This window comes from Benincasa hispida, chromosome 8 (genome assembly GCF_027475165.1).
Source record: "Benincasa hispida cultivar pf3 chromosome 8, pf3_genome.v1.1, whole genome shotgun sequence".
Taxonomy (NCBI): domain Eukaryota; kingdom Viridiplantae; phylum Streptophyta; class Magnoliopsida; order Cucurbitales; family Cucurbitaceae; genus Benincasa; species Benincasa hispida.
In genome coordinates this window covers 60,880,793-61,024,971 of record NC_143485.1, presented here as the reverse complement: position 1 = coordinate 61,024,971, position 144,179 = coordinate 60,880,793, and the positions used below count along the sequence as shown (strand labels likewise).

The window sequence follows — 144,179 nt, the reverse complement described above, 5'->3', positions numbered from 1 at the left end:
GGTGGACGTAATCTCTGGTTTCATTGCCTATTTTTCTTCTGTTTCTCCTCAAGTCATCGCAATCTCTGGTTCCAGCGCAATTGGAGTAGTCCGACTAGGCTCCTTCTTCTCCCTTGCCATAGTCTTTCCACTCCGCAACGTTACGACTTGACATTGCTCTTTACTCATACCCTCTGGGTTACATGGGAGTTTCGTTGAACTCAGTAGGGCCTCTTGCGATCTGTTCTTGAGTTTGCCCGCAATCTGGCCTATCTGAATTTCCAGGTTGTGGATAGACGACACTTTGTTTTGAAGAACTGTTTCGTTCTTTTCAATATATTGCTTCAACAAACTCTCTAAAGAGGAAGATTGCGGTGCCTGGGAACCGCTGGCTTGATTATTCGTTTGACCGTTGGTTCGCAGGAAAAATCAGGGTGGCCCTTCTGCTTGCAGCATCGCAACGCTCCTCTCAACACTGAGCCTGATGCTAGCTCGATACTTGAAGATAGAATGTACTTATTTTCTGCAAAAACAAGGCAGCATCGCAACATTTCACCCAGTATCGCAATGCTCCCGAGATTGACGGAACCTTTCGTGCGCGCGCGCCTTGCGCAACTAAGAGTCAGTGTAGCGTCAAGACGCTAGCCCAATGCTTCTTGGCTTTTTTATGATTGAATGTTGCAACGCTAGCCTTGGCGTCACGATGGTACACCTGTAGATTTAAATTCAGTTGTTTCATTTTCAGCGAAGAAGAAGGAGAAAAATTCAATTTTTAGTTGATAGAGAGCTTAAGACAAAATTAGAGAGAAAATTACCCAACTTTGTGTTTGTATGAGAGATTTCTTACAACTTTTACAATTCCCTAGTGAATTGATTGATGGAATTCATCATACTTTCAAGAACTTCTTCAAAAATTCGTATCTCTATGGCTTAGTAATTCTTTTTCTTGAGAATTTTTAATTCTAGATTTAATTCTTGAGCTTTTTTTGATATTTTCTTGAATTATCTTCATCCTTGAATGTTCTTGGGTTGAATTTGAATAGAAATTAATGGATTATAATTGACGCTTTGATTCCATTGAATTCTTGTATGTAATTCTCGCTTGACACTATTGCATAATGGTGAGATAGGTTATAAAATTAAGTTTTCTTGTGTTAATTAGGACTTTTTTCGAATTTAACTCTTGAAATTCTTAATTAAAATGCTCATTCAATCATTCTTAAAACTTACTCTAATGTGTTTCTTGAATGTCACAATCATGATAACCCATATCTTTAAAGCAATCTAAGAAAGAACATGATAAACCCTAGATGGAAGTATTTTTTACTTAGATTAGAGCTAATTGATGTGATTTATGTTCATTAGATATATGGGTCTTTAAGGGTTTCTCCTTATTGGATTGTGGGATGTAAAATTTTCAAGAAATTATTCAAGACCAATGATAGGATTAAACCTAGTACAAAATTTTCAATAATCTTTTTCTATCAACTTTCTTCTAAAAAAAAATAGTGAGTTTGTGTTACAATTTGCCTTTATCTTCATTTTAGTTAGCTTTTAATCTGTTGACAAATAACCCCCTGCCAATTACTATCTTTTTGAATTCAAGGGTTATTTTTGGCCAATTAATAGAGGTTCCCTTGGGATTGACCTCCTATTTTCATTTTAACTACGTGTTAGTTTTAGTAGTTGTTAGAATCTTATAAATTTCATTTGCTTGGATAAGATAGAATTGAAGACACCTATTTTGCACCGATTATTAAACTAGAAAACAAATTGAAGTTGCTCCCAAGAAACTTTCTTAACCTTCCATTTATTGTACTCTCAAAAGTCTTCATATGGACTTAATGGGTACTATTTTATTCAAAAGTATTGGAGAGTTGTATGCATCTAAAAGAATCCAACATGAATTTTCCTCCTAATAAAATGGAATAATCGAGAGCTAATACAGTTTTCTTTAGGAGATAACTCTTGATTTGTGATTGAACTGAAAATGTGTTATCTTGACTTTGCTTAACTCGGGTCGTTCTTGAATTTTATGTATCTATTTGATTGTTTTGTAGGTTTCGAGCACATTAAGGGTATAACCGAGCATCGATGATGGAATGAAGCTAAAATGGGTCAAAATAGAGTTTAATTGCATCAATCGGGAATGAAAAGGCCAAAAAAACAAGTTTTGCCTATGCTTGCATGGTGTCACGGTGCTCTACGGTGTTGTGCTCGGCGCTAAAAATGTAGAATGCCCAGTTTTCATGCAAAGCACACAGCACTGCAGTGCTACCTTAGGGCGCCATGACGCTTCGAAGTTTCGTTCGCTTAGATTTTTGTTAGCGCTGCGGCACTGTACTTCAGTGTCGCGGTGCTATCGCGATTTTATAAATACGTATTTTAGCCGCTAGGTCATAGGATTTCTGATTTCAGCCAATTCAACCACATATTTTCTCTATTTTCTTCATATTTTGGGCCTGCTTATGTATCTAAACATTATCTTGACTTCCATCATGTCGATTATGGGCTAAGCATCAAGTAGATTTCCCTATAATTGTAAGATTTTGATCTAGTTTCTTGTAAATTCCAATGTTGTTGGCAATTTCTTCTCAGTTTGTGAATGATCAAAGATTATATTTCTGCTTATGTTGTGTAATCAATAGCTAGGTTTAATTTGCAATTTGTGACATTAAATTGCATGTTAATATGTAGCAATAGGTTAAACTAGCTTGTAAGTTGCATATCTATCTCAACAAACATTACCTAATTAACCTAGGGAAGAATTAAATTGAATATTTGATTTGGCTTTTCCAATTGAATGTTCAACTTAGTAATTTCCTCGATCTTCATACGATTAGCTAAATTAATAGGGTGCGTTTCATCTATTGATTTGGTTAATTTGATAATTTGGACCCCCACTTAGCTTTTCTATTTGATGTGGCTAAACTAGACAATATAGGAATAATTTGATGAATTCGTGTTCAAGTTGTAATTCCTGGAATCAACTTAAGGGCCTAGGCTAGATATTTTAATTATTCGAACTTAATCTCAATTTAGTTTACATTATGCAACTTAGATTCTATTGCAACAAACAACTCTAAACCCCCTCCCATCGGTTACCCTCGAGCTGTAAGCTATTTGATTGAGAAATTCAATGGTTTTTTGTCTTTGATTCGTGCTACCACTACTACATTTTAGTGGATACGATTAAGAGATGAAATTGGGTGATAAATTTTGTCTACCAAATTGGTGTCGTTGTCGAGGAGTCAAGAAATTTCTCTTTTAGAAGGGTTATAGTTATTTGTTCATTCTTAAATTTTTCTTTCTTTGTATGACCCAATCCTTACAGGATCAAAATTCTTTATTATATTTTGTAGAGCTTGATAGGGAGGAGAGGAGATAAAGGAGAGAAACTAGAGAACAAAGAGTTAGAGAAAAGTAAATTCATACAGAAGGCACATTGGAAGAAGAGCATTCAAAAGAAAAAAAAAAAGGGACAATGGCCCAAGAGCATTAAGGGACCTTGTTGCCCTTAATTTTGACCAACACCCCTTCTGCATCACATATTTTGAGATTGCAAGTGACTTTGAGCTTAAGTCTGGATTGATTCACTTATTACCTATTTTCTATGGTTTGGCAGGAAAAGACCTGCACAAGCACTTGAAGGAGTTTCCCATTGTGTGTAATGGTATGGGACCTCATGGTGTTATAGAGGAGCAGATGAATCTAAGGGCCTTCCTCTTCTCCCTCAAGGATGACCTAAGGATTGGCTTTACTGCTTTTTTGCTGGATTAATGACCTTTGGGCTGAGATGAAGAAATAGTTCCTAGAAAAATTGTTTCTTGCTTTCAAAGCTGCAAGGATCAAGAAAGAGATTTATTGCATTACCCATTTGGAGGGGAGACCCTATACGAGTATTGGGAGCACTTCAAGCGCCTCTTGGCAGCTTTCCACATCATCAGATCTCTGATGCACTTCTGATACAGTACTTTTCTGAAGAGCTTGTTTCTAATGATAGGAGCACCATTGGTGCAGCTATAGAAGTAGCCCAAGTTAACAAGACCCCTTCAAAAGCCAGAGCACTCATCTCCACCATGGCAGCAAATGCTCAGTAGCTTGAATGCGAGATCGCATTTCCCAGTCTTCTATATCTTACAAGAAATAAGTGAATTTAGAGCTGAAATTGTTGAATTATCTACTCTTGTGAAATAGGTTTGTCTTGTAAATGCTCAGCAAGCTCAGAAGTTCTATGCAACAATCTAAATATTTTAAGGTCAAGGGGAAAGAATTCTTATATTGCCTCCTGAATAAGTCAATATATAGCCTTAAACAATCACTTAGATGCTGGTATAAGAGATTCAATGACTATAACTAACTTGGGTTTCCAAAGAAGCTCTCATGACATGTGTGCCTATGTGAACTCCACCGCCTATAAAGGATAGGTTGATAATATGCTCCTTGTAGAGACTTCTAAGGCTTATCTATCTTATGTCAAAAGTCTTTTAAGTAAAGAATTTGACATGAAGGACTTGGTAAGTCAAAGAAGATCCTTGGAATTGGTATTACAAGAGATAGGGATCAGTCTATCCTGAACATAAATCAATCAGCTTACTATGAGAAAATAATCAAAAGATTTAACCTAAGTGAAGCTAGCCCAGTCACTATTCCTATTGCTCAACATTTCAAACTCCCCCTCTACTAATTTCCTTAATGACTCAGACTTAGAACATAAACAGTAGATGGAGAAGAGTACCCTACAGTCAAGCACTGGGCCGTTTAATGTACCTGATGATCTCAACAAAACCATACCTATCTTATTTATCTAGTCTTATTAGCATATACATGTCTAATCCTAGAAAAGGCATTGGAAAGCCACTCAGTGGATACTAAGGTATCTAATCTAGTCCAAATATGCTAAGCTAACCTACTAGAGATCAGATAAATCAGAACTAGAACTTGTTGGCTATGTTGACTCAGATTTTGTTGGGGATATTGACAAAAGAAGAACACTATCAAGCTATGTGTTCTTATATAAGGGTAACGTATTCTGTTAGAAAGCTACCTACAATCAATTGTAACTCTATCAACAACAAAGGCAGGATACATAGCATGGACAAAAGCAACTAAACAGAGATTGTGGCCTTATGAATGATCTTGGTATCAAACAATCAGTAGTTAAAATCTATTTGATAACCAAAACACCATTCGTCTTTCTAAGAACCCACAATTCCATAAAGAAACAAAACACATAGATGAGAAATTTCACTTTGTTTGAGATAAAATTGAAAAAGGAGAAGTAGAAGCTTTGAAGGTTCATACGTCAGACAACGTTGTTGACACAAAACCAGTGTTGAAGCTCAAGCTCTAGAGATGTTTCAAGTTGATAGGCTTCGATCTACCTGAAAAAGGATACGACAAGTGAGATCTGGAAGATGCTTGAAGAAATTTACAGAGGTGGATTTAAAGTGGAGATTTGTAGAAAATAAATCGAACGACTATTTTTTCCAGTTTATTTTTCTATTTAAAAATCATACATGTAACTGATATCTCTTTTAACCATATAAAAGTGAAAAATCAGAAGAAAAAACATAGACAAAAATTACAACTTATACTCATCTGAAAGAAAAATTCTTCAACCGATTTGACCTTCCTGTGGATGTAGACTCATTTTTATCCGAACCACTTTACATGCTTGTGTCCTTCTTCTTCCGTTTCATCTTCTTTCCCTACATGCAAAAGCATATCGCCAATGGAAATCTCATAGAACTCAAATTTCGTCTGAGAAGCTAGAGAGAGAGAGAGAGAGAGAAACCTTAGAGAGTGATTTTTACTTCTGGCTTCATCGAATTCAGATTGACATCTTATTAAAAAAAAATCACCTACGACATGTTTAATCTTCAAGCTAACTACGTGGGTAATTCCCCTCCTTTTGTTTTACCTAACCAACTTGAGTTACTTCGACCTTCAAATATTCGTGGGCTCCTGTCTTCTTGTAGTTCATCAAAACATTGGGTCTGAGATAGTAATCATTATAGTGAGCCCAACAATAGTCCCTCACATGGCTTTGTTGGTTATTTATTTGTGAGTGTCCTGAAATTAGCCACTCCATAGCTCTTTATCACAATCCATAATTTCTTTGCTCGAAACCTTATATGCTGACGTAATTTGCTAGTCTTTGTAGTCCACCACTTCGCATGAATCTGTTGTTCTGTTTCTCAAATACGATGGATCATTCAACCAGAAAAAACAACAATTTGGTGTCAAGAAGAACAACTACTTGTGGGTGTTCAAGTTGAACGAATTTGGCTTCTCGAGACTGTTGATGAAATGTCAGAACTTCGGGCAAATACAGTCGCGCGCTTCCAGTGTATAGGTATGTGAACCCAAATGTTATTTTGTTGTGCTATAATTCAAAGTGAGTCAAGTGGGTCCACGACATTGATGGAACTTGTTCCAATGACTGCACATAGGTATAGTGGGCAAAGCCTTTTTTAATGTCAAATTAAATTACCATTTTTAGAGAGTTTGGAGACAACCCGAATGACTCTACTTTTGTTGTCTTAATAACTCGAAAAATTTCTTTAATCTGTGACAAAAATATGAATGATATTCAATATATAAAATATTTTTTAATCTAACAGACATTATAAATTCCAATTTTTAAAATTTTGTTACCGATATAATTAATGTCTCAATGAGTTAGACATATTATATCGTATATATCGACCTTTTATGTAGTTAGCTTTAGCAAAAATTTAAAAATGTTTTTAAAAGGAAGTAAGAAGAGATTATATAGATAATTTGGTTAAATATGCATAGTTTACGAAGCTGCCACAAATGCTACCTTTTGTATGGACATATGAGTTTGGTCATACCCATAAACAACAAGCTTACTCAACTTATCTCTTCCAATCTGTTCAAGCTTTTGGTCCCTTGCAGCCACCAACGTTCACAAAATTGCCTCACAAGTAGTCCCCTGAAGAACACCATCGCCACCGTCGAAAACATGAAAGATTTTGGAAGCTTAAGCATCTCACCAAACCAATCAACCACCAACATTTCCAGCTCAATAGCCGCTGGTGAAGAGAGCTATTTAAAACCGACGACATTGAAGCCAATAGCGGCCATTTCTCTGAGAAGACTGGCGATGCTGGTGCCAAGAGGGAACTAAGCAAAGAAATTAGGGCTTTTGCCAGTGAATGAGACCTAAAACGACATGTCAGCTGACATCTTGAACGATGAATTCCAAGGGTTCGGGAGCGTTGGGAGTAGATTGAGGCAAGAGTTTTTTAAGATAAGTGTAATGTGTGAGTTCATGGGAATACATGAATGAGCGGTAATCACATTTGAATGAGAAAGATCTGAAAATATAAAAGTATAGTTAAAAATATCTTAAAGAATTGAATGTTACTCCCTATATCCAATAATGTGTACCTGCCATTACAATGGTCCAATCATAAATACGATGTCTTGAAAGATGGAGAGGAATGCATATGAATTGAGTTGGGTTGAATTGAGGGTGTTTTTTGGACCAACTCGAAAAGTCGGGTTAGTTGGATTGGCAATCCAAATGACCAAAATAAAGTTTCCAACTCAATCCAACCCAACCCTTAAAATTCAGGTTTGATTGGATTGGGTTGTCGAATTATAATTTATTTTTTATTTTTAATGAAAAATGTGTAAATTTATTATACAATATATGACTAATAACTAAACTCTCATAAAATTTAAATGCTAAATACTAAATATCTATGATATTTATTGCAAACTTTAAACAAAGACAAATATCATAACAATTTTAAAAGAATGTATCCCCTCCTGTTCTGGTCATGGAATAGAAGAAATAAATAAATAAACGGATTTTTGTTTAAGAATGAAATCTTATTGGATTAAAAATTCACAAATTAATCAATACAAAGTAATCAAACTTTAAACAAAGAGGAATATATATATAATTTGGGTTGGATTGGGTCAATCCAAATTTTTTTTTTAGCCAACCCCAACCCAATAAAGATAGAAAAATTCAACCCAACTCAACTCAAGAACAAAATTCACTCAACCCAACCCTTACATTTTGGATTAGATAGTCCGAATTGTTTGAGTTGTCGGATTATTTGAACATCACTAAATGAAGATATCGAACTTGTTTTTTAAAGAAAGGAAAAATAGCATGTTCTCTATAGATACATTGAGTTGATTGATATGTTGAAATGTGAGAATCGACAAATCTACCCAAATTCATTGCTTATGAAATAACATAACGTATATTCTAATAATATCTCGTAAAATGTTAATATGTACTACAAAATATTGACAAGGATTTTGACACGTTTCAGATTGATAGATTTATAGAATAAAAAGTATTACATGGTGTCTCATTGAGATTAATTTTTCAATTTATAATATAAGAAGTATTATGGTTGAGTTTTAAAATATGTTCTAAAAGAAAATATTTCACATTTTGAAATATCAATTTGATATCGTATTTGGAATTGGATGGCTTTTCAAAATGTCAAAAATAATTCCGCCATAAAAACTAAGTTAGCTAAAACTTAATTGAAACAAGTGTCATATTATATACTTTTCTTGCTACATACAAAAACATATTTGTAATTGCAATTTAATAAATGTAAAACAATATATAGGGATCAAAGCATCATTTTTTATAATTTCTTATTATCTATATCATATGACCCCGACATTTATTATTAGTCAAGCTTAATTTAATCTTTTTACTTTAATTTGTACAGAGGTATATTATAATAGCCATTAACTAACTCAGTTGGTATTTGAATCTCGTTTGCATTGAGCCTTGTTGCAGATGTTTGGTGGCCTTAAACTTTGATCCAACTTCCCTCTGGCATGGTCTTGATATCTCTCAAATTGACCTACCTAAGAGATCATTACACCATTGTGGTATTGAGCCTACTGCACTCTGATACTTAAGTTAGGTATAAGGAGTGACTAATTTAACCTAAGCATAAAAAGAAATAAGGTCGAGTCTGTCCATTGGAGATTACTTATTTTCTCGCTTTGGAGTGGACCGTGGTCGAATGAGGCTCTTTGTAAGTCTGTCTTCTAATACACAACTATAGTAAGTGTGATCGCAGGAGTGTCAGGGACGTTTCAAGTTTTCAAGGTTGCAAAGTGTCAGTCCAGCCTTGGTTTGTTTAGTTCTCGATTGGTACATATTCACCGACTAAGTTGGTTGGTCCAAACTCTAAGGTATTGACATCTCCCTATTGGGACACATTCTCCCCTATGCTCTTTTAGACTTGGATCCACTCGTGGACTTTGGGCCTTACCTTGAGTAACCTCCCACAAGCTTTTGCTTTCAGATAAAATAATTAAAATTATCATCATTAATTCAATAATAATAAATAGTTTTCTTGTTATTATTCTTATTGATAATAATTATATTAATATTATTGATAATAATAAATTATTGTTGTTATATTCTAATTCGGTTTACAATATTACCATCATTAACGACGTATCATTATTATGGTTAATAATAATGGTCCTTTAAGTTTAAAATTAATGTTTAGCTACTTGTTGTTAAGATTTAAAAAGGAAGAAGCATTTTTAGTCCTCGACATTTGAAAAGGAAAAATACTTAGATACATTTCAAACATCATTGATCTTTATGTTTTTGATCCCATCAAATTATTTAAACATATAATTTGTCATATGACATATTCTTCTTACTTATTTTTTTTAAATATTTTAATTCGTTTTTAAGTATTTGATGATGATAAGATGCATAAATATAGATGCATCACAAATTCTCTTTGAAAAAGAGATCATTTCAACAAATAAATATTCATTTGATCGGGTTGATTAATAGTTTTTTAAATAAAAATTTGTTCTCTTTCAACTTTAAATATTTTTTAGACTTTCTCGGATACATTTACTATTTTTCTTTTTTTGTTAAAGAAAAATTTCTGTATTATTTTTATTTATCTCTTTTATATGATATTTTATTAGATTTTTATGTTTTAAAATTTTTTTAATACAAGTTGGAGATTGGAAAATTTAAACCATATATCTCTTGATATTAGTACATACTGATGTCAATTCAATTAAACTAAAAAGTTAAGTTATACAAGCATATCATTTACTTTATATTGCATATTTTTGTTGTTGATTAGTAGATACATTTTCAAGCATAAAAAATATTTTTGTGATATTGAAATTTAAATTTTGATATATTGTTGATTGGTACATTTTTTAAAATAAAATTTTTAAATGTATTATATGCTTGTTCTATTTCAAAATATTGGATAAATTTTTAGTATCTTCGATACCTTACCAACCGTTTTTAAAGTAAAATTACATTATTATTATTACTTTTGCACACAAATCAATCACATACATATGTCTTTCTATTATCTTATTATTATTAGTTTGATTTTTTATTACATTTTTATGATTTTGAGATTGATTTTATTTATTTATTTATTTAACGAGAATTAGACCAACAACCTAGTCTAAATGACTTTAGATAACAACATCAACAGTGAGGAGCATAAGATTTTTTGTCAATACATAGAGAGTATTCGATTTGAGAAAATCTTCAAGAATGTTATAAGAAAAGTAAAGAAAATCCAATAAATCTACGTCATACATATCAATCGATAAGGTAAAAAAACATATCATTCGAGTTTGTTCTATTTCTTAATTACTTCAGTAAAATATGAAGCTATTTAATTTATGGTCGTGATTTTCATAATCGTGTTTATCAAAATTTATCGAAAAAATTTGCTTGCTATTGGATAAAACAAAATGAAATATCACAACTTAAATGGTATATTATTTTTTTCTCATCATGACATTTACATACAGGAGATTAAAGCTAATAGTTTCCATTCTATTTCAAACAATTAACATTATTGCTTTTGATAGGCAATAAAAAATCCTTACTTTATTGTCATAGTAAATAACAGTATAGTTGAAAGGTTGAAAACATTATTTCTTTTAGAGGTTATGGTTCCAATCTTCACCACTCGTAAAAATAAGTTTAAACTTTTCTTGGACAAAAAATACTTGTGTATCCCATCAAAGTGGCATATCATAATATGACATGTGGTAAATTATTCTTATTTATTTTTGAAATATTTTAATTATTTTTTAGTGTCAGTGATGGGAGAGGAAAGCAAAGAGATAGGTGCATTATGGGATGCACTCAAGTATCACCCCTCTAAGACCTTCTTTACCAGTTCTTGCACGAGCTTCCATGCCATGATGACATGTCGTTCCTCCGTCATGGACCCACCAACGGCAAATCGAATCACATACATATCTTCAACAACAGCATGTGTCATGTAAACTCTTCCCGACTTGTTAATCCCCTCCAACAATTTCAAGTTCATTGTATTCGACTTGTCAACTTCATTAAACGACAATCGGAAACAAACTAACCCAAAATTCCTCGGAACCACAACCTCAAACCTCTCATCCCTCCCCACGAGCTCCTCAAAAAGCTTGGCCATTTTCACATGGCTTCTCAAAAGATTCCTCAAATTAGCTACTCCATAGCTTTTCATCACAACCCATAATTTTATTGCTCGAAACCTTTTGCTGAGTGTAATCTGCCAATCTTTATAGTCCACCACTTCGCCTAAATCTGTTGCTTTATTTCTTAAATACAGAGGGTTCACTGAGAGAGAATTTCTCAATGTTGACGGATCCTTCAACCACAAACAGCAACAATCCGGTGCCGAGAAGAACCACTTATGGGCGTTCAAGCTGAATGAATTTGCCTTCTCGATGCCGTTTATGAAATGTCGAAACTCTGGACAAATGCATGCGCTTCCGGCATATGCAGCGTCGACGTGAACCCAAATTCCATTTTGTTTTGCTATATCACATAGTGGGTCAAGCGGGTCCACGGCGTTGGTGGAAGTTGTTCCAATGGTTGCACAGAGGTATAATGGGACAAACCCTTTTTTTATGTCAGATTGAATTGCCATTTTTAGAGAGTTTGGAGATAGCCTAAATGACTCTGATTTTGTTGTCTTAATAACTCGAAAATTTTCTTCAGAAAAACCTGTATAACAAATGTGAACTACTCAATATATACTTATTTAGTACAACAACTTAATATATTCGAACATCTGCCCTTTTTTGTTGATGATATAAGTAATGGCTTAAATGAGTTAGTTGTATAATATCTTATATATACACCTTTATATGTGCCCAACTTTCGTTTGTTTATTTCCACTAGACTTAATAAATAAGTGGATGCTACTTATTGAAAAATTAGACACCACATTTCTTGTAATTTGGAAAAGCTCTAGTATCTAGCTGGGTAGCATGAAATTATTTTCATATTACCTCAATAAAATCAATTTATTGTCCAAATACTATTTTAATTTTCTCAAATTTGAACTTTTAAGAGAGCTTTTGGTCCCCTAACTTGAGTTAGGTTGGATGGAAAAAAAAACACACCGAATTTAGCTCGCTAGTAATAGAAAAACAGTGGTTTAATAATCCTTCCGTTTTCTCATCCAAAAAATCTTTTGATTTCTCAATTCCCCTCATTTATTCTCTCTCACACATTTTCAACTCTGGTTTTTCTCTCTTTCATGTGTCTGTTGATATTATTCCTTTCACGTTCCCTTATCTCGCTCATCTTCTCTCTTCTTTCACTCATCTGGTTTGTTTTCTCCTTCATTTTAACTACTTTCTTTTTTCTCAGATTCCATCTTCTCTCTTACTCATCTAGGTTGTTTTTTTAGATTTTTTTTCCTATCTATTGAGATCTCTCTTTTCTCTAGCTAGTTCATTTAATTTGCTACTCATAGGCTATTTTTATGTTCCCTTTTTGTTATTTATTTTAGATCTACTAGATATGTGGTTGTTCAACTTTAAGTTTCTCCGGTGTTCATGATTAATGCAAAGTAGTTTGAAAAATTTTCATTCATTTGGAATATGTTTGGTAGTTAAGAATGGAAAAAAATCTGTTATGTAACTGAGTGTTCAAGAATTGAAATCAAAATTTGTGTTTAGTATATAAATACTTTGTAGGAATTTGTTATGTTTTAAGAAAGGGAAAACATTAACATTTTTTACTGTTAAAAATTTTAGAAAGTGTATAGTTGAAAATTAAAAAAAAAAATAGCATGAAAAAAAAATTCAGGACAAAATCAAATTTGTTTAGAGAAACTGCACTAGAAACCCCAATTCAAGTCAACTCAACTCTACATACCAAATACAAACTTTTTTACTCAATTCAACTCAACTTACCACCCCAAACATAAACGTATCAACTCAATTAAACTTAAATTTGCACCCCAAACACAAACAATTTAACTCCACAAATAATTTGAAATCTCAAACAATACCAACTCAAGTCAAACCTATGTGTCATATATTCCCTAAATCATTTCGTTTTTTGTACCTTTAAAATGTTCGACCTAGTTTCTATACTACCAATGAATTGTTTTATACATTTAAAAAGTCAATTTTGATCCTTGTACTTCTAAAAAGTGACCATTTTGGTCCATATAACTTTAATTTTTGGTGGCTATCTATTGCTATTCAATCGACTGGTCTATTCAATCAGGTTTTTGTAACATTGGTGTTGGGAGACACGATGAGTTGTATCTAAATATTTTTCAAAAGAAATATAGTTTTTAAAAACACAAGCAACGATTATCTATAATAAAAACAGATAATGATTCCCTACCTAAACCAACTATTAATTTCAAGAAATCTATACATGATAGTGCATTTTTTAAATAAAATATTTGTATTTAGATCAGTCGTGTCAGTTTTCTTTTTTTCTTTTTTTTTTTTTAATGAAACATCATGTATCTAATATTAATAATCATTTATTGAGTCGTCAATGTTTCAATCTCACAAGTGAGAATTCATTAGAATAAGATACCGAAACAAAATGATATCTTTTCCCTATAGCTACATGTACCTTCTACTAACTACACCATTGTATTTTTGTTTTACTAATATGAAAAATAAAATTTTTTTAAAAAAAATGCATGATTCTTTGTGAGATTTACCTACCTGCAACATGTGCAGCCTTTTGTAAGGACATATGAGTTTGATCGGAACCATAAACAACAAGCTTACTCAACTTTTCTCTTCCAATCTCTTTAAGTTTCTTGTCTCTCGCAGCCACCAAAGTGCATAAAATTGCTTCACAAGTAGTCCCTTGAAGAACGCCGCCGCCACCACCGCCGCCCGAAAACAGGAAAGATTTAGGTAAATTAAGCATCTCACCAAACCAATCAACCACCAACATTTCAAGCTCGGTGACAGCCGGGGACGACAGCCAGTTAAAACCGACGACATTGAAGCCAGTGCTGAGCATTTCTCCTAGAAGACCTGCAGTGCTGTTGCTAGCAGGAAAGTATGCAAAAAAGTTAGGGTTCTGCCAATGAGTAATACCTGGAACGACATGTCGGCTGACATCTTGAAGAATGGATTCCAAGGATTCAGGAGCATTTGGAGCTGATTGTTGGGGAATGGTTTTTCGAAGATAACTAGGATGAACTTGGCTAACAACTGGGAATTGTTCGATGTTTTTGTAATAATCTGCAATGAAATCAACAACTTTGTGTGCTTGACTTCTGAATTCCTCTGGATCTAATGGGTTGACGACATGAAAACTGATGTCGTCAATTTCGTTATTAATACTTCCCATTTGAAAAATGGAATACTAAAAGTTTAAGGATTTGGGAAAAAAAATTGTAATGTGGTGGTTTTTTATGTCCATTTTACTCAAAAGCTTGATATTATATAAGAGGGAGTTGGAAGGAGAGCGTTTGATAGGAAAAGAAAAAAAAAAAAAAAAAAAAAGCAGATGTAATTGAAAAATTATTTGCTTTTGATTTTTTTGAAGTAGTTTACACATCTACCTACATCGTTACCAACAATTATTTAGGTTGGAATTTGTGTTAACTATGTTTTATTATATTCATATTTAATGGATGATGTGGTCTAAAGTTTCAATTTAATATTTTTTAAAAAATAGAAAGTAAATAATATTTAGAGAGAACCGTACAATATTCCTAAAATGAGATATGAGGGGAGAATTTATACTTTCCCATTTTGCTGTTACAACTTTCATAATTCATATTTGGTCCTGCATCACAACTATTTAAATCAAGTGGTTACATATAAAGTAGTTATTTTTTTATGTACAGGTGTAAAATATCATGATCTAAAGTAGAAATATATTTAAATGACAGCTACATCATTTTTCAACTACAAATATTTGAATTGAAGTGGTAGATTTTTCGTGTATGAATGTGAAACCACAACCTAACAATGGAGATATGTTTGAACAAAAAGTCACATCCTTTACTACAACTATTCAGGTCGAAATAGTATATCTCATAGATGGGTATGATTTAGACTATCGACATGAATCGTCAATATCTAACATTGAAGGTATATTTGAAAGAACGATCACGTTTTTTGTCTTTAAATTTTCATAATTTTTTACTTTGTCTTTTCTCTTCAAAAAGTTACAACTATTTAGGTGAAACAATGTAATTTTCATGATAGGGAGAGCATATTGTTTCATGCTTTCTATTTTTTTTTTTTTCTTATTTTTAGTTTTCCCTATTTCCTATCATTTTCTTTTACAATTTGTGAAATAAAGGTTGACTAACACACGACATAACTTACTATACATGATAATACAACATTTCCAGAAACATCATAAATACAACCAAGGTTTGATAACATCCAAAAAAAACAAAATACTTTCTAGAGCAAAGTTACTAATAGTTACAACCAAGGTTTTCCAACTGTCCAACAAAGAACTCAACAAGAACAAAGCTGCACACTTCATCTTCAAAATAAATCTTCATAATAGTCAGCTTATTAGTAAAATCTTAAAAGTCACTCAAATGCTTAGAAATAGACTTCCCGTTCTTTAATTTTAAATTAACAAGTTGCTTGATTAAAGAAGCTTGGTTATGTGTGGTCTTCCTTTCATAAAGGCCTTCTAATTTCTTCCACAACTTATATGGATCAGACTCCTTAGACACATGGCTGAAAATGCTAATATCAACCCATTGTCTAATAGTCGCCAAAGTTTTTCTCTTTAACTTTCCCCAATCTTTTTCTTCAATTTTCTCTGGTTTTGTAGGTTTTGAAATTGTAACATCTGCTTTTGTAGTTATTTCAATTGGATCAAACAAATCTTTGCAATATAACAAATCCTCCATCATTGGTCTTTAGATAGAATAATTTATTGATGTCAATTTTCTCATTGAACTACCTCCACCATTACTAGTAGACTCCATAACAATGATTAAATTAAAACCCGCACTGATATCAACTGATAGGAACCAAACAATATAACAACGACCCACTAGAATCTCCTCCAAAGACAAACAACCAAATAATTAATCTCCAAAACACCACATATAAATCAACAAATAATCACCAAGCAATCAACCAATAATGGACATCAATAAACCACAAAATTCTGGAAGACTTAAAGTAAAGTGCACACACGAATTATACGTGACTCTTCAATATGAAGAGCAAAAACCACGGAACTTATGAGGAGTCCACTCTTATTAACTTCTCTTACTAATAAAATTGAGGGAAAAAGAATTCAAATTAGTCATACAAAGATTTACTATCCACCAATACATCATACATAAAAGATCAACATTTGAGACATAAAAAATGAAAATCACCCAGTTTTACAGGTTCTGTTCGGCAGCAATTATGGACAAATTAGAGCTTCAAACAACGATCCAACCGATCAAAACAAAACTCTATATGTCCCAAACAGGCTGACCAAATTGCAACATAATCTAACGGTTCAAACTCTGGAAATCGACAACTTGTGAAAGTTATCTCCACAAAATCGAACTATTGTCGTTCTCTCCGATTTTCTGCCTCTTTTTCACTCTTTTTTCCCTCAGGTCATCCTCATATCACATAAAAGAAAACCTAAGACTTACAAGATGGGCCAATCTAAAAATTAGCCCAATTAGGCTCACGAAACACAAGTTTAAAATAAAGTCTTGCTTGTGTAACAAGTTGGCTAGACACTCACAACAAATTGAGTTATGCTCGATTTGATAATTTTTTAATCAAATTGATTGCAGGGTCTTTCATCTTCTCGTCTTTTTATATATTTTTTCACTAACAAATAGTCTAAATTGATTTTCTAAAAAAAAGTTTAGAAATTAAATTCATACTATTATTGATTTGAAGTTAAATTGATAATATAAGGGTAATTGTTTTAAATGATAAATCTGCGAAAAATATTTTTAAGTATAGCAAAATGTCACTATCTAACAGCGATAGATCGCAATAGATTTCTATCACTGGTACTTATATATGTTTATCATAGTCTATCACTAATAAATAGTGACATTTTGTTATATTTATAAATAAGTTGACTTATTTTCATTTATTTTAAAACAACCTTTCATATAACTTGAAAATTTAGGATTAAATTTATATTCAACTCATCTCCTTTATTATTTTCTCTTCTCTCTTTTTCGTCCTGTTAATTTTTTTTTTTAAAGCATTTATTTTCTTTTTCATCCCTAGAGTCGAGTATCTTAAATTTCGATTCAGTTACATTATTACAGCTGACATGTGACCAAACAAATTGAGACATACAATAAAGTTCCTTTTAAGTATTCATGTGATGAATCAATAATTTTCTAAATGCGTTGCCTAATTTGTGATAAATATTTTAATCTCATTGATTGAGACTATATATGAAGTGAAATTATATAAGGCAAAAAAGAAAAATGTAAAATTATCATTATTATACCCCCTCATAAATTACTACATCAATAATTTTCCTTACAACATTTATTTTTGGGTGTTCTTTACCTTAGCATTCATAAAATTTTTCTAGCATACGATAATTATTTCTCATGAATACATACAACCATAATATTATTTTACTTAAATTAGTTATAGCATTTTTCACGTCCAACGGTTCTTATTTTCCTAGAACAATAATGAAGTGCATCCAACTCTAATCACATACATTAAAAAGATAATAATAATATTTTGAAAATGAAATAAGAAAAGCTTTTTTTATCGACAATTGGTTGGACGGTGCAAAGATAAATGCTAATAAAAAAAACGCTTTGATCTCTTTAGTGTTGCATATGCCTAACTACTTAACATATTTCTAACACAATTATGTCAATTGGTATTTAATTATGTATGGTCCTTTTATTAAGCTTTAATGGGCGTGGTACTCTTATAGTTGAGAATTCTAATTAATGTCCTAAACCTAACGAATACATGAAAGTAAAAATGATAATGGAAAGTAGCCTGTTGTGTTAATAATAAAATTTACAATGGCCAGATGGATTTTTTTTATAACTAATATCTCATCAAATTAATTACAAAACTAATTTTTCGATGAATAACAAAGAATTCCAAAACCAGATTTTTTTTAACAACATCTCATCCATAAAAGGATGAAAATTCTAACAATATGATGATGAGTTTCTTATACCCTTAGTTCTAAAACTACCTTTTTGAAAAGATACTTCATCCAGAAAAAGAGGCAAATCCTAACAATACAGTGAAGAGTTTAGTTGAATTGAGTTATAGATATTTGATGTTGTTTTTTGTAACCTAAAAAGACATGTATTTTTGTGGGTTTTTTGTTATTGTTATTGTTATTGTTTTTTTTTTTTTTTTTTTTTTTTTGCTTAACTTTTTGTTCCACTCTTCAAACTAGACACGAATTTTTCCAAATTCTTAACACTCATTTAAGATATGGACTCAATAAATAAAAAAAATATTTTTATAGTTTTCTCCAGGTAACTATTGCACTTAATGTGGACAAAAAATACTATTTATATAATCAACAACTCTACAACAACCTTTAAATATCATGGAATATATGAGTTAACAATGCACAAAAAAATAGGGTTGTCATCAAGTTTCCATTTACATATTCACAATACACACACACATCAAGTATCTATTTACATATTTACAACACACACACATACACGCACGTGCATGCGCACGCACACACACATACATGCACAATGCATACACACGCGCACGTACACACACACGGTGAAAATGGTAGTGGAGATATGATACATTCAAGGTAAGTGTGTCATGGTGATGCGTTGGGTGATGGTGATAGAAATGCAACACAAATGAAGCAGCGTACGTTAAAAGGGATTGAAAATCAGTTGATGAAGTAGAGTTGAGAAGGTCACTAACATTCTTTTAAGTGATGCATAAATATCTATCCATATCTTTTAACTTTTATAATGATGAACTCACCTCTCAGTGTTTTAAGCCACATTTATCCTATATCTAGGACACGTTCTTAAGTTAATTTGACAAAAGAGAGTTAGCTTTATCTTTAAAGCTATTTCTTTTCTTGTTTAATGAGTTCCACAACTACTTGCTCTCTCAAGCAGTTAGCTATTTCCACTTAAACCGATTTATCACATGGATTCAAGAAATTGATTATGCACACATCAAACAAGATAGAACTTACCTAAATGGATAGGAACTATACACAAAACTTATGAGAATGCTACTTCATACTTCCTAGCCCATTAAGAAATAGTTGCTCGTAATGGAGAGATATAAAAACATGGATGGATGAGAAATGAAGGAAATTTATAAGTAATTAAGAGATTTTTACAAGTTTGAATGCATTAGATCAAATCTCTCCCATCCCCAAATTTTGAAGTCATCAAGGTCATCATTGCTGAAATCAAGTTATGAGATTGCCTTAGAAAAAAAAATGCAAAGGAGGTTTGAGATAAAGTTTGCATGCATAGTAAATTCAAGAAGTGTTTTCTAAAGAAAAGATCCCAATAGTTTGCTCTAAAACACCTATCTTAATGGATCTAAAGGTTGGTCAATATAAGTATTATCATTGAGGTCATAATGCAAACACACAAAAATGAGAAGAAATGCGAATGTAATAGCAAATAAGTACAAGAGACAAATGCAAAGGAAATTGATTAAGAAGTTGTATTAACATAATATTTCATTCATTGTATATAAAGGAAGTACAAGGCGTTCAAATATTATAAAAAAATGAATGAAAAGAAACGTCAAGAACAAACAACACATCCTAAATTTTAGCTTCCCCCAGCTTCGTCTCATCGTTGGGTGCAGGGGATGAGCATTTTCATCTGGAAATCTTAAGAGTTACTAAAGAGAAGGAGGAATGATGGGAGTTGGAATGCATTGAACAAAAATCATGAATATAATTCATTAGCACACGAAATTACTCATCTTACGTTTGAGCTTGGCATTGAACAAATTCCCTCAACTTTTTTTGTTGTTGCATCAACTGATCTTTTGTTGTGCTTGGCATTGAACAACTTCCCTCGACTCATTTTGTTGATGCATGAATGCCTTGTGTTGACGTATAAGAGCAACTTGTTGACTGGCCATGATATCAACTACCTTCGATATAAGTTGCAGAGTAGAGTTCGTACATGTCCAGATAAAAATACTCAATGATAGGTTCGTGAGGAAAGTTGTGTCTAAGTTCTTCAATATCATGTAACGAGCGCCTGTTTGTCTCACCAATACTTGGCCCAGGCAAATTATGTAAAGTGTTGGTGTCTTGGCCTATTGGGTCATTAACAAGAGTTGGAGGCTAGAGAGTGGGTTGATATGTTGATTCATTGGAATTTGGAGTCCTTTTTTTTTTTCTAGGTTTAGCATAAAGGGAGAAGTATTTTCATGCTCTCCTTCTGGAGTAGAAGGCGGAGTGTTTTTTCGTTCAGGCATAGAAGAAAGGATTTTTTCATGGTCTTCATACAAAGAAGGAGTTTTCTCCCTTAGATTTTCATGTTGCAAGGAGAGAGACTTTTCTATTTGATCTTCAAGTGGAGGGGTCTTATTTCGCTATTTTAACTAAGGAGAATAAGGTATAAATTCTCTTTCTTCTTCAACTGGTGAGAAGGGACGGTTGAGCTCAAAGTCGTCTTCCTAAATCTGCTTGTCAGAGCTCAACGCCTGTTACAAGCATGTTACATGCATTAAAAGTATATTATAAAGAGCTATAATACATTATATGCATGTTTAGGGTTTCTAATGTTTAATATAAGAGTTATATTAAAGTTTGAATGCCTTTGATGATTGTTATGGATGCAAAGCATGTCTATTGTTTTATAAGTTGTTATAAAATTGGATTAGAGATTAGAATCCATAACAAAGGTAAGTTGCATGCTCATTTAGGTTAACAACTTGTTTTAATAGTTAAAATATGTCGTTATCTTATAAAATACAGTTACAAAATTAATCGGTATATAATCTTGTCCAAGGCTGGAGGTATTTAAGTTGACGATCTACGAAACACCTCCTACCTGGGGATTATGGCTGAATAATTGAGCATTGTTAACCAGTTTTATGAGCTTGCATGAGCGGTGTAAGGTAATAAAATGGTTTTATCACCTAGACGTCGTAGGTTAAACCCAAATATAAGAGTTTTGGAAAATCACATAGACTTAGGATGTTTTTTAGCCGAAACATACCTAAGTAAAAGTATACCCAAACATTTAGAACACTTCAACGGGAGATTAACAATATATATAATATATCATTTTTAGCTTTCACGTCCCTAAGAGTTCACAATGTGAGATCCATGCTCGGCTTCTTGTCGATTTTACTTCGACTGCTCCATTTGGAAAGTGTTTTCATGGGTCAATAACAAGGTGAATAAGGGAAGTAGTTCATAGTAAGTGAGTGAAAGAAATGTGTCAGCATATCCTATGGTCTCTTCCATTAGTTTGAACCGTGAGATTCCTATGTTACACCTGCTGTCATTTTTAGGTGGCACTAGCTAGACATTAACCATGACAATCCCCTCGGAGGGTTGTAAGATTAGGATTCGAAACAACCCAAGCTTCATAAATAAATAGGGTTTCATAGTTCCATCTTGAAAATTGTCTTCCAATTCAAGGGCATATTCATACATTCTATGAAATCTGAAATTGGAGGGTCACACTTACAAGAGTTACTAAGTGTTAATAAGTTCTTGACCGAAAACGATAACTAAATAACTACAAGAATAAGAGTTATTCTAGAGAAAGTATTTGGTCAAGATTATCTTGCTTAGTGAAGGAATATTTAACTACCCCTCAGTAGCATCTATTCTGACTCACTATTGTATCGTTGCAAATAAATAAAGAAGATATGAATACTTTACTACTTTTTGTTAAAATTGGATTTAGATGCATAAGTCTGATAGAATTTGTTTATTTTTCAACAATGTCGAACTCGATTATCCAACTATTAGCTTTCAATAAATTTAACGGTGAAGGGTTTTTAAACTGGAAATCAAACATAAATACAATACTAGTGGTTGACGACTTGAGGTTCGTTTTACTGGAGGAATGTCCTCCTCTTCCCAGTTCAAACGCTAACCGAAATGTTTGGGCAGCCTATGAAAGATGGGTTCGAGCTAACAATAAAGTCAAAACCTATATCTTAACAAGCATATCTGATGTGCTTACTAAGAAGCATGAAGCCATGGTCACTGCACGTGAGATCATGGCGTCATTGTAAGAGATGTTCCGACAACTGTCTTCTTTTGTACGACATGATGCTATTAAGTACGTCTATAACTCCCGCATGAAAGAGGGGACCTCTGTTACGGAACATGTCCTAGACATGATGGTCCATTTCAATATTACGGAAGCTAATGGCACTGTCAGAGATGAGAGAAGTTAAGTTAGTATGATAATGAAATCTCTTCCGAAGAGCTTTCTAACATTTCATACTAATATTGTAATGAATAAGATTGATTACAATTTGACCACTCTTCTGAATGAACTACAGACTTATCAATTCTTGATCAAAAAAAAGAAAAAAGGAAAGTGAAGCAAATATTGTTTCACAGAAGAAATCTCTTAAGGGATCTTCGTCTTGAACAAAACCCTCAGATAAAAAGAAGTCTATTTCTTCTTCAAAGGATAAGAGTATCCAGATGAAGAAGATAGGAAAAGGGAAGAAGAAAGCCCGTACAAAGAAAAGCAAGAATAAAGCACCAAAAGGAAAATGTTTCCATTGCAATGAAGATGGACGTTGGAAATGTAATTGCCCGCAATATCTTGTTGAAAAGAGAGCTGAAAAGGCAAACCAAGGTAAATCCGATTTACTTGTGGTAGAAACATGTTGAGTGGAAATTCTCACTTAACCTGGATAGTAGATTCAGGAGCGGCTAACCATATTTGCACTTTTCTTCAAAAAACTAGTTTGTAGATGTAGCTATCAGAAAATAAAATGACTTTCAAGGTGGGAACGGGTGAAGTCATTTCAGCATAAGCAGTGGGAGACATCAAGTTATATTTCAGAGATGCTTACATTTTACTTGAAAATATTTATTATATTCCTTCTATGAAAAGGAATTTAATTTCAGTCTCATGTTTGCTAGAACATAATTATAAAGTTTCTTTTGAAAATAATAAAGTGTTCATTCTTTCGAAAGGTCTTAAGATATGTTCTGCAAATTTGGAAAATAACTTATACGTGTTAAAACCGACTAAGGTAAAAGCTGTTTTAAATATAAAGATGTTTATAAAGGAAATCAAACTAGAGGATTTCCATGAGCAACTGAATGATCGTTCCAAATTCCATTCGAAATTGAACGTAAACAATTACAGTCAAGAAACGGAAACTTACAGGTCATGCACAATACAAAATTATGACATGCTTTATAATAAGATCAAGGGATAAAGTATCATACCTTTGAAGACTCATTCTTCAAACTCCTTTGATCACGAACGCTCATTCAATCTCCAAGATAGTAACACATGAATGCTCGAACACTACGACTACAACGACTACAACAGAGCACGATCAACAGCAAACTCGAACTCAACGATCTCCATGATCACGAACCCAACGAACGGCCTGCAAAACCTCGAACTCAGTCGAGTTGAGTGAGGACGCCACCATAATGGCTACCTTGGTATTCTAGGTGTGAGAATCCAAAAGTGTGGGCTCTATGTGGACTTGGTTAGAGGAAGAGACTGGAGGAATAACAATCGTGTAGGCGATTAAGCAAGTGGGAGACTAAAAGAGTCTATCATATAGAGGAATGCTCAATCGTGTAGACGAAGGCAACCTATCGTATAGATAAATGCCCTGTGATCGTTTAGCTACGACCAGTTGAGTGAACTATCAGATAGTGTCACTCCACGATTGTTTAGTCTCTCTTTCAGCTATTGTTTTAGTGAAAAACCAATTCACTTGACAGCAATCTGTGAGTTCTTTTCGAGAATAACAACTCTCCTAAATTTAGGAAAACCTTTTTCATTTTATCTCACAGTTACCATAAAACCACCAATAACCTCCCATTCAATTGGTTATTAGAGAAAAAGAGATAATTATCCAATAATTAATGTTATTATAAATATATATGATAACCAACTTACCATATTATATTTATAACTTATAGTTTTAATATTTCATCTCATGAAACATATAAACCATAGTTCTTTTTCTATTTCATGGTACTTAATGTAAATCTCATTTACATTAATCATCCACTTGATGTATCTCATACATCACACCAATCATATCATATATAATCGAAATTCCTCTTGTCAATTTAAACTTTTCAAATCAACAACAAGAACTGATTCTCAACTTGAATCCATTGAGCTACCAAGGGGACTTTATGGACCTGTAGCTTGAAGCTTCAATAGTACATGAATAACTAACTAAACTCTTTAGTCAAGGGATCCACCATCCATTAATTGCAGGGTATTCCACTAAAGACCGACAGTTGCACTCTTCTTACTACAGATATATTTTGTGTCCATATCAACCAATCAATAGTGTGATAACCCTTCACAAATCGCTCATAAGTACAGTAGGGCCAATATACCGTTATGCCCATGTAGTTACATCTAACTCCTTAAGTACCACTGATCCCTCTAATGAACATAAATCATAGTCCTATTATGACTGAGTCCTCTCTTCCAAAGAGAAGTTGTGGCCACTATGTTCAAGACTCGTAATCAGCCCTTAAGGGAGCAATCTATCTACTTACCCCTGCTTCAGGGAAGAAGTAAATTCCATCTTGAGTAACTGAGTTCCCAGCTCCCAAATCAGACAAATCCCCAAAAAGGTAGGCTTGTTGTGTTAACAATCTGGCCACTCTCACCCATACTAATCAAAGGATCGCCCTCAAAGGCAGTCCCAAAACACTCAGGATTAAAGTCATGTCACCTATGGTCGTTTAGGTGAGATGTAAGTCTCAAGTATCAACAGCGTTATATAAAGAGACTAGTCATCTCATGGTCCGGTCTTATACAAACTCTTTGTATAGGACACCCCCGCTCACATGTCTTTGCATGAATGGTCAGGATCTACCATTTGCAGTAGTTCACAACAATTTAAACCGCTACAAAGCGAGCCGTATCCGTAGTGTCGCCAGGATCAGGTATCCCTCCTTAATCCTTATACTATAGACCTATTAGGTTATCACTTAAGGCATGATCCACTTGTATATCTCATATACATGCTTAAGTTTACATACAATAACCATGGAGCTTTGTTTATTGGATATGAGTAAATGTCAAATAAAATAACTCTTATTTTATTCATAACAATGTGTACAGTTTACAAACTACGAGACTCGGGGAGAATTAGGATACCAATCCCAACAGTCTCCTTTTAAAAGAAGAGATTTATGTATTTTAGAAACTTTTGGCCAAGTTGGTTTTACCCCCATAAGGCTCATCCACAAGCTCCCAGACTTGATTGAAGTACATAGACTCCATTTTCTGGTTCATGGCTTTAATCCACTTCTCCTTGTCAACATCCTTCATTGCTTACTTAAAAACAATGGATCTTCGATCCCATCATTTGAAATTATGTTTTGGGCTTTAGTCAAATCCATGTAGCGATTCGGTGGGTTCACAACCCTCCCACTACGTTGAGGTAGTCTCAACTCTTGAGCTTGTTGACTAGATGCACCAACCTCAACAAATCTTATTGACCTGTCAATCTGTTCAACAACTCTTATTGAACCCTTAGTAGTCTTAGTCTCACTAGAATAAAATAAGTGTAAAGATACACATTATTTAATGAATAAAATAAGTTTTATTTAATTCTGGCATTTACTCATATCCAATAAACAAAGCTCCTTGGTTATCTTATGTAAACTTAAGCATGTGTATGTGATATACAAGTGGATCATGCATTAAGTGATAACCTAAATAGGTCTGTAGTATAAGGATTAAGGTAGGATACCTGATCCTGGTGACACCACGGATGTGGCCCGCTTTGTAGAGGTTTGCAAGTGTTGTAAACTACTATAGATGGTAGATCTTAACCATTCATGTGGAGATGTGCGAGCGGGGGTGTCCTATACAAAGAGTTTATATAAGACCTGAACCACGAGATGACTAGACTCTGTATATAACACCGTTGATACTAGAAACTTACATCTCACCTAAACGACCATAGGTGACATAACCTCAATTCTGAGTGTTTTGGAAACTTCTGTCTTTGAAGGAAGTCCTTTGATTAGTATGGGTGAGAGTGGTCAGATTTCCAACTCAAATGCCTACCTTTTTGGGGACTTGTCTGATCTGGGAACTGGGAACTCAATCCACAAGATGGAATTCACTCCTTTCCCAAAGTAGGGATATGTAGAGAGATTGCTCCCTTAAGGGCTGATTCCGGGGCTTGAACATAGTGGCCACAGCTTTTATTTGGAAGAAAGACTCAGTCATAGTAGGATTATAACTTATGTTCATTAGAGGGATCGATGGTACTTAAGGAGACAGATGTAACTACAGGGGCATAACGGTTATTAGCCCAGCTGTACTTACGAGCGATTTGTGAAGAGTTGTCGCACTGCTGATTGGTTAAGATGGATACATAATATATCTATAGTAAGGAGAGTCCAGTTGTCGGTCTTTAGTGGAGTACCTGGCAGTTAACGAATGGTGGATCCCGTGACTAAAGAGTTTAGTTAGTTATTCACGTACCGTTGAGCTTCAAGCTACAGGTCTATAAGGTTCCCTTGGTAGCTCAATGGATTCAGTTAAGGATCAGTTCTTGGTGTTGATTTGAAATGTTCAAATTGACAAGAGGTATTTTGATTATATATGATATAATCGGTATGATGTATGAGATACATCTAGTGGAGGATTGATGTAAATTAGATTTATATTAAGTACGATGGAATAGAAAAAGAACTATATTTATAACCTCTTAATAACCAAATGAGTTGGTTATAAATATAGGTTATAAATATAGTATGATAAGTTGGTTATCATTTATATTTATAATAATATTTATTATTGGATAATTAATTCTTTTTCTTCAATAACTAAATGAGTGGGTGGTTATTAGATTCATGGTAACCATGAGTTTAAAAGGAAAATGGTTTTCCTAATTTTAGTAAGATTTTACAAACGATTGAAAAGTTTTTCAGAAAAAGTTTTGGAGATTTCTCTCTCGGCAAAATGGATCTCACGGTAGTCATCAAGTAAATTCAGATTTACTAAACAACGACTGAGCAAGCTAAACGATCGTGCTGTGGTGAGCTAAATGATTGTGCAATATTTACCAAACGATTGCATAGTTTTCTAGACGATCATGTAGAGTCTGTAGGCGACAATCCGAGCTAAACGATGAGCTAAATGATCGCATAGCTTTTGCTAGATGATCGCATAGGTTTATCTAAACGATTAGGCATCGACCTATACAATAGGTCTCCGCCATCTCCCACTTGCCCAGTCAAGTACACGATCGATGTTTCCTTCTTCATTTACCTCATACCAAGTCCAAAAAAAGCCCACCCTCTGGATTATCACACCGAGAATGCCATGGTAGCCTTGTTGGTGGTGTCTTACTCAACTCAACATCGTCGAGGTTTTCTGGAGGCCATTTGTGCTGTTGTAGAGGAATTCATGATCGAAGCGATCGTTGAGGACGAGTGCGAAGAGTTCGTGCTGTGTTGAGGTCGTGTAGATCAAGCGTTCGAGGTTGCTATTGTTCGAGCGATCGTGCACAACGGAGCGTGGAGACGCAACTTTAAATGTTCATAGAGTTTCTCTCTTTGTTCATTTGAGTTTTTCATGCTGTAATTTCTATAAGAATTGCATAACCGCTTGTTTGAAGTCGACTATAAATGTATTGTTCATTCATGACTATGATTTGGAATTATCTTTCTTCCGTTGCTCATGGAAATCGCGAATCTGATTTCCTTCAAAAAGGTTGTTTGGTCAACTTGCCTTTGAGGCATGATTCACACACCGACAAGGAGTTTTCTTCTAAACTCTTTAGAAGTCCACTTTTCACTAACTGCTAAATCCTGTTGAGGTTGATATGACCTAACCTTAGATGCCAAAGATGGGTATTTTCCATAGGAGAATCCTTTGGTCTTTTAGCTGTTGTCGCTGTATTGAACATTTCAATATTAAACGAGGCTTTTTTTACTAATGACCTGAGTACATATAAGTTACTTTCCATTGAACCAAAACCAATCTCCATTCCATTCTTGAAAATAAACAATTTATTTTCAGAAAAGGAGATGGTATATCCTTGTTCAATGAGACAAGAAATCGAGATTAAGTTCCTCTTGATATGAGGAATTACGAAGACATTATCCCGTAACAGATAACGTTTCTTGTCCAAAAATAGCTTTAGCCTGCCTACAGTAACAGTGGAAACAACCTCATCAGTACCGACTCGAAGAGCCATCTCTCTATGTGGCAATGTTTGCTAGGAACTGAATCTTTGGTAAGAGGAACTGTTGTGATTAGTAGCACCCGAATCTAGGATCCAAGTAAAATCATCATTCTCTACCAAACATGTCTCCAAGACCAATAAATTATATTTACTGTCTTTAGACATCCTCCTCTTTTGGAGAGTAGTGGGATCAGTATCAGAACCTAAATAAGCTCCAAGTTCCATGTCAGAGAACACTTCTCTTCTATGAACATCAACAGAGTCAGCAACAATTGCTTTCTCTTCTTGGAGTTTAACTTGGGAACTGACACTACTGGTTTTTTCATCCATCCCTTTGTGCTCAAAAAGTAAGAACTAATGTTCAAACCAATCTTGCAACGAGTCCATGATCTCACGTGCAATGACCATGTTCTCAACCATTTTGGCCAAAATATTAGGTATGCTAGCCAATATGTGAAATTGGGCCAATGAATTGGCCTTCATCCATACCTCATATGCATTATGAACACTTTGCGGTGCATCAAGGGTTGGGACTTGAGGACATTCCTCAACCATGACAAACTCGAGGTTGTTTACCACGAAATACATTTTACAAGACTCTTTTCACTGTATGTAACCGGTCAAACTAGAGGCATTAAACGAAAAATCAAACATGTTGTTGAAAACAAAAACACATTGACCTAAGTTAAGTTTTAAGCAAATGCCTGTTGAAAAAACATACAACATCCAATACAGTTTAGCAAAACTAACATGAACCCCGTGTGACATCTAGTTTCGCAATGACGCTTCAAAGGTTTAGGACAAAAGCCGCTGAATGGTGGTCAATTCATCCCTCCTCTGAATTGAGAAATTCTCAACCAACCAATAATATCAGAAAAACTCTTGCTCCTATAACAACTAACCATCATTGATTTGGTCAAGAAATCATTAACTTACTTAATAATTTTCCGTAAATGTGATTCATCATTTTAGGCCCTAGAGTTCCGCCCCAAGCAGCCAATCCAAAGGGGAAAAATCCGAGTGGGGCAAAAACTAAAGTGACCTTATCTATTTCTGGAGTTCACCTTGATTATTGACCAATTTCACAAAACCCATTCGAAGGGGATGCTCTCAGGGCGCCACGAGGGAGTACAGAATGATCTCACGGTGCGAACCAATGACAAATACCATAAGACATGTTGACACATACCCTTCACCCACTTACTATAAAAACTCTCTCCGTCCACCTTGATATTGACTCATGCAAACACCATCCGAAGCTGGATGCTCCTAGGGCACCACGGGGCCAAGCATGAATCTCACGGCATGAACATTTAGATGAAAACGTGAGTGATATCATTGACATATCAGATACATCTCTTCCTCCCTCTTAGTATTTTATAACCTAGAGTTTAGTTGACTTAGAAAAAACATGACTAAGAATTTTAACTAAGTGACTTTTTAGGTTTTCCCAAGAGTAACTTTTACCTTGGATAGTTAAACAACTTTTTATCATCATCCATTAAACTCTTTAATGGAGTCTTTGACCAACTGTCGCATGCTTGTAGAAAATATATCTAATTCACCTTTCCAAGTAGGTTCCCAAGTAGGTGTGTTTTGTTTCTATCAGCTTAAGTACCCCAGCCTAGATAGAACCTACCTTAGACAAAAGGTCCCTAATAGATAGATTTAATACAATTTTAATCTTTTATGTCAATTAATTTAATCCTATTAAACTGATTTAAAAAGATTAAACTAGGTTGCTAATCCAATTAGAACTTTGAACTAAAGTCTATCTCAATCCAATTTTAAAACCCTTTTAAAACATGAGTTCACCCTAAGTCCGCATGCAACTCTTTCTTATCGATTTTAGTTCTAATTTCTATTATAACGCTTATGACAAAAACAATCAAAACCATTCACAATGCAAAGAAAACACATACAAAGCATTCGTAACATTTACAAACAGCCTAAGTATCATGCTCCATGCATTGTTCATTCATTGCTACTTTTTATATAACACTTATACAAAAAAGCAACAAACCAAGCAAACATGCTTCCATTCACCCTTATACTATAACGCTTATAATATAAAGATGATGCATGAATATGCATACTACATGCATAAATATAACTCTTATATTTCATGATGCATGCACATGTTTTCTTGTTTCATCATGCCATATTATAACACTTATAATACATGATGCATGAATAATTGCACAACCTAAGGTGGGTTTTCAACTCTATATGTCATACACTATGCCACATAAACCTTGATGAACCGGGATAATTAGCCTCATGTATATAGGCCAAACGTTGATGAACCAGGATAATTAGCCTCAAATCCTCAAAACTAAAAGCTAACTATTACAAATGCAAAGAGTCTCCAATTCAAACAGGTGAACTGGGTTTTGAACCGTCCGGTCGAAGTTCACGTCTCCACTAATCGTGTACCAAAACCCAAGTGATCATCTACAAGAAAGAGCAAACACTTTACGCAATCGTTTATCTTCGCTTCTAGAGCTAAACGATCATTTCGCAATGATCATATACCTTTTACTATGCGATGAAGCATGAGGTACGTGATCGTGCAGCATGCAATGCCTTACGCAAGCCTTATACGATCGTCTAAACAACAACGATGTGGTGAAGTACTATAGTCTAAATGATCATCGAACAAGCACCTAAGTATCGTATATCGCGTGATCGTGTAGTCAATAACAATGCGATGAGCATGCTAACTACACGACCGTTTAGTGCGCGCGTCTTCTTCTAAACAAAGAGCATCAAATGCTTCCACTCAATTGTTTACCTCCAGTGTCTACATGATCGGGCAACCAACGCTACACGATAGAGCAAACACTTTACCCTATCGTTTAGCATTACTAAACGATCACATAGAAAAAATCTACACGATCGTTTAGTTAAATCCCAACGATCATTTATCTGAGGCTATACGACACGACCAACTCTTGGTCTTCTTCCTCGCTAAGAACCGCATCTCCATGCTTCAAAACTTCATCACGAACGACTCGACAAACTCAAATACTTTGAATTACAAACTCAATTGCTTGTTAATTATGCCCAGCAACACAAGGGCCCTTATGAATTAACACTTTGTAATCAAAAGAAAGCTTTAAAAGAGGCAACTAACCCGTAAACATTCATCAACGCCATCCACAAATGCATTTAACAATTAAACGCAATGTAGAAAGCCCACCACGACTATAAAAGAAGTTCAAAACAGAAGTGAAATTTGGAATATCGGAGCAACCTGGCTCTGATACCAATTGAAGGAAATCGGACATGAGGATTTTCATGATCAGCAGAATGATCGTCCCAAATTTCATTCTTATTTGAACATACACAATTACAATCAAGAAACAGAAACTTACAGGCTATGCACAATATGAAATTACAGAATGCTTACATAAGAGATCAAAGGAAAGTTTATACATACCTTTGAAGACTCATCTTCAAACTCCCTTGATCACAAACACTCGTGCAATCTCCAAGATTGCAATCCCAAATGCTCGAACACTACGACCGCAACACAGCACGATCAATCAGCAACCACCACACCAACACCACAAACACAACGTACGACCTTCAAAAACCTCGACTTCAATCGAGTTGAGTACGACACCACCACAATGGCTACCTTGGTATTCTCGGTGTAAGAATCCAGAAGTGTGGGCTCTGTGTAGACTTGGTTTGAGGAAGAGACCAGAGGAATAACAATCATATAAACGATTGAGCAAGTAGAAGATGACAAAGGTCTATCGTATAGACGAATGCCTAATCATTTAACAAATGCTCCGCGATCGTTTGGCTAATGGTCAGCATAGTAAACTATCGTGTAGTGTCACTCTACGATCGTTTAGTCTCTCTTCAGCTATCGTTTAGTGAATCCTATTCACTTGACAGCAAACCGTGAGAACTTGCCGAGAATAGCAAATATCAAAATTCCTACTAAATTTCGGAAAACATTTTTCCTTTTATCACACGGCTACCGTGAAACTACCAATAACCTCCTACTCAATTGGTTATTAGAGAAAAAGACATAATTATCCAATAATTAATATTATTATAAATGTAGATGATAACCAACTTACCATACTATATTTTTAACCTATAGTTTTAATATTTCATCTCATGAAACATATAAACCATATTTCTTTTTCTATTTCATAGTCCTTAATGTAAATCTCATTTATATTAATCCTCCACCCGATGTATCTCATACATCACACTGATCATATCATATATAATCAAACTTCCTCTTGTCAATTTGAACATTTCAAATGAACACTAAGAACCGATTCTTAACTTGAATCCATTGAGCTACCAAGAGGATCTTATGGACCTGTAGCTTGAAGGTCAAACGGTACGTGAATAACTGACTAAACTCTTTAGTCATGGGATCCACAATCTGTTAACTTCCAGTCACTCCACTAAAGACTGACAACTGCACTCTCCTTACTACAGATATATTTTGTGTCCATATCAACCAATTAGCAGCACGATAACCCTTCACAGATTACTCGTAAGTACAGCTAGGCCAATAACCGTTATACCCCTGTAGTTACATCTAACTCCTTAAGTACCACTGATCCCTCTAATGAACATAAGTTATAGTCCTACTATGACTGAGTCCTCTCTTCCAAAGAGAAGTTATGGCCACTATGTTCAAGACCTGGAATCAGCCCTTAAGGTAGAAATTTATCTACTTACCCCTGCTTCACGAAAGGAGTGAATTCCATCTTGTGTAACTAGCTCCCAAATCAGAAAAATCCCCAAAAAGGTAGGCATGTTGAGTTGGCAATCTGACCACTCTCACCCATACTAATCAAAAGACTGCCCTCAAAGGCAAGAGTTTCCAAAATACTCAGGATTGAGGTTATGTCACCTATGGTCATTTAGGTGAGTTGTAAGTCTCGCGTATCAACGGCATTATATAAAGAGACTAGTCATCTCGTGGTCTGATCTTATACAATCTCTTTATATAGGACACCCCCACTCGCATTTCTCCACATGAATGGTCAGGATCTACCATTTATAGTAATTCACAACACTTGCAAACCTCTATAGAGCAAGTCGTATCCGTAGTGTCACCAGGATCAGGTATCCCTCCTTAATCCTTATACAACAGACCTTTTTAGATTATCACTTAAGGCATGATCCACCTATATATATCATATACATGCCTAACATACAATAACCATGGAGCTTTGCTTATTGGATATGAGTAAATTCTAAATAAAATAACTCTTATTTTATTCATAACAATGTGTATAGTTTACAAACTACGAGACTCTGGGAGAATTAGGACACCAATGCCAATAAGTACAACAAAAGTCTAATTCAAATCCAAGTAACAACCAGCTTTTAAAAGTAATATAAAATTCCCGATAGCTTCAACTAGAACTACTTTTCCATCGCCCATATAGATGAATCTTTTATTATCACTTAGCGGCCGACGCCATAGGCAACTCTACATCGATATACTTATGTGAGTAGTAGCACCAGAATCTACCCACCAAATATATGTAGGTACAGAAGCTAAATTAACTTCAGAACAAACAAAAGTAAGAAGTTTATCCTTCTTTACACGCCACTTGGCATATTTGGGACAATATTTCTTGAAATGACCTTTCTTTTTCCAGAAAAAACAATGTTTTTTAGTAGCACGTTCCTTATTCTTATTTTAGCAAGATGTCCCTTCTACATCACCTATAGATTTCCTTTTCTTCTTATCACGAGAGTCAGTTACCAAATGATCACTTTTTGTCCTTTCTCTCTTAATCCTATCTTCTTCTTACACACATTGTGAGATAAGCTCATTAATACTTCATTTATCCTTTTGAGTATTATAACTTATCTTAAACTGAGTGAATTGTGCAGGAAGAGAGATAAGTATCAGATGTACGAGTAAATTTTTATTTATCTCGATACCAAGTGCCTTTAATTTACCAGTAAGATTGGACATTTCCATAATGTAATCCCTTATGTTTCCATTGCCCTTATACCTCACAGAAGTTTAAAAAAAAAAAAGTCAAAAGACTACTTGTTTCCCATTTTTTATTTTTTAGTAAAATATTTATCAATTTGAGCAAGAAACTTATTGGCATTTTCACTTTCTGTGATAGAGTCCTGAAAAGACTCTGAAATGGAGTGCTTAATGGTCATCAGACACCTGCGATTTGACCGTTTCCACTTCTCTAGCTTAGCCGTATTTGGGTGTTCTTCAATAGAAGTGGGTTTATCGGTCTTTAATGCAAGGTCTAAATCCATACACCCAAGAAGTATCTCTAGGTTTTCCTTCTAAATCTTGAAGTTTGTTCCATTCAACTTAGGGATTGAACTCATATTTTCAAATATTTGAGTAAGACCAACTGAAACAAAAAACAAGAAAACGTATACTCATAATTAAAATATAATAAAATAATTTCACATATGTGGTGAGCCCTTTTAATAGGATACCTAGCACAACATTGATGTCCAACCTTTGGACAAAACTATAAATGGTACTCTCAATGCAATAGTCAAAGTACTGATAATAAACTCTGTAAAAAAATAGTCTTTTTTTGGACCCGCTATTTTTCACACGAGCAATTTTATAATTGTCACATACTCGTTACCACATGCATACCCACAATTTGACTAAATAATTATCTTCCTTTGGACTGGTAATTATCCACATAAATTCATGAACATGCACATCTTATATTTCATAATTAAATTAATCTAGATAACAGATGTTACTATGGTAACATATTATTTTCACCAATCCAATCTAAAATTTAAGACACAATAATATAACAAAATTATTGTACAAAAATAATGGGAAAAGAACACCACATAATCTTTATCAAAATTCACCTCATAATTGCATACACATGATACAATTAAAGCAATATAAATATATGAATATCACCAATATCAATAATCAAATTTAAATTTAAATTCACCAAAATATCAATTAATCTTGAATCCACAACATGATTAATTAAATTTAACTTAAATTCACAATATATTTAATCTAATTAAAACTTGAATCATCAATCAAACTTTAGTTCTAAATTCACAAAGTAATTAATTTAAAAATTAAATTTAAATTTACTCAATTATCAACTAATTCAACTTTATCAAAAAGATCAAAGTAAACTTAGAAACCAACGCATGCAGCCTAATTTTGATTGAAAACCAATCAAATTCATCAAACTAAAACCAGTAACTCCCGTTATTAAGTTAATGCATGACAGCAAGACGATGGTGTACCAAAATTAGAACTAAAAAATTGAAGTTAATGCTCAACTGCAAGATGGTGTACCAAAATCAGAACTCAAAAAATTGAATTGGCCGGTAATGGATTTCTTTGGTCGTGTGCAGAAATCCTTTTTTTCTTAAACACATATCTCCAAATTGTGGCACTAAATCACCGTAGGGTCAAATTAATTTTCGCTATCTCCGATTGAGGTCTGAAAATCGGTGCAGTGTATTTATTTATTTGTTTTTAATTCTTTAAACTTCTTACCAAAAAAAAAAAAAAAAAAAATCAAGATGAATAGTAAACGAATTAAAAATCCTACAATTTAACATGAAATTCAGTCTTTGATACCACTTGTGAGCATAATTACTTTAAATTTATAGTGAATAGATTAACCTTAGAATCATTCATGTCAAATTGTCAAGAATAAATAACATAACGGATTCCATTGAGATTGATAATAGATGACTATAGTCTTCCTCAACCAAAATGCCAAATTCCTTTATTTGGTTCTCATCTCTAAATGGGATTCAAGAAATATCGAGTGCTTATTGTTTTGGCATATTGGAGACCATAGCCCTAAGGTCTCTTTTTATACTAGTTCAATTATGGTTCCCATTAGGAATTGGCTTCTATCTATTAAGTCCGTACTCAATTAGGAATCTAGAGCCTTAATTAATTAGATGACATAATATGCCTCAATCTAATAAAATAATCCAATGTGATAAATTATTAATCCACATACATAGCCCATACTTTTAATAATAATACATAGTCCATCTTTTAATTAAACATGTTATTATTTAAATATGTCTAAAATAAGTCCCATAACCTTTTCTTTTGAAGGTAAAATGTCATTGGCAATTGGGTGGTTTATGAGCTTGTTGAGCCATGAGCACACGCCTGGGGTCTCTTTTTCATCTATAATTTTGACCCCCAAAACTTCTTCGTGGATCTTGTAAGCTCCAAGAACTGATCACATTAAGCGGGGGTGTCCTATGCAATGAGTTTGAATAAGATCAGACTAAGAAATAAGTCACTTTTACTTTATAACGTTGTTTATTGTTTAAGATTGACTGTTTCAAATCGATGACCTAGATAACTCGACCATAATCTTAAGCTAACTATGAACTCCTGTTTAATCGGGATTATCCTTAGATTTGCATAAGTTAGGATTGGCTCGACGGCGCTAGCTCAAGAAGCCTCCCATTTCAGGGGTAAGACCAGGTAGATAGCTGGGAATATAGGGTATAAGATGGAATTCACACCTACCCGATTTAGGTATAGTAGAAAGGTTTTTCTCTTAAATACTGAATCCAAGTCTTGAACAAGGGGCCCGACCCTCTCATTGGCCTGAGATGGACTCGGTTTAATAATTGGATCACAAATCAATTGTTCACTAGAAGATCAATGGGACTTAAGGAAAAATATGTAATTTCAGGGGTAAAACAACATTTGACCCAACCGATATTACGAACATTCTGTGAAGGGTCGACTTACTGATTATGATTCAACCAAGTGGACCGAAATATATCTACAGTGAGGAGAGTGCAACTACTGAGCTATAGTGGTGTGCCTCAGTATTTAACGAATATTGATTAATTCAGTTTTAAGGGTTTAGCCATTTAATCATAAATCATTAGAGCTCATGATCTGAAGGTCCATAAGATCCCTCTACTAGCTCGTAAATCTTGGATTAGTATATTGAGTGAATTTGCAGTGTTCAAATTCAATTTGGGAATTCAACTTGAAGTGTTCAAATTTTAAATTAGGATTTGAATTTGAATTGTTCAATTTCAAATTAGAGTTTGGATAATTATATTCGGTATAATTAACATTTACTTTATCAAAACTAAACGTAATTGGAGAGTCTAATAATATTTAAATGATGATTTAAATATTAATTACATGGATAGAATTTATGTATGAATTAAGTGTTTGATGAATTTAATATTTGATATTAAATTATTGTTTAATTAATTAAAATTAAATTAATTTTCAATTTTAAATTTAATAATTAGAAATTGAATTTTGTATTTGATTAATTTTTTAAATTAAATCAATTAAAATTTTGAAAATCAATTTTGATAGTGGAAATTTCCAAGATTTTTTAGTTGCTTGGTAAATCCAACACTTAGCCAACTTCCATGTTGCTCCTTGAAGTGTCAATCAGCATTATGGCTTAGTGCTTACATGAGTTGAAAGAATAAAAGCTTCAATTTTGGAAATTGAAGGTGATATGAATGTTGGATTTGGGAAATTTGCAAAATTATATCTTCTCTCTCAAATATCTCTCCAAACCCCCCATCTTCTCTTGCTCAATTTCCATCAATTCTGATATCCACCACCCAAGTGGAGAATAGTAGAGAAGATCTTTTGGTGGTTCACTGTTGATTTGAAGCTCAAATTTGTGGAGAGCAGCTTGGATTTGGAGGAATTCTTAAAAGGTATAAGTTCATGAAACCCTCTTTTCTGAAATTCTGATTTTGCATGCTTTTAGAACTCAAATTAAATATAATTAGAGTGCTTATTGATTTCGATTTCTTCCACTATATGCTTGTACATTTCATCAGGCTTCTTTTCAATGATCCATCCCTAGGTTGCTTAAATATCTGTCTAACACTCCAACTATGAACGCAATATCTAGACTCGTACATACATGAGCGTACATTAGACTTCTAGCAGTTGATGCATAGGGAACCCTCTACATCTCCTTAGACTCGAGTGTGGTCTTGGGACATTGACCTAAATGAAATTTATCACCTTTAGAAACTGGGATATCTCCTGGTGAATAATTTTTCATGCCAAATCTACTTAAAATCTTTTCAATGTAGTTCTTTTGTGATAATCTCAAAACACCTTGAGATCGATCTCACAATATTTCAATTCTTAATACAAAAGAAGCATCACCAAAATCCTTCATATCAAGATTCTTTTTGATAAATCTCTTAGTGTCATGCAATAAACCTACATTATTACTTGCTATGAGTATGTCATCGACATATAACACCGAAAAGATTGATTTACTCCTACTGAATTTGTTTTATACATAATCTTCCACTATATTTACCTCAAAACCAAATGAGGTTATAACTTCATGGAATGTGTGATACCATTAACGAGAGGCTTGCTTGAGACCGTAGATGAATTTCTTCAATTTGCACACCGCAGTCTTTGAATTACCAGACACAGTTTTATGGTTGCAACATATAAATCAGCTCATCAATGTTCCCATTAAGAAATGAATTACCAGACACAATGTTGGTTAACGAATATTGATTAATTCGGTTTAAAGAGTTTAGCCATTTAATCTCAAATCGTTAGACCTCATGATCCGTAGGTCCATGAGGTCCCTCTACTGGCTCATAAATCTTGGATTAGTATATTGAGTGAATTTGCAATGTTCAAATTCAATTTGGGAATTCAACTTGAAGTGTTCAAATTTTAAATTAGGATTTGAATTTGAATTGTTCAATTTCAAATTAGGGTTTAGATAATTATATTCGGTGTATAATTAAAGTTTAATTTATCAAAACTAAACATAATTTGAGAGTCTAATAATATTTAAATGGTGATTTAAATATTAATTACATGGATAGGATTTATGTATGAATTAAGTGTTTTATGAATTTAATATTTGATATTAAATTATTATTTAATTATATTCGGTGTATAATTTAAAGTTTAATTTATCAAAACTAAACGTAATTTGAGAGTCTAATAATATTTAAATGATGATTTAAATATTAATTACATGGATAGGATTTATGTATGAATTAAATGTTTGATTAATTTAATATTTGATATTAAAGTATTATTTAATTAATTAAATTTGTTTAATTAATTAAAATCAAATTAATTTTCAATTTTTAGAAATTGAATTTTGTATTTGATTAATTTTTTAAATTAAATCAATTAAAAATTTGAAAATCAATTTTGATAGTGGAAATTTCCAAGATTTTTTAGTTACTTGGTAAATCCAACACTTAGCCGACTTCCATGTTGCTCCTTGAAGTGTCAATCAGCATTATGGCTTAGTGCTTGCATGAGTTGAAAGAATAAAAGCTTCAATTTTGGAAATTGAAGGTGAGATGAATGTTGGATTTGGGAAATTTGCAAAATTCTATCTTCTCTCTCAAATATCTCTCCAAACCCTCATCTTCTCTTACCCAATTTCCATCAATTTTGAGTTCCACTACTCAAATATAAGTTGGAGAATGGTAGAGAAGATCTCTTGGTGGTTCGCTGTTGATTTGAAGCTCAAGTTTATGGAGAGCAGCTTGGATTTGGATGAATTCTTCAAAGGTATAAGTTCATGAAACCTTCTTTTCTGAAATTTTGATTTTGCATGCTTTTCGAACTCAAATTAAATATAATTAGAGTGCTTATTGATTCTGATTTTTTCCACTGTATGCTTGTAAATTTCATCAGGCTTCTTTTCAATGCTTCATCACCAGGTTGCTCAAATATCTGTCTAACACTCCAACTATGAACGCAATATCTGGACGCGTACATATTTGAGCGTACATTAGACTTCCAGCAGCTAATGCATAGGGAACCCTCTACATCTCCTTAGTCTCGAGTGTGGTCTTGGGGCATTGACCTAAATGAAATTTATCACCTTTAGCGACTGGGGTATCTCCTAGTGCATAATCTTTCATGCCAAATCTACTCAAAATCTTTTCAATGTAGTTCCTTTGTGACAATCTCAAAATACCTTGAGATCGATCTCACAGTATTTCAATTCCTAATACAAAAGAAGCATCACCAAAATCCTTAATATCAAGATTCTTTTTTAGAAATCTCTTAGTGTCATGCAATAAACCTACATCATTACTTGCTATGAGTGTATCATCGACATATTGAAGGAACTCTTATACTAGAGTACCTATGAGCAGAAATGAATCTTTCCGATTTCATTGTGACAGAATTTCCACACATACATTCTAACATACAGATATGCATTGTAAACACTAATTACTAGCATGCTTTAAAAGATAAATACTAAAGACCAAGAGACTTACCAGTTGAAGACTTTCTTCACAAGAACTCGGTTCAACATGAGTGAACTCCTCTCGTTCTTACTCGTCCAGCAAGCAATCGCCTAGCACCACCACAGTCGTCTACACGAATAATAGCGTACGAACTCAAGGCAACGGGGGATGATACCACTACTCGAAGCCCTCAGGGAGTGAGAATCCAAAGTATAGACTTTGATGGAATTTGTAGAAGGGAGGAGGAAAAGTAATCGTGTACTACGAACAAGCAAGTGGGAGAAAAGGGAAGACTATCATATAGTCTGGTGTGCTTGATCGTTTAGAGCAAGGTACACGATTGTGCAGTAAAATCTAAGCGATCATTTAGTTACGCTCGGCGTGTTAAGCGATCGTTTAAGAAATCGCAGGCAATCGTTTAGAAACGCAGGTGTACGATCGTTTAGTTAGACGAGCACTATCGCATAGGCTCTTAACAACTAACGATAGAAACTTTTCACATCGTGAGCGATTTTTTGTATATTTTAGCAAAATGAAAACAATTTTCATTTTATTCTTCAGTTACTAGAACTGAATTGAACTTTCCACTTTCACAGGAATCCGGAGAAAACTTCAGCCAATTATCTCATACCACCCAATTAATTAAATAATGAATATAATCATATTATATTCTTAACCTATAGTTTGATATCATATATCAACTATAGTGTTTTCTCCTTTACTTGATATAAATAATATTTATATCTAATTTTCTTCAAAATAATGTATCTCATCTTTACTTGAAATAAATCATATTTATATTCAATTTCCTCCAAAATAATGTATCTCATACATTTAGTCAATCATATCATATATAATTAACTAGTTCAGTTATATCATATATAATCGAACTCCCTCTTGTCAATTTGAACATTTCAAACTGACCCAAAAACTTATTCTCAACTTGTGTCCAAGCTACCAAGGGGACCTTATGAACCTATGGCTCGAAGCTTCAATGGTACGTGAATAGCTGACTAAACTCTTTAGCCATGAGATCCACCATCCGTTAACTGCCAGACATTTCAGTAAAGACCGATAGCTGAACTCTTCTTACCACAGATATATTTTTGTGTCCATCGGATATAACCAATCATGAGTACGATAACCTTTCATATATGCTCGTAAGTACAACTGGGCCAATTTACCGTTTTGTCCCGATAGTTACATCTTACTTCTTAAGTACCACTGATCCCTCTAATGAATAATACAACATAGTCCAACTATGTATGAACACCTCTCGGGCCATGAGAAGGTGTGCGCCACATCGTTCAAGCCCTGGAATCAACCCTTAAGGGAGCTATCTATCTACTTGCCCCTGCTTCGGGGAATGAGTGAATTTCATCTTGTGTAGCTGAGTTCCCAGCTCCCAAATCAGATAAATCCTCAAAATAGTAGGTTTGAGTCGGCGGCCTGGCCACTCGCACCCATAAAAATCAAAGAACCGCCCTTAATAGTCGGAATTCCCAACTCACTCAAGATTGAGGTCATGTTACCTATGGTCATCCTAGTGAAGTGAATTATATGTCATGAACGGTGTTATATAACAAGGCGTTAACACTTCATGGTTAGGTCTTTACAAACTCTTTGTATAGGACGCCCCCACTCACATGTCCTTTACACGAATGATCAGGATCAGACCATCTGTGACAAGTCACAACACTTGTAACTATTCCACAAAGCAGGTTGCATTCGTAGTGTTACAAGGATAAGGTTTCCCTCCTATATCCATATATTATAAACCATTTTGGTTATCACTTAAGACATGATCCACTTGTATGTCACCACATACATGCTTAAGTTACATAAAAATGACCAGGGATTTTAGTTTATTGGTTTATGGTAAAGCAAATAAAACATTCAAATGAGCAAAATCAAGAAGTGAAGTAAATATCATATATTATACATCACAAGCGTTCATACAAACTGTTTACAAACTACAGGACACGAGACTTTAGGGCATCAACACCCAACACATATAACACCAGAAAGATTGATTTACTCCCACTGAACTTGTTATATACACAATCTTCCACTATATTTACCTTAAAACTAAATGAGGTTATCACTTCATGGAATGTGTGATACCATTGACGAGAGGCTTGCTTGAGATCGTAGATGAATTTCTTCAATTTGCACACCACAATCTTTGAATTACACGCAAAGTTTTATGGTTACAACATATAAATCAGCTCATCAATGTTCCCATTGAGAAACACAATTTTTATATCCTTATGGTGTGGTTCTAAATCAAAGTGAGCTACTAGTGCCATGATTACCCTAAAAGAGTCTTTCGTTGAAATCGGAGAGAAAGCCTCTTTGTAATCAATGTCTTCCTTTTGAGTAAAACCCTTTGCAAAAAGACGAGCTTTATATCTTTTGATATTGCCATGTGAATCCCTTTTGGTTTTAAATATTCATTTACAACCTATGGGTTTCACTCCTGATGTCAATTCGACAAGTTCCCAAACCTCATTATCTTTCATGGATTTTATTTCCTCTTCCATAGAATTTATCCATTTTTAAGAGTGAGGACTTTGTAGAGTTTATTGGAAGTTGATTGGATCATCTTCCATTATGCCCACATCATCCTGATGTTCTTGAAGAAACATAATATAATCATCTAGAGTTACACTTCTTCTCTCTCTAGTAGATCTCTTTAGTGGCCCTTCTTGAGGCTGTTGAGTTTGAACTTCAGGTTCAATAATGGGGACTTCAATGTTATCTTGTTCTATACGTGGTTCAATATTGAAATCAGGAATTTGTTGGGTTTTATGTCCTAAAACTCATGATTTGTAAACAACAAACTTATTTTGTTATCAACAAAGATGTTATAGAGGCTTATTCAATAAAGTTGTCATTGAATATATGAATAGCTCATTTCATTTTAGAAAGAACCTAACTCTAATAAACTAAAGATCAATGGTTATTATATGAATACTTGAACTTTATGTGGTGACATAAAGATGGATCAAGTTCGAGTAAATAACCAAAACGGTCTATAGTATATGAATAAGGTTGGGTGCCTTATTCTGGTAACATTATTGGATGCGGCCCACTCTGTTGTTGTTACAATTCGTTATAAAGTGCTACAAACGAAGTGGTCCTGATTTGTTCATATAACGACATGAGGAGTAGGGGCATCCTGTTCAATGAGTTTGCATAAGATCAAACCAAGAAATAAGTCACTCTTACTTTATAATGATGTTTACTGTTTAAGACTGACTATTTCAAAACGATGACCTAGGTAACTTGACCTTAATCCTGAGTTAACTATGAACTCCTGTTTATTTGGGATTATCCTTAGATTTTCATGGGTGAGAGTTGGCTCAATAGCGGCAGCTCAATAAGCCTCACATTTCAGGGGCAATATTGGGTAGATAGGTGGGGATATAAGGTGCAAGACGGAATTCACTTCTATCCCCTTTTAGGGATAGAAGAGAGGATGTTCCCTTAAATGCTGACTCTAGGTCTTGAACAAGAGGCTCCACCCTCTCATTAGCTCGAGAGGGACTCAATTTAATGATTGGATCACAAACCAATTGTTCATTAGAGGATCAGTGGGACTTAAGGAGTAAGATGTAATCTCAGGGGTAAAATAGCTTTTGACCCAGCCGTTATTACGAACAACCTATGAAGGGTTGACTTACTAATCATGGTTATATTGATTGACCATAATATATTTACAATGAGATGAGTGCAACTATTAGGCTTTAGTGAAGTGACCTGATAGTTAACAAATGGTGGTTAATTAGGTTAAAGAGTTTGGCCGGTTAATCTTGGATCGTTGGAGTCCATGATTTGTAGGTCAATGAGGTCCCCTTACTAGCTCATATCGAACTAAACATTAAAATAATGTAACGAACGAATTTAAAGTATTCAAGTTCGGTTTTTTGAGCAAAGCGTTAAATATATACGATATATTTAACCTAATGTTTAATTATGAATTAAACATAAAGAGAGAGATAATATGAGATATTTAAATAAGATTTAAATATCAAGATTATAGATAATGATTCATATTAATTGGGATTAGTGTTGGATTTAATATTAAATTTAATTAATTAATATTAATTTAATTTTAAAATTAATTATTAGAATTTTGAAATCAAATGAAATTGGTCAAAATTGCATTAAAGATCAAATTTGTTGACTAGGTCAGAAATGCAATGAAAGTCAAAATGTTGACTTTTGACTTTGAAAGTAAAAAAAGTCAAATTTGTTGACTTTGGACTTTGAGAGTCAAACTTTAACCTTTTACCAAGTTAGTGGAAAGATCCAATAATAGTGAGTGGGAAATATCAACATTTGCATTGTTAAGTATTGTCTTCATTTGAAGATACTTGTCTCACTAATTCCACTTTGAGTTAGTGAATTTTTTAGTGTCAAATTCTCATCAAACTCAATATTGGATGTTTTGCATGAAATAACCTTTAAAAAGAAGAGATTTATGTTTTTTAAAAAGTTTTGGCCATGTTGGATTTGATGAGATTATTTGATAATCTCAATCCTTATTTTCTCTCAAATACTTAGTTTTTTCCTCTCCAAATTAGTCATTCACAAGATCCCACAATCCCGTTTTAAGGCCGAGAATAGTTTAGAAGACTCTCGTGGTAGTATACAAATCGTTAATGAGGAGATTGGAGTTGATTTGGAGAAGATCTGAATCTACAAAGGTTGTATTTTTTCTGTCCCTTTGTAATTTATTTAATTGCATGCTTATCCTTTGAAATTAACCTAATTAGAATACTTTAGATCCATTGTTCCTTCTGCTACGCATGTGTTCGTTCCATCAAAATTGGATTTGAGAAGTGGAACTCATAATTGGAGCTAATTATGTGAAGAGTTGGAGAGGATTTGAGAGATGGAGAGAGGGTTTCAGATTTTCCAACCGCATGAATCAATAAAAGTTGAAATTCAGCTTATTTATAAACTTTATTCATGCAAACACTTACTTGCTGCTAATCAACATTACAACGCGGGTGCTCAATGCAACTTCAGCTCAATGAGCTCGAGGAATGGCGATTGAACGCATACGAGAACAACAAGTTGTACAAAAAAAAGACAAAACGTTGGCATGACCAACACATCAGTAAGAAAGAACTTGTTGTTGGCCAAAAAGTTCTATTGTTCAATTCACGCCTGCGTTTGTTTCCAGGGAAACTAAAATCCAGGTGGTCAGGACCTGAGGATGCAATGCATGGAAGTAGCTCAAGGCCTGACGCACTAGAGCAGGACTTGGAAGAATATCAGCCCGCAAGGCAAGGGCGAAGAAAGACAGCTCTCCAAAGGGAATTGGAGAATGAACTGAGAGAGCTGGCAAGGGAAGCCAAAGAGCACGCGGCCGAAAAATGCAAGGCAACCGACGTGTTACCTAAGAAGACCTCGGGAAGAAAGCGTCAATTTAGTGACATATTCATAGAAAAGGGCTTCTTTCCCGAGCGCCACCCACTGCCAATATACATAACAGAAATAATAAATGCATTGAGGTGGAATCAGTTCTGCATTGGGCACACCCGTATTTGTTTACTTCATGTGAATTTATGAAAATGAATGAGAAATTTCTATCATTTTGTTTCTTGTGTTTGACCTTGGCATACTTGATTTTTGTTCTTTAGATATTTTCTAAGTCTTGTGCTTTGCTTGACTTTAATGATATCAACTATATGAAATCTAAAAGTATAGAGTAGGCATTAGGAAAATCAACAAGGCTTGAACTTCTCTAAAAAGGTTATGTTTACCTTTTAACGCATGCAAGCTTTAAGTCTTAAACTCCTTTCAGACTCTCAAAGCCTTTTTGAAATTTTTTTTCTCTTTTAACAATGAGGATTTAGCTCGTCTCCAAATTTGGGATGAGTATAGCTCATCTCCAAATTTGGGGATGAGGAAAATCCGAGTTAAGATGCATCAAACGGGTACATCACAAAGAAAAGGGAACAAAATAAGAAAAATGTTAAATGCAACTTCTCTGTCAAAAGAAAAACCTTAAAATGGCATGAGTTTAGTTGGAACGGGCACTTAGCCGTAGTTGGATGCTCGCATGACACCCGTGGGGGCAAGCCAAAACGAAGTTAAGTCTCCTAGACCAACGCATCCCATATAACTCCTCTATCTAGTCTGAAGAAACTATATCTTGAAACGCATGAATATTAGATATGAGTTTAGTTGTGAAGGGTTCTCACCCGTAGTTGGATGCTCGCATGACACCCGTGGGGGCAAGCCAAAACGAAAGTGGGATACCTGGAACAACGCATGGGTAAGTGAGTTCATAATTTTTTTTCCTTTTTATCTGGCATTTGTTTTAAAAAAAACATCTAACGTATTGCTGGTTTAGAAAAAAAAAAGGGAATGTTTTGAGAAATGAAAGGAGTTGTCATAAAAGGATTGTTGCACCTGAAACTAAACATTAGTCCTTTTAGAAAAGGGTCAATCTGAGTTATATTTTCCAAACTCTTAGCTCAAGCTTATGACTGAATATGATGAGAGGCGAACTCTTCACACTTAAGACAAAAGAGATAACAAAGAATTATTTTGGAATGCTTGAGGATAAGCATGGTTCAAATTTGGGGGTGGTGATAACTTGTAAAAAATACAATTTATTTTTGCTCTTAAGTTGGAACAACTAAGGTTTTTAATGATAAATTCTCCTCATTTTTAGAAGAAACACATGGATTTATTCAAACATTAGCAAACTCATGCAAAAGAAGTTTTATTACTAAATATCGCGGCACTAACGCATTGTATTGCAGGATTTCAACGCAAGGATTAACGCTAACGCATTAGACAAGTGCCGCAGGAAAAGCTTTAACGTATGGGCCATGCGTCGGAGGGAGTTCAAACAGAGAAGATTCATTACTTCAGGCTGATTGTGTCACATCACCACTTGCAAGTATGAGCATTTGCAACAGGCGACATCTAAAAAGCTTCCAAGCAGCAGATGGCGTCTGAAAAGCTTCCGAGAGTCAGGCGGTTAACTAGGTCATGGACTTTAATGCTGATCAGGGCATGGATTTTAATGATGCCCATTCACCAAGTGGACGTGACCAACACCTATGAAGTCGCTCCAGAGACAAGAAGTTCAAAAATTATCAAGATCCTTACTCTCTGTATATTATAGTCATAGTTTTAGTTCTTAGAAGCTATGCTGTGGTGTTAGACAATCAGAAGGGTTGAGAACCACCACCACCGCCGGTCAGGGAGCGAAGGAAGCCACTCTTGAGAAAGACACTTCATCCAATTCCTATACAAGTGATTATACACAACGAGATTGAGCCAAAGAAATACAAGAGATTGTATTCTTTGGCTTGACTCAGTTTCCTTCATCTCATTTATCGCTTTTATTTCATTTGATTAAATATTGCTTTTGTAAAGACTCTCTGTTTCTTTATAAAATTCATATATTTGATCCATCATACTTGTCATTGTTTATTTCATGTTTATGTTGAATGCATTAATATCTTATGCCAAACTTCATTCTAATGCTCAAGCCAACTTGAAAAATTGGTAAAAAGTATCTTTAACTTAGATTGTTCGAAAGAATAACTAAGTTGCATCAAGTAGGACGTCTAGTACAGCTAGAGATAGACTTACTGGTGTCTATTGCATTCTCTGTTAGATGCATGCATCCTAAAAATAGGTTTTGTATGATATTCGCATTGAGAAATGTTGAATGAAGTCTAACGCACGAACAAAAGATAAGAAAATCAATCCATCTCATCCACATCACATCCTGGTTTGTGTACATTCATCTTAGACCGACATGATCCATCACTAACTACTCAACTCTTCTGCATTTCTTGCACAGGCACAACAATTTAGTGTAAATAACACATTTCTCACATTTATTTAGGAAAACCCCTACAGTAGATACAACGCAAGGTCTGCGTTTGGTTAACTGAATTCTTGAGTTCGACCCTGAACTTACCAGGAACCTAAATTAGATTTATACTTGGGTCTGGTTTAAGAAAACTTGAATGTCATTAGAAGAAGTTGTGTGCGTTCCATTGCATATATCTGACACCCCAACCCATTACATTTATTTAAACTCATCAAAGCATATATGTAGCACTTACACTTAGAACTTATTCTTCCTATTTAGTTTATACAATACACTCCTAGAGCGAATCACAATAGTGACGAACAAGTTTTTAGTGCCATTACTGAGGATTCAGAAACAAAACTAACAAGAAATTTCGTTTGTATCTGTTGTAGGAACACTTCGGTCGAGGGAGTATTACAATTTAAGCCTAAGCTTGTGAACGTTTATGAACAGGGAGAGCACTTTTGAACTCAGATACGTCCCCAAGATTGAATGGATCTTCCGGCGTAGGAACCGATCCAACCGTCGTTAAAGGTTGAGGCAGCAATTTCTCAGACAACAGAACAGGCAACGAGCAATAGCAGAAGAATAGGCAAATCAACAACTAGCTCATGCTGCACAGAATCCAATCCTGATGGCAAATAGTAGCATGCGTCCCATGAGGGAGCACGCGTCTCCTGTACTGTATGATTTCTCTCCAGGAATCATATTCCCAATGCCAGATGGAACCAGGTTCAAGATGAAACCTGTTATACTCCAAATGCTCCAGACTGCTGGATAATTTAGGGGTGGTCGTGGTGAAGATCCTCACGCCCACATGAAGCGTTTCCTGGAAATGTGTAATTCATATGTGATTCCTGGAATCACCCCAGAGGCGATTAGGCTGTCCTTGTTTCCCTATTCTTTGCGTGATGACGCAAAACAATGGGTGAGCTCATTGGAGCCTGGTGAAATCACCACCTGGGAGAAGTTGGTGGAAAAATTTATGCAAAAATACTTCCCACCTACCACCAACGCGAGGAGGCATCGAGAGATTATGAATTTTGAGCAAGAAGATGCTGAGACCTTGAGCGCCGCATGGGAGCATTTTAAGGGCTTGGTCAAGAATTGCCCAAACCATGGACTACCACTAACAATCCAAATGGAGACGTTTTATGGAGGAGTGAATAGAGCATCATAGATGGCAGCAGACGCAGCAGCAGCTGGTGGACTTATGGACAGATCTTACACTAAGGCTAAAGAGATATTAGACTGCATTGCGAAACATAATATGGAATGGGTGGATGATACGTATGATGGAAGAGCTTACAGGAAGAAGAGATCTCAGAACGTTAATTCTATCAATTCCAACACGTTAGCCACACTTTCTGCTCAAGTGGTTACGATGACCAGCCTTCTACAAAACACAACGCTGGGACACGCATCAAATCAGCAAAAGGTGAATCAGGTAGAGGCGTTTGGGCAGCCCATGGTTAGCTGTGTGGGCAGTGGAGATCCTCACTTCTATGCTGAATGTCCATAAAACCCTCAGTCAGTATGCTTCATAAAAAATAACTCATTCTCTAATACATATAACCCTGGATGGAGAAACCATCCGAATTTTTCTTGGACAGGAGGAAATCATTAGAAGCACTACCCAGGGGCGAACCATCAACAAAGGAAAGGACCGCCGCCTGCATTTCAACAAACGCATCAGCAACATCAACAACCCTTTAATAAACGAAGACAGGCGTCGAGCTCAGGATCTCTGCTTGAAAACCTACTGAAGAAGTACATAGCCCAGAATGACGCATTGCTGAAAAGCCAAGCGTCATCTATCAGAAACCTGGAAATCCAAGTAGGGCAGATAGTGAGCGAGTTGAAAAGCAGGCAACTTGGAGTTCTACCTAGCAATATTGAAACACCTGGGAATAATAATGGAAAGGAGCAATGTCACGCGGTGACGTTGCGAAGTGGAAGAGCTCTTGAAGAAAGAAAAATGAATCAAAGAAATAGCAGTCCTTTGAAAGAACGCATCACATATTCAATGGATCATAAAGAAATAACGCCTGAGACTACAAGCCATTCAGAACCTAGTACATCTAACGTGGGAAATCCTGAGGTGACTTTGAACGCACCATTCCCTAGGTGTCTGATGAAGAAGAATGATGAACAACAATTCAAGTGCTTTCTTGAGCTTCTAAAGCAGCTGCATATCAACATTCCACTTATAAAGGCTTTGGAGCAGATGCCAACATATGTCAAATTTTTTAAGGACATTTTGACGAAGAAGAGAAGAGTCAGTTATAAGGAAGTAATAGCGCTAACGCAAGAGTGTAACACGTTAGTAAGCAATAGTCTACCAAAGAAGCAGAAGGACCCTGGGAGCTTCACAATTCCTTATTCGATAGGAGGATTGGATGTGGGTCATGCGTTGTGCGATCTAGAAGCCAGCATTAATCTCATGCCACTTTCAATTTTTAAGAAATTGGGGATTGGCAAAGCACAACCTACTTCTGTTACTCTTCAGCTCACTGACAGAACAATTAAGTACCCAGAATGGAAGATTGAAGATGTTCTGGTGAAAGTTGACAATCTCATATTCCCAGCAGACTTTATTATCTTGGACTATGAAGCAGATAAAGAGGTACCAATTATCCTTGGATGCCCCTTCTTAGCTACTGGGAAAGTTTTAATTGACGTGCATAAAGGCGAATTAACTATGCGCGTGGACAATGAAGAGGTGAAGTTTAATGTGCTCAATGCATTAAAGTTCCCAGATAGTGAAGATTGTCAACTAAATAGTATTGAGTTTCCTGACGAAGAGACTCATGTATGTGAGGTCCTCGTGTTGGAGGAGAACTTGAAAGAATCAGAGCCGTTAAGTCTGAGTGAGCGGCGGACAAAACCAACGCGTCCATCACTTGAAGAACCACCAGAACTCGAGTTGAAACAGTTACCTGGACACTTGAAATATGCATTCCTTGGAACCAACAACACTTTACCTGTGATCATTTCCGCAAATCTTACAGAGCCTAATGAGCCTAGAGATAGGTTTTGTATGTTATTCACATTGAAAAATGTTAAATGAAGTCTAACGCATGAACAAAAGATAAGCAAATCAATCCATCTCATCCACATCACATCCTGGTTTGTGTACATTTATCTTAGATCGACGCGTCCACTTACATTAAACTCCATTCTCACATGATCCATCATTAACTACTCAACTCTTCTGCATCTCTTGCACAAGCACAACAATTTAGTGTAAATAACACATTTCTCACATTTATTTAGGAAAACCCCTACAGTAGATACAACGCAATGTCTGCGTTTGGTTAACTGAATCCCTGAGTTCGACCCTGGACTTACCAGGAACCTAAATTAGATTTATACTCGGGTCTAGTTTAGGAAAACTTGAACGTCGTTAAAAGAAGTTGTGTGCGTTCTGTTACATATATCTGACGCCTCAACGCGTTACATTTACTTAAACACATCAAAGCATAAATGCATCACTTACACTTAGAACTTATTCTTCCTATTTAGTTTATACAATACACTCCTAGAGAAAATCACGATAGCGACGAACAGTCACGAACACCTCGACACCGCGAATGGCCTCCACAGAACCTCGACTATGTTGAGTTGAGTATGACACCACCAAGAAGGTTACCTTAGTATTCTCGGTGTAAGAATCCAGAGGGTGGACTTTGTTTGGACTTGGTTAGAGATAGAAAACTGGAGGAACCACAATCGTGTAAACGATTGAGCAAGTGGGAGATGGAACATACCTATCGCATAGGTCGATGCCCAATCATTTAGAAAAAGTTATACGATCGTCTAGCAAAAGCTATGCGATCATTTAGCTCATCGTCTAGCTGAGTGTTTATTGTGTACTAACACTCCATGATTGTTTAGCTAACTCCAAGCTATCGCTTAGTAAATCTGATTTACTTGACAACTTCTCCATGAGTAATTTTCGAGATTGGAAATCTCAAAACAACATTACTAAAATTAGGAAAATATTTTTCCTTTTATCTCACGGTTATCATGAAACCACCAATAACCTCCCACTCAATTGATTATTAGAGAAAAAGAGATAATTATCTAATAATTAATATTATTATAAATATAAATGATAACTAACTTACCATAATATATTTATAACCTATAGTTTTAATATTTCATCTCAGGAAACATATAAACCATAGCTCTTTTTCTATTCTGTTGCACTTAATGTAAATCCCATTTACATGATTCCTCCACTTGATGTATCTCATATACCATACCGATCATATCACATATAATCGAATTACCTCTTGTCAATTTGAACATTTCAAATCAACACCAAGAACTAATCCTCAACTTGAATCCATTGAGCTACTAAGGGGACCTTATGAACCTGTAGCTTAAAGCTCAAATGGTACGTGAAAAACTGACTAAACTCTTTAATCATGGGATCCACCATCCGTTAACTTCCAGGCACTCCACTAAAGATCGATGGCTGAACTCTTCTTACCACATATATATTATGTGTCCATTTTAACCAATCAACAGTGTGAAAACCTTCACAGATCACTCGTAAGTACAGCTCGGCCAATAACCGTTATGTCCCTGTAGTTACATCTAACTCCTTAAGTACCACTGAATCCTCTAATGAACATAAGTCATAGTCAGTTGATTGAGTCCTCTCTTCCAAAGAGAAGTTGTGGCCATTATGTTCAAGCCTCGGAATCAGCCCTTAAGGGAGCAATCTATCTACTTATCCTACTTCGGGGAAGGACTGAATTCCATCTTGTATAATTGAGTTTCTAGCTCCCAGATCAGACAAGTCCCCAAAAAGGTAGGCATATTGAGTTGGCAATCTGGCCACTCTCACCCATACTAATCAAAGAACCGCCCTCAAAGGCAGGAGTTCCCAAAACACTCAGGATTGAGGTCGTGTCACTTATGGTCGTTTAGGTGAGATGTAAGTCTCCAGTATCAACGGCATTATATATAGAGTCTAGTCATCTCGTGGTCCAGTATTATACAAACTCTTTGTATAGGATGCCCACGCTCGCATGTCTCACATGAATGGTCAAGATCTACCATCTGTAATAGTTTACAATACTTGCAAATCTCTACAAAGCGGGCCATATTCGTAGTGTGACTAGGATTAGATATCCCACCTTAATCCTTATACTACAGATCTATTTTGGTTATCACTTAAGGTATGATTCACTTGTATATCACATATATATGCTTAAGTTTACATAAGATAACCATGAAGTTTTGTTTATTGGATATGAGTAAATGCCAGAATGAAATAACAATTATTTTATTCATTAAATAATGTGTATAATTATAAACAACGAGACTCCGAGAGAATTAGGACACCAATCCCAACAATTAGGTAGTTTATTTGAGTTGTCCCTACATTCGATTAGGCTTAAGAAATAGTTAATTCAAGCATTTTATCATAACTAATTGATGATTAGATTCATAAAAACCTTTTATCTCTTAACCGACAAAGGTAATCTTGTGTTCGATTTTTTTTTTCTCAATCTATTCCGCATTTAGTTTTAAACCAAAACCCCTGTTTTTACTGCTTTCCACAGTCAAATTTAGCTTTAGGGGAAATCTAATTCTTGGTCTCTCTAGTTCGATCCGATACTTGCCACTTGTGCTATCCAATAGTATTTTTTGGTGAATTATAAATGTTTTTTTGTTTCGTGTTGAAGTCAAATTAATGACATCAATTTTTCGAAACCGAACAACTAGGCTAGGTGGGAGGATCGAAATAAAATTAGAATCAATAGTTCTCTTGCACCAATGGTGAGTAAGGTTGAATAGATTTTGGACTATGTGAATGGAGTCTCGAAGACATATTTTTCCCATGGTTGTGTTTCGGGTGGGGTGCAAAGAAGATCTACTGGGCGTCGAAGTTCGGATGGAGCTTCTTTGAGGCCGTTGCGATGGAGTCCTCCAGCGAGAGGCATCCTGAAATTGAATGTCGATATGGTTTGCCACCCCGAAAAACAAAACTATGAGGTGGGCACTGTTGTCAGAAACGACTGGGGAAGGTTGGTTGCAGCTCAGGCAATATTCCATTCTGGGTCCATGGTGGCTGAAACGGGTGAAGTGATGGTTCTGCTTGAGGGTTTGAGGCTTGCGAAAGAGCGTGGTATTGCTGAGGTCTGGGTGGAGAAGGATGCTAAAGGTGTTGTGAAGAAGTTCCATTCGATGTCTTTTGCTTCTTCTCTTTATGGGGTCATTTATGTTGAAGCTCGTCATTTATGTTGAAGCTCTTTCTTTGATGGCTAGCTAAGAATAGTGGGTCTTAGTTATGTGTCAAGATGTTGTAATAGGGTGCCCTCTCTTTGGCTTTATGATATTATTGAGTTTGAGATGGGTATCAAAACACTATTTTTTTTATTTTTTAAAAATGAATTTTCTTTAAAAAAAAAAAAAAAAAATCGCATGTTTGTCTCATTAACTACGAAATCATCAGAGATTTATTTTTCTCACCCCATATATTATCTAGGAAAAACTTAAATTATTAATTTTAGTTGTCGAAGTAAGCATAGTTACATATAATATGTGTTAATAATTAAGATCACGTTTGGTAAACATTTTGTTTTTTGTTTTTTGTTTTTTATTTTTTAAAATTAAATCTACATCCTCTTCATTTCTTTTAATAATTTATATTTTTTTTAATTATAATGGTTGAATTTTTAGTCAAATTCTAAAAACAAAAAACAACTTTTTAGAAGTTATTTTTTAGGTTTTCAAATTTTGACGTAGTTTTTCTAAAACCATAGTTAAAAATAGATAACAAAGAAAGAAATTTGAATGTGAAAATAGTATCAATAGGTTTAATTTTTAAAAAATAAAAAGAAAAATGTAAAGATTATCAAATGAGAAATAAGAGATTTGAATTTTAACTTTAAATTTTTTATTTAGTAGATGTAAAATTAAACACAAACAAAAAAGAATGTCAAGAATGGAATTCGAACCCATGCCCTTTCGGACCAGTACCTGAAACTTGCGCCTTAGACCAACTCGGCCATCTTGACAGTTTATCGAAGGAAACCAACATATTTTATCTAATTTAAATATCTTATCGTAGTCATAAATTTTACCTACACTTTCTCCAACCGTTTTCTTCCCTCCTTGGGCAAAATCCCAAGACTCCATCCCCTTCTTCAAATGAACCCAATTAAATTTTATTGCAACTCAAACCTTCGTAAATAAACACTATTATCCCCCATGTAAATTGATTTCCTCTGTGATTGTGATAGTAGACAATGCATTCAATTTCTCGATGATTATGTAAAATTGAAAAAGTATTCTTCATTTAATCATGGCTTGAATAATTTTTTGATGGGTGCAAACAAGTGCAGGAAACAATGGCCTTATACTTTGGTCTCAACTTGTTACTCACGTGCTTTATCTTTTAGTAAAGTTTTCTAATAAGTAGCGATAACAATTTATTGTAACCATTTGTTTGGTTTGAAAAATATTTGAATTAATTCACTTCAAACCATATTATATTGTATTGAGGCGAGTTGGATTTGTTCAAAGACTCATTCATTTATTAAAATAAAAGAGAATAATGCAGGGTATTTAAAAAAATTTCAGAAAATGGTCATATCAATAATATGGTTGATATGCATGAAACACTACTTAGTAGCATCTTTTTGGTAGTGTATATGAGATCTTTCTACTTTACATTATGATCTTTTAGATAGGTCTATGACACGATAGGTGTAATTGTCGGGAGCACAGTCGCATCCACCCATCTTATGGAAAAGCTTAGTTTTTCACAGCAAGGCAATGATCATAATGTTGAATATGAGAATTTGTATTCTTTTTCTAGTGGCAAAAATAGTTGATAAGCTTTATCCAGCTTTTTGTTACTGCATGACCCACAAAATAAAGGTGCAAAGAGTAACAATATCTGGAGTCAAACCTCTGGTTCTCATCTCCTCAAACATTGCTTTGATCCTTACATAAACTTTCAATCAATATGTTGTATGTAATTGTGTCTGCTTCTAAAGCATTTGCTTTAAAAGTGCCCACCACAATCATAAATAAAGATCCATCCTTTCAAACACATTAACAGCTTCTTGGACCTTCCCTTTCCTTCCATAGTCCCTCGTAATTCCAATATGCACTCCTTCAAGCATTTTGCTGTCGGCATTCTTCCTCATTTCAGCAAGCACATCCTCCATTGCTTCAAATTCTCCATGAAGTCCAAGCTTCTCAGTCATGCACTTATACGTTGCCAATGTGTGCTTCAAACCATCTTCGGTTTTCACTTGGTTGAACACCTTGAGAGCTTTTAGGGGATCATTTTGATATCTTATAACAGCAGCTACATGTTTCGGCTGCGAAGCTCGATTCATTCTCAACAAAGGAATTTAATTAATATATGAACGCAAAGCTCTTAAATATTGTTATCTCACAAATCTTCAGGAATTCCAACAGTTGAGGCTTATGCACCGTATAGAACAGTATCCAACAAACTCCATTAGTTTCTGAAAAACTTTGCAATCGAGGAAAGGACACATTGTTGTCGTATCTCTGTCTCAATTTTCATCTTCTTCCTAGATTAATCATTCATAAAGATCCAAATTGACAAGATTGCGCCAATAAGTTTTAAGAGGAAGAAAAAAGTTAGTTACCTCGAAGCTCCAGTCGAGTTTTCTCAGCAGACGGTAGCCGAAATGAGCATTAGGTTAAATGAATCACAGTTGGGGTTTAGGGTTTCAACAGGAGGAGGCCGATGAAAGAGAGGTCTTCAAGCCCCACGCTCGATTCTCGAGATGAATGGGCCGTCTCGCGAGACTTTCCTTGCACGTGGCAAGATCTTAAAGGCGTGTGTATCAAAATGAAATGTGGTGCGCGTAACACTCGATTACGAATCATCGTTCTCATAGTTTCGAGGATTGAAGCTTAGCGATCAGTCGATTGGGTTGTCGTCGGGGAGAGAGAGAAGAATGGCGACGTCAGGACAGTGGCTGGAGAAGGCGTTGGATGATCTCTGCAAGAAGATGGAAACTGGTTGGGGTCTTGATAAGGATATGATTTCGGGCTTGGTCTCGTACTGTGAGCTCGCCCAGCCCCAAGACGCTAAAGAGTATCTTGATGTAAATTTCTTCTCTCCGCTTCTTTCTTCTTCTTCTTCTTTTTTTTTTTTTTGGCAATAATTTGAATGATTGATATGTTTCTATCTATGAACTTTGCCTCTGGCTTTATATATTATCGATGTATTAGAGTTTTTGCATCGTCGGTTTGAGAACTTATATTTCTAATTCATTCACCGACCATTTTCTTCCGTTATTTTCCCGCTCTAGGCAAAATTCCAAGACTCCTTCCCCTTCTTCGAATGAATCTAACGAATTTTATTGCAATTCAAACCTTCGCAAACAAAACACTATTATCCCCACGTACATTGGTTTCCTCTGTCGCGACTGTAGACAATGCGTCCAATTGTTCCTTCACCACAATGGGAACTCTCTTTCTTTTTGATCCTTTACAGTTGCTAAATGGTTTTGTAAAATCGAGAATATGCTCTTTGAGAAACACGAAAGTTTTACACTCAAAGTTACTCCGAGCAACCCTTCTTCATTCCAATATCTATGTTTCAAATTCTTTGCTAGATTGTTACTCAAAGTCTTACGCTATGGGCCATGCACTCAAACTGTTTGTTACATTGCTCCACCCGAATGTCATTTCTTGGAATATTGATCTCTGGGTTCAACCACAAGTTCTTACATTTGGACTCGTGGAGAACATTTTGTAGGATGCATTTCCTGGGTTTTGAACCTAGTGAGATAACATATGGGAGTGCTTTATCTGCTTGTGTTGCCATTCAAATCCCGATGTTTGGTAAGTAGGTTTATTCAGTTGCGGTGAGAAATGGGTTCTTTGTTAATGGTTATGTTTGAGCTGGAATGATTGATTTATTTGCAAAAAATTCTATTTTTCTGGATGCTCCAAGGGTGTTTCATGATGTTGATTGTGAGAATGTGGTGTGTCGGAATGCTATTGTCTCCACAGCTGTAAGAAGTGGGGAGAGTTTGATGGCTTTGGATCTTTTCAACACAATGGGTAGTGGGTATCTGGAGCCTAATAGTTTCACCTTTCCCAGTATTTTAACTGCGTGTGCTGCAGTTGAAGATCTTGAATTTGGGAAAAGAGATCCAGGAGAGTGATTAAATGTGGTGGAGAAGATGTTTTTGTTGAGACAGCCCTTATTGATTTGTACGCTGTGTGGAGACATGGATGAAGCTGTTTAATGGCCCTCAAGTTTTTCGAAGATATGAGAAAAGTGGGAGAGGAAATTAATAGCTACACAATTACTAGCGTGTTAACTGCATGTGTTAATTCAACTATGACAAAAGAAGCAACCCAACTTCACTCCTGGATTCTAAAAGCTGGTTTTTCTTCACATGCAGTGGTGGCAGCTACTTTAATTAATATGTATTCTAAAACAGGAGCAATTGATCTTTCATGGATGGTTTTTAGAGAGATGGACAACCAAAGGAATCTCAGTTCTTGGACAGCTATGATAACTTCGTTTGCACAGAATAATGATAAAGAGAAAGCAATTGAATTGTTCCGAAAAATGTTGAGGGAAAGTGTGGGACTAGATACATTTTGTACTTCCAGCGTCGTGAGTGTGACTGGCTATATTACTTTTGGGAGGCAGATACACTGCTACACACTTAAAACTGGATTAATATTTGATGTTTCTGTTGGTAGTTCTCTTTTTACAATATATTCCAAATGTGGCCATCTAAAGGAAACTTTCAAGTTTTTGAAAACATGCCAGAGAAAGACAATGTTTCGTGGGCATCAATGATTTCTGTTTTTTAGAACATGGCTATGCAAAAGATGCCAATCAATTATTTAGAGAAATGCCGTTTGAAGAATATGTACCTGTTCATACGACTTTAAGTGCAGTCCTAGCTGCATGTTATGTCCTTCATTCTATTCAAATAGGCAGAGAAATTCATGGTTACTCTGTTCGTGTGGGACTTGGCAAAGACGTGGCTGTTGGAAGTTCACTTGTGACTATGTACTCAAACTGTGGCAACCTGAAATTGGCTAGAAGGGTGTTTGATACATTGCCCCAGAAAGATCATACTGCATGCTCTTCATTGGTTTCAGGATATGCCAACAAAAGTGCAATGAAGAGGCTCTTTTGCTATTTCGCAGTCTGCTGGTGGCTGGCTTAGAAGCCATTGATCCCTTCTCATTCTCATCCATACTGGGAGCTATTGCACTTTTAAATAGGCCTGCAATTGGGACTCAAATCCATGCACTCATTATGAAAGTAGGTTTGGAGAAACTGTTGGGAGTTCGCTAGAAATGGTATACTCCAAATGTGGAGAGTATAGAAGACTGCTACAAAGCATTTGGGCAGATTGGAAAGCCTGATTTGATAGGCTGGACATCCATGATTGTCAGTTATGCCCAACATGGGAAAGGTGCTGAAGCTTTATGTGTCTATGAACTTATGAAGAAAGGACTCCAGCCTGATCCAGTCACCTTTGTTGGGGTTTTGTCTGCTTGTAGCCATAATGGTTTGATTGATGAAGCCTATTTTCACCTTAAGTCAATGATGAAAGACTATGGTATACAACCAGGCTATCAGCATTATGCCTGTATGGTAGATCTTCTTGGGCGGTGTGGGAAACTGAAAGAGGCAGAAGAACTTATTAACCATATGCTTATTGAACCTGACGCTCTCGTTTGGCGAACACTTCTTGCTGCTTGTAAAGTACATGGAGATATTGAACTTGGAAAACTAGCAGCAAGAAAGGTGGTGGAGTTGAAGCCAAATGATGCTGGTGCCATGTCTGGCTTTCAAACATTTATGCTGATGTGGGCTTGTGGGAAGAAGTTCTGAATGTTAGAAGCCTAATGAAGGGAGCTGGAGTGACGAAAGAACCTGGTTGGAGCTTTCTGTGAGATGCTATTATGATAGTTGGTTAGTCCGTATAGCTAAGGATTTTCCATTTTTTTTGTTTGCATGTCTTAATTTTATTCTAGAAAGTCCTTGGCTAATACCAATGAACTGTAGTTTAAATGCTTGAAGAGCTGAGAAAACATCAAAAGATGCTTTGTGCTGACCTTATTGATTCTGATTTCGTCCCATGTTCTATTCTGGAAGTTTTGATCATTATGACAGACCTCAGAACTTACGAGACAAGCTGAGCTAATAAGGAACGCTCATTCCAGCTTTGGAATATAGTGAAAGAGAGGAAGTCTTTTTGTTCTTTATCTACCTCTATACCTCATCTTTGATCCATACATCAGCAAGATAGGAATTCAAGTGATAGAAGTTCGAGAAGTTGAAGGTGCCATTCCCTAAGTAAAGGGTTGACAATCAAACAATCATCATGATTTACTGACCCCCTGGATGTCGAAAGCAACTCAGATTGCCTAAAGATGTAATTTCTAAAAATTTTTACCTTTTTCTCCTCTAATCTTTATTACTTTAGCTCAAGGCACTGTTCGACATACCTTTTTATAGATAATTAACCAATGGGGAAATAAAGCTGGTCTTTACCTGAATTTACCTGTGCCTTATTCTTTATTTTCCTACTCTCAGAGGAAAGGCTTCACTGCTTTTTGTTACTTTGTTCGGCTTCATCGCCACTTCTCTGTCAGGTGATCATTGTATTTCTAGTAAGGAATGAAACAACTTAGGATCATACTGTAGCATTTTAGTTGAAGACTTAGATATTGTTGTTGTATTAGGAGCCTTCACATTATCACTTTGAGAACATTATGGATTCTTATTTTTGTTGATGCAAAATTGTTGCATTTAGATCAGAAAGTGAAATATTGACGGTTAGACAATTCATCTCAATTCATGCTTGAATTCCTAAATGAAGGTTTTCAACGATCCTTGGCTTTCTATTGAATTGGCATTTTATGGTTTCCCAGAAGAATGAACTGCTTCACTGGAAGTCAATTTTCTGCGCTTTGTTTGGTTTTGGAATTGTATCATGGAGAAAAACAAATTTTGTCCTTTGTTTTTCAACCATGATGATGTTGAAGAAATATATGTTCTTGATATTTGAGAATTTGAGGTATTAGCTCCGCTCACTTCGTTCATTCATGATGTGTGAAGATATATGTGTAATAATTGGTAATTACAAGATTCTTATTTTGAAAAAGATAAAATAAAATAATATTAACTCTTCGTTATAAGATTGACTTCTTTGGCTGAGCACTATTCTTTCTTTAGTAAATAAATTGAGGGCTTTCTTGTAAACATAAGAGTATTAGTTACTTGTTCCAATCAAAATCTGGTTAAGGAAAAGGAAAGATGCAAGTTGATTATCTGTTTATTGGATCATATGACTTCTCTTTTAACATCCATTGGCGCCCAATCTTCTAATTTACTTTTCTGCAGAACATCATAGGTCAGGAAGTTGGGAAGAATGTGATAGATGAGTATTTGCGGCTGCGAGGTCACTCTGACCTATGCAGCAAAACGTTGGATGTTCCAACTTCAACCTTACATGCGTATGTGAAGCCACCCTCCCATGAAGGTTCTTTTGGCAGATCCAAGAAACCTGTTAAAACACCAAAAATTATTTCTATCTCCAGTAAAGAGATAGAACCAAAGAAGACTACTAGCTCTAGTAATGTGGAAAATCAGGTTTCATCGGACACTCGCAATTCTTTGTCTGGCAGAGGTAATCAAAGTTCTTCTAGAAAGAAGAAGGCTACCAAAGTTGTTTCTCTGGCTGAAGCTGCCAAAGGATCGATTGTGTTCCAGCAAGGAAAACCATGTTCATGCCAAGCTCGTCGTCATAGACTAGTGAGCAATTGTTTATCATGTGGCAAGATTGTATGTGAACAAGAGGGAGAAGGGCCATGCAGTTTTTGCGGTTCCCTTGTGCTAAGAGAAGGGAGCACGTATGCTGGTATGGATGAAGGTTTTACCCCACTTTCAGATGCTGAAGCAGCAGCCGAAGCTTATGCAAAAAGATTAGTTGAATATGACAGAAACTCTGCTGCAAGAACATCTGTAATCGATGATCAAAGTGATTATTACCAGATTGAGGGTAATAGCTGGTTGTCTAACGAGGTATGTCAATTTTGTGCAGCATCAGTAAATGGTAAATTGTCTAATTTAGTACGACAAATTTGACTGACAAATTTATCTTTTTTGGTTTAAGGAAAAGGAACTTTTGAGAAAGAAACAAGAGGAGATTGAAGAGGCGGAACGAGCTAAACGAAACAAAGTGGTTGTAACCTTTGACTTGGTTGGTCGCAAGGTAATCATCTTCATTTAACTATGTTTTAGTTCTAACCAACAACATATGGATAGACCACCATCCCCTGCCCTGAAATATAATATTGGAAAGTTAGCTTCTCCAGGATCCCTCTGCATTTTGTTATTGCGTAGGATTTTGGATGATTTGATGTTTGATTCTTTTTGGAAATATTTAATCCCATCCTCCACCTTCGTTTTTATCTTTATCTTCTTGTTGTTGGCTAATTAAATTTATTCTTCTGTAGGTTCTTTTGAATGAAGATGATGCTTCTGAACTTGAATCACACAACAATATCTTGCGGCCACCAGATGAAAGAGAAGTGAACAGGATTAAACCAAACCCATCTCTTCAAATACATCCTGTCTTTTTAGATCCAGGCCCCAGAGAGAAATCCACCAAAGACACAAACTCAAACAAAGCCGTAAGCAAAAAAGGCATTTGTCTGGAAATTACTGGAAGGGTGCAGCATGATAGCAATGAATTGAAGCATTTTATGATGGAAAATGATTTGGAAACGTCATTCAATAAGAAAGCTTGGCAAGGGCCTTCTGTGAATCACAGGCAGCAATTGCAGGACAATTATGAATGTTCTTTAGATGCTTGTTGAAGCATAATAACTTAGCGGACTTCTAGACTTGTGTTCAATTATACATACTACTAGCCTGATCTGTGTAGAACTTTTCACAACAGAATTTTTCTTTTGTAATTCTTTAGGCTTCATCATGTTGTGTTTTTCCCCCCCTTCTTTTTTACCTTTGTTCCACATTTTACGTTCCAGCCGACAGTTTTTTGTTAATTAAATTATATATTCTCCCAACAGCATTTGAAGCTTCTGTTGAAAAAATATAACCTGCGGTAAGACTCCACATTTTTTTTTAATGTTCAAATTTTCTTCTTCCCATCTCTCATTAATCAGCTAGTTTCAAGGTTTTGGAATTTGCCGTTTATAGTACTCTATAATAGCATCAACATGATGGTAATACCGTCAAAAGCTAGTTTGTCTTTTTTGTCATTTGACAAAATTAAACATTTATTTCTGTTATTTTTCCAACGCCTATACGCAGGTGATTCAAAAAGGAGAGTCATAAACTAGAGGTAATACTTCTCTATTTCCATATGGTCTTTCCATATTTTTCCAGAAGAATAAAATGTGGAAAACAATAGGGAAAAATTTAATGCCTCTGCAATTCTTGAAAAATAACAGAGCATGTACCATGTGGCTTTTAAAAGCATAAAATTGAAGACAACAAACTTTTCAGTTTCCAAGTCTATAATTTCAACAATGATATGGATTTCCATGCATTATAGTGTTTCTGTTTATAAAAGCTCATCTGAAACAGTTGAAGAAATCTTTTAGTTTACACAACCATATCTACTATAATTAATGATTAATGGGTGTTTGATGAAAGTCAAATCAAGTAGTATAGTAGGGCCCTTCATCTTTTTTCTTTTAAATTTACTTTTTTGATGTCTATGATCCAATCCTTTGAAGCCTACTTAAGATGGGAAGGGGTTTCCAAACTTGCCACGCTACCTGCAACCTTCTTTGCCTTAATCAGTTTCTTTCATATCCCATCTTTTTATTTCTTAAAAGCTTGTCTTTGCTTTGAAGCCTCTATATAAACTCCTGTACATCATCAACACTGATCTTTGTCCATTCTGTACTTGTTTCTTGTTTGTTTCTGTGCTTCCCACCAGCTTCTCTCCCCTTCATTCTGTGTGCTGTGTTCTCTTCTTCCCCTCAGATAGTGTTTTTTCAACTCCTTGAGCCATCTAAATCCTTCAAGTTCTTACAGTTTCCTGTTTTTGTGTGAACTATGGAAACTGAATGCAAAACCCACCTTCCCAATGTTTTGATCTCTTCATATCTTGCACCAAATGAAGACAAATTTGTACAGAAGAATCCTCCTGTGAAATCTGAACAGCAGCAACTTCCTTCGGCTATCAGTTCAAACCAAAAGGCTTCGTGTTCCAAAAACATGAAGAAGACGACAAGTGCAGAAGAGGAGATTGGAGTGTTCAGAGCTGAAAGGTACTATGGCATGAAACTGGAAGATGACAACACAAGAGTTGTTGAGAATTGTGGTAGCAACCAGGCAAAGAAGAAAGAACAACGACCTGATGTGCAATATAGGAGACAAAAGAGCAGATCAGGAACTTCAAGTGTGACTTCTGAATCAAGTTGGAATAGCCAAGCTGCTTTATTTCCAAGTTTCTTGAGAAATTCATCTCAGAACATCCAAAACAAGACAAAAGGAAGAAGCCTGTTGGTCAACCTTACCTGCAACAGGTCTTGTTCTGATAAAAAGTCTATTCTTGTCCATAGAAATTTGCATGAGCAAAAAGGATTGCAAGGGAATGATGTCAGAAAGGAAGCTACGAGGAATGAACAAATTCCTGTCATCATGGATGGTAGAATGAAATTTCAAACAGCTACTCTGGTGAAACACAAACCAAAAAGTTCAATATCTGGTGGGACAACTAGAGAAGAAGAGTTGGTATTTCCAATTTCAAACTCTCAGTTGCAAAATTTTGCAAAGATCAAGGATGAAGATCCGAGAAAATCGATTGAAGTATTCGGCTCAAACAAGTTGGATAAGAAAGACTTGGTGGCTAAGAATCTAGAGCGGAAGTTATCTGTTCTAAAATGGGATGCCATTCCAAAAGCCAAGGCCACTCAAACTGCTCCAAGAAGCGATCAAATGATTGAAGATATAGGGAGCGATGCAAGTTCCGATCTGTTCGAGATTGAAAACATATCTGGAATGAATGGAAAGCCATTCACAAGACATACTTCGGATGTTATAGCAAGCTCCCTGACAGCTTATGAGCCAAGTGAAGCCAGTATTGAATGGAGTGCAGTCACTGCCAGTGCAGCTGATTTCTCATCTGTTGCAGATTACGATGAAAAGAAAGTCACAGCCAGGACTAAAACCACAGTACTGGACAAGGATTTGCAGAAAAGTCACCCTAGTGGACTGTTAGGCTGTAAAAGTCACAAGGCAGTCAACATAGCTGAAACTGCATACAGAAATATTGAGAAGTTGAATTCTGATTCTAGACGTTTCCCAAGGTTGGACTCAACCATGATCGCCACTAATGCAACGGGCTGAGCTGAGATTATTGTGGAAGATTATGATTCCCCTATCAAAATTATGTTCTGCTTACACAAAACTGCCATTATCTCAGTGTTTAATAGCACTATTATTTCTCTGAATTTCCAGTAAAATTGAAACATGTGGATGGAAGAGTGGGATTTGTCCATCAAATGATGCTTTCTGGTTTACAACCTTTTAGTTTTATGCATAATGGATAAGCACATGATCTAGCCTTTGAAATTGAGACAATCTTGATTTGCAAAGTCAGCAAGGTCAAAGAGGAACATTTACTTGGCAACAAATTTCTTAGTTGCTGTTCTGGTTTTTGTTTATGATTCATTGATTCACAGCCACTTGGTCTTCAATGTTTCGTTTCTTAGTTTCAGAGATACTTTTGGAACAAAGCCATGGCCTTTTAAGGTGGCCATGTAGCTTCATTATTTTTCCAAAAACGAAAAAAAAAAAAAAAAAAAGGAAAGTGAAGGCCCTACAGGTTATACCTGCCTAACAAAGCAACATATCGTTGAAATTATGTCCCTAACTACTGCCTGTTACTTCAAGATATGTGTCGTTAAGCTTTATATAGACACATCCGACATGACAGAATTGTTATGTCTGTATGATATGGCAATTACAATATATTTCAGCAGTAAATCTGGTTCAGACTTTATGTCCAAGTGGAAAAATGAAATCCCTTGAGATCTTTTTGCTCTATAAAAAATCTTATGAGAGATTGAGAACAAGCACCATATGAAATAGCAGTTAAAATGGATCAGAACTACAAGCATGGTACTAAGTAATCAAATTCTTAAGTGAGTTGTTAACTGATCTTTAAACTCTCACAAATTCTTGAACAAATGAAGAATCCCAGTTGGAAAAACTTGTGAGATCCTGTTTAAGTGACAAATATAGAGTTTAGGGACAAGACCCTCGTGACTTGTAACATCAAAATTCAAGTAAAAAACAACCCTGTACTTGTATTTGGAGGGTGAGAAAATTTCAAAATGGGTAGTGGAGTGGCCATTTTCATGTAATTAAGTGATGGTACAGAGAAAAATATAAGCTGGAACAAGTTGGGTTGGCAGCATTAAATTCTGCAACCATCTTACTGCTATGGTGGATCCCATTGGTCTTTTCCTCCCCTTTCACTCCACAGAAACTGGGTTGGAAATCTAGTAAACACTGCATCCACAAGATTGTAGCAAATTCGTAATCAACACCAGCAAATCAAACTATTGGATAATTACTAAACATAATACTGTACAACTTCACAAGCATATACCTGAAAAGCTATATGATCAAAGCATATGGCAGGCATGACAAGATTGCTCTATTGCTGACTTGTTTGGATAACAGAACATTCATCTAACAGCCCTTCCACCACTTTCTAACACATTAAAAGCTTACTTCATCTCTAGCCATTTTTGCTCATGTTCCTCCAATTTAATCAATCAATACCATCCATCCAACTTTGATGAGGAAAAAGCAGCGATTTTGACATATGGGAAGTGAATTTATTTGAGGTCTAAGTAAAAAAGACGAGGCCTTTTTGAGAAGGGTTCTGTTGAAAAAGACTATTAGTGGGGAAAGCTATTGCAGAAGCATTGTTTATAGATGAATGACAACACTTAGTGAAACAAAATTAGGAACTTGGGATTGGTCCATAGAGAATATGTCATGTTTGCCACTGAAGGAGCAAGTTTACTGTATACAAAAAATATGAATTTCACATGTTTGGATGCTAACACACTTTCCAAGCAAGAATATGTCACATAACTTCAAATTTCATCTATAAAATAAAACTTGTACATGGAGATGAGAGTTTATAAACCCATGTGCATGATGTGACAAAGAAGTAATACAAAGAAGTAGGTAAAATAAGTTATAAATGCACATGAAAGAGAGACAGAGAGAAAGAGAGAGAGAGAGAGAGAGCATTAAATTAATTTAAATTAAAAAGAAAGAGAAAATTTGAGCCTCTTGTTATTGAATAACAAAATTGAAGGCCATGGTCCAGGGAGGAATGTTGTGAAGGGGACTAAATTGAAGGTTAGATTAATATCACATCTGTAAGCTAAAAAGAATTGCAGATAGTGATTAGTGGCCTCACTTGAACCATTTAAAATGGAAGGATGTTGAAGCCTCTACCTCCCTTTCCCCTTCATGGTTAAATCTCCATTCTATTATTATATATCTCAATCTGATTTTATTTTATGAGTTTAACAATTATTTGTATAGTTAGAAGAATAAGGAATAAAGAGTGGTCTCTGTTTGGAAACCAACTTATCAGCTATATCTATACCTTCTAAGTGGCTCATTAATAAATGTTCAACTAATAAAGTTTGAATTTAAAATTTCAAGAAACAAAGACCTATAAATGCAATGGATTAGTAGCTGAACTCAAATATATAATGCACTGATATCAATCAATTGGGTCTGATCCACTAAACAATGAAGTTGGGCTCTTGGAAAAGTCATGGGCTTAAGAGAGAGACAATAGGTTCTGATGTCTATTTTTCAGTCTTAGTCTCATCCTCCTCCACCCTCGAGACTATTGGACTAGAAAAAGAGTATGCTACAAAGTGAGACGTAACGTAAGTTGTCTACAATATTGTTTCAGATTATTCATAAAAGCAAGCTTATGGTTCAATTGATCAACATTAGATCAAGTAAACAGCTCATATTTTTGGACTTTTGTTTTCTGCCACCGTTGGTGCAAGCTAATTAATTGACCTATGAAGCAACTCAATGAGCTATTACGAAATCCGCAATTAAATAATATAAAAGAAACGTAAAGAAAGATTGAAATACAGATATACGTGATTCATTAACAGTGTATTAGCTATGTCCACGGGACAGAGGGAGAACAATATTATTAAAAAGAATGTTTTCTGAATACAAAACGGCACCAGGGTTAGAGAGTTTATATAGCACACTTTTCTAAATACTAGGACCATAATCGTAAATAACCATAAACAATTAAATATGTTAATACGAATTCTATCCTCCCGAATTGCCGCCAGGGCACGTCGTCCCGATCAACGAGACCATCGTACTTGGTTGTTCGGAGCACCACCTAACAAATTCAAGGCGTTCCAACATGGGCATTACAAATGAAAAATGTAGTTGATTTTGATGGAAAAAGTTCTTTAGGAGATTGGAAAACTTGTGCAAGTGACCAACGATTGATGTCAAATAAGCTTGTTGTCGTTCAATTGGATGCTCTTGAGGGAGAGATTTTCTTTGTTTGTTTACTTTTATTTTCATGTTGGTTTTTGTAACGTCCCGAGTTTAGGAGAAAGATGTGAATAAATCAAGATCACATCCAAATGAAAGGGATCCTGAGAATATGAAAGTATGGTTAAGAAAAGCATGAAAGAATTGAAAGTTACTACCTATACCAAAGGTGCACCTTCCTTTTTCAGTGGCTTAATTATAGGAACTTCAAAATTAAGCATGTTTAGCTTGGAGCAATTCTATATTGGATGATCTCCCGAAATTTTTCCTAAGAAGCATTCACTCTTAGAAGTAGTTCAAGACAAACAAGAATGGCGTTACTAGGTCACTGAGGATGTAGGAAAATGTTAGAACCATAGGTTTCGAATCCTTGTCCAAATCTTGGGCCTGGAGCATTACAAATTGTTTTGTCGTTCTTAAAAAAAGTATATATCATCAATTAAAACTGGAGTCACATATGACATGATTTTATAATCGAACAAAAGGTGGATCCCGCTCTAATAGCTCTGAATAAATTAAATACATGCATTAAAATAGGAAGGCTTCTTATTCCACAACAACAAAAGCACTTTTTCACTCTTTCATATATTAGGGGATTTCACTTAGAAAAAAAAATATCAATTGATCCAATGCAAAGATAAGGGGTTGTTTAAGTTATTAGGATGCTAGATTTCACTGGAACCATCATTTTAATAAAATGTGAAGTTGATTTGAATATAACTTAATAGTTAAGATGCCAATAAATTGTGTATAGAAATCGATTCTTCAAATCTCTGTCCTCACATTTGTAATGTTATTCTTATGGCCTTTTATATATGAGATTGAGCAAGCAACATGTAATGCAATTGCCTAAGGTAAGTCCTTCGACATACCAAACCCGAAATAAAACTAAACACCGCGTCTAAAACTTGACCTAACAATATTGAATACAATGCCCCACAAAAGGATATCCAATGTAATATTCTTTAAAGATAAAAATGCTAGCAGATTCAATGTTCTAAGTTCTAACTAATCATTTTAGTTTCCTATAAATATTGGGATTCACTGATCATACTCAATATGTAGATAAATACTATGCTCACCTCAAGAACATACCGAACTTATAACTATTTAAATATTGAGTGTGGTCGACAAATTGTATATACCATACAAAGTTCCTTGTGCAAGGATGTTGGTAGAGTGAGAATGTAATATATCCTTAATTAATACCATTTCATTGTCTTATACCATTTTTTAAAAGATAAATGACTCGAATATTCCGAACATTAAGGTCCTGTTTTGGTAATCGTTTCTCTTTTTTTTTTTAAAAAAATTAAGCCTATTCTTTATCCATTTCTTACAATGACTTGCATCTATCTTAAATACAATGCTTGAATTCTTGGTCAAATTTCAAATTCTAAAAATAAGTTTTTAAAAGCTATTTTTTTAGTTTTCAAAATTTGGCTTGGTTTTTTAAATCATAGATAAAAATAATAAAAATAAAAATTAGATATGAAAATAGTGTCTATAGACTTAATTTTTTTTTAAAAAAAAACCAACCAAAAATTAAAGGGTTAGAAGGGATTAAATAATTACATGATTGAATTAGTTATTGATTTTACTAAAAATTAAGTTAGACTGAAAATAGTTATAAAATTCCTCATCTCAACCTAATAGAAGGAAAGGAAGCGTGGAGCATGGTCAACAAAAAAATCGTTAATTTAGTGGTACAAATGATTAGGTGGCAGAAACTGATTGGTGGAGATAGTGGACGCAAGATTGTGTAACTGGAGCAGATTTAAGCTCCAAAAACCCTAACTTGTGTGCTCTGTCTCATTTGACAATAATCTCAAGGAGTCCCCAACGAAGAGAAAGCAAAGCACAAGGGTTTTAGACACTTCTCTTCTGGGTTTTCCTCTTCCCCACAACGGCAAGATGATTAATGATAAGGGCAAGAAGGCCAGGCTCTCGGAAAAGCCCGAAGACGACAATTCCGAGGTCATCGATGAGAAACTCGTTTTTTCCATCGAGAAGTTGCAGGAAATTCAAGACGAGCTCGAGAAGGTATTGATTCAATGCTTCAATGCTCTCTCACTCTATCATTCTATCGCCTATTTTTTCTTTTTGCGTCCCCCTCTGTTTAATGTTTACCAGGAGGTCAATGAACCCAAGACTAAAGCGTTTCCTTGTGATCTATCATTTTGTTTTTTTTTTCTTTTTCCTTTTTTTGAGTGCTCAGTTGAGATTGTGCCTTCTTGCAATTGAACTGAACGGAATTGGGTTCACATTAACTCAATTGGGTGCTTCAGAATTTTCTCTTATGGGTCACGCCTTCTAATTCTACTTCAATTGTTACCCAAAGCTCAAGGCTTTTTTGTACTTTTGTTGAAGAATGTCAATGTCGACGTTCAGAAATCTGATTGTTCGTTCTTAAACTCATTAAGGTTGAGTGGCTTTGTTCTTTGTGTGTGTTGTGACTTATATTCTAATTCCAAAGCTTAACAATTAGCCTTTATATAGCGACACATCCCATGATACCTGGATAAAATGAATTACGTTACACCCTGCGAGTTCACTGTTCCTGCGACCAATCAGTTATAAAGTCTGCCTCTAACTCCCAAGTTCTGTAGAAAGCTGGTATCTTATTGATAGGCTGTATATTTAATCATAGAGTATCACTGCTTGATTAAGATTGACGTATACTATACTGTTGATTACTTTATGATCATGTTGTTTATTTGGTTTGATCTTCAAGATCAACGAGGAGGCCAGTGATAAAGTCTTGGAAGTGGAGCAGAAGTACAATGAAGTAAGAAAGCCTGTCTATGATAAGCGGAATGAGATTATCAAATCAATTCCTGACTTCTGGTTAACAGCGGTTAGTATTATCTTCTTAAATCTGTCATCTTTGAATTGATTATTGAACTTGTTGTCATGCTGAAGAGTTTCATAATTGTTTTTTCCTCCCTGTTTACTATGTACAAGAATAACTGTTTCTTCCGCAACGTGCAGTTCTTGAGTCATCCTGCTCTTTGTGAACTTTTGACTGAAGAGGACCAGAAGGTTTGGTTTGTCTCTCTCCATTTTTTTTTTTTAAGTTTTCAAAGTTGTAAATGAAATTGTAAATCAAATGCTGAATTTTAATAGTGAAACCGATTTTGAAATCTCATAATCTTGCTTTAGTATCTTCTGTCCAAATGCCCATGAAATTGTTGTTGGTTGTTTTGCCTTTGTTAGATATTCAAACATCTCACCTCCCTGGAAGTGGAAGATTTTAAAGATGTCAAATCGGGTTACTCAATTACTTTTGTGAGTTTGAATCATTCCCTCTAGCTTGCTCCTTTTCTGTTCCGTTCTTACATTTTGCTTTTATTTTTTCTGTAGTGATTTCTTGCCCTTTGTGTTTCTTACATTCTATTTCTTTAGGAGTATTCATTTTGTTTCTCTGTTTCTTCAGAACTTCAACACCAACCCTTATTTTGAAGATACAAAGCTGACGAAGACCTTCACCTTTCTTGATGAAGGAACAAGGAAAATTAATGCTACATCGATAAAATGGAAAGAGGGAATGGTGAGAGGCTTTTTTTCCCCTCTCCTAGATTAGTGCTTGTATTACTCAGTCAATTTATTTTCACTAACTGTTTACTGTACTCTACATATCTGAAGGGTTTACCTAATGGGTTTAACCATGAGAAGAAAGGGAACAAACGACCTCAGGCTGAGGAAAGGTTGGTTGTTAAACTGTTTATCAGTAATTATCATTTAGAGTAGTTATTATTCCTTTTATGGTTATTCGTGAACGTGCCGTCACTATACTATCTAATTTATTATGCTAGTTCGTTAGTTATACAAATTTGTAATAATTTATGAGGAAATAACGGTGATTCAGTTTAGCCATTTGAGTCAAAACTCGTGCAATGGTAGATTATAGTCAGTGTTATTAAAGGCTGGTTTTTTTTTTGGGGGGGGGGACTTTTTATTGTGAAAAAGTCAAAGAAAAACTCTTACGGTTAAAAGAGGTATGTGCCTAAATTCAAGAGAATGTTAATTCCTTAGTCTATATTTGTTTGTTAACTTCCCAAGTCTAATATGACTTTATTTTCTAATTTTTGGCGTTATTAGAATTCAATAGACAGAATTGCATTGCATATCAAGACTAGATTTCTAGCATTTCATGAAAATAATTTCTTTTTTTTTTTTTTTAAATGAGAAACAGAGACTCGTGTTAAAAGAAGAGAGAACAGCCTGAGGGTGAGGGGTTGAGAAGACCTCCCCCACAAAATTAAACAAGAAGAGTCTTCCAATTGTTAATAATCATGAGAAGGCTATAATTACAAAAGAACTTTGTGTAATTTGTACACCACCAAGAGGTTGTATGCTGCACAAGAGCCCAAAAAGAATAAAAAAAAATGAACTTATCTTCAAACATCCTACTATTCCTTTCATTCCAAAGATGCCACAAAAGTGCTCAAATAGCACATCTCCATAGGTTTTTTCCTTTTTCACAAAAGTTACCACCATTCAAGTCATCCATCATCCGGTCATCAATCTTCTTGGGGAGACAACCATCCAACCCAAAAGTATCAAAGATCCTACTCCATCCTTGGAAGCGAAATCACAGTGTAAAAATAGATGATCTGTGGTCTCAACCTCCTTATGACAAAGATAACAGAGGGAAGGGGAGAGAGACCAATTAGGAAACTTCCTTCGAAGTTTGTCCGGAGTACTTAGGCTTCTATAAGCAAGGGACCATAGGAAGAACAACACTTTTTTAGGAATTTTCGATTTCCAAATAAGATTGACCATAGGGAAATTAGTTTTAGAGGCCCGCATAGTCAGCTTTAGGAAAGTAGACTTGGTAGAAAAATGGCCCGAAGCCCCCAACTTCCACTGTAAGCTATCCTTTGTTCTACTCACGATCCAATCAACCATAGTGAAAATAATTTATCACTTCAGAAAGCATATAATCTTTGGAAAAACAAAAGGGAAGAATGCTTAGTAAAACAACCTAATGATAGAGCTCTTTCTATTATTAATAATAAGAGAGATCATGAGCTCCCTACTTCTCTACTCTTTGCTAATCACTAGCTGAAAATCCACCGTCCTCCTCACTGCATCTGACTATGGTACAGGGTTGGGCAACGGTAACCAGCTATTCCCAAAACATTACCACATAACTAACTTGGGCCCAAAGGCGGCCCCCCTCTCTCCTCTCCTGTGCCTCACAAACCCTTCCTTGTTTTTTTGTACACCTTAGGAGGCCGATAGGAAGTTTATTAGGAGATATATTAGTAATTAGTTAGGGAAATTGTTATGCTATTTAGTCAAAAATAGAGGGAGTGGAAATGGAGGAAGCTGTTGATTAAGTTAGCTTAGGGATGAGTGTTCAAAAGAGAGTGAGGGTTCAAGTACTTTGAATTACCTAGTATCTTGTAATTCTTTACCTTCTATATTTCAATATCATTTTAGATCTATATGGTTCTATCAAAAGTCCTATTAACAAGGTAAAGCCCAATATCATAGATCTATCTGAGAAAGTTGACTGCAAATAGAATGAAAGAAAGAAGTTAAACCCTGATGCCATTTAAATGATTAAGACCTTGAGAGGAGGTAAAAAGAGAGGAAAAGAAATATCTAGTTGCTGGTAGGAGCAGATAACTGAAAACTGAAGTACAATCAATCAGAGATCGGGAAAACAGTCTGAGCTATAAAAGGAACAGAGAGAGAGGAAAGAATGGGAGGGACACAACCTATGTTGTACTTTACCTTCTATATTTCAATATCAGTTTAGTTCTATATGGTTCTATCAAAAATCCTATTAACAAGGTAAAGCCCAATATCATAGATCTATCTGAGAAAGTTGACTGCAAATAGAATGAAAGAAAGAAGTTAAACCCTGATGCCATTTAAATGATTAAGACCTTGAGAGGAGGTAAAAAGAGAGGAAAAGAAATATCTAGTTGCTGGTAGGAGCAGATAACTGAAAACTGAAGTACAGTCAATCAGAGATCGGGAAAATATGGTCTGAGCTATAAAAGGAACCGAGAGAGAGAGGAAAGAATGGGAGGGACACAACCTATGTTGTAGTTACAATTTAGATGGTGTGCTATTTTCTCTCATCTTCTCTTCTTTCTTTCTCTTTCCAATTGTTTTTTTACCCGACTTCAGATTCAATGGATATCAAGATATTCAAGGATTTGAGTTGATAATAAAAGGCAAATGGCCAGAGAGATTTAAGCTCTGAAAAACAAGGCAGTATATTCAGCGTATGCCTCAAATCTTTTTCTAGTACCTCAATACTAATCTCGCATTAATGCTAAGGTATCAAATGCAAAATAAGACAAAGATCACAATTTTCTTTCCATGTTATGCAAAATTGTGACAATTATAGAAACATCTGATAATGGGAAAAGACTATTTTTGTTTGGTGATTCTACATCAGTCTGGTCGATTGATTAGCTATACTTTGCATTGGAAAACTTCAAAATGGAAGGAAAATGTCAAAAAGTTTTTGTTGCTCAATTCACTATCTGTCTATCTTTAGTATTAGTCTGATGTCATACAGTCATAGATATAATCTTATTGTCGAAGAATGCATTTCCAAGTGACACATACCCCCTGTGCATGAAATGAAGAAAATGCACAGAACTTCCTCTCTTTTTGTTTTGTTTTGTTTTTTTCTTTTAAATAATTCATATAACCTAACTGGTTGTACACTTTTACCTGTTTTGGGTACAGCTTTTTTAGCTGGTTCAGTGATACAGAACAGAAAGATATTGATGACTTTCATGATGAGGTAAATGAAAATATATTGCATATTCATACAACACCCCCGACCCCCACAAAAAGTTCTTGTTTTGAGTATGGCGTTTACATCAGAGGCAGGCGCTTATATAACTGACCAAAACACATTTTTTTCTCAATTAAATAAAGAGGAATACTATAATCTTTATGACGATTCCCCTTTCACTTCAAAATAAAAGCTATGTTTTGAAATCCTTTCTTGGTTGCAGGTTGCAGAAATTATCAAGGAGGACTTATGGCCTAACCCTTTATCCTACTTCAATAATGTATGTGTCGTTCTGCTTCCTAGGTTTTCTTCTCAGCACACAAGCTGAAGTTGTACTTAATTAATGTTTGATACATTACTATTTTCTCTAAAAGTTACTGTACTTGTGATACAGGAGGCTGATGAAGATGAATTGGAGGAAGATGAATCTAATGAAGAGGTGAAGAAAAACAAATTTACGGGCCATTACTAGACTCCTGATTAACGCAGCTAAATTCGTTGTGCTTGATTGTTGTTGGATAGTTCACTAGATGGCGCTACGTAATCTTTTGTGTGTTTTCTTCACTGAGATTATATTGTTGTGTTTTGGAATTTGTTCTTTGCAGGGAAAGGAAGACGATGACTCTGATGAGGATGATGATGACCAAGATGATGACAATGACGCCGTTGATGATGAGGATGATGACTAAGATAGATGACTAGTGAAGTTTGATGCATCTCTCCAAATGGCTCGTTTCTGTAATAGTTGCTCAAGTATCAGTTGGTAAAGGAGAATGTTGATCCCTAACGGTCTGTAAGTTCAGTTGGTCAGGCATTTCTACTCGAATCTACTTTCTCCTTAAGAGCCCTTTTCTTTTTTCTTTGTTGCCTAAATTACTCTCTAATATATAGATTGTTGAGGATATTTATGGCTTTTTTAATCTTATGTTTCGTTCTAATGCTAACATTGGAGAAAGTATTTTGGTGTGTAAAGTTATTTGGACTTCCTCTTAATGCATATGTTATCAATTGTGTTTCTATTGCCATCCCTCCCAAAGTTTCATTGCTAAAGTTGACCTTGGCTCTGTTCTTGCCATGGCTGCTGTTTCTGAACATGAACCAGAGCAAGTATTTGTGGATCTAAAGTGTTCATCCATACACAATCAGCTTCCATGTTTTTTTTTTTTTCCTGTCATGTCAATCTACCAAATTATTTTCTTTAGACTGTAAAGTTTAGCCATCAGCTTTTGAATCTCAATGCGAACTACTTGCATGCACATTGCAAGACAAGACATGATCTAGCGAGTGTATCAGGGAAAAAAAAAAAAAAAAGAAGAAAGAAGATAAAAAAGGCAAACTTACATTTGTTAGTCTCAATTTTTCAAGAATGTATGTTTGACTGTTTGGTCATTAAGTTTCTTTTTTTAAAAAAGAATAAGTGTATGTTTTTGAAAATAACAAGTGAATATCAATGAGATATACACGGTGAAATTTTAAAACTTACCAAAAAAAGGGGGATTGCACTTTATTTCTTTTATTATTTTTATATTTAGGTTTTTTTTCAGGATTTATAGTTTTTGATAATTTTAAAATTGAAATTATTAACCAGTTTTGATATTTTCACAGGTACATGTGGCTAGTGCGAGCAATTGGTCAACAATAATAAATAAATATAACCTTATTTGAAGTTTAAGGTTTAAATCTTTATATCTTTATTTACTAATAAAAGTCAACTACATAATTTTTCATCATGCATAGATATGGAACTCCTTGAAGTGTGGTTTAGGTTGAATTTGGGTGTGTGAGTTTTCAAATTCAATAATATCCGTTAGTCGACTTGTTTTTCCTCTTTTTTTTTTTCCCTTTTCTTCTTCTCATCCTTTCTTCCTTCTTGTTATATTATATATATATATATATATATATAAAAAGAAGAAAAGAAGTGACGACATAAACGGTGGTATGCTAGCTTTCTGTTAAGAATTAATGGAAAACTTGATAAAGAAATAAAATGTGCTATCAAAGATTAATCTTGAGAAATAAAATTGTTATTTTGAAAACTCACAAATCTAAATGCAACTTAAACCAAATTTCCAAGACAAAAAATGTATTTTGTCCGCAAAATATTATGTTTTTGATAATTAATTATATACGATATTTAATAACTCGAACAAAAGATTATATAAATAGAATAGAAAATGCTTTACAAAGTTGGAGATGAGGATGAATGTATATATTATTGTTTTTTTTTTCTTATCGTTGTCTCTGTATCAGAAATTCTGCGTCTAAAATCTCATTTCATGATGAAGTTTACACAAGAAAAAAAAAACAAAGAAAAAGGGGAAAACAAACAAATAGAAAGTTAAAGCAGATTGAATATTCATTTAATATCATTTAAGTCCTCGAGAAGGAGAACCCAAGTGTCGACTCTTATTCATGTCTTTTTCTGTATGTTTATTTACTTTATAGAATCAAATTTGAAGACTTTATTATTTTACATTCTTTAATGGGAAATGTAACCCTTACTAATTGACAAAACCATGTCTTCTTACACTTGTATGGAGAATCTCTTTTACTTTTAAAATACCATGCAACTTTAGTTTATTATTCTACTCTTTGATTGCCACGCCTTATCTTACCTTAAAAATTAAGGATACTAAGTTTATCGTTTAATATTCTCCCACGAATCGACATGAGTCTTTTCAGTATATGATTTATCTACATTCTTACGCTTCCTAATAATGACGGATCCAAAAATTTTGTTGATGGGGATTTTATAATCGAAGGACTATTAAGAAAAGAAAAATTGAAAAAATAAATGTAAGAAGTGAGATTTGAACCTAGTCTGAAAAGGGTTAAATGTCATATTCTACTGGTATCATTACTATATTGGTTTATATATATATTAAGAGCATAAAGTTGAGAGGGAGGCTCGATCCCCCTTGGACCTATACTGAATGCGCCAGTACTTCCTAAGAAATTTTCCAACAAGTCACCCAATATAGGATTACTCTAAGCTAAGTAGGCTTGACTTTAGACTTCCTATAATTAAGGTACCAAAAAGGAAAGTGCACCTTGTTGGTATAATTAGTAGTTTTCAATTCTTTTAAACATTTTTTAACCATATTTTCATATCCTTACGATTCCTCTCATTTGGATATGATTTCATTAAGCAAATTTTTATGTAAATAAGATAGTGAAATTTGAATCTTTATCCTACTCACAACTTGAATATGGAAATTAAGAAGGTATACCAAACATTTCTTGTTTTCCCTTTTTTAGTTTGAAGGAATTTTAAGTAATGAACTTAAAAGACTGAAAATTACAGGGAAAGAAACTAAATTAGGTAGAAGCAAATATAGCAGGATGAAACAAACGCTTCATAAATCTCTCTGAAATGACCAAAGCATGTATTCCAAGTGTGTGAATTTCCATATTGGACAGCTTTTTGTTTGGTATAAAAAATGGATCAAAAGAAAAACTCTCCCACTTCACTTTGAAATGGCCAACAACACAGGCATCCCAACTGTGGATCTTTCTGTGTTCTCTAACCAAGGTGAATCTGAATCCAAAAAGGAGGCCTTTGAAACCATACTCCAAGCTTGTTCCAGCTATGGCTTCTTCCAAATTGTAAACCATGGAATCCCCATTGAGTTTCTTAAAGGAGCTTTGGAACTGTCGAGAACTTTTTTCCATTACCCTGATGAGATAAAACTCAAATATAGCTCCAAGCCAGGAGCACCTCTTCTTGCTGGTTTCAACAAGCAGAAGAAAAATTGTGTAGACAAGAATGAGTATGTTCTTGTGTTTCCTCCTGGATCCAACTTCAATATTTACCCTCAAGAGCCACCACAATTCAAGTAAGCTTGTAGTTTCATTTTCGTCTAGTTCTCTACCTTCCCTTTTGGATTTTAAGCCTTTTTGATTCACGATCTTGAGTATGGTTAATAGGGAAGTGCTGGAAGAAATGTTCAAGAAACTAAGCAAGGTTTGCTCGCTTCTAGAGAGCATTGTGAATGAGAGTTTGGGGCTTCCTCCTGATCTGTTGAAACAATACAACAATGACAGAAGCTGGGATTTCATGACTACTCTTTATTACTTCTCTGCAGCTGAAGAAGGTGAAAATGGACTCACTCACCATGAAGATGGAAACTGTATCACTTTGGTAATCCAGGATGATACTGGAGGCCTTCAAGTAAGGAAAGATGGACAATGGATTCCAGTGGTTCCTGTTGAAGGAGCTATAGTAGTTAACATTGGAGATGTTATTCAGGTAAATTTTCAAACTTTATTCTGAATCAAAATCTGTTTTTGGATGATTGAAATCAATTGGGGTTTTTATGTAATTAGGTGCTGAGCAACAAGAAATTCAAGAGTGCAACACACAGAGTTGTGAGGCAAAAGGGAAAAGAGAGATTTTCTTATGCATTTTTCCACAACTTGCATGGAGACAAATGGGTTGAGCCATTACCACAGTTCACCGAAGAGATCGGAGAGAAACCAAAATACAGAGGATTTCAGTTTAAAGATTACCAAGCCTTGAGATTGAAGAACAAAACTCATCCACCTTCTAGAGTGGAGGATGAGATTCACATCACACATTATGAGATCAGTTGATATATATATGTAAATATATATACCAACCCTTTCTTTCAGTTTCAACCACAGGGAAAAAGAATGTAGTACAAGTTAGCTAAGTGCTTTTGTTGGTCTCTGTTTGTTTCTTTTACTGTCTTGTGTACTTGGGAGAGTCCTTTAAGCTTACTTTGTTTTGTAATGTCTTCATTTCGTCATCCTACATCATATTCTCTCTTAGTATCACAATTGTATGAAGAGAGAATAATAGAAGTTTAAATTGTTATATACTTTCACCCTGCTTTCTTGTCAATTTAATTAGACACCACTTCCTTAGATTCACGAATACGATTTCTGGGTCTACAATCATCCCTCCACATATCTTTACAATCCAATAATATGATATTGTTCCTTTAGACATAAGTCATGACTTTTTTTATAGTTCAAGTTAGAAGAGACCACTTATACCAATATGTGGATTTTTGTTGCATTCTCAACCTTTCTTTCCTTGAATATAGTTGTTATCTATATTCATCTTATTGGGTTGTATGTCCTAAAACTCGAAGTGTGTAATGTTAAAACTTTTTCTATTGTCAATAAAGATATTATTGACGTTTATTTAATAAAACTATTGTTGAATATGTAAACTACACTTGTAAAGACTAAATCCAATAAACTTAAGATCCATGATTATTATATGAATACTTGAACTTTATGTAGCAATATAAAGATGGATCAAGCTCGAGTAAATAGCCAAACGGTCTATAGTATATGAATAAGGTTGGGTGTCTTATTCTAGTAACACTATCGGATTCGACCCCTCTGTAGTTGTTACAATTTGTTGTAAAGTGCTACAAATAAAGTGATCCTGATTCGTTCATATAGTGATATGAGAAGCAAGGGTGTCCTATGCAATGAGTTTGCATAAGATCGGACCAAGAAATAAGTCACTCTTACTTTATAAAATTGTTTATTGTTTAAGACTGATTGTTTCAAATCGATGATCTAAGTAATTTCACCTTAGTCCTGAGCTAACTATGAACTCCTGTTTATTCGAGACTATCCCTAGATTTATATAGGTGAGGATTGGCTCAACAGAGCCGGCTCAATAAGCCTCCCATTTTAAGGGTAAGATCGGGTAGATAGCTAGGGACATAAGGTGCAAATGAAACTCACACCTACCTGATTTAAGGATAGTAGAAAGGTTGTTTTTTTAAATACTGAATCCAGGTCTTGAACAAAAGGGTTCCACCCTCTCATTGGCCCGAGAGGGACTTGGTTTAGTGATTGAATCGCAAACCAATCAGTGGGACTTAAGGAGCAAGATGTAATTTTGGGTAAAACAACATTTGATCCAGCTGATAACTTGTAGAAATACAAGTTATTATGATTCAAAAGTTGGAACAATTAGGGTCTTTAATGATAAAATCTCATCATTCTTAGAGAAAACGCATGAAATTACTCAAACACTATCAAACTCATGCAAAAGAGTATTTATTACTAAAATACTATGGCACTAACGCATAATATTACAGGATTTCAACAAAGATTCCAAATGTCGTAGGCTATGTCAACGCATAGGCATGCATCGGAGGGATTCAACGCAAGGATGATTCATTGATTCAGGCTGTTTGTGTGAAATCACCATTTGCAAGCATGGCCATCTGCAGTTGGCGGCGTCTGAAAAGCATCCGAGTGTCAGGCAGTTGACTAGGGTATGGAATTTAATGTTGCCTTATCATCAAGTTGGTGAAGAACGACGCCTATAAATAGAAGAGATCCCACCAAATGAGAGGATCTTAGCTCAATTGTATATTCTGAAATTTAGAGACTTAGAGCTGTGCTACTGTGACAAGAAGAACACAAGAGGGAAGAGAACCGCCCCCACCGTTGATCAAGGAGTAGAGAAAGCTGAGCTTGAGAGAGAATTTTCTTCCATTCCTTCTATAAATTGGTTGTACACGAATTAGAATTGAGCCAAAGAGGACAAGAGATTGTACTCTGCGATTTGACTCCTTTCTTTTCATCTGAATTATAATTCTCTTCATCTCATTTGATTGAGTATTGATCTTGTAAAGACAATCAGTTCCTTTATGAATTCACATATTTGATCTACTTCACTTTGCCACTGTTTATTTCTTGCTTTATATTAGATGCATTTATAACTTCATGCAAAATCCATTTCTAAACGCTTAAGCCAACTAAATCTCTTGGTAAAAGTCACTTTAGTTTGAATTATTCGAGAGAATAAGTAAGCAAGCATTAAGTTAGAAACGCTTGGTACATTTAGAGATAGACGCACTAGTGTTTTATTGCATTCTGTGACTAACACATACATTCTAGAGATAGGGAGTTGTATGACATTCGCATTGAGAAATGCTGAATAGAAAGTAAGCAGAAATCTAACGCATAAACAGAGATAAGCAAGTCATTTCATCCGCATCATATTCTTGTTCGTGTACATCTCACTTAGATCAACGCATATCCCCTGCACTAAACTCCATTTTCACACGACCCCCCTGTTTTCTACTTGATCCTTTTTGTATCTTCTTGCATGCACACAGCAAACTTAGTGTAAATAACTCATTTCATATTCACTTAGGATACTTCTACATCAGCTACAATGCAAGCTCTATGTTAGCTTTAATCTGAATCCCTGAGTTCGACCCTGGACTTACTAGGAACCTGAGTTGGATTTATACTTGGATCTGATTCAGAAAAACTTGAACGCATATAGAGGAGTGTCACGCGTTACTTTACACATCACTAACGCATCAACGCATCATTAACATTTGCACTTATTTTTTTCAATTACCTTATTCTATACACTCCTAAGCTCGCATCACAAATTCAACAAACACCAACCGTTATGACGAACAATCTATGAAGGGTCGGTTTACTGATTATGGTTAAAACAAGTAGGCAAAAATATATCTATAGTGAGGAGAGTGCAACTACTGAACTATAGTGGTGTGTCTCAGTAGTTAACGAATATGGATTAATTCAATTTAAAAAGTTTAGCCAATGAATCTCAAGTTGTTGGAGCTCATGATCTGTAGGTCCATAAGATCCCTCTACTAGTTCGTAAATCTTGGATTAGTATATTGAGTGAATTTGAAGCGTTCAAATTCAATTGAAGTATTCAATTTCAAATTAGGGTTTGGATAATTATATTCGATATAATTAACGTTTAATTTCTCGAAATTAAACGTAATTAGAGAGTTTAAAAATATTTAAATGATGATTTAAATATAAATTACATGAATAGGATTCATGTATGAATTAGGTGTTTGATTAATTTAATATTTGATATTAGATTGTTATTTAATTAATTAAAAATCAAGTTACTTTTCAATTTTAAATTCAATTTTTATAAATTAAATTTTTTAAATTAAATCAATTGAAAAAATTGAAAATTGATTTGGTTAGTGGAAAAATCCACAATTTTTGGTTGCTTGGTGGATTAAACACAAAATCAACACCTAGCTCTTCATGTGAATACCATTTGAAGTGTCATATGGCTGACACATTGAGTGCTTGCATGTATGAGATAATTAAAACCTTTAATTTTTCTGAGATGAGAGAATGAGGCTGTTGAATTTGTGAAATTCTGCAGAAATTCTGATCCTCTCTCTAAAACCCTCTACTCCCTCTCTTAATTAAGCTCCATCTAGGGTTCCACCATTCAAATCCAAGTTAGAGAATAGTAGAAAAGATCTCTTGGTGGTCCACTGTTGATTGGTAGCTCAAATTCGTGGAGAGCATCTTAGATTTGGTGGATTTCTTCAAAGGTATTAGTTTTGAAACCGTTTTCTTTGAATAATATTTTCATGCATGCTTTTAGAACTCAAATTAAGTATAATTAGAGTGCTTATTGATTCTAATTACTTCTGTTGTATGCTTGTACATTCTATCTTTGGTATCAGAGCATGATTTAAGTACTCAATTAACGTTAATTTGAGTTTGCTGGATGAATTTCTATGGATGCATGTTTGGTTGGCTGATATGGTTGAAATTCAACTTTGGCATTAGATTTCTCTTTGATTATGAAGTTTAATTTGTAATTGGCTCTTGGTTGTCGAGCTTATATGTGTGCTCTAGAGTCTGTAATTTTGTTGGAGTCAATAGAGTAAAATTAGGTTGTAATCGAAGATCGAAGCAAGCATGGTCAGCTATAGAAACTGGAAAAGAGCTACTACCCTCGTAGCGTCGCGGCGCTGTTCATTATGGAGCCTGAGGCTTTGCAACGCTAGGATGCAACATCGTGACACTATTCATCTCAACCCAAAAAGCCGCGTTCGTGAGCCGATTCGCACGGGTGAAGCCGATTCGATTAATCTTGTTGGTTTCTGGTCCGGTTCAGCCTCCTTTGGTCTGATTCAGCCTCATTTGGAGCCTTTGAGAGCCGATTCAGACGATTTGGGTCGGGTCGAACGGTCCAAATTGTTTTTTAAGCTGTTATTATTATTATTTGTAATAATTAATTGTTTTTTGCTTGCTTAGGATGCCAAAGTTGAACTATATTAGTGGTGTTTAAATATTTATACATGTGATGTATGTTATATTTAAATTGAAATATGTATGTGCATAATGTATGTCATGTAGATTTAAAATCCCACCATAGGAAGCATGTTACATGCATTGAGAATATATTATAAAGTATTATAATATATATTATGCATGTTTAGGGTTTCTATAGTTTAATATAGGTGTTATATTAAAGTATGAGTGCCTTTGATGTATGTTATGAATGCAAAGCATGTCTATTATTTTATAAGTTGTTATAAAATAGGATTAGACATTAAAATTCGCAACAAAGATAAGTTACAAACTCAATCGTTATATAATTCTGTCTAAGATTGGGGGTACTTAAGTTAGCGGTCTATGGAACACCTCCTACCTAGGATTATGGCTGAATAATTGAGCATTGTTAACCGGTTTTATGAGCATGCATGAGCGATGTGAGGCTGGTTTTTCATCTAGACATCATAGGTTAAATCCAATTATAAATGTTATACTTGGATAAACCACATAAACTTAGATTGTTTGTTTAGTCAGAATAAACCTAAGTAAAAGTATACCTAAACAAGAAGAACACTTCAGTGGGAGATGAATAACATATATGATATGTTATTAGAACACTTCAGTGGGAGATTAATAACATATATGATATGTTGTTCTTAGCTCTCACGTTCCTAAGAGTTCATACCGTGAGATTCATGTTTGGCTTCATGTCACCCTAGGAGTGACCTCCAATTGGAAAACATTTGCATGGATCAATATCAAGGTGAATAGGGGAAGTAGTTCATAGTAAAATTAAATATATACAATATATTGATCTTTAACTCTCATATCCCTCAAGAATTCACACCATGAGATTCATGCTCAACTTTGTGTCATATTGGGAGTGACCTTCATTTAGAAAGTGTTTGTATAAGTCAAAAGCAAGGTGATGAGGGAAATAGTTTATAGTAAGTGGGTGAAGGATATGTGTCAACGTGTCTTACAGTCTCTTCCTTTAGTTTGGACCGTGAGATTACTATGTTACGTCTGTTGTCGTTTTTTAAGCGGCATTAGCTGGTAACCACGACTATCACCTTGGAGGGTTGTAACATAGGATTCGGAACAACTCAAACTTCAGAAATGGATAGGATTTCTTAGGTCCATTCCCAACCTTGGCTTTCCAATTCGGTACCATCATTGGGGCCGACCTTTAAAGTCTGAAAATGGAGGGTTACACTTATAGAATTAATAAGTGTTAGTAAGTTCTTGACCGAAAACAGTAACTAAATGACTATAGGAATAAGAGTTATTCTGGAGATAGTATTTAGTCAAGAATGTCTTGCTTTAATGAAGGAATATTTGACTGCCCCTCGGTAGTACTTATTCTAACTCACTATAGTATCATTGTAAATAAATAATGAATTTTTAGTACATTATTACTTTTGCTAAACTTGAATTGAGTTTAAAAGCAATTTACTAATTAGAATTTGTTTAAAATTTCAACATGTCGAATTCTTCAAAGTTACACGATTCTAGTTTAATTAACGGTAATAATTATTCAATATGGAAATCAAATATACCAGCAGACGATGATTTGTAATTTGTTTTAGCAGAGGAATGTCCTCTATCTCCCAATTCATCTTCAAATCAAAAAGTTTTGAACTTCATAGATGAGGATACGAAAGTAGGATGACAAAGTAAATATGATTTGCTTGTCATTAAAACGTGCTTAGTGGAAAAATGATAAAAAAGACCTGGATAATAGATTCAAGTGTTGCTAATCGTATCTATGTTTAACTTAGGAAACTAGTTCCTGGAGATAGCTTACAGAAGGCGAAGCAACCTTTACGGTAGGGATCAGTGAGGTTGTTTCAGCTAAAACCGTGGGAGACATGAAGTTATTTGTTAGAGATAGATACATTTTACTTGAAAATGTTTATTATATTCCTTCTATCAAAATGAATTTAATTTCTATCTCGTGTTTGCTAGAATATAATTATAAAGTTTCTTTTGAAAATAATGAAGTATTCGTTATTTCGAAAGGTCTTAAGATATGTTCTGCAAATTTGGTAAATAACTTATATGTGTCAAAACCAACTAAGGTAAAAGATATTTTGAATATAAAGATGTTTATAACAACTAAAATTCACAATAAGAAAAGAAATTTTTTTCCAAATACCTATCTTAGGCACTTAAGACTAGGTCACATCAATCTCAACAGGATTGGGAGACTGATTAAGAGTGGCCTTCTAAACCAGTTAGAAGATAGCTTCTTACCACCATGTGAATCTTGTCTTGAGGGTAAGATGATCAAAAGATCTTTTACTAGAAAAGGTCTTAGAGCTAAAGAACCCTTAGAGCTCCTATGTTAAGACCTTTGTGGTCTAATGAATGTTAAAGCGAGAAAAGGGAATGAATACTTCATCAGCTTCATCGATGATTATCAAGATATGGCTACAATTACCTAATGCATCATAAGTCCGAAACACTTGAAAAGTTCAAGGAATATAAGGCAGAGGTTGAGAACCAATTAGATAAAAAGATTAAAACACTTCGATCAGATCGAGGTGATGAGTAATAGGCTTAAAATTCTAAGACTATTTGATAGAACACGAAATTCAGTCGCAACTCACAACACCAAGCACATCTCAACAAAATGGTATTGAAGAAAGGAGAAATAGAACCCTGTTAAATATGGTTCATTCTATAATTAGTTATGCTCAATTGCCAAATTATTTTTGGGGTCACGCAATATAGACTGTGGTGTATATATTGAACATGGTTCCCTCGAAAAGTGTTTCAGAAACACCTTATGAGTTATGGAGAGGATGTAAAAGTAGTTTATGTCACTTCAAGATTTGGGGATGCCCAACACATGTGTTGGTGTAAAATCCAAAGAAGTTGGAACTGAAGGAATTCGTATTGAAGGAGATCCTTGAGCGGAAGCGGATCGTCCAAATTCCATTGATTATTGAAAAATAAATTTATAGTAAACATACAAGATATGAATTGAAAGATAAATTACAACATGCTCGATATAAGAAAAAGGGTTCAAGATATATTACCCTTGAAGAATATTTCTCTTCACGTATTCCTCGAACATCACGAGCCTCAAACTAAAATAACAATTCTTGACGACCTTCCAAGAACTTCTCAAACCAAACAGAGAGAACACTACCACAATAAGCTTTTGGTCTTCTCAGGGTGAGAACCCAGGAGTGGTGGGACTCTGACTATTTTGGTTAGGAGGGATAGTTTGGATGTAGAGGAAGAAGATTGAGAAAACACAAAGAACGTTTCTGCAAACTCTCAATCTTATAGTAAAGTGTCAATCGTTAAAGAAGAAGAAGAAAACCAAATTTCTTTTATTCCTCTTGTCACAAAAACAATAAATACCCACTATGGTGGTTGGAGAGAAAAGAGGAAAGTTATTATTCAAAATAATAAAATAATATAAATAAATATGATAACTTATTTATCATAGTATATTTATATTAAAGTATATATTATATCAATTATAACATATAACCTATAGTTTTAATATTGTATCATATACAATATATACTATAGTTTCTTTTCTCTATTTTATGGCATTTAATATAAATCATATTTATATTAAATTTAACAACTATGGATCATATTCATAGAAAATATACTTGAATCTCATTCAAATATTTATTTCCTCCATTAAACTATAATGTATCAAATACATTATGACAATTATATCATATATAATTGAAACAATTTAATTATATCATATATAATTAAATCCTTCTTATTAATTTGAATAATTCAAATTAACCTAAAAACTGATTCTCAACTAAATCCTTTTGAGCTACCAAGGGGACCTTATGGACCTGTAGTTTGAAGCTACAACGCTACATGAATAATTAATTAAACTTGTTAATCACATTATCTACCATCCGTTAACTGTCGGGCATTCCACTAAAGACCGACACCTGCACTCTTCGCATTACAGATATATTTTTGTGTCCATTGGATATAACCAATCAACAGTACGATGACTCTTCATAAATTGCTCGTAAGTACAGTTGGGCCAAATTACCGTTTTGCACCTGTAGTTACATCTAACTCTTTAAGTACCATTGATTCCTTTAGTGAATAATATATCATAGTCCTACTATGATTAAACCCTTCTCGGGCCAGGGGAGTGTGTGGTGCCACACTGTTCAAGACCCGAAATTAGCCCTTACGGGAGTAATTTATCTATTTACCATTACTTCGGGGAAGGAGTGAATTCCATCTGTGTAGTTGTGTTCCCAGCTCCCCAATCAGACGAGTCCCCAAAATGGTAGGCTTGTTTAATCGGCGATCTGGCCATTCTCACCCATATAAATACATGACCGCCCTCATATACAGGAGTTCACAACTCATTCAGGATTCAGGTCATGTTATCTATGGTCATCCTAGTGAAATGTAAGTCTCTTTTATGAACGGTGTTATATAATGAGACAAAACATTTCGTGGTCTAGTATTATACAAATTCTTTTGTATAGAATATCCCCACTTGCTTGTCTAATACATGAATGATCATGATCAGATCATTTGTAGCACTTTAGAACAATTGTTACACCTACAAAACGGGTCATACTCGTAGTGTCACCAGGATAAGGTACCCAACCTTATCCATATACTACATACCCTTTAGGTTATCACTTAAACATGATCTACCTGTATGTCTCCACATACATGTTTAAGTTACAAAGATAATCTTGGATGTTAGTTTATTGGTTTGTGGTTAATGCAACTAAAATATCACATAATTTATAGACAAAGTGAATAAAATATCATATATTATTAATCACATAAGAGTTTGTTCATACAATGTTTACAAACTATAGAATCCTACGAGATTTGGAGCATCAACCCCAACAATAACTCCTTCCCCTTGTTTCTCTTTGATGAGGGACGTGGGAGATGAGGGTTATGGGATCGTCTTCTTCCTCCCAAAAAAAAAAAAAAAAAAAATACAGAGGGTCTGAATATTTTTGCTCTCCCAGAATGATTCAAAAAGTTTTCTCTCAAATTTGTTTTTCTCAAATCCTTCCTCTCCCTCTCTTCCAAAATTTAGAACACAGAACTGACAGGCTTCTATGATTCTCAACCCCTAAGGAGAATACAGAAAGTTACTTTGTGGTGGTGGCCATATTGGGTATTGCTTTTGTACGTGTCTAAGGTGGGTTCGTGATAGATCCAGATGAGTTTTCGTGAAGAATTGGTTCTTCAAAAGGTTAGTAAATCCAAAACCTAATTTCCTCATTTCCTCTATTTAGCATGATTTATTGAAATTGTATATTTTGTTCTCTGTAATTTTTGCATTCTGTGTAAATTTGAAAATTGGAAAACGATCTCACTTCCATCTAGGGTTTTCACAAACCTTCATTTTACCAGAAAAATATTAGGTGGAAGTTGTCTCATACACTATCTACACCCTAAATAGATGTCCATATTTGGGATTGGATACCCTTTCAAATTGGATTACTTTGAACATATTTGGGATTGCAGGGTATGTGTATCAAAACCAAGGTAAGTTGAAACTAAAGGCTGTAAAATGTATGCTTTTGGGCTTCACACAAGGGGTTAAAGCCTATAGGTTATGGTATCCTATTGAGAAGAGGTATGTTAATAGTAGAGATGTTTTTCATGAAAATGAGATGTTTATGATGACTGAACAATAACTTATTACTACTCATAAAACCAGCAACACAAGATTTGAGATGGAGCCTTCCAATGACCCTGGAATTTCTTCTTCTCAACCAAATTTAGAAATTGAAGAACATGAGTCTATTAAGGTTGAGGAAGAAAAGGTGATCACTGAACAAGAAGACTTACAAAACTATTTTTAGCAAAAGAGAGAGAAAAAAGAACTATAAGAACCTCTCCTAGATATATTGAATTAGATTTATCTAGTATTTCTTTAAGTGCTACCATTTCTCTACGCAATAATCAATCTACAGCTACTAATAGTCTTGATGCTAGACAATTGATTGAGGCTATCAATGAAGAGATGAGGTCTTTCAATCTAAATGACACTTGGAAGCTTGTAACCTTACCTAAAAGGTATAAAGCTATATCTTGCAAGTGGATCTACAAATTCAAAGAAGAGATACTAGGGGTCCAAAAGTCTAGATTCAAGGCAAGACTCATAGCTAAAGGCTTCATATAGAAGAAAGGTATAAACTATAATGAGATGTTCTCACTAGTGGTAAAACAAACATCGATTAGGCTACTCCTTTCCTTAGTTGTTCAAAAGGACTTAGAGTTAGACCAACTAGATGTTAAGACTGCCTTCCTACATGGTTACTTAAATAAAACCATCTACATGAAGCAACCTTAAAATTATGTGAAAAAGGGAGAAGAAGACCTAGTTTGCCTATTGAACATGTAAATCTATGGTCTTAAACAGTCATCGATATGCTGGTATGATAGATTTGATGAGGTAGTGTCAAAGATTGGGTTCAAAAGAAGCTCCTATGATTTGTGTGTCCACACTAACACAAAGAGTTTTGAAGATGCAACGTATCTACTTCTCTATGTAGATGACATGTTGTTGGCAGAAAACACTAAGAAAGATCTTGAACATGGCAAGGCTCTTTTAAAGAAAAATTTTGACATGAAAGACTTAGGGAATCAAGAAGAATATTGGGTGTTGAGATAAGCAAAGACAAGGGAAATTCTTGTCTTTACATAAGCTAATAAGGCTATTGCAAGAAGATTCTTCCGAAATTTAATATGGAGAATGCCAAACTAGTGAAGAACCCTATTGCTAATCATTTCAAACTGTTAGTTGAGAATAGTCCTAAAGAGGAAGATAAGAAAACAACGCTATATGGAAAAAGCCCCTATTCTCAAGTAATGGGTAGCCTAATGTACTTAATGGTGTTTATTAGACCAGATTCGTCTTACTCAACTAGCTAGTTAGTCGTTATATGGCTAATCTAAGGAAACGACATTGGGAGGTTACCAAATGGATACTTCAATATCTAAAGTATTCTAAGAGCTCAAAACTAATCTACAAATAGGTGACCATCTAATGAAGAACTCTATGGATATGTTGATGCTAAATTTTGCATGAGACCTAAATAAAAGGAGGTCACTATCAGGTTATCTGTTTCATTGGGCAATAATCTTCTAAGTTGGAAAGCAAATCTTCAGCCAGTTGTAGCTGTATCAACAACTGAAACTGAATTCATTGCTTTAGTAAAGGTAATAACAGAAGGCCTAGGTTGAAAGGGCTACTGAATGATTTAGATAATATTTTGTGACAATCAAAGTACTATCTACCTATCTAAGAAGCATCAATTTCACAACAAAACAAAGCACATAGATATTGTTGGGGTTGATGTCCTAAAGTCTCGTGTCCTATAGTTTGTAAACAATTTGTACGAACGCTTGTGTTGTATAATATATGATATTTACTTCACATCTTGATTTTTCTCAGTTGTATGTTTTATTTGCTTTACCATAAACCAATAAACATAAAATCCCTGGTTATTTATATGTAACTTAAGCATGTATGTGGTGACATACAAGTGGATCATGTCTTAAGTGATAACCAAAATGGTCTGTAGTATATGAATATAGGAGGGAAATCTTAACCTAGTAACGTTATGGATGCGAACCACTTTGTGGAATGGTCACAAGTATTGTGACTTGTCACAGATGGTCTGATCCTGATCACTCGTGTAGGGGACATGCAATGGGGGCGTCCTATACAAAGAGTTTGTATAATACTTGCCCACAAAGTATTAACGTCTCATTATATAATACCATTCATGACAAAGACTTCACTTCACTAGGATGACCATAGGTAACATGACCTCAATCCTGAGTGAGTTGGGAACTATTGCCATTGAGGGCAGTCCTTTGATTTGTATGGGTGCGAATGGCTAAGTCGCCGATTCAAACCTACCATTTTGAGGATTCGTCTGATTTAGGAGCTAGGAACTCAGCTACATAAGATGGAATTCATTCTTTCCTCGAAGCAGGGGCAAGTAGATAAATAGCTCCCTTAAGGGCTGGTTCTAGGACTTCAGTGATGTGGTGCCACACACCTTCTCTTGGCACGAGAGGTGTTCATACATAGTTGGACTATGTTGTATTGTTCATTAGAGGAATCAGTGGTACTTAAGGAGTGAGATGTAACTACAGAGGCAAAATGGTAAATTGGTTCAGCTGTACTTACGAGCTTCTGTAAAGGGTCATCGTACTCATGATTGGTTATATCTGATGGACACAAAAATATATCTGTGGTAAGAAGAGTTCAGTTATTGGTCTTTAGTGAAATGTCTGGCAGTTAACGGATGGTGGATCTCGTGGCTAAAGAGTTTAGTCAACTATTCACATATTGTTGGAGCTTTGAGCCACAGGTCTATAAGGTCCCCTAGGTAACTTGGGTAAAGTTGAGAATTAGTTTTTGGGTCAGTTTGAAATGTTCAAATTGACAAGAGGGAGTTCGATTACATATAATATAATTAAACTGGTTAATTATATATGATATAATTGACTAAATGTATATGATGCATTATTTTGGAGGAAATTAGATATAAATATGATTTATATCAAGTGGATGAGAAATTACTGTAGTAGATATATGATATCAAACTATAGTGTAATAATATAAATGATTATATTCATTTATCAATTAAATTGGTTAATTATGTGATAATTGACCAAAATCTTCTCCTCAATCGTGCGTTAGTGGGAAGTTCAGTATTCGGTTATTGTAACTGAAGAATAAAATGAAAATTTGTTTCATTTTGCAAACGGTTCGAAAAAAAATCGCTCACGATGTGAAAATGTTTCGATCGCTTAGCTGAGAGCCTATACGATAACGCTTCCATCGTCTAAACGATCGCACACCTTGTGTCCAAATGATCGCACGCAGTCTTTAAACGATCGCTGAGCTTTTCTATACGATCGCCTAGTGTGCCGTGTTTTCTAAACGATTGTTTACCTATTACTAGACGATCGCTTAGTAAAACCTACACGATTGTGTAGCTTTATCTAAACAATAAGCATCCCCACTATACGATAGCTTTCTCTCCCACTTGCTTATTGTCTGCACGATCAGCCTTTTCCTCCTTCCTCTACCAAATTCACCAAAGACCACGCTTTGGATTTTCACTCTGAGAATACCAAGGGCTCTAAGTGGTGGTGTCGTCCTGCTCCTACTTGCTCGTGTTTGTCCGTGTTGTTGCCGTTCGTATAGACAATCGTGCTATCGTAGTCGAATGTTTTTCTTGGCGATAGAGAACATAGAGATTGTTTCTGCTGCGTTGAGTTCGAAGTGAAAAGAGTTTTCAACTGGTATGTGAACTCAATCCCTTATATTTTATTTATCAAAGCATGCCATTAATTTGTGTTAAATTGCATAACTATTTGATAGAATGTGTGTGTGGTATTTCAGTCACAATGAAATCGGAAAGATCCGAACGCACTCATGGATGTTCTTCGTTAAGAGTTCCTTTAGACATAAAACACCATTTCATCAAAGAGGAAATTAAGAAAGGGGTCATCGAAGTTGTCAAGATTCATACCTCAGACAACACTTCTGACATGCTAACCAAGCCAGTTACGTAACAAAATTTTATCCGCTACCTTGATGTAATCGGTTTCCAGCTACCTAAAAATGGGTAGAAAGTCAAATCAGTGAAGAGGGATCGCTTGTTGCTTACAAAGCTGGAGATTGAAATGAGTTAAAGCAAATTACCTGTTTCTACTGTAACTTCCAAGCTCAATCCAGCTGCTGATTTTCTTTAAATTTTTACATATAAATAAAATCAGATGTGAGTTTGAAAGGGTGCGAGTTCATTTGTAAAATCTCTTCAACATTGTAAAGCAATAAGAAAAAAAAAACCTCTTTTGCACACTGGATGTAGGCTCCACCGACTTAAAATTTGTATTCTATCTTTTTTTTTCCATCTATTCTTCATCATCATCTTTTTCTTCTTATCTTGAATCATATGGAAATCGAAGGCCCTTCTTCATCATTGAGAAATTGCAAAAGGAGAGAAAGGAAGGCTTAAAGAGAATTATGAAGTGCTGTGAATTTTTGCATGTGAAATGAGGCAGAGACAAAACAAAAGGTTAGTTAGTTTCTGAAGTGTTTCAATACGTGTGTGGCATTCAACAAAGAAACGTGAAAGCTTCTCCATCCTTCATTCTACTTCTGTGTAAGTGTTGAAAAGTTGGATTTATTAATCCAAAAAGGCCCAACAAGACTTGACCTACGCGAAGTTACTCGTACTAGTACAGAAAGTGTATAATTTAGCTAAGCATACAAAAGTAAGGTCAGGGCTCTCATTCGGAGGTTACTTATTCTTTCTTCTTGGGGTCGTAGAATGGAGCTACCTCTACCACACGCTTGTCGCTACGTATAACTTTAGCATGTAAGGATCGAATCCCGAGCGAAAGTGTGTGAACACCTTGCATCTCGAAAATTAATTTTTGAATAAAAGAAACCAGTATTCTAAAACAGAACATATGAAGGATAAAAAAAATGAAATAACATGCTTTGGAGAAGGAAAACTAAGAGAGAACCATTCTGAGCTCCACAAAAAATCCTCTTGATCTTGGCACGAACTTCTTCTAAATCGAACTTGAACATGACCATAAGAATAATCTTGTTATTCTCAAGGATTCCAATAGAAGGATAGGTGGTAACCACCTAATTGGAAGAGGAAGAGGTAGAGATCTCTCTCTTAGAGAGTAAAGACAGGATTTGTGTTTTGGTGGCTAGGGTAAATTCACCCAAATCAATTCTTGCCCTAAAAGGGTTGTTCGGTGGCTATGTAGGTATTATTAATTCTACCTAGCCTGAAGTAAACAATATTTATAAAACTCATACATCTACTAAAACTAGTTCATAGTTAAAGCAGAAGTAAAAGGTCGATCCTTAGGGAAGGTTTTAAATCTAATCCTTTCTTAACTAACCTTGACTATTAAAGCAATAAAACAAGGGTTTGATGAAATTGAAAAAATACTAATAAATCAAAAGATAAAAGATGATTGACAAGTGAGGAATAATCTTGCTTCTAGTTCAAGTTAGACATTCAATGCAATTCCTATCATGAATTCTAGAAGTTAATTGACAATCGGATTATGCTCACAACTACTCACTCAACTCGATCAAGCTAGTCTCTACAAAGACTGACAACTAGCAATAACTTAGTTAGGAGAGCGTCCTAAACCTTGATTAAGGTTGGATAGGCCAAACCCTAATCAACCTACATGCTCCTACTTCTATTGGGTTCAATGGCGGCCATATAGAATAGAAAACATGCACATTAGGTTCTAGGATTCAATTGCCTTGATTGATTGTTAAGATAGTTTACTCAATTAACCAAAATTTCTTCAAATCTAGTAATTAATGCATCATAGGATAGCCATCAAATATTTACTATTGCCTCTTGTAGATCTTGGCTAGGCATTCCATCGAACACATTGAAAGTAACATATTCAACAATGATTGTGACAAAACCAAGCATCTAGGTATACGATAAAGATCATTCAACATGCATCAAGAATTAAGCATAGATTCAAGAAAGCACAAATTCATATTGAAATTGACAAGGAAAAAGAGAAAACTCAAAAGAATTACAAAAGTATTGTTTACAATTCAACAAAAATACAAAATCTTACCTAAAATGGAATGAGAATTACCAAAGAGATGAAAGAACTCGGAGAGAGATCCCAGCCTCCATGGATTTTCTTCCTCTCCTTTGCAAAAATGAAAGAAAAACTATTTATAGTTCACAAGGTAGCGTCGCAACACTAAATCGATGAAAAGCCAAGAAGCGTTGGTCTACCGTTGCAATGTAGCCCTCAATGCTTGGCAACGCAAGGCACTCACGCGTTCAGTCATTCTTCGCAGCATCATGACGCTGAGGGTAGCGTTGTGATGCTGTCATGTCTTGCTAAGAACGTGATGCTTCTGCCTTCTAGCGATGTATAACACTATGGTAGGGTCGTGATGCTGAAACTCAATGGTGAAACTCGATACTCGATGGCATTTTGGTAATTTACTCTATTCTCTTCAATTTTGTTGATTTTCTTGGTTATTTTGGATCCTTTTTAGCACAATCTTTTCTTAATGACTCCTAAATATTTTGGGGACCGTTTTACCTACAAAATTAGCATCTAAAGCAAATAATCGACATTATTTTGGAAAAATTAACATAGAAAATATACATCCTTTAAAAACCTAACAAGGACCATAAGGAAGAATTTATATGGAGAAGAATTAACCTCTCCTCCAATTCTTTACCAATAATATTTATTTAATTAATTAGTACATTAATTAAATAATCATCTATACATTAAATCTAATTTAATGTATACATTTAGTTAACATAAATAAACATCGTTTGTTTGTGTGTATCACCTCTCTATTAATTTAATTAATTAATTCTTTATGAATCTAATTCACTTGAATTAAATATTTGAATCTCATTCAAATCCCATCCAACTTAGTTTAAATTATAAATCACATCCATAATCAATTATATATTAATCACATTAATATACAATTTTCTCAAATTGATTTGAACAATTCAAATCATTCCTCTTTAATATTCTTTAATGAGCTAATTAGGGGACCTGGTGGACATGCAGATCAGTGTAGGATTGTATCAGCAACAACGAAAGCACAAGGATCATCTAAGCACTCAAATTCACTAATTTTGGCAAAATATAAAGCATGCTCTTGCAGAAAAACAAGTGAGTTTCAAGACATACCTCTTGTAGAATTTCTTCAACGCTCCTTCTCAAGCTGCTATCTTCTCCAAATCTTGTTGCAGACCACCTTAAGATCTTCCCCACTATTCTCTTGGTGCTCTAGATTGAGTTGTGGGACTCAAAACAAACTCGAATCAAGGAATGAAGGAGAAATGCTCACTATAGTAATCTTGTAGAAGAACTCTTTCTTCAAACCGAATTTTCTTTCAAATTCTCTATAGATTGCATGCCCGATTTTCACTTCAATCTCTTCATTATATTGCATATCAACATACAAAGGAGAGACTTGCATGAGTTGCAGATCATGCTTGGAGGCCAAGAGAATGTTTTTTGTGTGAGCAAGTGAAGAAAATGGATAATGAAAAATCAATATTTTTCATTTTAGTGTTTTGTTTTCTAAATTTCAAATTTTATCTAAAAAATCAAATTTTGATTTTATAAAATCTATTTTGATTTTAAAAATGAAAATTTTAATTAATTTCATTAATTAATTATTAAATAAAACTTAATTAATTTAATATCAAATATTAAATTAATTTTAACACATATCCATCTTTATATATTTAAATCTATTCAAATATATAAATTCTATTATTCCGTTTAATTCTCAAATTAAACATGTAATTATATCTCATATAATTACTAATTCCCTTAATTTTAATTTGAATGATTCAAATTAACTTATCACGCTATTCTAGAGCTAGTTCGTTACGAGCTAGTAGGGGGACCTCGCAGACCTACAGATCATGGGCTCCAACGATCCGAGATTAATTGACTAAACTCATTATACCAGATTAATCCCCGTTTGTTAACTAATGGGTCACTCCACTAAAGCCCATAGTTGCACTCCCCTCACTGTAGATATATTATGTCTTGTCCACATGATTTAACCATAATCATCAAGTCGACCTTTCACAGGTTATTCGTAATAACGGCTAGGTCAAATATATGTTTTACCCCCGAGATTACATCTTATTCCTCAAGTCCCTACTGATCCTCTAATGAACAACTAGTTTGTGATCCAATCACTAAACCAAACTCTCTCAACCCAGTGAGAGGGTGGGGCCCCTTGTTCAAGACCTGGATTCAATACTGAGAGAACAACCTTTCTCTTATTCCTAAATCGAGTATGCATGAACTTCGTCTTGCACCCTATATCCCCAGCTATCTATCCGGTCTTACCCCTGAAATGGGAGTCTTATTGAGCCGGCACTATTGAGCCAACCCTCACCTATGCAAATCTAAGGGCAATCCCAAATAAACAGGAGTTCATAGTTAGTTCAGGATTAAGATCGAGTTACCTAGGTCATCTAGGTGAAATAGTCAGTCTTGAACAATAAACAGCGTTATAAAGTAAGAGTAACTTATTTCTTGATCCTGATCTTATGCAAACTCATTGCATAGGACGTCCCCACTCCTCATGTCATAACATGTACGAATTAGGATCACATCGTATGTAGCACTTTACAACTCTTTGTAACAACTACAGAGCAGGCCGCATCCAATGGTGTTATCAAAATAAGATACCCAACCTTATTCATGTACCATAGATCATTTTGACTATTTACTCAAACCTGATCTACTCTTATGTCTCCACATAAAGTTCAAGTACTCATACAATAATCATGGGTCTTAGTTTATTGGATTTAGACTTCATACAATTTATAAAATCAATAATAAATATATTGATTATAGAATATGTTTATCCTTTTACAAACTGCGAGTTTTAGGACATAAAATCAATAATTAGAAGCTCCAACGATATGAGATTAATTAGCTACACTCATTAACCTAATTAATCAATATTCATTAACTGTGGGTAAACTCCACTAAAGACCCACAATTTCACTCTTCTAATTGCAGATATATTTCTGTGTCTATAGATATAGACCAATAACAGTAAGATAGTCCTTCACGAGTGTTTATAATACCAACTGGGTCAAATTATCATTTTATCTTTAGGTTACCTCTGTATCCTTAAGTACCAGTGCTTCTCTAATGAATAACTTATTTATGGTTCGACCAATAAATATAAACCCCTCTTGAGCCAATGAGAGGGTAAGACCCTTTGTTTAAGTCTCAGAGATTGTTTAAGGAAACACTCATTTACTTATCCTGAAGTCGAGAAGGAGTAAATTCCATACAAATAAAAGGACAATCCCTCATGAACAGGAATTTATAATATACGCAAGATTAAGATTAAGTTGCCTAGGTCATCCAATTGAAATAGGAACCAAACTAATTAACGACTTTACATCTGGTGGTTACTATTTTACAATTTGGTCTTATGCAAACTCATTGCATAGGATACCCTCACTCGTGTGTCACCTACACGAACGGATTGGATCATTGTGTTTGTATCAAATACAAAGTGGGTCGTATCCATAATGTCACCAGGATAAGGTACCCAACCTTATCCCTATACATAGACCCTTTAGGTTGTTTCTTGAATATTGTGTTAGGGTTAATGCCCTAAATCTCGTAGGGTCTTGTAGTTTGTAAACATTTTTATGAACAAATAGTTTTATGATATATAATATGAGATATTTTAGTTGCATTAACCACAAACCAATAAACTAAGATCCCTGGTTATCGTTGTAACTTAAGCATGTATGTGGAAAAATACAAGTGGATCGTGCTTTAATGTGATAACCTAAATGGTCTGTAGTATATGGATAAAGGAGGTAAACATTATCCTGGTGACACTATGATAATGCCCGCTTTGTAGATGTTACAAACGTTGTAAAGTGCTACAAATGGTCTGATCTTGATCATTCATGTATTAGACATGCGAGCAGGGATGCTCTATACAGAGAAGTTTGTATAAAACTGGACCACGAAATGTTTAGTCTCGTTATATAATGCCGTTCATGACAGAGACTTTCAAAACACTAGGATGGTTATAGGTAATATGACCTTAATCCTGAGTGAGTTGTGAACTCCTGCCTATGAGGGCGGTCATTTGATTTGCATGGGTGCGAGTTGCCAGATCGCCAACTCAAACCTACCACTTTGGGGCTTCATTTGATTGGGGAGCTGGGAATTCAACTACATAAGATAGAATTCACTCTTTCCCCGAAATAAGAGTAAGTAGATAAATTGCTCCCTTAAGGGCTAATTCCCAGGCTTAAATAATGTGGCGCCACACATTCTCTTGGCCCGAAAAGGGTTTACTCATAGTGGGACTATGATGTATTGTTCATTAGAGGAATCAGTGGTACTTAATGAGTTAGATGTAACTACAAGGGAAAAACAATAAATTGGTTCAGCTCTACTTACGAGCGATTTGTGAAGGGTGGAACGGGCAGAAATGCACGTTATTACAGTGCTAAATTATTAAACAATGTTGGCTTGTGTTGATAAAATATGTTAGATTGCATCCAAAAAGCATTAAGTTCATAACATTGCGGTCGCATGTGTTCATCGCATAGAAACAATTAATTTTTGTATTTTTATGCAGAATATGCGTTGACGCAAGGCGAAAAGCGCAATCACAAGAAATCAACGGTCGAGTGCAGCATTACCACAAGGCTTTACAATGATTTGTGCTCGCAAACATCTGCTCAAGAAGAATTGCCGCATAGAGCCGGCACAACTTGGTGGGCACATCTGGATGAAAGGCATGATTAATCACGATGGGACAGAAAGCTGATGACGGTCGAATCCGAATTAAGTTGACAAACTGTTAACGATAACAAGTACACTCAGCTTTTCAGTGAAAAATATTCAATGCATCAGTCAGAGAATTAAAGCCATCCCATCTGTGCAATCATAAAAGAGAAGCCACCTTTCACCCCAAAGCTCTATAAATATCGAAGGCATCCTTCAAAAAAGGGGTTCACCAGTTCAGTAGTTCATAGCTTTAGCCATGTTCATAGTTTTCTTTATTTTTAAGCTCAGGGCAACTTGAGAGAGAACCCAGAGGCGTAGAAATCAAAGAGCGGGCTGACTCTCGCTGAACATGAGTAGAAAAGACAGTGTAAAAGCTTGGGAAGCAAGAGATTGCTACTTTATTCTCTTCTTGCATTGTTATTTGGTACTTTAACTTTATATTTATGTAATGGAAGTTCTTATTCTACATCTGTTCACTCTCTTAGCATGCATGAGTAGCTAAACTTATCGAATGGTTTGATAAGAACTAAGCTAACATGACCTAGGATCTTCATCACATGCGATCATCTTGTTTTATGTTGTGCCTAACACCCCTTTAGAGCTACTCGATAGAAAGTCTAAAGAAAGAACCTTAGACTTTTGAGAGCTAGGTTAGAATCTAGACTAGAGAGAGCAAGATTAGATCTGCATAAACAAGAGATAGGGACTTAGAGATAAGCTCTGTTTTTCAACCTGCATCGCATGCATCCTAGAGATAGGTATGATATTATGTGGTCGCCTTATTTGTGTGTGTGTCTCATTTTGTCATCACATAAATAAGAATAGAGGCTTATGTGTAGGTCCTATAGACTCATCGCATATATCGCATGCGTTCTAGCATTAGAAGCCATAGCATTCGTATCGAGAGATGGTTTATAATATATGTGTGTTGCATGATTCCATAGCATAAACGCATCCTAGGAAGTGTTAGCCGAAACCCTTCTCAACCCGTTCCCGCATACTCATCGCATCTTTCATTTTATCAACTCTTTTCGAACTCTGCCGCATTTGTTTATTTTTATTACTGCAACAACATTCTCAGCAACTACTTGATTTATTTGGTTACCACAAAGTTTCTTGAAAATTACCACTGCAAACTGTTTTTCCAAGTCCCTGAGTTCGACCCTGAACTTACCAGGAAACTCAGTGGGGTTTACACTTGGATTCCACTGAGAAAACTTGAGTGCTCAACGCATTTTCATCATCACATTTCATCCATAATTCAACCTCATAAAATAATGCATCAAGTTTTTGGCACCGTTGCTAGAGACTTTGGCAAATCAATGTGCTAACGGTGATTTTTCTGATTTCTTTGCAACTCTCAATCTCTGGCAAATTACGACCCGGAGATTGAGAGAACATTTCAATGCAGACTAAGAGACAACCGCCAACAACAAGAGAGAACACCAAGAATGGTGGAACAACCGGAAGCAAGAGCCAAACACGAACAATATTATGGCCAACCTTATCCTTCTGGCGAATGACCATAATAGACCCATTCGCGACTATGTGTCACCCAACCTCTACGATTTCTCTCTAGGAATCACGAGTCCAACGTTAAATGGATCGAGGTTTGAAATGAAGTAATGTTGCAGATGATCCAAGCTGCTGGGCAGTTTGGAGAAAGGTGTGGCGAAGACCCGCACGCTCACCTTTGGAGCTTTATAGAAATCTGCAACACTTTTGTGTTCCCGAACATCTCTATCGAAGAAGTTCAACTAACTTTATTTCCATTTTCTCTATGTGATCAGGCAAGAAAATGGGCGTATTCCCTCGAGCCTGGAAAGATCACTTCATGGGAACAGCTGGTGGAAAAGTTAATGAAGAAGTATTTCCCACCAACTGAGAATGCTAGGAGAAGGAAATTAATAACAAATTTTGAACAAGAAGATAACGAATTGCTCAGCGATGCCTGGGCGAGGTTTAAGCGGCCGGTAAGAGACTGTCCATATAATGGCTTACCAGACTGCCTACAGATGGAGATCTTTTATCAAGGACTGAACCCCTCTTCGTAGACTGCTGCCAATGCGGCAGCCGCTGGTGGTCTGCTAGACAAAACATATGAGGAGGCAAATAGTATACTTGATCACATTTTCAAAAATCACGAGGATTGGCGAGAAAGCGATCAAAGATTAAGAATTAAAGATAATGACGCAAACAACGGGGCCATCGCATCCCTGCAAAAGCAGATGACTGCGATGATGAGTTTGATTCAAGGCATCACAATTAATAACACGAGAACGAAGAAAGGTTAGGTCAACACAATTGCCCAAACGACCACAAGTAATGTCATTTGCGGAGACGCTCATTCGATGGAAGAATGCCCAACAAATCCACAGTCAATGTGCTTCATAAAGAACAATCCCTATTTCGATACATATAACCTCGAGTGGAGAAACCACCCAAATTTTGCATAGAAAAATCAACAACAAAACTTCCAACCCGTGGCGTAAAAAGGAGGGCCACCCGGATTTTTCCCGCAAAACAACAGACCAACGCATAACCAAGTTAGCAGCTCGCAAACACCGCAATCTTCATCCTTAGAGAGCTTGTTGAAACAGTACATTGAGAAAAACGAATCAGTGCTTCAGAATCAAGCCACATCCATTAGAAATCTCGAAATTCAACTGGGACAAATTGCGGGCGAACTGAAAAATAGACCACAAAGAGCGTTGCCGAGCTCAACTGAGCTCCCTCGCAATGCTGGGGTACCGGAAAAGAACAATGCTTAGCAGTCTTCTTGCTAAGCGACAAAATGACTGCGGAAGAAGATGAGGAGCCCTTCGCGACCAACCTGAATGCGGTGACATCCGAGGACTCGTTGACTTATAGTTCGAAAAAGCCCGAGAAAATGAACCCCGAAGTTGCGTCCACCCTTAAGCCTCTAGATCTTGAGATAGAAGAAGTCCAACCACCAGCAGCTCCGCAAAGATTGAAAGAAAAACAAAATTATGAAGAAAAGATCGCAATAGTGGCCGCAACGCAAAATGCTATGATCCCACCAAAAATGGGCGACCCAGGAATCTTCACGATACCATGCTCCATTGGAGGGATCTACAGTGGCCAAGCACTATGTGATCTAGGGGTAAGTATAAACATAATGTCACTATCAATCTTCAAATGATTGAGTATTGGTACACTCACGCCCATAATAGAAACTCTCCTACTTGCGAACAGATCCCGAATACATCCTAAAGAAGAGTTGAAAAATGTCGCAATCTCAATTGATAAGTTCATCTTGCGGGCAAACTTCCTGATTTTGGATTATAAAGCGGACAAAGATGCGCCCATCATATTGGAACGACCATTCCTTTCCACCGGTCACGCTCAAATTGATGTGCACAAGGGGGAGATCGTAATGAACATTCATGGGGAAAAACTCCGGATTAAGGCAGTCAAGATCCCAACGGACAAAGAAAAGAGGGAAAAGCCACCATGGACATGAGAAGATCAGCCTGGAATAAGCAGTCCCTAAGTTACTACATAACTCAACCTCAGGGACGCAATCCTTTTGAATATCCTTTTTCCCACATCAATACTTCATGAACTTTTATCATCTTGTTATCATCTATTATCGCATATCTACTTTTTTTACTTCCTTCAATATGAAAAAAAAAAAACGATCGTGCTGAATGATTGCGGTAAAAGATTTTGTTTTATTTAAAATCATTTGACCTTCTTGATGTTTTTCTTGCAAACAATCGAGGCGAACAATTGCGGAGGCACTACACGGAGAAGAAACTTATGTTACACCGTCACTGCAATCCAAAAGAAGAAGATCGCCACAAAGAAGGATGTGTCAACAAACAATGCGGGCGATAACATAAATTTGGGGATTGTATTCTTCCTTAACTCTATTCCAAATTCTGTACTATCGCATTGCATTTTAATTTTGAAAGTTTTATCACCACATCCTCTTTGATTACCGCAATCATTTAACATTGATAAATTTAGTAAGTCGCCGCATGCTATCTCTTTACCAATTATGATTTCAATGATGAAACACATGCTTCTATTTTTTCATATACTAGAATCAACTTAATCTTAGAAAAGTCACCTCATGAAATATTTCTAGAAGTTAAGGATCTGCTAGTTTTCTTTCAAACTCTCTTTACGTAGCTTCCTAAGAACATCGCATGACTTCTTTCAATCTTTTGGCAATAGGGACATTGCCGCATTTTAAATTTGGGGGTGAGGTATTTACTTTCGACCTTGCTATTTTTGGCTTCACGAAAAAAGAAAAAAAAAAAAGAAGAGGGGAAAATTTGAGAATAACAACTCCAGTGTCAACGCAATGGAAAACCCATGTTGATAAGAGTTAAGTTGTGAAAGGCACTTACCCATAGCTGGATGTCCGCATGACACACGTAGGGGGCAAGCCAAAACGAAAGTAAGTCACCAGGATCAACGCATAAAAAAATGACTGCAACTCCGCTGCCAAGCAGGTATGAATTTAGTTTGAGAAAGAGTGCATTGCTCGTAGTTAGATGTCCAAATGACACATGTGGAGGCAAGAAAAAACGAAGGCAAGATACTTGGATCAGTGCAAGGTCAGAAAAAAAATAATAATGTCAAGAAATATGCAAGAATAAAAAAAAATCAGTCAACACCCCAGTGAAAAAAATTTGTGAAATAAATCATGCGATGTCCCTGAATTTAGTAAAGTCTTTTTGAAGGTTAAACTTGAGACCTCTAGGTCTTAGAAATATTTTAAGAGGAGACTTGAATAAGAATTGATGAAATTTTGGTATATAGGATTTGAATGGAGTATCCTTGAGAAATCTAGGAAAAGAGAATTACGGTCGACTTGCTAAAGGAAATCTTTAGCTTATGCTTGAGGACAAGCATTGTTTAAATTTGGAGGTGTGATAACGGGCAAATATGCACGTTATTACAGTACTAAATTATTGAACAATGTTGGCTTGAGTTGATAAAATATGTTAGATTGCGTCCAAAAATCATTAAGTTCATAACATTGCGGTCGCATGCGTTCATCGCATAGAAACAGTTAATTTTTGTATTTTTATGCAGAATATGCATTGACACAAGGCAAAAAGTGCGATCACAAGAAATCAATGGTCGAGCGCAGCATTACCGCAAGGCTTTGCGGTGATTTGTACTCGCAATCATCTGCTCAAGAAGGATTGTCGCATAGAGCCGGCGCAACTTGATAGGCGCATCTAGGTGAAAGGCATAATTAATTATGATGAGACAGAAAGCTGATGACGGTCGAATTAGAATTAAATTGACAAGCTGCTAACGATAACAAGTACACTCAGCTTTTCGGTGACAAATATTCGACGCATCAGTCAAAGAATTAAAGTCATCCCATCTGTGCAATCATAAGAGAGAAGCCGCTTTTCACCCCAAAGCTTTATAAATACTGAAGGCATCCTTCAGAAAAAAGGTTCACCAGTTCAGTAGTTCATAGTTTTAGCCGTGTTCATAGTTTTCTTTATTTTTAAGGCGAAGCAAGAGAAGAGTAGAGACGCTGGAAGATCGCTCATGGAAACTCGAAAGAGAACCTGGAGGCATATAAAGCAGAGAATGGGCCGACTCTCGCGAAAGCGAGATTACCTTTTGAACACGAGTAGAAAAGACAGTGTAAAAGCCTGGGAAACAAGAGATTGCTACTAGGCTCTTTATTCTCATCTTGCATTGTTATTTTGTACTTCAACTTTATATTTATACAATGGAAGTTCTTATTCTACATATATTCACTCTCTTAGCACGTATGAGTAGCTAAACTTATCGAATGGGTTGAGAAGAACTAAGCTAACATGACCTAGGATCTTTATCGCATACGATTATCTTGTTTTATGTTGTGCCTAACACCCCTTTAGAGCTACTCGAGAGAGAGTCTAAAGAAAGAACCAGAGACTTGAGAGAGCTAGGTTAGAATCTAGACTCGAGAGAGCAAGATTAGATCTGCATAAACAAAAGATAAGGACTTAGAGATAAGCTCTGTTTGTTAACCTACATCGCATGCATCCTACAGATAGGTATGATATTATGTGGTCGCCTTATTTGTGTGTGGGTCATTTTGTCATCGCATAAATAAATATAGAGGCTTATGTGTAGGTCTTATAGACTCATCACATATATCACATGTGTTCTAGCATTAGAAGCCGTAGCATTTGCATCGAGAGATAGTTTACTATTGTATGTGTTTTGCATGATCTTATAGCATGAACGCATCCTAAGAAGTGTTAGCCGAAACCCTTCTCAACTCATTCCCGCATGCTCATCGCATCTTCCATTTTATCAACTCTTTTCGAACTTTGCCGCATTTTTTTTATTTTTATTACCACAACAACATTCCCAATAACTACTTGATTTATTTGGTTACCGCAAAGTTTCTTGAAAATTACTACTGCAAACTGTTTTTCCAAGTTCCTGAGTTCGACCCTGGACTTACCAGGAAACTCAGTGGCGTTTACACTTGGATTCCACTAAGAAAAATTGAGTGCTCAACGCATTTTCATCATCGCATTTCATCCATAATTCCACCTCATAAAATAACGCATCAAAAGGTCATCGTACTGTTGATTGGTTATATCCGATGGACACAGAAATATATTTGTAGTGCGAAGAGTGTAGCTATCGGTCTTTAGAGGAGTGCTTGGTAATTAACAGATGGTGGATATCGTGGTTAAAGAGTTTAGTCAGTTATTCATGTACCATTGGAGCTTCAAGCTACAGGTCCATAAGGTCCCCTTGGTAGCTCAACGAATTCATGTTGAGAATCAGTTTTTGGGTTAGTTTAAAGTGTTCAAATTAACAAGAGAAAATTTTATTATATATGATATGATTAAACTGATTCAATTATATGTGATATGATTGATTTAATATATTTGATACATTAATATTTGATTGGAGGAATTAATATAAATATGATTTATATTAAATTCATAAAGGAGAAAAAGAACTATGGTTTATATATCATATATGATGTGATATTAAAACTATAGTTTATAGATATAATATGATAAATTAGTTATTATATTTATTTATAATAAATTAATTATAAGATAATTAATTTCAATTTTTTCTCCAATAACCACCTTAGTGGGAGGTTTTAATCAGTTTATGGCTAACTGATGGATAAAATGAAAATTGTTTTCATTTTTTCAAAGAACACGTAAAAAGCATCAAGTTATACAATAGCTTGGTTGAGAGAGTAAACGATCAATCGAGTATTCTATACGATAGTCACTCGCTTGCTAAATGATCGAGTACACAAGTCTATATGATAGGCTTATTCTTTCTCCCACTTACTCGATCGTCTACCCAATCGTCTAGTTCCTCCGTCCCTCTTCCAAATCCATACATAACCCATACCTTCTGGATTCTCACACCGAGAATACCAAGGTAGCCTCGTGGTAGTATCGAGTTTCTGTTCGAGGGTCGAGGGTTGTGTTTCACTCGTTACTGATCGAGGATACTCCAGAAGCGTTTTGCGTTCATGTTATTGGATGCGTTGCTGAATTCAATCTAGGAAATACTAGAAGAAAAGGTTTTTAAAGTATGTTTACTCAATCCTTTTGTATTTGTCTTTTGAAGCATGCTATAATTTAGACTTGATGCATAACTGTTCTGTTTGATTGTAAATGTTCTTGTTCTTTCACAATGGGATTTGGAACGATCTGCTTCCACTCATTTGTTCTTTACATTTAGAGATCCTTCACATTGATCCCTATATGTCTCCACATACAGTTCAAGACTCATAAGGCAGCCTTGGATATTAATTAATTGAATTTAGAGTTATTAAGACAAAATAGAATACAACACAATAAATAACATTTATTGAATTAACATAGATAACTCTTTATTGATGACGGTCAATCGATAACATTTACTATCTACGAGTTTAGAGCATAAAATCAAACATAGTGATGTTAGGGTTGTTGCGACGCTCGAGGCTACAGGGCACCAAATCAAGCCCGACTTGATTTAAAGTCCATTTTGATGGGATCGGATCCTACAGCGAAAGCATATGAACACTTTTGTTTTGATTTTGGGAAGATGAAATTATAGATAATTAGCATGTTTTAATTCAACTAGGTTAAACGTAAAATTAAGGATTGAAAAGTATTACCTCTGAGACCTTCTTCAAAATCTTTTCCATGTCTTCTTTGATTTCACGTATAGTAAATCAAAAACTTATTCTTTGCAAATTGTATTCTTCCAATGGATCTTCTTCACTATGTCTGTTGGTAAATAACTGACTCGTGGGAACCCCTTTTAAAGAGAAAGGAAAATGGAAAAATTTTATGCAAAGAAATTTTCTTTGTAAAATTTTGAGAAAGAGAGCTTGAGAGAGTGAAGTTAGGAATCTTCTTAAAAAAAACAAACCTCCCTTACACAGAAATCTTCCATGTTTTTTACGAGGGGGAAGAAAACTTTCCACCTCCTCAATCTCTAAGTAAAGTTAGAGAGAGTGTGGGACTAATTAATACATATATTAATTAACATAATTGAGTTATGTAATTAAATTTTAAAATTTAATTAAATATCTTATATTTAATTAAATAAACATTAGTATCATATATAAATGTACATCTCTCTCATAACGTGTAGTTTTAATATGAATCTTATTAATATAGTTTTAAAGTAATAATATTCTTATTTATATTAATTTAATATTTGAATCAAATTCAAATACATTAATTCACTTGATATTAAAAAAATATATATTAACTCACTGAAATCATATATAGTTTTAATAAATCATATTTATAGTTAACTATATATATTATAATGTATCACTTTATATTAATCATATCATATATAATTAATATATATCCCTTAGCTAATTTAAAACAAATTCAAATTATTATTTCAAACTTTGGTCCTTGTTAATTCGTTGTAAGTTAGTAGGGAGATCTAATGGACCTACAAATTATAAGCTCTAATGAAACGAGATTAATTAATTAAACTCTTTAATTAAATTAATCAACCTTCATTAACTATGAGACACTCCACTAAAGACTTATAGCTGCACTCTTATGCACTGTAGAACATATTGCCTCCATAGATATAACCATTACAAGTAAATCGATCATTCATAAGTTGTTCGTAATTACAACTGGATCAAATTACCGTTTTGCTCCTATAATTATCTCTTTGTCCTTGAGTACCACTAATTCTCTAATGAACAATTTGTTTATGGTTCAATCATAAACTAAGTGTCTCTCAGGCCAGTGAAAGGGTGGGACCCCATTGTTCAAGTTTCAAAGGAAGCACTTAAGAGAACTACTCATCTACTTGTCTTAAAATCAGGAAGGAGTGAACTTCATCTTGTGTAGCTATTTTCCCAACTCCCCACTTGACCTTGTTCACAAAATGGTAAGCATATTGATCCGATGATTTGGGTCACTCTCACCCATATAAATCAAAGGACAAACCCTCATAGGAGGAGTACATATGGTCATCGTTTGAAATATTAATATCTTCGGTCAACAATATTACAAATAGAGATTAAATATGTCATGGTCCAATCTTATACAAACTCATTGTATAGAATATCCTCACTCACATGTCTCTAAATGAACGATTTGGATCAAATCGTTTGTAATGTTTACAAAGTAAGTCGTATCCATAATGTTATGTACAATAGGGTTGACAAAATTTTCCGCGGGGTCAGGTCCCCACGTGAGGTGGGGAATCCCCGATTTGATGAGGGATGAGGTCAAATCGGGGACCTCTTTGGGGTCCCCAAACCGGGGACGGGGCAAGGATGGAGAGGATATCCCTGCCCCGATTAGATTTTTAAATACATACATACATACATACATACATATATATAGGACAGTTGCAAATATAGACATTAGACCCAAACAGATATAACATAATGTAAAAAAAAATTGCAAATATGGCCAAATTTAAATAGTTATCAATGATAGACCATATTATTGGTAGGAGTTTATTAGTGATATCACTGGTAAGAGTCTATCAACGATAGAAGTATATCGCTGATAGACTTGGGAGTCTATCAATGACAGAAATATATCATTGATAGACTTGTCTATATTTGCAATTTTTTTAAATGATGTTATACACTTGGTTATTATTCCTAAAAATGCTACCAATTGCAATTACCCTATATATATATATATATATATATATATATATATATATAAATATATATATATATAATATATATTAGGCATTTAACTTTTTTTTTCATGTAACCTAGTTTTTAATTTATCTCAATCTAAGCCCAACTAAAGTGTCCAAGTCCAAACCAAATATAATTCTAGAGATTTTTTTTTTTTTTTTTAAAAAAAAAGTACCCATAGGAAAACAAAAGGGAAAACGGAGAATGGGGGACGGGAAATCCCTGATGGCGGAGACAAAGGCGAGGATGGGGTAAAATCCGCCAACGGGGACGATGACGGGGAACCCTCCCCCGCCCAGCCCCGACCCTATTGCTAACCCTAGTTACTAGTATAAATTAGGATATATTTATAGTAACGATGAAATTTTTGTAGCATCTTGAGCAAATGATCAATCAATGGAGGAAAAAACGTTTAAAAACATAAAGCAACCTCTAATAACATCAAAAACCAATAGAATGTTGGCGCTTATCTTAGTAGAAGAAATAAAAAGATGAAAAGCCGTATGAACGTGATCGATCGAGCAGAAAGCAATCAAAGAATAAAGAAGAAGAATGTGAATGAAAATGATAGGGGAGAAAAATAGAATAAAAACGCTGAATTGATTAGAAGGGAAAATTTGGGATACAAAATAAACGAAATTTCAAATTTTAATAATTTGTCATATTAGCATACTCTCAAAATAAGATTGCAAAATTTCATTCTAAATTTGCCGCCAATGCAAATTCCAAATAAAGTAAAAGGAAGAATGGGCGTCACTCGTTATAGATCTATTCATTCATTTATTTATTATATTCTTATTTTTTAAATTGACGTTAATGACAAAGTTTGAAGGGTCAGAAAAGTTTAAAAATAGAGCCTGCTAGTTGATAAGCAAGTGGCGTATAATTATATAATAGTATCATATTTTAGTAAGCAAGTGAGTATAATTTATTTGAGAAAAACTTGGGTGGTCGTTGAATGACCTATCTTGGTACATTTAAGGTATAGTCCAATATGACATTTTTATTTGTAAAAAAATAAATTTATTTTTTCATCTTAGATAAGTTGGCATATAATTATACGATATTTATCGTATAAACAAGCTAAGCCTGCATAAAGCCCTGAAAAAAAGTAGAAATTAAGAAGCTAAAAATGGTGAACTCATCAAGAACAATCCCCACAGCCGATCTTTCTCCATTTTTGAGAGAAGAAGGATCATCGGATGAAGATGGAAAGAAGAAAGCAATTGAAATAATTGGAAAAGCTTGCTCTGAGTTTGGTTTTTTTCAGGTAGTGAACCATGGTGTTCCACTTCACCTTATGCAAAAAGCACTTTTGGGATCAACCCAGTTTTTTGGGTACCCTTTGGATCGTAAGCTTGAAGCCAGCCCTCTCCCCGGCGCTCCTCTGCCGGCCGGCTATGGCCGCCAGCCGGACCACTCACCTGATAAAAATGAATTCTTTATGATGTTTCCTCCTGATTCAACCTTCAATGTCTTCCCCTCTAATCCTCAAGGCTTTAGGTTTCTCTTCTTCTACTTTTTGCCTTTCTTAACTTTCACTCTATACTTTTCATCCACATAAATATATACTTTCATTCAATTTTATGAATTTTAGCCTCAATATTTACTTCTATTTGATAATTATTTCATTTTTTTTACTTTTTATTTTTGACGATTATGTTTATTTTCTCCATCTTTAAACTATGATTTTCACATTTCTTAAAGAAATACTTGAATTTTTAGTCAGATTCTATAAAAGTATATATTAGAAAAACACATAGTTGAAAGCTAACCTAGCTTGGTTTTTTAAAACATTAGTAGATCAAAGTGAATAGCAAAACTTTAAAGATAAAAAATAGTGATTATATGAGCTTAATTTCTAAAAATCTAATAGTTATCTAACAAAAATTTTAATAATATTAGTATCCATCCATGCTTAAAGTTGACAGAGAAAAATGTGCTTATAAACCATATAAAAACCAAAATGGTTATATAATAGAAACAATAGATACTTTATTTTGATTTTGATAAGATTTTCACAATAGGACTAATATATATTGTAAATTTGAAAGTATATGAATTGAATTGCTACTTGAATGATAAAAGTAGAAGCGAAAACGACCAATTTATATATCAAATATATCGTTTTTAGAATTTTTTGTTTTAGAAATCCATGTCTGATTTTTCTTCTCAATATTTCAATTATAGCTTTTACATTTCTTAGAGAATCACTTGAACTCCCCAGCTAAATTATAAAAATAAAAACAAGATATTGCAAACTATGTAGTTTTTTTAGTTTTTAAAACTAAACTTTGGTCAGTAGAAAGTTTTAACACAATTAAACATTGAACATTGAAACTTGCAAGTAGAAGTTAGTGTTAAATTATAATCTTAAAATCCAAATGGTTAAGTTTTAATGAAGTAGTATGTGTTTGATTGAGGTTGAGCATATATATTATTATGATTGCAGGGAAGTAGTGAAAGAGTTATTCTCATATTTAGTGAAGACGGCTTCAATACTAGAAAGCATAATAAACGAATGCTTAGGGCTTCCACCAAAGCTTTTAAGTGAATACAATGACGACAGGAAGTGGGATTTAATGTCGACATTCAGATACCCAAAATCAAGTGAGAGTGAAAATGTTGGACTTAGAGAACATAAGGATGTGAATTTCATAACTTTGTTGTTCCAAGATGAAGTTGGAGGACTTGAGGTCAAAACGGAATATGATCATCAATGGATCCCAATTACTCCCAGCCAAACCACCCTTGTTGTCAACGTCGGAGATGTCATTCAGGTAAGAAATATATGTGGGTACATCTCGATTGCACTTCATTTTTGTGCATCACACTTAGGTGTCACGTGACAAATTTGATTAGGTACTGAGCAACGATAGATATAAGAGTGCAAGCCATCGGGTGGTGAGGCAGGCAGGGAAAGAGCGTCACTCTTATGCATTTTTCTACAACATTGGAGGAGACAAATTGGTGCAACCATTGCCACATTTCACCACGGACATTGATCAGCCACCAAAATACAAACCTTTTATCTACAAGGACTACCTTCAATTAAGATTGAGAAACAAAACTCACCCTCCCTCTAGGCCTCAAGATATCATCAACCTTTCTTATTATTCTACTATACCTAATTCCTCTTAGCTACCTACCATTTTATTCCAATCATTTCAATAATCTTCTCATTATATGTACGTGATGCATGCCCCATCTTCTTTAATAGAGATGGACTATGTTGATTAAGGTATGTGGAAAAGAATAATAATTTGTGTGGATAGCTGTGTAAATCTTGAAAATTTACATTGAAAATGATGGTAAAAGGGGAAAATATGAACCCTACCCATGCGTCTTTGTGAATTACAGTCATGAAAAAGTTTGAAAGAGAGAGACAGCACTTTTCAATGGAGCAGCCTTTTCTCTTTTATTGACAATTTATCATAAATCAACCCCTTCAAGTAAAACCTGAATCTCACTTTTCATATCAACTAAGTTTTGTCTACTAAGATTTTTATTTTTTCAAAAAAAAATGTTAAAAGAGAAATGGGTCACTTGGATAAGGGTAGAAAGAAGGAAGGGATTTGAGGAATTCTCAAATCTCCAACGTTAATTACAGAGAGAAAAAGTGATGGACAAAGAAATCGTTAGGGATGTGACTAAAGTCTCACGTTGGTTAAATAAAAAAGAATAATTATTAAATCACAAAGGTATATGTCCAGATGGAGTGGACAATATCAAATTAAAATAGTTTACATCTCAAACACATATTATTATAACTCAAATTAAAATAATTTACACCCACACAAACTATTATAATCAACTATAGCAACCGAAAACTATAATGATCAACTTCTTGTCTCAAACGTTCTCCTTAATAATATCCTTTAACAAGTTTTTCGCTTTTTTATAGCACAAAAAATATGGAGTAGGAAGAATTTGCAACAGACTTCAAGAACAGAGATTGATGGTATATGTGAATTAGTATTTGACTACGTTAATGTTGAGAGTGTGAAAGTTATATTGACCTGAAGTAGAGGCCCACCCATGGCCACCATTGTCTTTATAAATTACATCATAAAAAGCCCCATTTCACGTGGACTCTGAGCCAATGGGTCTGTACAACCCACAATAATAGCAACCCTATAATTCACTCTTTTTCTTTTTCTTTTTCTTTCAAAGCGTTATATATATGTGTCCATTCCAAAACCAAACATCTAAACGAAACGAAACCCATATTTATTTATCTTCTCTTCAACTTCTGACGATCTACATTATTGAGACCCACCAAGATCTAATTAAGAGATATCATTTTGAGTGATGGAAGGAAATGACCAACTTCACTATCACCAAAACCATCGCTCGACTACTTCTTTTCCTCTTCAATTGTTAGAGAAGAAGGAATATGATAATCCTCAACCTCCTCTTGAGATCATCTCTAAGAAGCCCTCTCCTAAGAGAACCTCTACTAAGGACCGTCACACCAAAGTCGATGGCCGCGGTCGTCGCACCCGAATGCCTGCTCTTTGTGCTGCTAGAGTTTTCCAGCTTACTCGTGAGCTCGGCCACAAGTCCGATGGCGAAACCATCGAATGGCTTCTTCAGCAGGCCGAGCCTGCTGTTATTGCCGCTACCGGTACAGGGACCATACCTGCAAACTTTAACTCTCTCAATACCTCACTAAGAAGATCGGCTACAAGCATTTCTCTACCATCTCAACTAAGATCCTCGTCTTACTACCACCCGGGAGGTAGGCTGAACAGTTTTTAAGATATTTAATCATATCATTCATTTTCATTTACATCCTGATTTTCTTCTTCTTCTTCTTTTTAAATTAACAATCTTGCCATTGAAGTGCAGTTTAGATGTTCCGGGAGAAAAATATTAAGTTCTGTTTAAGATATTGTTTTTTCCTTACCATTTCTTTTACATTAGTTTTTATCCTTTTAAGGAAATAAATTTTTAAAACTAGTTTTTTTCTTTTAGGTGACTTGAATTTTGAAATTATATTAACAAAATAAATAAATTCTTATAAGCTTAAATTTCTTTAAAAAAATTAATAGTTTAAGCCTCGTTTAATAATTTCTTGGTTCTTTAAAATTAAGTTTATAAATAATATTTCTCTATTTGTATATTTTGTTGCTTAGATTTTAAATTCCACATTTTGAAAATTAAAAAATTAGTTTTCGAATTTTTTTTTTATGAAATTGTCCAAGATTTCAAATCTTTATATAATAAATATGTATATATATGAAAATCTCGATTAAGAAATAGTAGAAAAAGAAGTACAGTTTTCAAAAAACTAAATATGAATAGTTCTCACATGAGATCTTAATCAATTTTTTTTTTTTTTTACTTCCCCTCACTCTCAAGATCCCTAAAAAAGAAAGGACCTTATCACTAACAAATTAGAAAGAAAGAAAGAAAAATTAGGGCAAATAAGATAAAGTAAAAAGAATGTGATGATGTTCATTGTCTTATATTATGTATCATTCTCATGAGATGATTGAGGTGTTATAAAAAAAAGGTGTGACAGTTTAAAAGGATTAGTGGATAATTAAAAGGGAGAAATGAGGCTAATGGAATATGATTAAAGTTGTGCAGTGATGGGGATCAACTCTGAAGCAATGAATAATATGGCTCAAATGACTCAACCAAAACAAGATCATCACTATCTCCAACAATCCACCACAGGGCTAATCCCTGCCACTACTCCGGCCAACTTTTGGATGCTTTCCGACCCCAACAACCAATTACTCGGCAGCGGAGGCGACCCTTTATGGAGGCTTCAGTCGGCCAACAACCAAGACGGCGCTTTATTCAGATCAGGGCAACCCTCCGGTGGTTTACGTTTTTCGAATCTGGCTGCTCCGTTGACGCTCCTCCCAGGAAAGCCACTCTCATTGGGACCCACTACTGCCGGAGGTGGACGTGGAACCATGAATGATGATGGGCACTTGAATATTTACGCCGCCCAAAATCCGCCGCATGGGGCGGCGCCCGACACCGGTGTCTCCTAATCATAATTGTTGCCTATGCGGCTTTCCTTACTAATTTCTTCATATATGAATATGGTTTGAGACGTGAGGTTAGACATGTGATTCTCTTCTCATAACAATCTTCTTACTATTAATTTTTAGTTTATGGTTTACACCATTATTTATAAATATAACAAAATTTTACTAACATTTTTTTATATTTAAAAATTTTATCATTTAAAATAATTATCTAAATAATAATAATAATTATTATTATTATTTAAAAATCATAAAGGTTTTATTAAAAACAAATCTCCACATTCCTTTCTAAATCAACATGCACATTAACCTTACTTTTTAATCAAACGAGCTTTGTTCAGATTTTTATGTAAAGTTTAGGAGTATACTATTTTATGGTCATCAATATTCATACACGCATGTAATGCTTAATGCATTTTTATTATTGTTACTATGGTTTATCAAATTTAAATAAGTTGAGAAAAAGTTTTCTTTTAACTTTTAGAAAGATAAATAATGTGATTTTTTAATTTAATACAAAAGAAGGGGATCAATTCAAATCTCTGATGAGATATATATGTTTTTATGTCGGTTAAGCTATGTTTTTATTAGTACATAGATAATGTCTTACCAATTGAATTAGGCTTAGAGATATGTCACCCACCGTTATTATATAAATGCTTTATTAAAATGTTATATTACCGTGATATTTAAATTCACATGATAAAATTGTTACTAGTACTATATTTAAAAATTAAAAATAATGCTATTTCATGTTTTGTTTTTTTTTCCTAATCGAATATTATATGAGGGAGGGATTCAAATTCACATGACCCTTTCTCTAGCTAAAAATAATGTGAAAAGGTAGATTAATATATTAACTCACCTCTGATTGACTTAGAAGGGTTTATGAAGTGTTGATTAATGAAGACAATAAAAGTGGTACACTATTATTATGAATTAATTATTACTAGTATAAATAATAAACATTGTCGACTTGAATATAACTCAATTGATTAAAATATATATTCTCATTAAAAAGTCAAAAGTTCAAATTTCTGCCCGCAGATGTTAAACTATGTAATTGTAATGGATAATACTTTTAGAGCTAATAATTAATAATATATCACATTTTTACAAAATTGTACGACAACAAAATCTATTCGTGAGAGTCTATTACCAATATAATTTAAGTTACAATATGTAGGAGGTGGAAAAATTGAATCTCTGACTTCGAGGTTAATAGTTCAAACATTATATTAATTGAATTATGTTTATTTTTACATCAAAAGTACAATTTATTACATCTTCATAAGCATTTCTTTTTTAAAATGCGACATATCTTTTTATTTCTATTCGGCAAATGATTAATGATGAAAGGTTCCTAAATGCTTATTGACATTCGGTCCTTTAAAAAAAATCTACTATTTTTATCAGTCTAATTTTCTTTTTTTTTTTAAACGTTACAAAGTACTTAATTTCTACGCATAAACTTTAATAATACTACACACAAACTTGAAAAAGTTAAAAAGAAGGGATAACTAATAAAACAAGATTCAAATCTTATACCTCTTCATTGGTAATATATATTCAAACCAATTAATTTTGGTCAAAATGGCAAATTTTTCTAGATGATTTCGATTAAATTGAATTAAATTATTATTTTAATGTAGCTTTGAATATCAAATTAGATCACGCCAAAGAAAATATCTATTACCATGTCGTCAAAGGTCGTAGCTCAGTTCCTTGAACCAACTAACATAACTTTGTTCAAAGAGACAGAGGAGTGAGAGTGTAGCAATAGGCAATAACCCATTGATGATTGAATGACAATAAACAGAGCACTGTTAAAAGTTTTTTATAGTTAAAATGTGAGCATCACTTTCTTTCGTTGCCATTGTTTTACTGCATCAATGATTCAAAAACCTGTCTCTGCAAATGGTGGGATCGTCTTGTTGTGTCCGCACCTTATCACTTGCAGGTTTCCCTCACCTGACTCTGTCCCCACTCTGCTTCAACTCCTTTCCTCCATTAATGGCTTCCCTTAACCAATTTTTTACTTCCCCCAATCAATCCTATTAATCCCCTGTTCAGTTTGACAATTGGGTCATTTCATTCCATGAACCCCCTCTCTGTTTTCCAAAGGACACCTTCTACTTTAAAGATTCAACACGTTTCCAAGAACCCCATTTGTGTCAACTCTGTTATTTCTTAAGCTACGTGGTCCCTTTTCAGTTTTCACGACAAAATTTTTTGCTTACCGCCCTTCCACCTTCTTCCTCGACAACCCCTTATTGTGTTCCTCTGACAGTTTCAGTACGATGATGATTCACTTAACCCATCTTCAATTCTCCACCCATTCATTCTGTTTCTCTTACTAAGTGTTACTATCTGATTAGACTCATGATTTTGTTAATTATGTTTTTTGATTTTCTTTCCACCGACTCCAACTTTCGATGCTATCCTTGGAATTGATTCCTCTGCTTTTCTTTTTCTTCCTTTTCTTTCTTTCCATGACACTTGTTACTCTTTTTCGTTCAACACGCACACAGCTGCACCGCTTTTCGAGCTTAAGATCTAGAGGAAGGATAAGAAAAGATAAAGTGAAGGAATTTGAAAGAACGAGCTCTTTTTCTCTTCATTCTTTCGTTTTGGGATTCTGGGTTTTGAAGATAATTGATATATTGACGCGAAGATGGGATCTGGGGCTGGAAATTTCTTTAAAGTTGTTCTTAAAAACTTCGACGTTCTTGCTGGGTATCTCTCTGACTCTCTACGTTCCTTTTTTGCTTGCTTCTTGTATGCCTGATTGAAGCAGTAGAATGGAAAAGGAAAAAAAAAAAAAACCCATAATGGGGAATTAATTTCTTAATGTTCCCATATATTGATACATCGGCATGATTTGATTTGCAGGCCTGTTGTCGGTCTTGTCTATCCTCTGTATGTTTCCTTTTCACTCTAATCCTTCAAAATTTGTTGTCTATTGGGCTTAATTCAATCGTTTTGAATATTGGGTTTTGGGCTTTTTTGGTAGATATGCGTCAATTAGAGCCATTGAGACCAAATCTCAAGTCGATGATCAGCAATGGCTTACTTATTGGGTTTTGCACTCCATGATCACCCTCTTCGAGCTGACCTTTGCCAAGGTTCTTGAATGGTAGGCGTTTTAAGGGGTTTCTTCTTTATCAATTGCTTTGAATTTGATCTGTTTACAGAAACTTTCTCATGGCAGGATCCCAATATGGCCATATGCGAAGCTGGTTCTGTTGTGTTGGTTGTCAGGCTTCAGTGGTGCTTCGTATGTGTACGAGCATTACTTAAGACCTCTAATGGTCAACCAACAGAGAGTCAATGTTTGGTATGTTCCTAAAGGGAAGGATCCTTTGAACAAGCGTGAGGACATTATCACTGCTGCAGAGAAGTACATTCAGGAGCATGGAACTGGTGAACTTCAATACATGCTCGACAATGTGAGGATGAATTTTGGTGCTACTTTCTGCTTCTCCCTTTAATTCACACTTTTTTTTCTAAGTATAATTCGATAAGAGATTCGAACCACCCACACACCTTGTGATTTCTCCAAGACAGTCATGGCTCGATTAAATTATGCTCAATTTGACTTTAATTTACTCACCTTTCTAATGCCTAAGTTGATGCATTTGTTCTTCTTTTTGTTCTACTTCTACAGGCTGAAGTACACAGGAGAAATAGCAGCAGTTATTATGGTTATGCAGAGGACTATGGATACTGAAACTGATGCCACTTCAGACTAGAAATAAGAGTGGAAACTCAAACAAAGCTGAAAGTTTTGTCCTTTTTGTGTTTTTATTTCTCTCGCGTCTGTGAAAAACTAAGTCTCTTTTCATTGTTGTAAATGTTTTTTGTCGTTCTTTTGTAATATCAAAGCACATTCAAATAAACATCAAGAGAAGTGTAGTCATTATCAAAGTTCATTCAACAAAGCTGGTCAAACTTAATAAAAGCTAATGTTGAGCATCTGTTATTACAAACCCCATCGGTGGATATTCAGTTAACAATCTTGACCCTTGCTAAAGCACAGACGAGGGTTTTTTAAGTCCAAGATTTCAACTCATTAGAGATCATTAAGTGATGGATGATGATGATGAGTGAGAGCTGTGGAATTGCTTGGCAATGCTGCAGCTTTTTCTTGCTCAATATACAAGTCCAAATTTGTCTGGAACTTCAAATTCACTCTTCATTTTCATCTTTAACGTCATTCCTACTCTGTGACTGGTATATGTACTCTTGAGCCTCAGTTAGTGCCGATTCCTTTGCGTCTGCTGCATATAAAATCATCTTGATTGCTGCTGCCATCTGCATAAAACGTACAATTATCAACCATACATTATCAATGTACTCTTGAAAGTTTATAGTTCTGACGAAGAATCGTTTTCTATTAATTCATCCTGAAGGCTTTTTCTCTATATCCATGCTTACCGGGAGATCTTCTAATTCAGACATCTGACAAAAGATTTCTATGTCCCTTAATTTTGCAAAGTAAAAGTCTCTTTCTTTTTCCAAGAGATCTACAGACATTTTCAGCTCCGTAATCTGTCCACAAGAAAAAAGATGCAACAACTTGTAAGAGAGAGAGAAAATCAAAATAGCAGTACGTAACATCAATTTGGAGGAGAAAGGGGAAGCAAAAAGCTGGACCGGTCCTTGAGAACAAAGAATAAAGCAGAAATTTGCAGTGACATTATTTTGCAGCCTACCTCCTTGGACAAAGCTTGGATTTCTCCAGAAGAATTTGCCCCGCTGGTTACGCCGTTCTTACCTGGCTTGGATCCTGGTTCAATATGACATGAAATCAAACAGCTTAATCTATGGCTCATGACCAACGATAAGAAATCACTGGAACAAGATAAGCAGAAGTTTTACTTGGTTCAACTGGATCACCAGAGCCATGGCCATGCATATTATGTGTTTGCAGTGATTTAGCAGCTTTCTGGCAACCCTTCATTGTGGCGCCACCCTTTCCACCCTTGCATCGTCGCTCCACAGGATTATAGTTCCTGTTGAGACATTCAAGAAAAACTTGATGACAAAATCGAAAGAAGATGCTGTTTATTGTCCGATACTCGAAATAAAAAAGGCGAATAAACAACAATGAATTTAGCATACTCATTCATAATGCCACCATTAACTGAATCACAGTAGCGTTTCAGCCATTGCAAGAATTCCAAGTTATCCAAAGGTCTACCTTTTACAAGCCTGTTGACTTCAATGTGCTGCCACAAATAACATCAGAGCATTCAGTATACCATGTAAAGGAATGAACACCCTTCTAGCTACCAATCACAAGACAATAGACTTTAAAACAACAATAGCAAGGCACCATCCATTTTAACAAGTATGCTGCTGGGAAGAATGAAAAATGATATCAAGATATTTCCAGCTCTTCACTCACTCACGTCATCTAAACAGGTGAGATATTAGGCAGACCATTTGGTTACGTACCTTTTCAATTTTCAACTTATTGAATACATCCTGAAGAACCTTGTAATTCTGGATCATATCGTATTCGGTTTTTGCATCAAAATTGACCTTTTATATACATCCAAGGCAGACATGTCAGTATCATACAGTAGCCATTAATCATTCTCACAATCTAAAGCAGATGAAAATTGAAACTAGATAAGAGAAAACTAACCTTATGCATTGGGACAGCTCCTGGGTATGTCATATCAATCATCTGACACTGCACAGCCCCGGAAGCAGCCTAGGCAGAACGAAAAACATGGGAAAAGGGATACTTTCACACTGAGATAATCACAACCACTGCAAAAACTTATAATGGGAAAAAATAATTTACCTAGCAATGAAATCAATATCACAATAATAAATAAATGACTTGCATCTGACTGAAAAAGCAATTCCGAGTTGAACAAATGTGGCTAGACATAATAATATGAGAGCTATTCAGAGAATCTCCCATGACTTAATCGATAAAATCAGTATGAGCATAACATAAACAATTTTGTTTCACTTGAATTCATACATAATCCAGTTCCCACAGTTATATCTAATTGCTATAGATTTTAAGCTTTGTAAACTAAGATTAAAAAAGAACAGCTTGCATTCCATGCTTCAAATGTACAAGGAACTTGTCAATCCTCAACTACAAGTACTAATCTGTCCAAAGTCAGTAGAATGTGACATTAACACAAAAACATTATGACCCTTTTCTTTCCTCGAGCAAAGGCAACAAAATTACTCCCGAAGGAAAATCCAAATCAGTATCATATGACATGGTTGGCCATTGCCTAGAAACCTCTATTTCCTGTTAAGAAATCCAACCAAAACCTGAAAAAAAAATGCAACTAAACAACATTCTTGGAAAATGTTTCGTGGTAGAAGCAAACTTCGATTCCTTTTTTCCAAGCATTTCTACAAAACTACGTTTATACTCCCATATTCTAACATTTTGCCATCATGAACAATGAAAAATTACAAAGAAAGAGATAGAGAAATTAGAAAACATAGCCTCCCTTTCTCCAAGGGAAAGAGGGGACCGAAGAGAAACTCAAAATGCACAAACAGAAAAAACCCACTTCAGGCATTACAATACAAACATTTCCCAAAGAACAAAAATTAGAAAAAAGGGTAAAAAGGAAAAGAGAGAACCTCTTCAATGCGAGAGAGATTGAGTTGAAGGCAATTGTTGATCCATGTCAAAATTTCATTCCTACCGACAAAGTAAGCACTGTCCATCATTCCAATATTGGAAGCCATAGTCGTCGGAAAGCAGTTCTCAGAAAACCCAAATCATAAGAAGGGGAAAGAAACAAAATGGGAAGAGCAGAGAAATGTTAAAATAAACTGGAAACGAAGGACGGCATTAAGGAGGAGGCGGCTTATGGCCGGATATTAAGGGGGAAACGCTGCTTGGTTCAAACAAATTTTTTATTTTTTTAAAAAACACCCATTTGGAAGATTTTAACATCTTCGGAAACGGAAGGTGCAATTGAACGGTGGAGGGAATTCACTGTTCCTCACCCACAACTAATTAGCGTTAAACCAAACAAAACCACCCTCATTAACCATTCTTTTAAATCCCAACTAATCAAATTAAAACTCAAATTCCTTTCCTTTTTTGCCTGGGATCTCATTTTCATCAAATTAAGGAATAATTAGTTTTGCAAAAAAAGAAAGAATCGTCGTAATTACATGGATCAAGCCACATAAATATTTTAAATTTAAAAAATAAACAAATAAAAAACATTGAACACCCTTGACATTGAATATTTCTAGTTTACCGTTCAGTATTTTTTTTTTTTTCTGGGTCACCTCCCAATAGGGGAAACAAAAACAACCGACCACCGACAAAAAATCGAATTTCTTCTAAAAGATATTGAATAAAAATAAAAATCCGTTAGAAATAGGATCGAATTAAATATTTGAATAATGAAAATAAAAATATTCGTTAGAAAGAATTTCTTTTACGACGTTATCCATAATATTTTTCTTCTTGTGGAGAACAAATTTCTTGTTAACAAGTTTTTTATTACAAAAAGTTTCCTCCTCCAAGTGATAAACAATGTCTTTACATTGTATAATTATATTAATTAAAGAGAAAAAAAAATCTCTTTTTTATCTCTAAATTTTGGGTCTAATTTCTATTTAGTTATAAATTTTAAAATATTATAATTTAATTCATAGATTTCAAAATGCTACAATTTTACATTGACAATTGAATTTTGCTTCAATTTGGTCCCTATATCTCGAGGTTTACACTTATATTTTCAATTTTTTACTAAATATTCAATTTCCGCCTTTTGGAGTTAATTTATGTTAATAAATTAAAAATCGTTAAAAGAATTATAATTTATTAAGTTTTACTATTTTTATCACTTTTAAAATTATATTTAAAAAATTTTACTTCTAATTATTTTAAATTAATTTTAAAAAATCACGTCAATGATGAAAATAAGTATTTAATGAAAATTTGAAGTTAAAGAATATAAAAGCTTGAAATTATGGACTAAATTGAAATAAAATTCAAAATTTAAGAACTAAAAGTATAACATTTTAAAATTTAGAAATCAAATAAAAATTAGAGTCAAAATCGAGGGACTAAAAGGTATTATTCCCTTTTAATTTTTTGACATTGTATTGTATATGAATTTTAATTGGTTTTAAGGAGTTTAATTTTTCTTCCTTGATTCAAACAAAGAATTGACCTTCATTAGGGTTGAAAGACATGAGGAGACTTTTGTATTAATTTTTTTGCTTTAGGAATCTAATAATTTTAACTTAATGGTAAAGTTGTATTGGAATATGTTATTGTAATAAGTTATATATGGCTAAGTATTAAAAAAAAAGTTAGAGAATTTGCCATTTTCTTAATTTGTTGTCAGTTAAGGAAGAAGTTGCCATTTTTAAAGAAATGTCTTTCAAATGAAATCTTTTCTTTATCAAAAAGTTATTCTTCTATATGGTCTATAGGAGCCAAATTAATGTATCTCACAACTTTTTTAGAAATTAATTAAAAATATGTAAATAAATCCAAATTGACAAGTGGGATGTTTATATGATGAAATTTTGCTTTGAAATTGGTTATTCTTTTGTCTTAAAATTTTTAATTTGTTGAACAGAGAGAAAAAAAAAGGGGTGCAAAGTGGGAAGCAAATGTTCTTTGCCCAAATGGAATGGAAAGGCTAAAGAAACAGTTAATGGGCAATGCGTGTGGTGTGGTTGGCATCCCATTTATTGTTTTTCTTTTATTTCTTTTTCCTTTTAAAAAATAATTAATAAAACAAATATTTTTAAGGTAATTTTCGAGAATAGAAAAATAAAAGGAACTATTTACACGAAATAACAAAATTTTAATCTTTTTTTTATAAAAGTTTATTGAAGTCTATCCGCGTCTATAGAAACTAATAGAAATCTATCACGGATAGATGTTTATCTTTTTTTTCTTTTCTTTTTTGCTATTTTTATAAATAGTTTGACATTTTTTTCTATCTATGAATTTTTTTTTTTTAATTTCAAGTCAATAAGCACACTAAATTATCTTCTTTCTTCGATTGGTTGGCATTTGGCATAACCTTAAGGTCTATATCAAAGGGGAAAATAATTCTTTTAAAATATGTTGTATTAATATTAAAGTTTCAAGTAGAATTGGTGAGAAACAATTATCCACTTGTCAAACGATGATGTAAGATATATCTCAATTTAACTTTATCGTAGATTCATTGTACAACGATTGTGACATAGAAGATCAAATCTCTAACTTCAAGAGAAAGAGTATATGTTAATTATCACCGAACTATAGGTAATTTGAAATATTGGTCGATATATATGTATATGGAACCGAATTTGACAACAATTGATATGACGTTTGTTTGTGTACAAGAAAGATCGATTGGATGTTGAGTCGAATTTTGAAACAAGACTTTTAGGAGGCTACTTCAGTCTTCTTCCTTCCATTCCTAATTTCCTAGCATATAGTACTTGGATTAGACCCTTTTCAATTGCATTTTCGTATTTTTTACCCTTTTATTATAAAAAATTGGTATTAAGTTCTTCTTTATTAATTAGGTCAAGGATAACTTTCTAATTTGATTTTAGCACACTATTAATCTTATTATACATTCAAAATTATAGTTCATTTCAATCCAAATAAAAAAATTATATTTAAATTTTAGTCATCAAAACCCAAATACAGAAGTAAATATGACTTAACGTTCCGCGTAATAACTCTACCAAATGCAACCCTATTATTCCATTCTGGTACGGAAAAAAAAAAAAAAACAAAAGGTAACTTTAAAAATTTACTCTAGCTTTGGAAATTGATTGATTTATTTATTTTATAGTCTATTTCTTAGACTTTATTGCTTAAATCGTTACATCTACAGCTAATTCTTTGCATTTGGGCTTTTAGTAGAAACTCAGCCCAAACATGTACAGAAGTTAACAAATGGTTTTGAGCCTGTAAACGAAATTAAATTGGAAAATTGGAGCATTTATCAAATTTTAGGGTTTGATTTTGAAAAATGAAAAATCGACAAATAATAAGATTTATGATAACACAGCACTTGATCACGAATTTTCAAATCTCTGTTTTACTCTTACCTAATTCGTTACTTTAGTTAGACATGAAATTTAAATTTATATTGACTAGACAATTGGTTTTTCAAAATTTAGAATTGATTTTAGACCTATAACTGTAAGTTAGAAAATTGAAAATTTATTACTTTAGACACAATATTGAAAGTTTGGAAGAGACCTTTTTAAAATTAACCACTTTTAATTTTATACCAAATAATTAGGAACTAATAAGTTCTTGAAAGTCAAAATAAATTTAGCTACAATGGACCTCACAAATCTTTTAGATTAAAAGTTAAACTATTGTATGTATGCTCTCATCACTATGAATTTATTAATTTCATTGAGGACTTACAAATATATTTATAATATATTTATAATTATTTTTATTTGTATGATATAATAAGCATGTGATTATAAGATGTGGGATTTTTTCATGAATACGGATGACCTCTTTTCAATCGTGCATTTGACTTTTAACCCATCTTGCAAAAATATGTTTTATAACTTTTCACTGATATCATATAGCCTTTTCTGCATTGAAGATGACCTCGCATTTGAGTTGATATGTCTAATCTGATGGTCGATTGTCCATAATCCAATGACACTTCTAATCGTGAACTTCATATCTTAACGGATGTTGCTATCCACCATCATGGAGCTTTAGGGACGATTCACCGTCAAAGTTAAAAAGCATACTTTTGTAGTGCGGACTAAAAATGAGTGAATGTCTAATATATTTATCCTGGATGAAATCCCCACGTTGAGTGGAATAAATGAAAACGGTGGGTTTATCTTTGACTTTGACTCTGCCTTCCCCTTTCCCAAACTCAGAACCACTTGAAACTTCCTTCTCCACATTTCATCATAACAAATATCAATTTGATTTCAAGCTAGTCATGGATCAAATCAAAGCTCTCAAAGGCTATGGCAAAGTGACTCACCTCGAGCTCGAAGATCAAGTCCCTCCGCCGTCCAAAACCCCCAACCACAAATCTCTCCGCCTCACAGCCGCCATCTCCGCCGTCGTCCTCACCGCTCTCATCATCGCTTTGATCATCGGAGCCTACATCCACAACCCCACCACCGGCAACAAATCACCCAATTCGGCCGACACAATCAAAATCGTCTGTAACGTAACTCGTTACCCTAATTCCTGCTTCACCTCAATATTTTCTCTCAATTCCTCTCCAGAACCCGATCCCGAACTCATTTTGAAGCTCTCTCTCCAAGTTTCCCTCAACGAACTCTCGAATATGTCCCGATCGCTAAAAACCCTAGCCGCAGAGGGCGACGGGGGAGCAGCTTTGAAGGACTGCGAGAGCCAAATCGAAGACGCAATTAGTGAAGTGAATGACTCGGTGGCAGAAATGGAATCCGGCGCCGGAGAAAAGACGTTGACGGAGAGTAAGATCGGAAACATTCAGACGTGGATGAGCAGTGCGATGACGGACCAAGAGAGTTGTTTGGAGGGACTGGAGGAGATGGATTCGACGTCGTTTCAAGAGGTGAAGACGAGGATGAAAAAGTCTATTGAATACGTGAGCAACAGCCTGGCCATTGTCGCTAATATCCACGTCATTCTTGCGAATTTTGATATGCCACTTCACTAAATTAATTTTAAATTTAATCATGTCAATACCAATACGCGTTTGTTTCTGTGTTTTTTTTCTCCCTATAATAATAATAATAATAATAAATGTTTTCTTGTTCGTACTTGAAAATATGGTGTTTTGTTTAGAATGTTGATGGTTATCGTTTGTATTTATTTGAAAATAATATGTGAAGTTGTGACAATTGCTAGTTTGTGCCATAACGTTAATGTTTGGTATTTGTTTTATGCAAAGTTTAACTTCAGCATCTAGGATGGAATGTCAAAGTTCAAAACTTTGCACTATATAGATTTAGGTAAATATTATTTTCATCAATTTATTCATTTATTTATAAAGTAGAAAGTGTTTGGTTGGTAGTTTGTTCTCTTTATACATCAACTTTCTTTAAAGTCATTTTCATTTTTTATATTTTATCAAAGGTTTCGACAATTTTAAATTCATTATATGTTTCTCGTTACATCATTAATAATAAAATATTATTTATTTCTTTTTAAATAATATTATTTTAGTCCTCAAATATATTTATTGTTGATTTTCACATCGATTCACCTTTAAAATAATCAATGATGGGCATCAAATAAAAGTTAATGTATAAAGTGTAATAATATAAATAGATACATAGCTTCACATGAACATATCTCATTTGACATATAAAATATACACTCTCTCGAATCTCGACCAAGAAGTAAAAGTTTGAATATCTACCCTACACACATTATTGAACTAACTAAACAAAAAGAAAATAAAAACACCACAACAAATTCCTCACCAATTATTTATCTATACAAGTAAAAGTTTCTAAAATATCCCCCAGCTATGCATATTTTGAGAAGTCAGGACGTTGTAACCTTTTAGTTTTTTAAGCATTATTTCTATTTGGTCAATACATTTCAAAATGTTACATTCCTACCTTTGAATTTTGGGTTTAATTTCTATTTGGTTCATAAACTTTAAGATATTATAGTTTTACCTTTACATTTAAGTTTTCAATAATCCTCACTTTTAATCTTTAGTGTTAATTTATAATTAGGTTAGTAATTATAAATTAAGTATCTAGTTACATTTGTTTATAAATTTTAATAGTCACAAAAAATTAGTGAAAACTCTAATTTAATTATAATAGAAGAGTAACACAAATGAGTGAAAACTTAGTAATAGCATCTTAATGTATGACATAATGAAAATTAAATTCAAAATTCAAGAGTTAAAATGTAATATTTTGAATTATAGCGACAAAATAGAAACTAAATTAAGGAAAAATGATATTTTTTAAAATTAAATAGAAACTAAACTCAAAACTTAAATAATAAAATGATATTTTTGCCAAATTTAAAAGAGTCACCACCTTTCTAAATCTCTTAATTAATTACTATTATTTCAATGAGGGGGGAAAAGGGTGTTGTGTTGCATAGAATTAGATATACATATATTAAACATGAGACCAACATATATAGAAGAAGGATAGAAATAGAAAAATACATTTAATATAGATTATAGAATCCCACCACTTTTCTGTCTCACCTGTCGGTTGGTAATGCTATGAGACCAAACTCATCAGTTTCAAAATACAACACACAGTGAGACTAAGAAACTTCATCTCATTCCAACATTTTTCTTGTTTAACTAAGAAGAATAAGATCTTTAACCATCTCTAAGTCAACACCCATTGAATCCAGCTGCTTCCATAGCCTCTCACTTAAATCATCCACCTCCCTCTGCAATTTCTTTATATAATCACACGTCTCCTTCAATATATCCGTCGCGGATACCTGCATATACATGTTAAACCCACTACTAAACTCAAAAGCTTTATATCGTAAGTTAAAGAAGAGAGTGTGTATATATACCGATACCGCAGAGTCGTTGTCGGGCTTACGATTGAGGTGAGGGAGCAAAGTTTGCAATTTGAAGACGAGATTTTGAAGGTCGTCATCGGCTAATTTGGAGGAAGCCATGAATGAAAGAAAGCAAATAAAAAAGTTGGAAAGAGCAAAAAAGGAATGGTGTTTTAGGGAGGGGAAGAGTGAGGTTTTAAATAAAAAGGGAGGAAGATAAGTTGCAATCAGAGCCTGGCCCATTTGCTTACAAATGAACAGTGTAAAGCCCCACAATCAAAGCCCATTAGCTTACGACAATCCAACACCTGTCGTTTCTACCAGAAGATCCCTTCTACGGTCTCACTTTTGTTACGACAAATCAACGCAGCTTCTTCGGATATGTCGTTCCCATTGCCTTGTGTCATCTTTTTAATTTACGTCTCTTTTTTGGATTTTTATACACACACACACAAAATAAAAAAAGGGCAAAAGGGTTTCCAAAATCTTATTTGAAAATTCCCCAACTAACCATTGTTTTTAATTCATAAAACAAACTACCAATACCAAACCACATTCGTTGTTTCTTTCTCAAACTTTCATCTATGTGCCCATTTCAGCGACAAATCAAATGATTTTCCATTACAAAACATAGAGACAACTATTTGTGTAAATAATTCTTAAATATTTAATGTTGTCTGTCCAAGAATTAATACGGTTTTCTCAAAAGTCTAATGTTTGTTTTTATTCTATTAACGATAAGGGTTTTGTGGACAATTTTGTTTTTTTTTTTTGTTTTTTTTTGTTTTTTTTTGGAGAATGGTACAAAAGAAAAAGTGTCAGAAAAGGTACTGTATGAAACATATATAAAGTTATGAGTTAGGCTAAGGGTTATTTGAGTTCCTTCAAATCCAAATGAAATCTTTTATCTTTGAACCAAATCGTTCTCTCTTTGAATGGTCATTTCACCTCTACTTCCACCTTCTTTTTGTCTTTGTATTTCTAACCCTAAATTCTAATCTTCCAATTTTATTTCTTTGAGGTTATTTTTCATATCCTTACATTATTATTTTTTTTTTTTCATTCCCACATGTTATAACATTTTAAATTTAAAAATTTGACATGATTGTAGTAGTTAAAGATTTTTGTTGTCAATATGCTATGGCCTTTACGTATCATGGTGAAACTGTTATTATTTCCATTTGTCATGTACAAACCATCGTTTTGGCTAATTTGTCTATATAGGTTGGATACTACTTTAGTTCTCGCTGGTCTATTGATATTACACACTTCATATATCCGAATTTTCATCCCCTATATTATTGTACTTAAAAGACACAAATAAAATACTCATAATTTTAGAAGGAAAAAAAATCACTTTTAAGTTATGCTAGAGAAGATGTTGTCTATGGTTGTAATATACTAAAAGGGAAAAAGAACGAACAACTTTGGTTTAAATTGAGGAAGGACATCCATAAAAGTTGTGGTCATGATTTTGATTATTCACTTTGAGATCATCTGCTTAATTTAATATTGTATTTTTTTTTTAATTCAATAATTGCAGGGTAAAAGTTTGAACTATTAACTTTTAAAATGATGTACGTAATTGATGTTTATTATGGTACTATGGTTATCTTTTTATATCAACAACTTGGGGCGTTTGGGGCAAGGATTGTCCTAAAACTATAATAACCATCTCTTACTACAGTAAATATTATTTCAAAATCCTCAATTAGCTAAAGTCAACATTATTTCAAAATTTACATTTTTTATAATTTTATTATTTACTACAGTTTTTACTATTTTGCCTTCATCATTTTTTTTATAATTTTTTTGTTACAGTATTTACTATTTTTTTGTCAAATTAAAATAATTTATGCCTCAAACACATACTATAATAACCCAAATTAAAATAATCTATACCCTAAACACAAATTATTATAAATCAACTCCTTGCCCCAAATGACTCCTTTATTTATATATATCATGTGGCACCATTATATAATTAATTTTCATTTGCTAATCTTCTACCTTGTGCACATATTATTGTAGTACCTATTTTGACTATAGCTACTTGGACAGTTAATTTTACTAGTAAACTACATCACACCCATTGATCATTGAAAGTAGTAATTTTACGTGGTTAATTTTTTTTTCCCTTTTTAGATTCAATGTACATAGGTATTAACATCGGAGTGAAATTATTGTACACTTGCAAATAATTTCTTGAAATAGTTCACAATTTTATGCCAAAGAAACTATTTAATTATTCTACAAATAAAATAAAGTATTCTAGATAAAAAGTGGATACGAAAAAGAATCAATTATATATATATATAGCTCAATGATAATTGACATGATCTTCTTTTTTAAGAGCAAGAGGTTTAATCCCCATCCCCATACTTATTATACTAAAAAAAAGTCACTTCATATAATTGAAGTAATAAGGATAGGATTGAGTTATTCAGTTCATTGATCTTTTCATTCATATGGTTGCCCTTTCATTACTTTTTCATGAGATGATGATTTTAATTTGTTTCCATGTGTCATATGGTGACTAAAACTAAGTGCCAATGCCAATTTAGTACTATATATATGTACATATTATATTGGTCCATTACCTATTATAATTAGGCATGTGAGTGCATTAAAAAAAACAAAATATATAACTTTGATCCAAAATTTGAATTTGAATTATATTTGGATTATTGAATTCTCAAACTCAACAATTTTACTTTTAAAGGAAGAGTTGACGTGACACCTATTTTTTTATTACTTTTTTTCTTGCTTTCTCTCTTTCCATTTTCTTCATCTTCTTCTTCAAATCAATGGATCGATGGGTTTCTCGTTGACAACAAGAGATGAGGGTTGTCAACAACCATCGAAAAGGAAGAGATAGAAGAAAGAAGAAAGAAGAGAAGGAAAGAAATTTTTTTTAAAAAAAAATGGAAAAACGTTTTATTTCTGTTTTAAAAAGTGAAAACATATTATTTTAGAAATAAATTTATTATTTTTAATAATAACTATTGCCATATAAGCTCGAAAATTTTGAGATCCAAATACAAAATACATAATTCTATATATCAATTAGAATTTAAAAATCAAGCTAAGCTGACTTAGCGATATTGAGAAAAACAACCTTCTTATTAGTACAAAACGTAAAACAAAGAAACAAAATCATGCAAACCATTTAGACTCAACAATTAAACATAATTTATATGTTTCATAAATATGAAGAATTTAAATTAAAACAAAATAAGGACATTTCTTTTTAGGAATTTAAAATTATTACATACACTTTCAAAATTTTATATAGATTAAAAATTTCTTGTAGTCCTTAAACTTTCATAAAAATAACAATTTAATCTCTGAATTTTGTTTTGTAATGGTTTAGTCTCTAAATTTTGTATCTAAACTTTACTATATAATAATTTAGTCCTCGTACTTTAAAATTTGTAATGATTTAGTCCTTATTATAGAAATTAGTGTGAAAATTTAATGAGATTTCTTACTAAATCAATTAGAGACTCGATAATTTTATTAAATACAAAATCTACATTATAAAATAATAAAAAATGACATCAAATATTGATATTTTTTTTTACGTTGGAGACTAAATTGTTACATACCAAAGTTCATAGACTAAATTGATATAAACTTAAAAATATAAGAACTAAATCGCTACGAATCAAATTTCAGAGACTAAATTGTTATTTATACGAAAGTTTAGGAACAAAAGTGTTTTTTAACCTTATATATATATATAAAATAAATAAAGGGTAAAAGCTATTTGGACAAAAGGAAGCCGCCAACCTAGTAAGAGAAGAGGGAGAGGAACGACTTTTGAGGATCAATCAGAAAGTATAATATTACTCAAATTCCAACTGCCTTTATTTTCAATTTAATAATAAATTTTTAGAAGTGTTCAAAAAAATCTAATTAATTCAACGTAATCCATACGATTTAGATTGAGTTATCAACTCATTTGAGTTGAATTGAATTCAAATAAATGAAAATTTTATGAATTAGATTAGTTCATAGGTTCACCTAAAGTAACTCGAATCAATTCGAACCTATTATTAATCTCAAAAAGTATGTTTCTCTTACATATGATGCAATCATATATATACAATTTTTGTTTTAAATGTATTTATTTTCATGATTTTTGTGTATAATTTATTTTCCTACAACTCCTAAAAACAATTTTTTAGTACTCCGGTAAGAGAACGTTCATAATCTAAATTGAAATTTAATTGTTAATCTTAATTCAATATATAAAAATAACTAAATCAAATATTAATCTTAATTCAATATATAAAATTAACTAAATCAAATGTTTACGCATTAACATTTTACTTTTTTTGGAACAACAATTTAAATAAATGACTCAAATCAACTTGAACCAATCCAACCCAAATGTTTCATGGTTGAGTTGAGTTTATTATTTAAAAGAACACCCCTAACAATTTTATTTTCTTTTTTGTTAAAGAATTGAGAAATAAAAGAAGAACAAAAAATTGTAAAGCAAAAAAGTATGGACAATGAAGTTTATATAATTTATCATTTATCAAGAATGTGTTAGTTACGTCTATATATATAGAGGAATAAGAATTTACTAGAATTTATAGATTGAACTATTATAAAATGTAGGATGATAATTGTAAATAAGGTAGATAGGATAAATAAGAATGGAAGTTAGGTATTAAGTGTATGAAAATTGGAGAAAGGTTAATGAAAAAGAAATAAATAAATAATAGAAAAGAAAGGGTCCTGTGAATGGGGCAAGCTGTGTTAATGTGGAGAGGGCCCAGTCACCAAATATAAAGGGCATAAATTTTAATTTCACTGACGTTGCAATTGTAAGTAAATCCAATAATTGTGTATTTCCGTCCTAATTTACCAAACCTCTCTGGATGTTATGCCCTAATTTTCAGGGCAGACTACCCCACCAAACTGAACTCAAGGGACGGGCCACGTCACCTTACTGTGGCATACCTAAATAAATAACCAGTACCTCACGAGTCACGCAGCCACTTCAGTTCAAACCACATTAAAATGCTTCTAATTTTTTGTCCTTTTTTTTTTTTTTTTTTTTTTTAATAAAAAAAACAATTTGCACTCTGTGCTGCTAAAAACTATATATTCTTTAAAAAATAAATAATAACAATAGTAATAATAAGGAAAGGAATATTAATTTATCATTATCATTATCATTATTATTATTCATATATAGACAACAACGGTTGTCAGTTGTTGAGCAAATAATGATATTACAAGAATCTCCCTCCCTCTTTTTCTCTTTAACCCCCACCTGATTGAGTTGATTTGAACCACTTTTCTGTTCTTTTCCCTCCCCCCCTCTTTTTTAATTTATGGGACCATATTTTTCCATGGTTAAAAGGCAATAATTAGGAGTTATATGAGTTTCAATCATATTCAAATCTTAATGTAAAGATATTTAAAAGTTTGGCTAATGAAGGGGAAAAAAAAAAAAAGGTACAGAGAAGAGATCTAAATGTTAAGAGAAGGGGGGAGGGAGGGGCCAAGGGCAGGTAGTTTAGAAAGTGAGAAAGAAGGGAAGGGTTAATGAGCTGTGCACCACCGCTACAGTTTTCAGGTGGGCTCTTTCAGCCCATAAGTACGCCCCACGACCCTTTGTCCGCGGGGGGGGAGGAAAGCTAGCCCAGTGCTGCAACTGCAACTGCAGCAGCAACCCCAGTTTCTCTTCCTTTTTTTTTTTTCCCCTTCCCTCTTCTTCAACATACCCCAAACTATATGACATTATCAGGTAACTCGGATAATATATGAAGGTTGAGGGCTAATTTCTATTTGGTATCGGAAGAAGTGCCAATTCAGTATCGAAATATGCCAAGGAAGTTGATGAACTGATAATTGGGGGTCACTTAACAGATAGGTGAAAATGCAAACTAAATAAAGCAATTTTGGGTTGCCTGACATTGGCATACAGAGGTTTCACTGTATGGTTAAGATTGGATACAATGTCTACAGGGAGTATTTATATATATCTATAATCATAGGATGAGAGAGCGGATGCTGATAAGGATTCTAGTTGCTGAGACCCCCCTCCCTTACTGAAAAGGATCCTGTTCTGGCCACTAAAAGCACCCAGTTGGAAAATATTTCAAGAAATTCCCAATCCCTTTCATGGTTTTGGTTAGGATTTATTTCTCTCATTATTTCAATCAAAATCACAAAAAAGTGGAAACCCAAAAGTATGCAGCTCTCATATGCTATTTCAGTTATTGTGATAATGGGAAAGGAGAAGGATTACAGATACACATTATACAGTCCTCTTTAATTTTTCTTTTCTTTGCTTCTTTTTCGGTTTTTACGCACTAATTGCTTGCTTTGGGGGGTGTTGTTTTCAATTTCAAAGGAAAAGATGAGGCAGCTATTGCAAAATTATTTCACTTCACAATTCAGTAATTTCGATTTGAATTTGTGCACATAGTCAAAAACAACCTAAAAACATGCATCAGCACTTCAGATTATTTGTTTGACTGTTCTAAATGATACGGACATATGAGAATATCTCACAGTAAAGGAAAAACAGAGGGGAGGGGGAGGGAGGAGATAATGCAATAAATAGAAACAAGAGAAAGATTTTACCTCCTTCAATTGGACCTATTCTATCTGTGTTTAAATATCACCGCAATTTCCACAGCAGCAGAAGGCAGAGATAGCTTGCCTTGAAAAGTGAGGATCATGGAGAAGTCCTTTATGAAATGACTCCAGACAGCACAGAGGATTGTTAAACATACTGGACGCCTCAGCATCCCATGACTGCACAGTTATACACAAAATTACCTAACTGCCTGCTGGCAAGCACACCCCAATGCAGCTGGCCTTGATCTGGGGCCCAAGAGTATATCTCAATCATACGTCCACCTAAAGCCCTCGGTCCACCAATGACGATTAGTCGATCTCCGCAAGCCCTAAATGCCAACCCCCAACCATTTGTTGAGACCACACGCTCGGGCAATCGACCTACAGCCACCCACACTTTTCTTGCCTTGTCATATCTTTTGACCTCCCTATGTGCATAATCTGCAGCATACAAATTATCATTTACAACTGCAACCAAAGGAGGTGCCTCAACTGCAGCAACTGACACAGCAGCCCCATCACCAGCATCTCGCCCTGGGTACATATTAGGTATCTCACGCCACGTCCGAGTCTTCAAATCATATTCTTCACCACAAGTAAGATTTGTGTTACCTGCCCCAGTTCCGCCAATCACGTAGAACTTTCCCTCAAGAAATACTGCAGAGCACATTTTCCTCGCTTTATTCATTCTAGGAAGAGTGACCCAAGTTCCTGTCTCAGAATTATAAAGCTCAGCTGAGTTCAGGAGATTCCCTTTTGGGTCACAACCACCAGCTAGTATTGCAACTTCACCAAGACTAGCAGAACCAAACAGAAACCTGGGTGTATTCATATTCATCCCAGATGACCATGTGTTATTTAAAATACTGTATCTATATATAGCTTGGGACATTGTTTCCTTCCCAAAAACAAGAAGTTCAGTCCCAACAGCCAAGGACTCCTTGTCAGATGACATGAAACATTCATTTGATGCCATTATAGGCAAACGCATCCATCGGTTAGAGTTTGGATCGTATGCATCCCATTCAAGAAGGCTACAGGAGAAATAAATCCAATGTTCAATGATGCCCATCTGCCTCCGTAGTTTATAAAGTTCACCACTCGTAATAAGAGATCGGAAGCCCCGATTCAATAAGGCGATTGAGCCATATTCTGATCTTGAGCAGTAGAGGAGACAATTAATTGACATGTCCCGACCAAGCTGGTGGATCAACGAACCTGAATCCGACTGTTCTCCACCGCAATGCTGCTTATCCTGATCGTCAACTAAGGGTGCTAGAAGCTCTAAATCTTCCCCTCCATTGTTAGCATCATCTATCAACTTGCATGACTTTTTTGCTGAAGGTTGTTCCATATCTTCTAAGTGATGCTTCTTATCCGTCAGCTCTATCACACGGAAAGTATTGTAAACCCATTTGCTCTCTTGTTCGCAAGAGCTAGGCAAGTCCCTTGAGATGAGATAAGATGGACCCTCCAACATGTTTATGGATTTTTGAAATGGGACGCAAATGAATCGACCCTCTTACAATTAGCAGTATTAAAATGCAATGTCAGTGAACAATGAAAACAGAATGTTAATTCCTTAACGATTCCATGCGAATGACAGTGTCAACTAAGTTGCTAATATGAATGGTAATTAAAAAAGAAAATGCGTAGCATAGTGTTACAAATATGTCAATAGTGCATCCAGCAGGGAAAATCATTGAACAATTTCCAACAATTGAATTCAGAACGAAACCTAAATGCATGCAAGCAACAGGAACAGATCGAGAAACATATTATGTGCATGCCCATCTAAAACAAGAACCACAATTAAACTTACACAGACAAGAAGCAATCAAAAACAACAATTGTCAAAACCTAAAATCAAGATCTTGAGATCAAGTCGGGCATAGGCATGACTAAATAATCGAAAAGGGGAAAAGGGTTCAAGCAGAAAGCATTCATAAGAAATGCAAAAACATAATTGAAGCCAATCTAAACTCACAACTTCATTTCCGGTAGTGAAAACACAATACAAAAGAAAACAAAAAAATCCCATTGGAGCTAATTATGGTATTAACCGAAGAAGCCGTTCATCCTTCTATTTCCTAGCAGTAATTACAAATTGAGTGGGTGCCCAGAGAAGCAGGAGGCAAAAACTACAAACCAAAAGATAATAACAATAATCAAAGCGAAAAAAGAAACAACGAAAGAAACAGAGGTAGAGCTTACAAATTGGATAAGAAGAGGGCGGAGAAGGGGTTGAACTGGGTGGAGGAGTGAGTTTATTTGTTGTTTGTGTTGAAAATCAAAGACCCAAATGCTTCTCTATCCCACTGTGGGCTGTGGCTACAGATTCTCTCTTTTGCTTCTGGAAATATTCGGTGTGTGTGTGTTTGGGAGAGAGAGTATTACACTTACCATTAAATATAAGATTACTGAAAAAATTAGTTAATTAATTAATTATTTTTTTCTTGGAAATTATTTTTGGTTTTTACAATAACAGAAAAAGGGGATTGGGTTGTAAAAAGTGGGGCCTACAATGCGGTGTAACCGTGCAAGAATCGCCGTTTTGAAATTACGGAACGGGGTTTGAACCTTGCAAGGTAACTGAAGAAGTGAAGGCCTCTTCTCCCACTCGCCGTTTCTTCACGCTTTCAACATTTGGACTTTCCCTCTTTTTCTCTCTCTCATTATTTCATTTTCAACCTCTATTCAAATTCATCTGTTTCTTTCTTCTTTTCCTTCCATTTTTTCAGATTTTTTTTTTTCCTATACAGACAAAATATAACTGAATTCATTCTATTTCTTTTAACTTCTATTGTTTTTTAACATTTTAAATTATTATTATATTATTATCTTCACTTATACGTTTCCTAACACTCTTTCTACCTTCTACAAAAGCATGCAATGAACTTTTCATATTTACTTTTATTCAAATTTTTATCCCTACTTTTCAAGAATTCACGACTCTTTTGACACATATACATTTATATTATTTTTATTTAATTCAACAATATACGAGCTTAACCACATAATTAACACTATATGTTTTATGTCAGTTGAATCATGTTCATGTAAGTCATGAATACACTATTACGCTTCGTTAAATATTGAAAATTTATTATTATGTACGTTAGAAAAATATCTTTATAGAGAAACTACCGTATAATCCTTCTTTTCTTTTTTAATTATGTTACCGTTTATATATTATTGAGTGATCAACATACAAAATCTAGAAAACCTTAGATAGATTTTGTTCATTTTTTGGTATTGTTTTATTACCAAGTTTGGACAACGTCCGACAAATATACCAAGAAAAAGATATCGTTTGTCGGTTAATAATGATGTGTTGTGTTATGTTCAATTCACCTTTTATATTATGAAAAGGTATCACACGTCTCACAATTTGTCGTCATTCGTGAAATTTGAGGATATGGGAGAAGAATGTGCTTTTTTTCAAATATGAAACTATCATCTTAACGCTCGCATATGCATGTATTACATTGATTTATTATACTCTAGATTAAAATAATCGACATTCAATTCGAACATAAACTCATATAAATTATCATCTCAAAAATTGATGATTCAATCCTCACTTTATAATTATCGTACTCTAAAAAAATTGAAAGATTGATGAACTTATAAAATAATGAAAATTAAAAATTAATCTGTAAATAAGACAAGAAATATGAGAGAATGCATTTTCCTTTTAAGAATTTATAAGATGTTTTTTTTTTTTCAATTGATGCAATTTCTTTAAGAACGGTTATATTTACATTCATGTATAGGCTCTCTTTTTAAATATAAAAAAATATTAAAAAATATTTACATTGCAAACAAATTTTAATTAGAACTTTTTGCTTAAAATATAAATAATTTTAAAATTTTTCTATTTATAAGAATTTTCCTTCGTGTATTTCTCTTTTCTTTTTCAAATTTCTCAGATGCTTTTTTTCCAAATATAACTAAATTCATTATTCTCATTTTACTTTATTTGTTTTTTTTTTTTTCATTTGACACTAATATAAAATTGTTATCTTCACTTATATGTTTTGTAAAACGTTCTTCCCACCTTTTAAAAAAACTTTAGAATTCATGTAATGAACCCTTCATTTATGTTTTTATTCAATTTTTTCTTTTTAACTATTTAAAATGCTATGAAACTCTTTGATCAAATATACATTATTGTTATATTATTATTTTGTACATAATATGTGGGGTCAAAATTTGAATATCTAATTAATCACTTCGCAGAGAGTGTATACTTTATATTAGTTGAGTTATATTGATGTGGACACGAATAAACTATTGTGCTTAGTTTAATATTAAAAATTTATTATTATTTTCATGAGAAAATATCTTAATTATAGAGAAGCTACTATATAATTTTTCTTTTTTACGTTACCGTTGATATGCTAGCTAAGTTGACACACAAAATCTTACATAGATTTCGTTTGTTTTTTGTAATGTTTTATAACCAAGTCCAGAAAATGTCCAACAAATCTAGTACCTAAAAAATAAGAAATCGTCATTTGATACGTTAATTCATCTTTTATATCAAAAAAACGCATCACACTTTGTCGTCATTAACGAAATCTGATGATAAGAGAACAATAGACGTTTTTTTATAAAAAAAATGAAATTACTATCTTCACTTTGATCTATTAGCATTACATTAATTACTTATACTCTAAGTTAGAATAATTGACGTCAATTCGAACTTTTGCTCACTAGATAAAAGTAGTCATTGTCATCTCAAAGGTCAATGATTCAAACTCAACTTTTACAATAATTAAACTCTATTCTTTTTCTTTCTTTCTTTCTTTTCTTTTTTTTTTTTTTTTTTTTTTTTTTGAATGATTGCAAACTTAAAATACGTAATTGTAGATTAATGAAAATTAGAAATTAACATGTAAATTAGTTACAAAATATGAAATATTAGAGAATGCATTTTCCTTTTAAGAATATGTAAGATGATTTTTTCTAAAAAAAAAAAATCGATTGAATTTTTAATTTGAGAGAATGCAATTGCCTTACGAATTGGCTATATTCAAATTCATGTATTTCTTCTCTTTTCCCCACCCCAATTTTTTCATATGATTTTTTCACATACAAACAAAACATAATTGAATTTATTATTCTCTTTTAACTTCATTTGTTTTTTTTTTTCCTTTTTCAATTGAAACTAATACAAAATTGTTATCTTCATATATACATTTTGTAACGTCCTTTCCACCTAAAAAAGCTTCAAAATTCATGTAATAAACCCTTTATTTTTTATTTTGTTCAATTTTTTTTTTACACAAAAGTTTGTGAGATTCTTTTACCACATATACATTATTATTATATTATTATTTGGTGCTAATATGTGGGGTGAAAATTTGAATATCTAATTATTTACTTAGTCGAGAGTGTATAATTTATATCCGCTGAGCTATGCTCATGTGAACTACGAATATACTATTATGCTTAGTTCAATATTGAAAAATTATTATTATTTTCATAAGAAAATATCCTAATTATAGCGAAGATACTACATAATTTTTCTTTTTTAGGTTACCGTTTTGACACACAAAATCTTAGATAGGCTTTATTCGTTTTTTGTAATATTTTATTACCAAGTCCAAACAATGTCCAAAAAATCTATTACCTAAAAAAGAATATATCATCAGTTGATTCTATAATGATTCATTATATTAATTCATCTTTCATATTAAGAAACTGTTGTTGATTCATCTCACACTTTATCATCATTCACCAAATCTGATGATAAGAGAACAATAATTTTTTTTTTTTTTAAAAATGAAATTTCTATCTTTACCTTGATATACATACATTACATTAATTCATTATACTCTAAATTATAATAATTGACAATAATTCGAACTTATGTTCACTAGATAAATGTAGTAATTGTTATCTCAAAGGTCAATGATTCAAACCTGATCTTTATAATTATTGAACTATATTTTTTTAAAAAAAATGATTGATGACTTAAAATATGTGGTTATAGATGAATGAAAATTAGAATTAATATGTAAATGAGATACAAAATATGAAATATTAGAGAATGCAATTTACTTAATTTCTAAATGATTATTAAAAAAAAAAAAAAATACTCGAATGAGTTTTTTAATTTGAGAGAATGCAACCGCTTTAAGTGGCTATATTCAAATTCATGTATTTCTTTTTTTTCTCCAATTTTTTCGTTTGGTTTTTTCATATACAAACAAAACATAACTGAATTCATTATTCTCTTTTAACTTCATTTTTTTTTTTTACTTTTTCAATTGCAGCTAATATAAAATTGTTATTTTCATTTATTCGTTTTTAACATTCTTTCCACCTTCTAAAAAAACTTCAGAAATCATGTAATGAACCCTTCATT

The 144,179-nt window shown here is 34.2% G+C and overlaps 12 protein-coding genes, 1 long non-coding RNA gene, 1 other non-coding gene and 2 pseudogenes across 18 annotated transcripts; 9 read left to right on the top strand and 7 right to left on the bottom strand.

Annotated features, from left to right (window-relative positions):
• Positions 1-6,035: 6,035 nt before the first annotated feature.
• LOC120084157 (tyrosine decarboxylase-like) lies at positions 6,036-7,291 on the bottom strand (annotated as a pseudogene).
• Positions 7,292-11,050: 3,759 nt separating this feature from the next.
• LOC120082851 (tyrosine decarboxylase-like) lies at positions 11,051-14,769 on the bottom strand. The gene is made up of 2 exons (XM_039038189.2): positions 13,990-14,769; positions 11,051-12,013 (listed from the first exon to the last, which is right to left on the bottom strand). The coding sequence occupies exons 1-2, from the start codon at positions 14,627-14,629 to the stop codon at positions 11,157-11,159; spliced, it is 1,497 nt and encodes a 498-aa protein (XP_038894117.2). The 5' UTR covers positions 14,630-14,769; the 3' UTR covers positions 11,051-11,156.
• Positions 14,770-49,757: 34,988 nt separating this feature from the next.
• On the bottom strand, positions 49,758-49,861 carry LOC120084286 (small nucleolar RNA R71). The gene has a single exon (XR_005483651.2). It is a non-coding gene; the product is annotated as a small nucleolar RNA R71 (small nucleolar RNA).
• Positions 49,862-56,534: 6,673 nt separating this feature from the next.
• On the bottom strand, positions 56,535-57,521 carry LOC120082887 (uncharacterized). The gene is made up of 2 exons (XR_005483328.2): positions 57,385-57,521; positions 56,535-57,306 (listed from the first exon to the last, which is right to left on the bottom strand). It is a non-coding gene; the product is annotated as an uncharacterized LOC120082887 (long non-coding RNA).
• A 178-nt stretch (positions 57,522-57,699) lies between these two features.
• On the top strand, positions 57,700-60,843 carry LOC150034753 (pentatricopeptide repeat-containing protein At1g74600, chloroplastic-like; annotated as a pseudogene). The gene is made up of 2 exons (XR_016531374.1): positions 57,700-57,849; positions 58,471-60,843. The product of XR_016531374.1 is annotated as a pentatricopeptide repeat-containing protein At1g74600, chloroplastic-like (transcript).
• On the top strand, positions 59,032-63,820 carry LOC120082886 (uncharacterized). Its single transcript, XM_090316548.1, has 4 exons — positions 59,032-61,161; positions 62,133-62,813; positions 62,905-63,003; positions 63,248-63,820. Exons 2-4 carry the CDS (start codon positions 62,652-62,654, stop codon positions 63,608-63,610), a joined length of 624 nt encoding a protein of 207 aa, XP_090172674.1. The 5' UTR covers positions 59,032-61,161; positions 62,133-62,651; the 3' UTR covers positions 63,611-63,820.
• A 462-nt stretch (positions 63,821-64,282) lies between these two features.
• LOC120082468 (protein PHYTOCHROME KINASE SUBSTRATE 1-like) lies at positions 64,283-66,403 on the top strand. Its single transcript, XM_039037651.2, has one exon. It carries the CDS (start codon positions 64,821-64,823, stop codon positions 66,114-66,116), a length of 1,296 nt encoding a protein of 431 aa, XP_038893579.1. The 5' UTR covers positions 64,283-64,820; the 3' UTR covers positions 66,117-66,403.
• A 4,670-nt stretch (positions 66,404-71,073) lies between these two features.
• On the top strand, positions 71,074-77,126 carry LOC120083718 (NAP1-related protein 2-like). Its single transcript, XM_039039567.2, has 10 exons — positions 71,074-71,381; positions 72,073-72,195; positions 72,330-72,380; positions 72,555-72,626; positions 72,775-72,888; positions 72,984-73,045; positions 76,056-76,113; positions 76,331-76,387; positions 76,502-76,546; positions 76,713-77,126. The coding sequence occupies exons 1-10, from the start codon at positions 71,253-71,255 to the stop codon at positions 76,794-76,796; spliced, it is 795 nt and encodes a 264-aa protein (XP_038895495.2). The 5' UTR covers positions 71,074-71,252; the 3' UTR covers positions 76,797-77,126.
• Positions 77,127-79,448: 2,322 nt separating this feature from the next.
• Positions 79,449-80,957, top strand: LOC120083423 (flavonol synthase/flavanone 3-hydroxylase-like). The gene is made up of 3 exons (XM_039039181.2): positions 79,449-79,943; positions 80,035-80,356; positions 80,434-80,957. The coding sequence occupies exons 1-3, from the start codon at positions 79,492-79,494 to the stop codon at positions 80,698-80,700; spliced, it is 1,041 nt and encodes a 346-aa protein (XP_038895109.1). The 5' UTR covers positions 79,449-79,491; the 3' UTR covers positions 80,701-80,957.
• A 31,745-nt stretch (positions 80,958-112,702) lies between these two features.
• LOC120084156 (flavonol synthase/flavanone 3-hydroxylase-like) lies at positions 112,703-115,027 on the top strand. Its single transcript, XM_039040053.2, has 3 exons — positions 112,703-113,194; positions 114,144-114,471; positions 114,554-115,027. Exons 1-3 carry the CDS (start codon positions 112,824-112,826, stop codon positions 114,830-114,832), a joined length of 978 nt encoding a protein of 325 aa, XP_038895981.2. The 5' UTR covers positions 112,703-112,823; the 3' UTR covers positions 114,833-115,027.
• Positions 115,028-115,897: 870 nt separating this feature from the next.
• LOC120083615 (transcription factor TCP15-like) lies at positions 115,898-117,793 on the top strand. Its single transcript, XM_039039442.2, has 2 exons — positions 115,898-116,432; positions 117,287-117,793. The coding sequence occupies exons 1-2, from the start codon at positions 116,003-116,005 to the stop codon at positions 117,700-117,702; spliced, it is 846 nt and encodes a 281-aa protein (XP_038895370.1). The 5' UTR covers positions 115,898-116,002; the 3' UTR covers positions 117,703-117,793.
• Positions 117,794-119,568: 1,775 nt separating this feature from the next.
• LOC120082499 (HVA22-like protein a) lies at positions 119,569-121,688 on the top strand. Its single transcript, XM_039037690.2, has 5 exons — positions 119,569-120,435; positions 120,592-120,618; positions 120,713-120,835; positions 120,911-121,148; positions 121,367-121,688. Exons 1-5 carry the CDS (start codon positions 120,374-120,376, stop codon positions 121,427-121,429), a joined length of 513 nt encoding a protein of 170 aa, XP_038893618.1. The 5' UTR covers positions 119,569-120,373; the 3' UTR covers positions 121,430-121,688.
• On the bottom strand, positions 121,611-124,686 carry EB1A (microtubule end binding protein EB1A). Of its 3 annotated transcripts, none has more exons than XM_039037689.2 (8): positions 124,327-124,686; positions 123,353-123,421; positions 123,160-123,246; positions 122,824-122,930; positions 122,581-122,714; positions 122,415-122,488; positions 122,137-122,250; positions 121,611-122,013 (listed from the first exon to the last, which is right to left on the bottom strand). In XM_039037689.2, the coding sequence occupies exons 1-8, from the start codon at positions 124,432-124,434 to the stop codon at positions 121,888-121,890; spliced, it is 819 nt and encodes a 272-aa protein (XP_038893617.1). In that variant the 5' UTR covers positions 124,435-124,686; the 3' UTR covers positions 121,611-121,887. The 3 variants fall into 3 exon arrangements, with proteins under 3 accessions (XP_038893617.1, XP_090172139.1, XP_090172140.1); XM_090316013.1 differs by having other exon boundaries at positions 123,353-123,480; positions 124,327-124,441; XM_090316014.1 differs by having other exon boundaries at positions 123,353-123,462; positions 124,327-124,438.
• A 3,256-nt stretch (positions 124,687-127,942) lies between these two features.
• Positions 127,943-129,473, top strand: LOC120084155 (Plant invertase/pectin methylesterase inhibitor superfamily protein). The gene has a single exon (XM_039040052.2). The coding sequence runs from the start codon at positions 128,526-128,528 to the stop codon at positions 129,360-129,362; it is 837 nt and encodes a 278-aa protein (XP_038895980.2). The 5' UTR covers positions 127,943-128,525; the 3' UTR covers positions 129,363-129,473.
• Positions 129,474-130,789: 1,316 nt separating this feature from the next.
• Positions 130,790-131,528, bottom strand: LOC120083702 (transcription factor PRE5-like). The gene is made up of 2 exons (XM_039039546.2): positions 131,210-131,528; positions 130,790-131,131 (listed from the first exon to the last, which is right to left on the bottom strand). The coding sequence occupies exons 1-2, from the start codon at positions 131,438-131,440 to the stop codon at positions 130,982-130,984; spliced, it is 381 nt and encodes a 126-aa protein (XP_038895474.1). The 5' UTR covers positions 131,441-131,528; the 3' UTR covers positions 130,790-130,981.
• A 6,063-nt stretch (positions 131,529-137,591) lies between these two features.
• Positions 137,592-140,216, bottom strand: LOC120083670 (F-box/kelch-repeat protein At1g74510-like). Of its 2 annotated transcripts, none has more exons than XM_039039510.2 (2): positions 140,018-140,216; positions 137,592-139,324 (listed from the first exon to the last, which is right to left on the bottom strand). In XM_039039510.2, the coding sequence occupies exon 2, from the start codon at positions 139,281-139,283 to the stop codon at positions 137,967-137,969; it is 1,317 nt and encodes a 438-aa protein (XP_038895438.1). In that variant the 5' UTR covers positions 139,284-139,324; positions 140,018-140,216; the 3' UTR covers positions 137,592-137,966. The 2 variants fall into 2 exon arrangements, with proteins under 2 accessions (XP_038895438.1, XP_090172138.1); XM_090316012.1 differs by having other exon boundaries at positions 137,592-139,251; positions 140,018-140,173.
• Between the last annotated feature and the right edge of the window lie 3,963 nt (positions 140,217-144,179).

Coding starts and splice junctions, on each gene's coding strand:
- LOC120082886 (XM_090316548.1), top strand. CDS start 62,652: ATGGATGAAGGTTTTACCCCACTTTCAGATGCTGAAGCAGCAGCCGAA. Junction 62,814..62,904: donor ATAGCTGGTTGTCTAACGAG/GTATGTCAATTT, acceptor TTTTGGTTTAAG/GAAAAGGAACTTTTGAGAAA. Junction 63,004..63,247: donor TTGACTTGGTTGGTCGCAAG/GTAATCATCTTC, acceptor ATTCTTCTGTAG/GTTCTTTTGAATGAAGATGA.
- LOC120082851 (XM_039038189.2), bottom strand. CDS start 14,629: ATGGGAAGTATTAATAACGAAATTGACGACATCAGTTTTCATGTCGTC. Junction 12,014..13,989: donor AAAGGCTGCACATGTTGCAG/GTAGGTAAATCT, acceptor TTTGTTATACAG/GTTTTTCTGAAGAAAATTTT.
- LOC120083615 (XM_039039442.2), top strand. CDS start 116,003: ATGGAAGGAAATGACCAACTTCACTATCACCAAAACCATCGCTCGACT. Junction 116,433..117,286: donor GTCTTACTACCACCCGGGAG/GTAGGCTGAACA, acceptor AAAGTTGTGCAG/TGATGGGGATCAACTCTGAA.
- LOC120082468 (XM_039037651.2), top strand. CDS start 64,821: ATGGAAACTGAATGCAAAACCCACCTTCCCAATGTTTTGATCTCTTCA.
- LOC120082499 (XM_039037690.2), top strand. CDS start 120,374: ATGGGATCTGGGGCTGGAAATTTCTTTAAAGTTGTTCTTAAAAACTTC. Junction 120,436..120,591: donor AACTTCGACGTTCTTGCTGG/GTATCTCTCTGA, acceptor TTTGATTTGCAG/GCCTGTTGTCGGTCTTGTCT. Junction 121,149..121,366: donor TTCAATACATGCTCGACAAT/GTGAGGATGAAT, acceptor CTACTTCTACAG/GCTGAAGTACACAGGAGAAA.
- LOC120084155 (XM_039040052.2), top strand. CDS start 128,526: ATGAAAACGGTGGGTTTATCTTTGACTTTGACTCTGCCTTCCCCTTTC.
- LOC120084156 (XM_039040053.2), top strand. CDS start 112,824: ATGGTGAACTCATCAAGAACAATCCCCACAGCCGATCTTTCTCCATTT. Junction 113,195..114,143: donor TCTAATCCTCAAGGCTTTAG/GTTTCTCTTCTT, acceptor TTATGATTGCAG/GGAAGTAGTGAAAGAGTTAT. Junction 114,472..114,553: donor ACGTCGGAGATGTCATTCAG/GTAAGAAATATA, acceptor AAATTTGATTAG/GTACTGAGCAACGATAGATA.
- LOC120083718 (XM_039039567.2), top strand. CDS start 71,253: ATGATTAATGATAAGGGCAAGAAGGCCAGGCTCTCGGAAAAGCCCGAA. Junction 72,381..72,554: donor TGACTGAAGAGGACCAGAAG/GTTTGGTTTGTC, acceptor TGCCTTTGTTAG/ATATTCAAACATCTCACCTC. Junction 76,114..76,330: donor TTGATGACTTTCATGATGAG/GTAAATGAAAAT, acceptor TCTTGGTTGCAG/GTTGCAGAAATTATCAAGGA.
- LOC120083423 (XM_039039181.2), top strand. CDS start 79,492: ATGTATTCCAAGTGTGTGAATTTCCATATTGGACAGCTTTTTGTTTGG. Junction 79,944..80,034: donor CAAGAGCCACCACAATTCAA/GTAAGCTTGTAG, acceptor TATGGTTAATAG/GGAAGTGCTGGAAGAAATGT. Junction 80,357..80,433: donor ACATTGGAGATGTTATTCAG/GTAAATTTTCAA, acceptor TTATGTAATTAG/GTGCTGAGCAACAAGAAATT.
- LOC120083670 (XM_039039510.2), bottom strand. CDS start 139,283: ATGTTGGAGGGTCCATCTTATCTCATCTCAAGGGACTTGCCTAGCTCT.
- EB1A (XM_039037689.2), bottom strand. CDS start 124,434: ATGGCTTCCAATATTGGAATGATGGACAGTGCTTACTTTGTCGGTAGG. Junction 122,931..123,159: donor ATAAGTTGAAAATTGAAAAG/GTACGTAACCAA, acceptor TATTTGTGGCAG/CACATTGAAGTCAACAGGCT. Junction 122,014..122,136: donor CTGAATTAGAAGATCTCCCG/GTAAGCATGGAT, acceptor CGTTTTATGCAG/ATGGCAGCAGCAATCAAGAT.
- LOC120083702 (XM_039039546.2), bottom strand. CDS start 131,440: ATGGGCCAGGCTCTGATTGCAACTTATCTTCCTCCCTTTTTATTTAAA. Junction 131,132..131,209: donor ACAACGACTCTGCGGTATCG/GTATATATACAC, acceptor ATGTATATGCAG/GTATCCGCGACGGATATATT.